The following is a 144,179-nucleotide window of genomic DNA, read 5'->3' as shown; positions in this document are numbered from 1 at the left end:
CAAGATCGTAAGTACAAAGCGGTATTGGAGATTAGCAGATTGGGTTGTTCGGGGTTCTCTGTAACGTCTAGAGACCTAGCGGCTGGGGCAAAAAGGACTTCGACAAGCAGTCGAAGGGCATCCGTATAGATTTACGGTGTATTCTTGCAGTCGTTTATATTCCAGCAGTCAAAAACTGATAGACTGCTTGACTATTGGCGAATCTCCATACTACCTTCTACAACCAGACGTCCGACGCGTTCTCAAGCAGGAAAGCACGTAGTACGACACCGTCCGCCATCCTTGATTCCTTTCTAGCGACGTTATACTTCCTTTAAAATAACTTCCTGGATTGAAGTCTGAAGACTCTTCTGCGCCAACCGCTAACTCTTATTGATAACTGTAATGCCTTATGCAAGGTATTCTCATCAATTCCCAAAGTCTGCCCTTTTACAACACTCGAACCATCCTCAGGATCATAGTTCGTCAAGTATTCTTCCAGTAGTTCTACATCGATTGATGGTAAATTGTCTGCCGCTTGCAGAAAAGGATATAGCTGTGCACTTCTAAAGTCCTTTTGCCGCGTTGCATTCCAGCAAATTTCTAACCGCATGGATTCCATATTTGTGAGTATACAAAGAGAAAGCTCATCCATATTACTCCTTGACCTCACCCTTCTACCCTCTTCCTCCTTCTCCGAGGCTCTCTTCACCTTCTCCCTCGACATTATAAAGCTCTGTGTATTCGCACTAATACTATGATTTGCCGTGAACTCTCCACTAATGAACTCTGCTTCAACAATTCTAGACAAAATACTAAAGGCAGCTACACAGAGTGTCCCTCTCCTAACTGTTGAACTAGTTATGAAACAAGAATCCCTAATCTTGATTGGTGATGTTCTAATACACTAATCAACGGCTGTCATTTGCCTCCGATTAGACACTTATGATGGCAGGCAAGTCATCATGAATGGCACGTCTGCCCCCTCCAATCTTTATAAACTTGCTCCCGGGTTTATGCATAATACAAGCGTAGTCGGTTTCCATTGATATGGGTTGTGAATTTGATTCCCGTGAAATCTTCCAATTGGACGGAACCATTGGGAAAGGCTGCCAATACGCGATAGGGTCCATGCCACCGAATTTGAAATTTTTCTGGAAAATTGTGAAAATGGCTGTCGTACAGCAGGACAAGATCATTGGGCATAAATGATTTTGTGCGGAGTTTACTATCGTAATAACTCTTTCGGCGGTGCTGAATAGCTTCCATGGTCATCAAAGCCGAAGCCCTAATCTCATCCAATTTTTCCAATTCTGTTAACCGATATTGGAGAGATTCTTTGTTACCCAACCATTCTTTCAATGCAATTCTTAAACTGGGAACCTCCAATTCTATTAGTAAGATGGCATCCTGCCCGTATACCAATTGAAAAGGTGTGGAATTGGTCGTTACTTTATACGCAGTTTGATATGCCTACAATACTGTAAATAATTTAGTATCCCAGTCGGTTCCCGCTCCTGAAATAGTCTTTGTTAAGATTTTACAAAGGATACCGTTGGTCTTTTCGGTCTGCCCATTGGCACGTGGATGATAAGGAGTAGTTTTTCGATGCTTGATCTCATACTTCGTTGTCAATGCTTCAATGGTTGTATTAATAAAATGGGTTCCTCGATCACTAACCAATTCTTTCAGACAACCAAAACGAGTGATAATGTTCTCATATAAAAATGTTGCTATAGTAGTGGCATTATCTGTTTTTGTTGCCGTAGCCTCCGCCCATTTGGTGACATATTCGGTGGCTACTAAAATATAACATTTTTGTCCATTCCGAAAAGCAGGTGCAATTGGTCCGACAAAATCAATACCCCATTTTTCGAATGGTGCCTGTGCCAAAACTGGTACCAATGGCATTGCAGAAGTTCCAGTAGGTCGACCAATTCGTTGACAAGGGTCACAACGACAAACATATTTGTGAGCATCCGAAAATATTGTTGGCCACCAATAACCAGCCATTAAAGCTTTATGCGCGGTGCTATCACCCGCAAAATATCCTCCACAGCTATCCAAATGACATCCTTCCAATATGGTACACACTTCACTTGGAAATATGCAATGTCGTAAAATACCATCCCGTCCTTGTTTGTATAATGCGTCTCCAATCATGGTATACAGCGCACTTCTTATAATCAAACGCTTCTTTAATTTTTCATTATAAGAAATTGAAAAAGTCTGAAATGTGAGATATTGCATCAGGTCACCATATTCGGGTGTAATAACCTCCACAGTGAATAATTGTGCATCCGGAAGGGCGTCGTTTGTCGGCTCATTACCCAGTATATTAGATAAACGGGACAAGTGATCTGTATTGGCATATGTCTTGCCAGGGCGAACATTAATTGTAAAATTGAATTCCTAGAGAAGTAATACCCAGCGAGCAATTCGTCCGCTCAATTGGGGTTTATTTATCATATACTTAAGCGCATCATGATCAACGTGGAACACAAACGGGTAGCCCAATAGATAATGGCGGAATTTCTGTACAGAATAAATCATGCCGAGGGCTTCTCGCTCGGTAGTATTATAATTACGTTCGGCCATAATCAATTGTCAACTCGCAAAATATATTGGATGATCACGGTTATTGTCTTCCTTCTGACTCAATATCGATCCAATTGCGACGTTGGATGCATCGACATAAACTTGAAATGGTTTCGCCCAGCATGGGGTAACTAGTATTGGTACAGACACCAATTTTTGCTTTAAGGCCTCAAAGACAACACTGCATTCTGCCGTCCAAACGGGACTAGATCCATCCAATAGTCGTTTCTTTAGCAAATTTGTCAATGGCTGACATAGTACCGCAAAGGAGTGAATAAAACGCCGATAATAGCTGACATGGCCCACAAAGCCACGTACTTCTGACACCATTTTTGGCTTTGGTAAAGCCATTATTCGAGTTACTTTATTTGGGTCCGTAGCAATACCGCGGCTGGACACTATGTGGCCCAAGAGTCTTCCTGAGGGGACCCCAAATTGACACTTCTCTGAATTTAACGATATACCGTACTTATCGCATTGATCCAGATATCGTCCCAAGCAGTTCAAATGATCGGCTGTCGTACTAAACGTGCAAAAATCATCTAAGAATATTTCCATTGACACTCGTAAATAATCTTGAAAGGCCTGTGTCATCACTCTTTGAAATATGGCTGGTACATTGCATAATCCAAATGGCATCACTTTGTATGCAAATGTACCCCAATCTATCGTAAAAGTAGTCTTGGACTGATCTTCCTTAGTAATTTTGACTTGATTGTAACTCGAAAAACCATCCAAAAATGAATAACATTCGTGTCCTGCTACGGCATCCAATATACTGTCCGTAAAAGGTAGAGGAAAATAGTCTTTCTTGGTAGCAACATTGAGTTTCCAAAAATCTTGACAAATTCTAATCTTGCCATTTTTCTTAGGTACCATTACCATTGGTGAGACCCATTCGCTATACGAAACCGGATAAATGAATCTCATGCACAATAATTTGTCCAATTCCTCCTTTACCATCAAGGAATATTTTGGATTGAGATAGTGTTGTCTTTGACAAACTGGTGTAGCATTCAGAACCAATGTAATACGATGTTCACACATTGTTTCTGGAATACCCTTCAGATCTGCATACGTCCAAGCAAAGGACGATTTATGCCGGAGGAAGAATGCTTTCCACTGACTTAATTCGTTACCTTGAATACCCTTGTATATCTTTATATTCTGGGACGCGTCAGGGGTGCCTAAGTTTAGAATCTGGAAACCAGGTTCTTCCACAGCCGCCGATTTAAAAGCGCATGTTGGCCCGTCGTCGTGAGAAGGAGGCTGCAACTGCTGGTGACTCATGTCTGACCGCATTGCACTCACATGATTGACATCATATCAGGTCATCCATTCGGTAATAACATGATCCAAGTTAGAGGCATCTTCCTGATGCAGTAAATATTCGCCGGGGCCACCACATTGGTAGAATCTGCCCTTGGTTGTTGAAGGGGTTTGACCTGCCCCAAATTGTGGTGAAACTATAGCATCGTCATCTTCTTCAATCGAGTGACTCTCGTTATCTGATGTAAATTCTGATTCGGGCAATGGATTTTCTCCGTGATATTGTACCGGGTACATTTGTAGAACAATCTGATCACTGCCTTTTCCAATTGTCAATGTGCCGTGGCCCCAATGGTTCTTAGCTTTGGCTTGATACAACCAAGGTCTGTCCAATAAAATGGGATACGATAACGTAGAACTCTGTAACCGAAATACAACATAGTTAATTTTGTATGTCAATCCCGCGATTATAGTGGCAATATCGCCTAAGATTCCCATCGGCTTAACCCAACTATGATCTGCCATTCGGAAGCCTAATGTCGTAGGAAGCAATTGCTTTAGATCCAAGTCTTCCATTGTACTAGCGTTCATTAAATTCACACTGGAGCCACCATCGACTTGTACCCCTAGAATTAAAACTCCATTGATTGATATATCGATTGTTGGTGCTCCCGGATCTGGGTTTAAGCTAACTTCATGTATTTCTTTAGTACGAGATCTCCGTCGTATTAACGCTAAATTCAATGTTGATGGACATTCCGATGCTATAGCCAAAAGTTGCTTCATTGTAATTGAAGGCTGGATAACATCCAAATCCTTCAAAATGTCGTAGGGTTGCATATTGAGAGTAACTCCCAATGTTCTTTTGCGTTTCATTGGTTTCATTTTGACTCTATTTGGTAGCAATTCCTTCCTCTTAGTCGACTCTTCGACCACTAAAGGTTCCTTCAATGGGCACGAGCTTATATTGGGTTGTGCGGGTATGGGGACGGGGTCATTTGGAATTGATCTTGATGTCCCCGGAAAATTGGCACGTAAAACTGAATTGGGTTCCTCGTCCTGTTGAGGTCCCAATATTGGAATACGGTCGAATACTGGTATTGGTTCGGTTCGCCTCATGGACAGCGCTACTGTTGTTACTTCAATTGGGTCATCCAGGTCGTGAATTGGATTCTTGCCTTTTTGTTGGCCCTTGGTAAGCACTACGTTCACCACCTCGACGCGATGTACTGGTGAATCCCGTTGAACAGGACCTTGTCCTCCGCCGGCTGGCTTGTTTGTATCTGCTGGTCACGGTTATTATAATTAAATGCTGCGTTGCACTGCTGATAAGTATGACCAGACTGCTTACAATTTTCACATATTGGGGCATAATCATCACTTGCTCTTGGATTAGGACATTCACTCGCATAATGTCCGATTTGTCTGCACCGATAGCAACGAAGTGGTCTTCTGCGAGCTCCTTCAGGGATATTGGGTGTCTCTACTGGTATATAACGGCTCGGTCTATTCCATGTCGGTTGAGTGAAGGATCCTGGTTGACCCATTGATACTGTACATTCTGGCATTAGCTTCTGCATGGTTGAATATTGATGATATCTTTGCTGATTCAGCCCCAAGCCATGGGTATTGGATACACTTTCTTAGTGAAATTCAGAGTTTTGGAAATTGGAATAATTCCTATTTTGTTTATTTGCTCGATTTCTATTCCTGCCGAATCTATTATTCGTTTGTACTTGATTTACATCCCACAAAGTTAGTTGATTCATGGTCTGTTGTCCGACTTGTTGTTGTTTCCTTAAGTTCCAACAATTGGCAGTGGTATGCTTACCCCCACAAAAGGTACATAGAACCATCATTTGGGGTGGTGAAGAACATTTGGTTACCAAATGACCTTGTCCCTTACAATTGCTACACCAAACATTGGGTTGCATATTGGTCGGTTTATACCTTTTCTCTTTATCCTTGGCCAGATTCACAGCCAATTCATCCATTTTCTTCGTTAATGTTAACAGCAATGACTCATTGGGATCCCTTGATACCAATTCATTGCTCAATTCCTTTGTAGGTATTGGTTTTTGATACGCGGAATAAGGTACATACGGTTGTGACGATGATGGTAGTGCAGCCTGCAATGGAACGACATTCACTATTCCCTGTGGAATTGTACCATAATCACTCCTTCTCGGATAACTTTCCGATGCGTCATTCCAATTTGTCATTTGATAACCGCCTTGCGATGGAATCATCATGGCACCAACGGTTAAGTGTTGGTCGTAATGACATTCCTCTCATACTTTTGCTCGCTCAAGAGATGCTGCAATGGTAGCTGATTGGGCCTCCTTTACAAACATCTTCAATTCTGGTGGATGTAATCCATTAACCAATATGGACAATACAAACAATTCCGACATTTGATTATTTGGCCATTTCTGAAGTATATCTGCTACACGACCATAATATGACTGTATCGCTTCCCCTGATACCATTCTGCTGTTCATTAATCTTTCTCGAAGACGTTCTTCAAAACCAATTGGTCGGAAATGGACTAAAAATGCCATTTTTAATGCCTCCCAATTGATATATTGACCTACAAGTTGGCGGTTATACCACTCGAACGCTGTGTCTTTTAGTGTTGCTGGCAACCATCTCAGCCAAATGTCTTTTGTCCTTCCATTATTGGCTACAGACGCCGTCAAGAATTGCGACAAATGTTGATCTAGGTCCGCATCTGGCAAACCACGAAAAGTAGGTAATGGTGCGACGCTAGTCGTACGATCGCCCAAGGTACCCATTTGAACTGCAATCGGAACGGCTGATCCTTCTGCCACCATTGAATTTTTTGTTCCTCTGTAATTTGTTTTGAAATAATCTCTGCTTTCCCTTACTCTAATTACCGAGCTCTCAGCGGTCCTTGCTTTACTGTTATTCTCCGCAAATAGTTTTGTTGGTTGACTTGCAGGTGAAAAAGTCGGATTTAGAAATACGATATAGTTGCCTTTATTGGCGACTAATTCATGCCAATCTGCAGAGCCCCTATTGCTCGTTTCAGCGGTACCCCCTACTGGAAAATTACCCAATGGAGTACCAAATACTTCTATGCCTCCTTCTCTTTCAGTTAACGACCTCAAGATTTCTACTGGAATGTTAACAAAATTTCTCGTGAGTGCTCTTGGCAGTTTTTCTAACGGTACATAAGACTGCAGAATTAACAGTCTGTCCAGTTTTTGATATATTCGGATGCGCCGACAAGCTTGCAACCATGGTTTAATCCAATTCTGTCGATGCTTCCTTTTAAGATTACGTTCTTGCTCTTCTCTACGCAAGTTCCTTCCTTGTCCTTTTCCCTACCTTTCTCTCAACTGATTTAATTTCTTCGATGCAATGCTCTCGTTCTTATTAATCATAATCTTTCTTCAAACACTACTAAAATCGTCTTCCATTGCCTATTTTCTCACACGTTTGTAATTAATTCCTAACACTCAAAGCTATTATCACTCTCCGGTGTCATATTGTAACACGAGTATACAGTGAAAATAAAAAGAAAGGGGAATTTTATTAATATTCAGTTACCTCGAATATTGGGAGTATCGACCAACTCCAGTGCAAATACTGAGTGGTCAGGTTCAGTCACTCCGTTACAGTCAAGCGGGGCATACTGAAATGCTCCATTCGATTCCAATAACGGGAGTCAACAGGAAGAGAAGGACCAATTCACACGACGGGTTCGAAGAGCCAATTGGATCCAATTTCGAGAATCCAATCCGGGTCCTCTTATCCAATATAGGACCTGAATTGGCCGATCAATCCAATTACGAGAAATCCAGGTCTTACTACGGGTCTTAGCCAATCCGACGCGAGGACCAATTTGACCCAATTACGGGAACATCCAGGTTACTACTGGACTCTTATCCAATATGAGACCTGAATTGGTCGGGTGACTCAATGTGGTCCCGATTACGGGGTTTGATTCTGTTTCAAGCTGTCCTGTTCTCTGTGCCGTTTCAGGGAATGTTGTTTTCAGTAAATGGATCTCTTAAAGGTAAAAACGGAGGAGAAAGCTCTGACGGCGAGAGCCAATTTCGGATCCAAGCTTGACGGTGGGAGCCAATTCCGGATCTAAGACTAAAGATTGAAGCAATTTAGAGGATAAGGTTAGGGGGGATATAGTTTTGAAGAGGGGGTTTTTTTTTTTTCTCTGGGAATCGGGGGGAGCTAGTTTTCAAGCTTTTGCAAGGTTACTAGTTCGGTTTTCATTGGAGGTTTTTGAAGATCAAGGGGATTAGAGAAGAGGAGCTTCATGCTTCGGGTCGGGGAAGGAAAGACATAGAATTTGGATTTTTCTTCTTCGTAGAGTTTTGGGAAGACTGAGGCAATCGCTGCTGAAGTCAGCATTGTAATGGTGAATCGGGATTTTTAATGAAGTGGGTTTGAATACTCTTGACTGTTTTGTGAAATCGAGTTACGTTTGTGATTAAAGGATTAAAAGGGCGTCTATAGGATTGAGTATGCGGAGTGAATGAAATTTATTGGGTTAATCTAACAAGACAGTTAGTGGATACAAGATCGTAAGTACAAAGCGGTATTGAAGATTAATAGTTTGGGTTGTTCGGGGTTCTCTGTAACGTCTAGAGACCTACCGGCTGGGGCAAAAAGGACTTTGACAAGCAGTTGAAGAGCATCCGTATAGATTTACGGTACATTATTGCAGTCGTTTATATTCCAGCAGTCAAAACTGATAGACTGCTTGACTATCGACGAATCTCCATACTACCTTCTACAGCCAGACGCCCGACACGTTCTCGAGCAGGAAAGCACGTAATACGACAAAAGTGGTGAACCCGACGTGAAAGCTTGAGGTGGAAGGTATTAGATTTCGGTTGATTTTATCTTTATTTTATGAAAAACGAAAATAAAAATTTGGAAGGATTTTTGGGAGGAGTTTCTGGTGGGGAGTCTTCTAAAGGACAAGGTATGCACATGGATCCGTCTATCGCTAGTTTGTTTCAAGCCTTCTCATTATCAATGCAGCAACAGCAAAGCAATGATCGAAAGGAAGCTTTGGCAACCAAGGCATTGCAAGCAGTGGTCAATAAAATTGATCAATTTGATGGGAGGAATATTTCAAGGTATTTAAGATGTTATGTTCGTGAAATGGAATTAAATCGGGTTTCTGAGAAGAAAATGGTTGTACTATTTGAACTCGCCATGATACCGGAGATAAGAGACCACATTACATCGATTACGGATCGTTATGGGAATTCATGGGAGGATTTTTCACATGCATTGAAAGACGAATATTTCTTGGAAGATGCTGATCACGTTACTAAGAAGCTGTTTCTGGGATGGATTGAATGGCCCAATAAGAATTTGCAAGCAACAGAGCTACTAAGGGAATTTGAGAGGCAGTACTCTCAATTATCGAAGGTAGAAAAATTGACATTGGAGCCGAACAAAGTTGATCTATTTTTTCAAGCTGCTGATGGAGAATTGCAAGAGAAATTAGAACCCCTTCTTGAAGACAAAGAAGGAGATGAAGGATTGACAACGAAGTGGAAGAACGTTGAAGATGCGGTGGGGTTGCTTACAAAAAAAGAAAGGAGGAAGGATAGGAGCAATATTCCGAAAACAGTACAAGCACCCAAAGCTCCAGTACGTACAACACCACCAACAATGCCTACAGTTCAACCTTCGACATCCTTATCAAAAAAAGCAGATATGGGGATGGAAGAAATTATTTGAAGAATGCAAGATCTTCAAATCAAATTAGCAAGACTTGAAGAGAATACTTCTATAAACAATTCGAAGAATGTTTCAAAACAAGGATATGTACAAAGATGCATTTGGTGTGATGATGCTTCACACACTAGAAAAGATTGCAATGAATTTAATAATATGATACGACAGGGAATTATTTGCTCGAAAGATGGGAAGATAGCATTGAAAAATAGGGAGGATCTTTTTCAAACCAATTTTGGCAAGGGAGGAATGAAAGCATTGGTTCAAGATTACATAAAAGAGCATGAAACAGTAGCACGAGAAAGTGCAAGTTATGGTGCTAGAGTAGATGATGATATTGGTGGAAGTACGGAAACTAGTGAGTTTTGGGCTTCTGCCATTTCTACAATGCAAGAAGGGAAATTACCTTGAGAAGCGCTATTGAGAATTGCAGCTACAATACGAGGTAGAACAGGTTGGGAGGATCCTGTTGAGTCTCTTTCAGTTCATGCATATATTGCTAAGAGCCAACATGAAGCTTTGATGGAAAAAAAGAGACGAGGAAATTTTGATGATACTAGAGAAGGAAATTCTTTTAAGACGCAAACTCGAGGAGACAAGGCTCGGGAGGCAGCTTCACAAGAATTGCTTTTAAAGGATACCTCAGCATCATTGGGAGAAAAAACAACGGAGACAAAAGATAAAGACAAATCAATTGCTTATAAATTACTTTCTGACATTGAAGCGGCAACAAACTTGAAAGGGGTGTTGGAAGAACGTATATTAAACGCTAAGGTGGAATTCACATTCAAAGAAGTCTTGGAAATTGCAAAGAAGGAGTTTCATGATGTTATCATTGACAGCATTAAGTGAAAGAGGCAATTAATGGGCAAAACTGGAATGAGTCATGCTATTGATGCAAGAATATGTAGAGATGAAGAAGAGGTTGATATTGGTTACAAGCAACCAACAAATGAAAAGAATGGGTATAATGAGCGAGTACGTTTCGAAGATTCTAGTGACAAGGAAATGGAAACTTTGAGCCATTATACTCGAAAGCATTGGGCAAGGGCAACTACTGAGGTATTGGTGAAGGTAGGAGATATAGAAGAACCAATAGTTGCTTTGATCAACCATGGTTCTGAAATAAATCTCATGTCTAAAGATCTTTATAAGAAGCAAAAATAGCCAATTGATATGAAACATGGATGGGCAATACGAGCAGCTAATAACACACAAGGCGAATTATATGGAGCTTGTCCAAATGTCAAAATTCGGATTGGGGATGTTGCGACGGAGAAACATTTCTTCGTTCAAGATACAACGTCTTATCCGTTGATTTTAGGACAACCTTATATCACGGCAACATGGATGGAAATAAAAGTACTTGACGATGGTTCTGCTTATGCAAGGGTACGGAGCGAAGATGGGAGGAAAGCTGTACAATTTCTAACAGTACCTCCTAACCATGAACGGAATCGAGATAGGTTGAGGGAGAAACCATTGCCAAAGATTGTTGAAGGATTTAAGGATTTTGGGGAGGTACCACTATAAAGCGAGATTATGGAGGTACAAAAGAGGAGGTACTCTCGTGAGATGAAGGTGCCTTTGATGCGAGTTTTATTGGTATATTGGAGAATGGAAATATTATATATAAGAAAGTTGATGATTTTAAAAGAAAAGAAAGAAAAAGATTACATAATATTGAAGGACAATTACGCAAGATAGGTACATTCCAAGATGATGAGAGGATTTTGGTTGTTTATGAAGAAAATGGACTGGAAGATTCATTGGAATTGATTACATCTATTGGGTTAGGAGATAATGATAAGATTGTTGAGATTCATTCGAGAGAGGTTTATACCATGCTTCAATCTTTTCAAGCACCAGAAGTCACAGTAGAGACGAGATATAAAATGGCAGATAAGAAGGTAAAGTCTGTTGTCGGACCATTACCAGAGGATTCTAAAGAACAAATGGGAGAAGCATCAAAAGAAGCAAGTTTAAGAGATCCAATGAGTATTGGACATCAGTTTACTGAAGAGACTTTTGAAGAATTGAAGATTGGTTCTGATGGTTCTTTATTGCCGGAGGAAATTACTTGCTTCAAAAAGATGTTGGCTAAACAAGGTAGATTGTTTGCCTTCGAATCTCATGAAATTGGGTGTGTGGATCCAAATATTGCAACACCTATAGTTATCTTCACTGTATCACATGTACCTTGGAATCTAAGATCGATCCAGTACCGAGGGCACATTTACCTAAATTGGTGGAACTATTGAAAGAAAAGATAAAGATGAAAATATTAGAACCTTCATTTGCGCCGTATTCTAGTCAATGGTTTACGGTACCTAAGAAGAATGGGTCACTACGGTTTATTCAAGATATGCAACTGGTGAATGTAGTAACTGTTAGGAATGCAGGAATTGGACCTATTGTGGATGAATTTGCTGAGGCGTTTGCTAGAAGGGCGATCTATTCAATGGGTGATTTGTATTCAGGTTATGATCAATTTCAACTTGCCAAAGGAAGTAGAGATATGACAACAATGAGGACACTTGGATTGGTTAGAATGTGCACTCTTCTTCAAGGCGCGACCAACTCAGTTGCGCATATGATGAATGGGATGAATAAGGTATTGGGAGATTTTATTTCGGAAAAGACTATGCCTTTTCTGGATGATGTTCCTATAAAAGGATGCAGAGAAGGAGACAAGGATGAAACTTTAGATACGAGGAGGTGTCGCAGATATGTTGTTGATCATATACAAGATTGTGAAAAGATTTTAACTGAGCTTGGAGAAGTTCATCTTACATTATCGGATATGAAGTCTGTATTTGGAGTACGAGAGGTTGTAATTGTTGGACATTTATGTGGATCTTACGGAAGAAAACCAGATCCGACTAAAGTTGATGCAATTGGAAGGATGAAAGAGGATTGTGATTCTTTAATAGAAGTTCGCAGGTTTTTGGATGCATGTGTATTTTATCGAATCTGGATCCCTCACTTTGCTCACATAGCGGATCCATTATATGAACTGTTACGCAAAGATTACCGATTTAAATGGGAAGAAAGGCATATTCAGGCAATACAAAGATTGAAGAAATTATTGATGTCACCTCCAATATTGAGGAAGGTTGATTATAAGTGCAATAGACCAGTGATTCTTACTGTGGACGCTAGTTCAATTGCCATTGGATGGGCTGTGGGTCAAGATGATTCCAGTGGGAATAGATTTGCAGTTCGGTTTGGGGCTAAAGTTTTAAGTATTCGTCAGCGTGCATATTTGCAAGTCAAAAGAGAACTTTGGGGAGTCGTTTCGGCTACGAAAGCTGAAAAGGACTATTTGATTGGGGCAGTAGTAGTAATTGAAACAGATTGCTTGCCATTTCTTGGAATGATTATTAACTGTTCAACGCCAGATATTGCAATGTTGAGATGGATTGCTTATATTAAGTCACTAAATCCAAAATTTAAGCATATCATTGGGAAGGACAATTTAGTAGCAGACATGCTATCTCGAGCAAGATACGAGAGGGAAGACGAAATGGTTGAAGACATTGATGATGTCGGTTTGAAATTCTATTCAATATCAAATCTCAACAGAGAAGACAAGCTATTTCTTGAAGAATCTTATGAAGGAGAATTATTGGATGTTGGTCATTATTTGAATACCTTGACTAAGCAGGAGAATTGGTCTATAGAAAAATTCAAACAAATAAGAAAAAAAGCATATAGATTTTTATATCGAGATGGTCTTCATCCTACGTATCCTCAGGCTATTCATTTTAAATGGGTTGTTGATTTGGTTATTATACCGGTTGGGTTATGGCAGATGAGATATTTGGTTTTAGCTCGTGAAGATTTATCAAATCAAGTAGAAGGAAGAGCATTGAGGACAAAATCTACAGATGGGATTTGTAGGTTTTTGCTTGAAGATGTCATTTGCCGTTACGGGTGCATAGGAAAAATCATTGCAGATCATGGAGAATTAAATGCACAAAAAGCTCGTAAGTTCTTTGAAAGATGTGGAGTTAAACTATCACTGACTATTGCTTATAATCTAGAAGGGAATGCAAAAAGCGAACGTGGTCACCCGCCGATTGTGAAAGCATTGGTTAAAGCTTGTAATGGGAAAGTTAAAGAGTGGCCACGGCTATTGTCATTTGCATTATGGGCTGATCGAACAACACATAGTTCGGTGACAGGATATATGCCTGTAGAACTTATGACAGGTCAAAAATCAATTATGCCGATTGAAGAAAAGGTACTTACTTGGAGTATGCTACCATGGGAAGATGGATTGACAAGAGAAGAACTTCTGGCTATTAAGATTTGACAATTGGAGCAAAGAACGGAAGATGTCCAGATAGCATTGGGAAGGTTAAAAAGAGCAAGGTTACAAAACAAGGCGCGATTCGATAAGCAACATCGATTGAGACCAAAAGCAATCGAGGAAGGTGACTGGGTACTTGTTTATGACAATAGTCTGGATAATCAACATAGTACTTTGTGGAAATTCTCAAAACGTTGGTTTGGACCATATGTGGTAACAACTGTTCATGATAATGCGACTTACTCATTACGGGAGTTAGATGGTACAAAATTGAAAATACCAATTGCAGGGAAGCGAGTAAAAATATTTAAACGAAGACACACAGAGATGAATATGGAAGACCTTAATGAAGGTATAGAGATTTCGCAACAAGAAGATGAAAGTGATTTGGATAATGAAGGTGACGAAGACGAACTGGACAAATACGTAGAGGATATATTCTGAATCAAACAGCAATTGGGTAAATTGGTGCATACCGGAGGATGCACAGGTTCAGAGGGGGTGGATGTCGTGTTGTAACATGAGTATATAGTGAAAATAAAAAGAAAGGGGAATTTTATTAATATTCAGTTACCTCGAATATTGGGAGCATCGACCAACTCCAGTGCAAATACTGAGTGGTCAGGTTCAGTCACTCCGTTACAGTCAGTCGGGGCATACTAAAATGCTCCATTCGATTCCAATAACGGGAGTCAGCAGGAAGAGAAGGACCAATTCACACGACGGGTTCGAGGAGCCAATTGGATCCAATTTCGAGAATCCAATCCGGGTCCTCTTATCCAATATAGGACCTGAATTGGTCGGTCAACCCAATTATGGGAAATCCAGGTCTTACTATGGGTCTTAGCCAATCCGACGCGAGGACCAATTTGACTCAATTACGGGAACATCCAGGTTACTATTGGACTCTTATCCAATATGCGACCTGAATTGGTCGGGCGACTCAATGTGGTCCCGATTATGGGGTTCGATTCTGTTTCAGGCTGTCCTGTTCTCTGTGCCGTTTCAGGGAACGTTGTTTTCAGTAAATGGATCTCTTAAAGGTAAAAATGGAGGAGAAAGCTCTGACGGTGAGAGCCAATTTCGGATCCAAGCTTGACGGTGGGAGCCAATTTCGGATCTAAGACGAAAGATTGAAGAAATTCAGAGGATAAGGTTAGGGGGGATATAGTTTTGAAGAGGGGTTTTTTTTTTTTCTCTGGGAATCGGGGGGAGCTAGTTTTCAAGCTTTTGCAAGGTTACTAGTTCGGTTTTCATTGGAGGTTTTTGAAGATCAAGGGGATTAGAGAAGAGGAGCTTCATGCTTCGGGTCGGGGAAGGAAAGACATAGAATTTGGATTTTTCTTCTTCGTAGAGTTTTGGAAAGATTGAGGCAATCGCTGCTGAAGTCAGTATTGTAATGGTGAATCGGGATTTTTAATGAAGTGGGTTTAAATACTCTTGACTATTTTGTGAAATCAAGTTACGTCTGTGATTAAAGGATTAAAAGGGCGTCTATAGGATTGAGTATGCGAAGTGAATGAAATTTATTGGGTTAATCTAACAAGACAGTTAGTGGATACAAGATCGTAAGTACAAAGCGATATTGAAGATTAACAGTTTGGGTTGTTCGGGGTTCTCTGTAACGTCTAGAGACCTACCGGCTGGGGCAAAAAGGACTTCGACAAGTAGTCGAAGAGCATCCGTATAGATTTATGGTACATTGTTGCAGTCGTTTATATTCCAGCAGTCAAAACTGATAGACTGCTTGACTATCGACGAATCTCCATACTACTTTCTACAGCCAGACGTCCGACGCGTTCTCGAGCAGGAAAGCACGTAATACGACACCGGCAGCGGTTCCAAAATGTGGTTGCTTGTTTTACTTATTGTGGAAGAAACCTCCCAGAATAAATCCATATAGGGGGATTCGAACACGGGGAATGACTAGTTGCTTAAGCGTTCACGTTAGGGTCACACAATTAATTACCTCCAATGTATCGTCTCTATTTCCATTATCTAAGCACAGAAGGAAACTATAATCTCTCCTTTCACCTTATCAATCTCTTCCTTACAACAATTCAGTCATACCAATAACTGTTATTTCTACCAATATATCTTCACTCTTATAATCTCCAACTGTAATACTGCAACATCACAGCTTCAGCACACAATTACCCTCATTCCAATTACTGGAATTCTTCACACATAACTACCATTCACATTACAGTGTTTCACACAACCACAGATTCACTCTTTCTGCTGAACTACAATCAGATTTCAGCATTCAATCTTTCTTCTTCTCCTTCAATAACATATAATTCCATTCACACTTTCATTCCATGATTCACTTCACAATATTAAGAAACTCTCAATACTCTTATTTCAAAGAACATAACAACAAAAGAAAAGAAGTAGCACCAAGCTTACCCCGGCTCACACTATCACAGTAATGGCAGTTTCTTCCTCTCTCTCATCCTCCTTATCCTACCACGAGATACCAACTGCTACATCTCTAATGAAAACTGCTTTTCCTAACTATTCATCCATTTTAACTACTGAACTACCTTTCTAACAGTCATCTATTCCTGTTTACACTATAAACTAAGTATCTACAAATCAGCAAATAACTACTTATTCTACATAGCTCCACTCCTAACTGTGCAGCGTCCTCGCAAATACCCAGTTCGAAATTGAACTGATGACTCCTTAGCATTGCCCATACTCATAGCTACTGATTATAATTCTAAAGTGAAGATATATTGGTAGAAATATATCAATTTCAATGAAGGCCTTATGATGGATCCAAAGACAGGCCAAACTATCATAGATTAGAAGATTTTAAAAATAGTAAGAGATGTGCAATGTTTTTTGAGCTTTGCCAATTATTACCAAATCTTTATCAAGAACTTTTTTGAAGTTGCAGCTCTACATAAACATTTGACTTGTAAAGACAAACTTGAGTGGAATAAAGAAGCCAAAACATCATTGATTGGTTTAAAGAAGGAATTTATTTTTATACCAATTTTTTATCATGTCAATTTTTTTAAGGCATTTTTTATAGAAAAAAATGCATTAGACTTTGTATTAAATGTAATATTATTGTAAATAGAAATAAAAAATAAATTCCATTCAGTAGCTTTTCATTCCAAGAAATTTTCAGCAATCGAGATTAATTATGAGATCTATGACAAAGAACTTCTTGCAATTGTGGATTCATTTCAAGAATGGCATCATTATCTAGATGGCGCTTCAAATCTAGTCATAATATATACAAATCACAAGAACCTCAAGTATTTCATGTCGACATGTGTTTTGAATTGCCACCAAGTTTGTTAGAGCATGTCATTATCAAGATTTGATTTCAAGATCACATATCAACTTAGAAAACAACAAGGTTTATCACATAATCTTTCTAGACTCTCTTATCTTTCACCAAAAGAAAGAAATGTATCTTTTGATTAATAAAGAACAATCTTCTTGAAGTCAAAGCATTTTCAACTTCAAGTAATGAAATCAACATTGAATGTTGATTCGACCTTTGTCAAAAAAATTCAATCAGATATGTCCTTTAATCTTCTTATTTATGATATCAAGAATCTTTCTTTTAAGTCTTATGATATTTCAAAGTTCGAGTTCAAGAACAACTTACTTTATTTTGAAAGACGATTATATATTTCAAAAGGAGAAGCACGTTGTCTTGATGTAATATAACTATATAGTGAAACTATAATCAAAATTAAATTTCTAATTAATATCTAATTATATTTATTCAATAATAATTCAAGGTATCTAAACATTTCTTTTATAAAAGCCTCTTAGTTTATTTTCTTATCTTAATAGTTAATAGATTAAAGGTTGATTAGTACTTTTACCTTCTAGGCTATAGAGATTTTTTTACTACCTAATAAAGATCATAAATTAATAAAATTAGATTATAAAAGATAAATAATTAATATAGTTGATACTAAGATTAAATTGAAGGTAGGATTGGACTAAAAAATCCTTAGAATAGGTTAGATTGATATTCGGAGATAGACCATTTGTGACACAAGGTCAAAATTAGATCTCTAGCTATTGAAACAACTACCTAGGAAAAATTAGGATTTTAATTAAAGATCAAAGATTAGAATTTGAGAGCTAGGTTGAAGCTAATTTTAAATATATAAAGCTAGTTTTAATAGGATTTGTTAGAACTTTACAATTTTTATGTAAAGTGAGGGTTTATATTATCAACTTGAGATTTATGCAATGTAATTAGGACTGGTACTTTTGGCTAGTTCATAAAATTGGTGTTATATCCATAGTTCAAATTTTTGTAGTACTTAGTTAATTAGGCATGCTAAGTGTATGTGAGATTTTGTAATAATCCAATAATGCAATTGAGAGATATTTGGGTTTTGGTACAAGAACCTATCGAAAATTGGTAATTTGGAGTTGGGTAGGATTTCTATAATATCTAAAGATCCACTAATTAGATCAAAGTGAGATTTGGCATAGTATTGGAGGACTTAAAGATCAATCTATATACCAATTTTGAGTTAAAATTAAGAATTGGAAAAGAAAAAATCAGTGCTAGAACATTTGCATCAACTTTCAAGTTGGCAGCCAAGTAATATCAATGTGGTTTTTGGGCATTTTTTCACAATCTATAAGTTGGATTGGAAAGAATTCTTAAAAATCACATAGATGCATTATAGTGATATTTGTGTGAAATTTTTTGTTCCAACTTAATAGTTAGATCATGAGCTAGAATTTCCTAAAACTTACTAATTTGGATTAAGATTTATAAAGAAAGTTTAAAATTACCTAATTATTGAAGTAATAAGGTAATTGGAATTTATGTATGATTGAAATTACTAAGAAGAGTTTTTTTGATCACTTTGTATTGAATTTAAATACTTTTGAATTAAAGTTCAAATTGAATTTTACTTATAAGAGTAAAACATATTAGGATTTTTTGAGATATTTGTAAAATATAATTCCACCTACTACAACCAGTTATTCGATGCATTTCCAAATAGGATGAGATATTATATGACAATATTTACATGTTCTTCAAGCATGTCATGACTTTCTAGCCATGGAATATTTTGGATACAACAAGACTTTAAAGCTTATATCAAAAGTTTTTTGGTGGTGGCAAATGTGGAAGGCAGTAAAAGACTTTGTCCAATCATGAGATATTTTTTTAAGATCAAAAACTCCTCATCATTGATCTTATGGACTTCTCCAACCATTGCCTATATCTAAATAATTATGGTCTTCCATTTCTATAGATTTTATTATTAATCTTCGAAGTTGAAGTTCATATGATTCTAAATTCATAATTGTAGATCGCTTCACTAAAATGGTTTATTTTGTACCATATAAAAAATCTATTTTAGGTGAAGAAATAGCTAAGCTTTTCATTGACAATATCTATTGCTATGATGGATTATCAAAAGATATTATTTCAAATAAAGGGACTCAATTTGTATCAAGATTCTAAAAAATCCTATTCAAGTTTTTAAAGGTTGATATAAAGTTCTCTTTGACTTTTCATTCTCAAATTGATGGGCAAATAAAATGGGTGAATCAAGTTTTGGAGTAGTATTTGATGTATAGCATCAATTATCATCAAGATGATTGGACAACTCTTTTGCCATTCGTAAAGTTTGTATATAATAATTTGGTACATTTTTCTACTATAAAAATATCTTTTTTTATCAATTATGGTTATCATCCATGACTTGATATTTTTGACTTTTCAAAAATTCATAATCCTATGATGAAAGATTTAATAAATGGTTTATTAGAGTTAGATTCAACAATAAAGATATAATTAAAGAAAGGTCAAAAATAACAAAAGACTAATTTAGATGCCTATTATAAAGAATAAATATAATTCAATGTAGATGATAAAGTATGATTAATTTGTTGCAATATCAAGACTACTCATCCTTATGATAAGTTGATCTATTGTAGGCTGAAATCTTTTCTTATTTGTCAATAAATCAATTCTGTTGCTTATCGACTATATCTATCGGAGTCTATAATGATCAATCGTATATTTTACATATTCCTTCTTGAGCCGTATAAGATAGAGAATATCTCAGAAAAAAGACAAATTTCACATCTTTTTATAGAAATAAATAATAATCAAGAGTTCAAGGTGGAAGAAGTCTTAGATTCAAGATATCATCAAAATATGTTGGAATATCTTATTCATTGGTATGGATATGATATTTATAAACATACATAGGATCTAACAAAGAATCTTATAAATGCAGCAAAGTGAGTTGAAGCCTTTCATCAACAACATTGGGAGTCATCAAATTGATCCATTACTTATTTTAAGACAAAAAAAATACATAAATAGTGCCAAAATAATAATTTCTAGGTAAAGATGTACTTAGAAGATGTTAAATGAAAGAAAATATTATTAATGCATGAGAAATAGAGTCTTAGTAAGTCTTCGAGGCAATTATCCTAGTTGACTTGGTATTTTTTATTTATTATCGAATATTAAAGAATATTTATTAAAGTAAATATTTCTATTGGCATTCTATCTATAAATATTACATATAAGAAAAAACTATAAATATTATTTAATAGTTAAAAGAAGCATTAAAAAGAACCTTATATCTTTTTAGTTAGTAATATAGAAAATAAAATTTATAATAGATGTAAATTGATTTTATTACTATAAAAATTATCAAGGTTAGAAATTATAGCCTTCAACTGAAATTGATATTATGGAACCATTACAAGAATTTTTAGAATTTATTTATAATTTATTTAGAATTTTTAGGAATTTTTAGAGCAATTTCTAAGACTTTGGTAAAAATGAGTTTTACTACTTTAAGATCCATTATGAAGAAATGGAGCAAGAATTGAATGCCACAATAGGTTTGTAGGCTAATTGAGTGTTCTTAAGTACCATGGTGAAGTTAAAAATATAAAATTATGGATTTTACTAGTAGAAAATAGGAGGACTAGCAGCTAGTATAGACCTTAAAAGAAGGGAGGTGCTCAAGTCCCATATGGGTTGTAGCACCATGAAGGTACTTAGGAAGATAAGACTAAGGTCTCATGGCCTCTCTTAGGAATCCATATACACTACTTGTGAGCCTTGATGAGGTTCAAACTCATGATCTCTTAAGCAAGTTATCCTTGAGGTAAAAATTATTTACCTAACTTTTCATTTATTTACTTATTATTTTTCAAACCTTCATAACTTATTGATAGTAATTCGGATTTACATGTATTTTATACCATCAAAAAGATAAAAGAAATTAAATTTCTAAAAGTATATTTTTACTTTTATTTTTTATTTTTTATTGGATAAAAATTCAGTGAATAGACTGTGACTAGTTTTATAGTAAATAATTGCTTGATTGCACTTGTTCCATTTGTTTTGTATTTTACTTTTTTTTTTTTTATTCTTGTTACTTTTACTTCATACCACCCATTATAAGAAAGTCTTAATTGAGGCCATCTTGTAATTGGATTGAAGAATGTATTTTACACTCACATTTTGGTACGTTTTATTGAGAGATGGTGCTTCTAATGGTGTGTGTGAATATGAAGTTGTTTTTTGTGATTGATCTTGCTTAGTTTTATTGATTAAGAAATTCAAATAAATCTTCATCATTGGTAAGTGTCCTGCATTTCTTCTTTATGTGTAAAAACAAAGCATTTCAAATTTTCACTTTATAAGATAGTCAAGGATTCTAGTGTTGAATTGAATGTGGATTACTCTCGGATTTTTATCAATCAATTTTTATGTATTGTATCTTTTAAGTTGAATCTTCTTAAAGTTGTATATCTTGATGTAAGCTTTTCAAAAAGCTATCATATGTTCAAATTGGAGTTGATATGAAGTTTAAGTAAATTTTTGATTAGGAAGAGGTTCACTTCCCAGGCAGTTTTATGAACCCCTTGTTTAGAAAGGCATTTCTTAGTGTTTGGTGATTATTCTACTATGGAATTTTTTTAAAAGAAGCACCTTGAAGTTAAATTTTTAGTGGTGAAAAATTCAATGCTATTGAATCAAAATCGAATTTGTGGCGATTTTTGGAGTAGAAAGAGGTTGCTACCATAATCGGAATACAATTAAGGTTAGTGATTTCTATTTCTTCTATCATTTATATTTTGAATTTTTTATTATATTCTAAAATTTTGTACTAAAATATTCTTCTTAACTATATCAAATAATATTTAAAAATATATCTATATATATATATATATATATATATATATATATAAATCAAAAATAAAATATAATAAATAAAAATAAAAGAAAATTAATACTAAATTAATAAGAATAATAAAAAATATGTATATATAAATGATAATAATAATAATGATAATATTAATATTTTAAAATAATTATTTAATTAATTAAAAAATTAAACTTAATTTATTTTTAAATTTTATTTTTATTTTTATTTAATTTTTATTCTTAATTTTATTTACTTATGATATTTTTTCTTTTACATGCATGATAAGTTATATATATTGAGATAAATTTAATATTTTTTTTTTATTTTCTCACTAATTGATTTTTTTAAGATAATATTGTTATTCCTAATCTTAAGTAATATTTGATTAGTTTATTATTAGTATTAGCATTATTTTGTCATTTTCTTAAGTTGGTTCCAAAAGCATAAATAGTGGAGCTTGTCTTTAAGATTTCATCACTCCTCCTCATTGTAATTTTTCCTGTTGAGGGTATTTCTCTAGTTGTAGGAAGATTTAATCACCTCCTCCATCCCTCATACTACCTCTTTTCATCTTATAAAAATCCAATAGAGGGTCTTTTTCTAATAGTAGGGAGATTTAATCATCCCCTCTATTCTTTGTATCCTCTTTATTTATAGAAGTAGTATAGAAGGACTTTAACAAGAACTTCAAGAAAATTCTTCATCAATAAGAGAAGAAGAAGAAAATTTAAGAAGAAGATTTAGGTAGAAAAGCTAAATAGAAGCAATCTTATAATAATAAAAAAAAAAAGACCAACAAATTCAAATTACAATCCAAGATGAGTATTTTTTTGACAAAATTCATTGAATTCTACTTTATTTTGCTAACAAAAATTGTGGTTTGAGGAAAAAGAACATAAGAAGAAGAAGAAAGTAGCACTAATAACTTGCAAATAAGTAAGTCTCTAAACTTTTATCAATTATTTCCTTCTTTAAAATTTTAGCAAAGTGCTTGAGGCAAGGAGCAAAGACTAAGAGTTGGAGGATAGAATTTAAGAGGAAGACGCAAAAGAGGTAAGTTTCCAACCTCTCTTATAGATGTGGATGGAAGAAGGTAGGTAGAAGTGTTAATCTAATATTTTTAAATCTTAAATCTCTATTTAGAATATTTAGTTTAAGATTGATTAAGAGAGAAGTTACATATTTTGGAAATTCATTAACAAGTATTAGGTTGATTGGAGATGTAAGTAGGTGAGTTCTTCTTCAATGTGGTATGAATAGTTTGCAAAGAATCATTTTTGTAATATAACAATTGTTATTAATTATTATAGTAGGTAATTTTTAAACTGTCTTATTATCAAAAAGTAAGAAAAAAAATGAGAGCTTGAGCTCGTTGCCATTACAGTATAAAATTCTTTTTCACAATTAAGATTTCTTAGAATTACTCCTATAGAATAGTAGTTCTATATAACAATTAAAATTAGGAATTATCTTGTTTGAGATGATACTTAAGCAAATATTTTTCTTTTAATTGTATTTGTTTTGTTTTCCTTCCTTGTTAGAAGGTACTTAAGTAGGTTGCAAGTGGAGCAGCCAAACATTTAAATTATTAGAGAATTGGATAGATTAAAAAGAGTGCTAAGTTGAACGGTATATCTGTAGTCATGTAGGTGCATTGTTCTACTAGATCTAAGCAATCCAACATATCTTCATCCATAGAAAACCTTGAATCTATTGACAAGAAAAATAAACCAAAGTTTAAACAAATAGAGATTCAACTGTTGGATAAGAAATCTTCACCTCTAATATTAAAAGATATTTTTATTTTAAATCTGATTGAATTAATTTTGAACAAAAGAGTAGGAGAGAAAGGATTGGATTTTAACTCTCCTAATTTGGTTGTAGAAGTAAATCAAGAGAGAGAAGGATCAACATTTCCTTCTCTTCTTATAAAATATGAAAGAAAATCTACACCTACTCTTATATCCATCAACTCTTTAATTCAACCAAATGACTTGCCAATATTAATTCCTAAGGATTTACAAGTAGCTCCTATATCCTACAACCTCCTTATATTTAAAAGAACTAGAAATGATGATCTATCAACACATATGGAGAGATTCATGGAACTTCTAATAATATATTTAACAATCAATCTACATTATTATCTTGTATAGTTTTCAAGTATCTTAAAGAATAGAACTTATGAATGGTATAGAAACCATCTCTTCTAAAACTTTAAGAACTATTATATGTTCATGAAAGCATTTTAAGAAAAGTTTAGATGAAAAGTGATGCAAAGTAATGCTCTCACAATCTTTTCTTCTTTAAAACAAGGAAAAGAAGAAAGAATCACCAAATACATTTGACAATTTGAGCTTATAGCAATCCAATTTGTAAGAACTCTTCTCACAAATAATACCCTCATCCATTTCTTCATTCAAGGATTTAATAGTGAGAGAATAATTTAAAAAATCTTCAAAGAAAGGCCAAATAATTTAGAGGGGGCCAAAAAAATGGCTTGGTTGATTGAAGAGATCATCAAGCAACAAGAGCAAATGTGGAAGAAAGAAGACCATAGAATATCTAATTTTATTCTTATTTATGTCTAAAATATAGGAAATTTTGAGAGATATTTATATAAAGCTATAGAAAATCAATTTTGACCTATAAATCACTATCCAACATCTTTAGAGATTAGACTTCCTCCCAAATTTCTTGAATTTATATATCCAAAAGATAAGAATAAATAAAAAAAAGATTTTAAGAATGAAGCCTTTCAAAGCCAATGAAGATTTCAAAATAAACTTACTCAATAAATGAAGGCTATGCAAGAGTAGATGACTCTTTTAATTAAGAGCCAAAATCCAAATCAAGTTCACCTCCTATAGAATGTCGTAGGCACACTTCAAGACTTTGGTGCATTGAGTGTGGCCAATTAGGACATACAAGTCAATTTTGTTTAAACTAGCAAAATTGCTAGAAAAACCAAGGTAGGAAATAATTGTATATTCCATCTCATAAGAACCAAGGTATAATAAGTTTCAATTCTCAATTCCAACTTCTAGAAAATTCTACCCAAGGCTTTAAGATCTTACGACAATAACATCACAAGATAGACTACCTTTATAGAAAAAAAAATGCATCAATTAATTGGATAGAAAATAGGATAGGATATAGAAATTGTCAGAGAAACCATCCTATGGATATGTGTAAGCAATATGAAAAAGTAATTTCCTTAAAATTTTCACAATAAAATTATCAAGAATAGGTCCAAATTCAATTGAAGAAGGAAAGAACTTCAAATTCAAATAATTGTTTAAGACTTCTTAATCTATTTTATGATCATAATAATAAAAATCAAATCCAATACCTTCTTTTTGGTTTAAATATTTAATAAGAATTAATTCTATTAAATAATGGCCAGCCTCAATATGGCCAATAAAACAAAGGACAAAATTTTTAAGATGTAAGATATTTAGAAATATCAATAGAGAAACAAGGTACTTAACCCATTAGAAATCAGCCTTCATCTTCTCAAACACATAACATCTTTCATGACACAGTTCTTAATAAAGTTAAAGGACTTTTTAATATGCCAATATTAGTAATTATGCCTAGATTTAGATATACTAGCCCTCTCCCTCCTATCACAATAGATAGTGAAAATAGTTCAAAGGACTCTCTTAACTTTTCAAATTTAAACAAACCTACAAGAGAGGCAATAGATAACATGAAGAAATTGAGAAAAATGCCCCATAATTTAGAATCCACCACCACTCAAAAAACTAAGATAAGAAAAGAAAAAATCCTTGTAGAAGAATTTTCCTTTATAAAAGAGTGGGAAGGTCATTATTGGAGATTTTTCCAATAATGAGAATAATGTTTAAAATAGACTTTCTTATTAAAAGACATCAAAGATCTAAGGCAAAAATCTAAGTCTATGTAAGAACAATTCAAGGGACATAAGAAGTCAAGGCAATTGAATTGGAGGTATTAATAGTTTATAAGATCATTTCCTATACAATTATGGATGGAGGTAGAGGATTAAATAATATTCTCCTACAAAAAATGGAGAAGTTAGATCTTAGTATCATTGGTTCTTCTCCTTATGTAATTATTATGGCTAATCAAAGCCAAGACACCTCCCTACACCAAATTAATAGATGTAAGATAATAACACATAGTAGAAAATATTCTCTTACTTTTCATATTATTCATATACATTTGAGTAAGAATTCTTATCTATTCCATTACTACTAGTTAGACCTTGATTAAAGGCGGCTAAATCAAAAATTGATTAGGATGGAAAAAAATCCCATATCATTTATGGCCCTTCAAAAAATCTTACAAAAATCTTCATTCAAGTCCAAGGATTACTATAAAAAAGAGTTCCTATTAATTTTGATGAGGATGATTTTTACACTCATCAACCTAAAGGAAAATTGAAGAAAAAAGTAAAATTTATTCATTTGGAAAAAAATAAATGGATTCAATATAAGATAGTCAAATCTACCCCACTCAGGTGTATGTGCCCTAGATTATACAATTGAAAAGATAACAAGGAATTTATCCAATGATTAGCAAAACATCCTAATTCAAATACAGATGAAATAATAAATGTCAACTTTATAGATGGTTTTGCTACTTGGCAAAAATATGAAGGAGAAGTTGATTTAGCAACTTTAGTGGATGACATAAAAATTGAAGACGTCTTCAGGATGAACTTTGATGGTACTCAAGGCTAAGAATTTGAAGACATAATTGAAGAATTTGACCTTAGTTCTCATCTACAATTTAAACAAACTTCTAGTGGTCTTATGGCTGGAAATGATGTGGCCATCTACCTACCAATACCAAATGATTGGTATAGAGGTCCTACAAAACAATCTCATATACACAACCTTAACTATAAATTAATGGATGTGACTTTGGAGAATGAAGTTCCAAAATTCATAAAATTGTGAATTTAATTGTAAGAGGATGAGTTGACAAGTTACAAATTATTAATCATGGAATATAGAGATGTATTTGCTTGGTCCTACAAAGACCTTAAGGACATACCTCCTGAGGTAGCTCAATATCATATTCCACTTCTTCTTAATTTAATTCCTATAGATCAAAAAGAAAGAAGAATAAATTCTAATTTATAATTAATTGTCAAAGCCGAATTAGAAAAATTCTTCCAAGTCGGATTTATTCAATCTATAGAAATTACAGATTGAGTCTCACTAATGGTATTACTTAAAAAGAAGAATAGAAAATTGTGAGTATGTATAGACTGTAAGAAGCTTAATAAGTATACCTAAAAAGATCACTTCTCCCTTCCATTTATAAATACCATCCTAGAAGAGGTAGCTAGACATAAATCGTATATATTTATGGATGAATATTTTGGATACAATCAAATTTCTATCGTCCCAGAAAATCACCATAAAACAACCTTTACTACACCTTGAGACACCTTTATTTATATGATCATGCCTTTTGGACTTTGCAATGCTCATGTAGCATTTCAAAGAACTATGTTGTATGCCTTCTCAGATTTATTACACAAATCAATGACAGTATTCATTGATGATTTTAGCACCCATTCTCCTAAGAAAACACATCAGGATTGTATAAGGGCTAATCTTCAAAGGTGTAGAAGAGCTAAGATTGCACTAAATCTTCACAAAATATTCCTAGCAGTTTAAAAAAGAATTTTACTAGGATATGTGGTGTCGAAAAAGTGTAGAGAACCACATCCAGAAGAAGTCAAAGTTATTGTAGCATTAAAACGTCTTTCTACGGTAAAAGACGTACAAAAAATTCTAAGATACATAGGATGGTATTAAAAATTCATATAAGACTATGCTATATTTTTTATACCCATAATTAGACTAATACAAAAAAACATGAAGTTTGAATGGGATAAAAAATACCAAGAGGCATTTGATATCCTTAAAGAGAAACTTAATACCTTTTCCATCTTGAGACCATTAAATTGGTCATTGCTCTTCTATGTGCTTCGTGATGCTTCATTTGTGGCAATAGGAAGTACCTTATGTCAAGCAAGTGGAAAGAAAAGCAAAGACTATCCTACAACTTTTGCAAGTAGGCAATTGAATCCTACAAAAAAAAAATTATACTATCTCAGAACGAGAATGCCTGACCATGGTTTTTTCTATTAAAAAGTTTAGATACTACCTTCTTCTAAATTCAATAGTATTTTTTGTAGACCACATGGTAATCAAATATCTGATTAAAAAAATAGATTTAAGTAATAGATTTATAAAATGGATACTTTTAGTAGAAGAATTTGATTGTACAATAGAATATAAGCTTAGAAAGATGCACAAGTAAGCAGACCATTTATTAAGGTTGTCAAAACAAATTGGTGAAGCCCCAATTGACAAGATCTTAATAGATAAAACCTTGTTATTTGTTTTAACCACTCCCACTTGGTATGAATTAATTTCTAAGTTTTTAACAATATAAGCCTTATCTTTTCATCTTTCTAAAATAGAATGTAAGAAGGTAAAAATCAATAGTAAAAAATTTGCCATAATTAGAGGCAAATTATATAGACGCAGAGTTAAAGGAATGTTGAAGAGATATATGATGGACAAAGAAATTCCTACTATTCTATTGGTAGGTTATGATAGTACATGCACGGAGTATTTTTTAAGAATCTTAATTAGCCAAAAAATCTTTAGAATTTACTATTATTAGCCTAAATTATTTCAAGATGCCTATAAATATACTAAGACCTATGATGCATATGAATGATATACTATGAATGATTTAAAGATGACTCTTCCTCTCCATATGTCTCTACTTTTAGTTCTTTTGGAAAAATGGAGAATTGATTATATTAAAGAGGTTCATCTCAATTCTACTAGTGATATAAAATACGTAGTAGTAGCAACCAAATACTTGAGCAAGTGAGCTAAAATAAAGGCAATTAGAGCTAATAATTTCAAGCAAGCTGTAAAATTCTTCTATAAGTAGATCATTACTAGATTTAGATATCCAAAAAATTTAATTAGTGATAAGGTCAAGCATTTTCTAAACAAAGTGATAGAAGACTTGATCAATCGATTTAAAATTGATCATAAAAAAACTACCTCTTATCACCCTCAAACCAATGGACATACAAAAAAGATCAACCAAACCTTGGTTAATATTCTCAAAAAAACAGTGACAACGTCCAAACAAGATTAAAATATAAAGCTTCTTGTAGCCTTATGGGCTTAAAAAACAACATTTAAAGTGATAATCTAAGAAATTCTATTTTCTTTAGGTTATGGCATAGAAGCAATTTTATCAATTAAATTTGAAATTCTTTCCCTTCATATTACCTTCTCAAAAAGTTTTTCAACTAAAAAATCTTTAATTGATAGGTTGAAATGATTAAAAGATCTAGATGAAGCAAAAAGACAAAGTGCTCAACATACAAAGGTAATTTAAAGAAGAAGAAAAATTACCTTTGACAAACAACACAAGGTTAAAACCTTAAAGCTTCGCATGTTGGTACTCTTACAAGATGCTAGGAGATTAGACTTCTCAAGTAAATTTAATGTTGTATAGTTAGGCCCCTATTTGGTTAAAGAAGTCTTTTCAAACAATTCAATTTGGCTACAAATACTCAATAGAAAAGATTTTCCTATCAAAATATTTACAAATAGATGTAAAGAATATAGAGTGTGATTTTCATCATACATATGGTCAAATGGCTCATATTTAAATTTATCCTTATTCAACTCTGTAAGTGGCAAATCATCAAGATTAGATAGAATTTAGAAAGCTAAAATATTAGAGTTATAGATAAGCTATAGTTATACTCATATGTCTTATCTTTCTTTCAATTTAGTTCCTTCACTTAAAAAAAAAAATAAAAAAATAAAAAATAAAAAATATTTTAAGTGAAGAAAAAGAATACTTGATTTAATTTTTATAATTTTTGAAAGTCAATAAAAATAAATAAAAATAAGTAAGTAAAAAATTTAAGATTTTTGGGCGTGTGTCTTAGTAAACATCCAAAGGGCATAGAAGTATTGGTCATGTGAAAGGTTGTCAAGTGAATGTTTTGGTTTCAAATCTAGTTGAAAAAATGGGCTATCCCAATGAACTAATATTAGTGTAGAAAAGACCAACATTGTACACCCAATGGATATGTAGGCCTTAAAGACTTATTACTAAAATACTCTCATATTGAAGAAGAGTCCTACGATACCACCTTTTTAATCCTTAGCTTTCGTTCTTTTTCTCTAAAATCTTTAGTTTTTTAAAGGTTAGATTTGAAGTTCCTCTATTATCTTTTTTTAAATCTGTAAAATAAAACTTATTTTAATTCTCTTATATTAATAACAACTCACTTATTCTTGTATTGGATAGTTATTTAAACCTTCTATAGACAAAGACTCTTTTTAATTCAATAGCATTTTAAGAGGTTGATTCTAGGTTCTTCTCCTTTGCAAGTCATCTTAGAAAGTTGTTATGTGTGAGTTATCAAATTGACTTGCTAGTTGTTATAAGACTAAAAAATACATATAAAGTGCCAAAATAATAATTTTTAGGTAAAGATGTACTTAGAAGATGTTAAATGAAAGAAAATATTATTAATGCATGAGAAATAGAGTCTTAGTAAGTCTTCGAGGCAATTATCCTAGTTGACTTGGTATTTTTTATTTATTATCGAATATTAAAGAATATTTATTAAAGTAAATATTTCTATTGGCATTCTATCTATACATATTATATATAAGAAAAAACTATAAATATTATTTAATAGTTAAAAGAAGCATTAAAAAGAACCTTATATCTTTTTAGTTAGTAATATAGAAAATAAAATTTATAATAGATGTAAATTGATTTTATTACTATAAAAATCATCAAGGTTAGAAATTATAGCCTTCAACTGAAATTGATATTATGGAACCATTACAAGAATTTTTAGAATTTATTTATAATTTATTTAGAATTTTTAGGAATTTTTAGAGCAATTTCTAAGACTTTGGTAAAAATGAGTTTTACTACTTTAAGATCCATTATGAAGAAATGGAGCAAGAATTGAATGCCACAATAGGTTTGTAGGCTAATTGAGTGTTCTTAAGTACCATGGTGAAGTTAAAAATATAAAATTATGGATTTTACTAGTAGAAAATAGGAGGACTAGCAGCTAGTATAGACCTTAAAAGAAGGGAGGTGCTCAAGTCCCATATGGGTTGTAGCACCATGAAGGTACTTAGGAAGATAAGACTAAGGTCTCATGGCCTCTCTTAGGAATCCATATACACTACTTGTGAGCCTTGATGAGGTTCAAACTCATGATCTCTTAAGCAAGTTATCCTTGAGGTAAAAATTATTTACCTAACTTTTCATTTATTTACTTATTATTTTTCAAACCTTCATAACTTATTGATAGTAATTCGGATTTACATGTATTTTATACCATCAAAAAGATAAAAGAAATTAAATTTCTAAAAGTATATTTTTACTTTTATTTTTTATTTTTTATTGGATAAAAATTCAGTGAATAGACTGTGACTAGTTTTATAGTAAACAATTGCTTGATTGCACTTGTTCCATTTGTTTTGTATTTTACTTCTTTTATTTTTTTTTACTATTTTTACTTTATACTACTTATAAAAAGTAATTCTTAATTGAAGCCATCTAATAATTGGATTAAAGAGTGAATTTTACACTCACATCCATCAAAACCAAGATGAAGAATAGAAAATCTATGCTATAAAAGAAAGAAGATAAAAAGAAGATAACACTCTATCTTATATCTCTTTTTCTAGTTTTTGTAGAGTTGAGGAGATGGAGAACCAATAATCAGCAGATTTAACTCAAAAGCTTTTATTTGTGGAATTACCAGATGAGACATTGCAATTGTCACAACCTTCAAGACAACAAAATCAAGATGAAGATCCTCAAGAAAAACATGTTTTTCCTCAAATAAATGGCAACATACTACATATTTGATATCATAATCTTAGAAGAGACTCTTGATGTTTGGTCATTTTATTAGAAGTAGGAACATTTTATTTGGAGGAAGTTATAATGGCCTCAACAATGACTAAATAACAAGATAGTCTACTTGCCTTGGTATGGGACACTTTTGATGGCTAAGAGGGCCTATCAACCATCTTCAAAAAAAAAAAAGATCGAAATATGTGGCAAATGTAATTTGCCACATCTTAAATTTCTTCAATATATAAAGACCGCTCCTTGTAGAACTTGTCTCTAGAAGAGGGAGTAATGTCACGAACATACAAAGGTATTCTATTAAATACTTAAATGATTAGGTAGGAGTAAGTAAAAATAAATAAAAGTAAGTTAATTTCATAAGATCTTTTTAGAGAAGCTTCTTAGAAGCTTCATAGATGCTACTTGACTTTACATGTGTTTTTAGTTGATTGGTAGGTTGGAAACTTGGTCAACAAGTTAATCATGTACTGATAGCTTACAGAACAAGCTAACTATGTGGCACACATATAAAAAACTTGCCTTACAAGTTAAGATACATGTCTTGCAAAGTCAACACGTTTTGGAGGTCTTATATAATATCATGATATAGCTCCTTATTAAGAATATATATGGAGGCTAAAGTGAAGCCATCTTCACTCTTATCAACGTCTTTTTATTTTTTAGTCTTGTTTTAAGTCTTTCTAGTCCTTAGTCTTATTTTAAGTCTTTCTAGTCTTCTTGTTTTTGGCCATAGCTATTCTAATTCAATATTATATCATCTTTGATTGACTTTCTAGTTCTTTTTAGTGATACAAGAGTGTATTGAGGATTTTCTTTCTTTGAAATTTATGTCTTTGATACAAATTCTACTATCTCCAAAACATCTTTAAAAGTTATAATTTTTTTCTTCTAATATAGTCAATGCATCTATAAGTTTTTGTTTCTTTATCATAATCAATTAAGATCATTGATTTTAATTTTGACTTTAATTTCTTTTTAAATTTAGATATATAGATAAGATACACAACCAAAAAATTTCAAATAAAAGATATCAAGTTTGTTATTCAAATTTAACTATAATAATATCTTGTAATATAAGTCTTAATTGAGCATTTTATTAGAGACATAATTTGTAATTCAAATATTTTCTTTTCAAGAAACTTATATAGGCTTGACTCCAAAACATAAGCTCTATATTATTTTACATAGAAATAATTTTTTTTTATTTTTACTTAACTATTTTATTGAGAAGTACCAATTATAATCAAGTAGAATTATATACCATGTAATTTATAATGACTATTTAGTTTTTTAAAGATATATACTTTGCCTTAATTTATATATAAATATGATAGATTTAGATATATATTATTTTTAGGTATATATCAAAAAAACTCAAAATTATTAAAAATCTTATTTTTGTAGCTAAAAAATATAATTACAATCTTTACAATAAGCTATCAATAAATATTAGCATATATCTAGATGTTTTCATGGATTCATATATGACAAAGCCATAAAAATTTGAGTGCATTAGTTTTAGAGGCTTGCTAATTAGAATAAGATTTTTTTTTATACAAGTTGACAAAATTATTTACTTATGATGCATACTTCACAAAAAGAATTAATTTTGATAAAAGATATATTCTATCTAAAATATCTATATATCATAACTTATATATTGACTAATATTTAAAATAAGTAATTTTCTAATACCAAAGTTTTTCTTTTTAAGCTGATTCAAAAGTAAATTTTATTAAAAATTGTAATATATGTTGTATTAATTTTCAAATTAATGATTTTTATAATATATAAAAACTATTGACTTATATTTTATAATTGATAAGTAAAACCTTACATAATTTAATTTTTTCAAAAATTTAATATTTATTTGAATTGAATAAAAAAACATTTATCCATAAGTTTTCTAATAAACAATAAGTTTTGTACATATCAAGAACATAAAGAACTTGTTTTATTAATTCATCTTTATTAATATTAACAATGCTTTGTTCTATTATAGATAGTATAGAACAAGGCTTAACTCTAATAACAATAAATAAGTTCATATTTCTTACAACAAGAGTGTTGTATTATATAAACATTAACCTAGAAATGCACTAGGCATTTGGTTTTCAAAGCTAAGTTCTATTTAAAAAAAACAAAGAACTTAAAAATTCTAATAAAATTCTAAACAAATCTCATTTGAAGATTAATAATTATAGTCAAATCTTAATAAAATTCTAAAATAATCATTAGATAATTTATAAAAAATATCAAAGAAATCCTAGAAAAAACCTAAAGAATTCATAAAATAATGATAAAGATTTTTTTAAAAATAAATATTTAAAAAATCCTAAAAAATAAATCCTTAATAATTTTAAAAAAATTAAAGTAATTATATAGAAATCTCAAATAATGCCTAAATAAATTCTTAAATATTCTAATTAAATCCCAATAAAATCCTATTAAAATCTTTAAAAAATCCTGATAAATTTTAAATAAATACTAATCAAATTCTAATAAAATTTTATAAAACCTTATAAATTTTCTAAAAATACTAATAAAATCCTAATCAAAATCTTTAAAAAATCCTAAAAAATCCTAATGAAATCCTAGCCAAAACTCAATCAACCATAACTAATCTTAGAGTAGTCTGCAAACTTCAATAAATATTTAATAAAATTTTTAACTTGCATAAAAAGTTACACATATTAAAATCTAATAATTAATACTAAATACAAAAAATTAAAAAGAATCCAAACTACCAATTGAAAGAAAAAATTCTTTAATTGGTCAAGTGTTGATTGTCTTCTTTCTTCAACCTTGACGTTGATCTTTTAACAACAATAATTTCTTATTAAACCATTTATTTGCACTAAAATTTGAAAAAAAATTTAAAAACTAAGTGCATATCTTGTTCACAAAAATTTTGCTTTAATTTGACTAATAGTTTACTTAAGATCAAAAAACTCTTATTGACCCTTGAAATCCAAATTTCAAGATTTTAATCCAATTAAATTTTAATAAAATTTAATTCAAATATTATTGTATTATGTGAATTCTTACTTGAAAATATATTAAGCACTTAGTTGTCGAAGATAAATAGAAAAATACAAAAATAAGATTCTAACAAGTTTGATAGAATTCTAAATAAATTCTAATTAAACTTTAATCAAATACAAAAGAAATTTAAATGAAATTACTAAAAAAAATATAAAGAAATTATAAATTAATTTTTAATAAATAAATAAAATTCCTTTAAAATCCTAAAATAATTCTAAAAGAATCCTAAAAATCCAAAATAAATCCTAATTAATTTTTATAGTTTTTTTAAAATCTTAATAATTATTAATAAAACCATTGATCTTAACCAAAATTACACACATATTTTAATATATGCAAATAATAGGCATAAAAATTTTAAGAAAAATTTAATTGGCCTATTGAAAGAAAATGATTTTAAAACTTTTAAATATCAGCTATCTTTCTTCTCCAACCTATATATTGGTCTTTTAGTAGTAATTTCTCTTTATTGAGATATTATTTTTCTTTCAAAATTGGAAATAATGTAGATATCTAAGTCAAAAATGCTATCACTAAATTTTTTTTCAATTAAACTTATGGATTTTTTAGAATTACAAAAACTCTCATTAATCCTAAATTGTAAATATCTAAGATCTTAATTTGATATAATTCTCATATTCTTTAATCTAAATATTAAAATTAATTTTAAATTTATTGAATTTATTCCAAATAAGCACAATAATAAATTAATAAAATTTCACTTCTAAATTTGCTATAATTTTCACATAGTTCTCAAATATATGAACTTCTTATTATTTTTCAAAGTACAAAACCATTGAGTACATCTCTTACTTTGAAGCCTTCAAAAACTTAATATGCTCTAAAATCACTTGAAATCAATGCCTAAACAACCTTTCTAAAGTATTCTCCCTGATGTATTCTTTGATCAGCAAAAGAACCTTAGAATTTTTGTAAGTGCATAGTTTTGTACCTTCGGGTCTGATTTTGATCTTAGTTCACATTTGGTCATTTTCAATTATCAATTCTTCATATCTTGAGGTAATTTTTATTACAACCTATTATTTATTCTTTTCTTAAGACGTCTATTTTAAATAATTTCTTAATCTACTTTGTTTTGTTTTATTTTTTGCCTTACAAAATAAATAGAAGCCTTTTTAAAGAAAAAATAATATTAATACTAAATTTTTTACTACCTTCCTATCTTTTATCTATATTTTTCTACTACAACTTTTTACTTGGTTCTTCTATAATATAATCTATATTTTTATCTTTTATTATATAATTGTATTACAACTCAACATTATTAGATTGACTTTAAATTCATAAAAAAATTGAAACAAGTAGATGCACAAGCATACCAATTATTACTTGTTAATATGCTATAATTTTCATAAAAATTTCAAAGATATAAACTTTTTTTATTTTTTAAAAACTCAAACCACTTAAAATACTTCTCATTTTGAAAAAATTGTTAAGATTTAAAATTCATTTAAATTAATAAAATTTAATTCTTAATTTTTTTTCCTCCTAATTAATAAAAAAATCTTATATTTTTCTTAGAAGTGAGGTTTTATGCCTTAGGATCTGATTTCAATCTAAGTTTAGTATTAATATTGTTTAAAAAAAATTATAAAAAAAAACATTAATATTAAACGTGGTCCTCTTTGAATATCAATATTTAATTTTTCTAAATAAATTTTATTAAAAGCTATTATTTATATCTATTTTAAGATACATATGATATTAATTTTTTTAATCTACATTGTTTATCTTATTTATGGCTTTACAAGGTAATTAGAAGCTCATTTTATGAAATAGTAGCATTAATAATTATTATTTTTACTACTTCTTTGACTATTATTTACATTTCTAAGATAATTTTTAAATGTATTTGAAAATTAAAAACTTTAATAATACGATATTTTCTTTTCTTTTTTACCTAGTAGTTATGTTATAATATGATAGTATTGGCTTTTTTGTTTAAAAGTTAATAAGTTTTAAACTAAAGTTATAATTATTTAACCTTTAAAATATAGATCTCAAATGTCTCAATTATTTTTGTATCTTTGAACATTTAAGATACTTTAATTTAAAGATGATTGATTTGTAATTAATTTTTTTTATTTTTGATAGAGTACTTCTTATAACTAAATGAATTTGTACTTAGATTAATTTCTAATGCTTGAAGTTATTATCTAAGTCGATTTATCTCATTATAATCTATGAAATGATAAAGACTATATCATAGATATACGTAAGTATTGTTATAAACACCTAAATGATTAGGTAGGAGTAGATAAAAGTAGATAAAAGTAGATTAATTTCATAACACCTTTTTAGAAAAGCTTCATAGAAGCTTCATAGATGTTGCTTGACTTAACATCTATTTATAGTTAATTGATAGGTTAGAAACTTGGTTAATAAATTAAACACGTATTGGTAGCTTGCAGAATAAGCTAACTATGTATTGTACATTTAAAAAACTTGCCTTGCAAGTTAAGATACGTATCTTGCAAACTCAACACATTTTAGAGGTTCTATATAACATCCCCACATAGCTCCTAGTTAAGAATATATATATAGAAGCAAGAGTGAAGCCTTCATCACTCTTGTCAATGCCTTTCTAGTCCTTAGTCTTATTTCAAGACTTTCTAGTCTTCTTTTTTTTGACAGTAGCCATTCTAATTAAATATTATATCATCTTTGAGTGACTTTTTAGTTCTTTTTAGTGATATAAGAGTCTATTGAGGATTATCTTTTTTCAAGCTTCATGTCCTTGATAGTTTGATAAGAGTACTAACATATTTGTTTTGTATTCTTTTATAAGTGAGTGAATTACCTCTCTTCTATTGTTGTATTTTGAAGGTTTCAAAATACTTATCTTTAAACAAAAAATCTTATTTTCTAACACTGATCTTTTCCTTAAAGAAATTAGATTACCTCTCTTTGTAGAAATTTTTATTAGAGGTTGCGGATTATCTTTGTCTAATTTAACTTTTTGAATTTATTTAAATTATTTATTGAAGAAAAAATTATCGATGCTATTCTCAATGAAAGTGAACATAAATTTGTAACCATTGTAGATCTTCATAAGCTTATCAACACTCTAAGAGTAAAAATCTCACGTATTTTCAATGTGCATAATAGAAGTATTATGCTTATGCTTATGGAAGAAGTTCATAGTCTGCTATAAGAAGTTATGTAGTTGAAGGAAGCAAGCAGATCGACCTTCCAACCAAATCTAAAGAATTTTGTTTCTATAAGTATGATGGAGACAAGGATTAGTATGCTTGAGAAGTTAGATGGAACAAGATCAAAATTTTAAAGATTTTAGCAACAAGTCAAGTTCTATCTAAGGTTGCATTTTTTCCAATAGTTCAATAGATTTAATCAAATAAAATTCATAAGTATATTTCTATCAAAAAGAGCTCTCTTTAGATTTGTAATCTATAATAGAAAAAGATTTATGACTCTTTTATAACTTGAATTCATTCTCAGAAGTGTTTACGACCACATTTGGAGAAAGTGGTTGAAAAAGAGGATCAGAGACCAAGCTCTTATCTTTACTACAAGGATCATAGTCAACTACCATATATATTGTTGAATTTTAAAACCTCGCTTGCGATGTGGACAGAAATGACAAAGTTCTTATCAATTAATTTTGATATGGATTGAAGGATAATATCAAAGACTTGTTACTGATAATATCAAAGATAAAATCATTGAAATAATTTATTGCTCAAGCTATTGCATGTAAAAATTTATCATTTGAATGATGTCAAGAACAAAGATATAGCTAAAGAGAAACAAATCAAATAATGACGGCAACTCATAAGTTTTCAAAAATTTATTGAACAAGGCCAAAACCAATGTAAATTTTAGATGTTGCACAAAATTCTTTCTTCTAATCCTTCATCTTATTTTACAATAGAAGTCTATTTAGAACTAAAAAATCACAAATTCTTAGCCTTGTTGGATTCAAGAGCCTCAGCTTATTTTATACATAAAGATTTTATCAAAAAATAAGATATATCCTTAATTAAGAAAATCAAATCTCTGCATGTAGAAGTAATATATGGACATTCATTGTCTTCAAAGGATCTTACACATAAAAATATTCTTGTAGAAGTAGCAACTATTGGTCACAATAGTTTTGTAATATTTAATATAATTAAATCTCCTTCTAATCCAATCATTTTAGGATTATCTTGTTTAGAAAGATATAACTCTCAAATAGATTGGATTTCTTGCAATCTTAATTTCTTCCATAGTTTAGCCTAAGGTCTTACTAGGCAAATAAAAATCCATAAGTCTAGTACATCCAAATCCTTATTGGTAGGTGCGAGAGCTTTCATGCATGTCGCAAATGAAGGGCCATCTTTTGCTATATATGCCACGTCCATTGTTGATAGTGAAAAGATATCAAGTGATATACCTAACTATTATCAAGATTTTTAAGACGTTTTTGAAAAAAAAAAAATACAGGTATTCTTTTAGAGCATCGTCCTTATGATTGTACCATTAATCTTCAAGAAAGAACTCAACCATCATTTGGACCAATCTATAGCCTATTACAAAATAACTTAGTTGCATTCAAAGAATATATTGATGAAAACTTGGTTAAGAACTTTATACACCATTCTAAATCTCTAACCAGTGGTCTTATCTTATTTATGAAGAAAAATGACAGATCTCTACGGATATATGTAGATAATTGACGACTTAATAAGATCACCATGAAGAATAGGTATCCTCTACCTTTGATTTCAAGACTTCTTAATCAACTAAATCAAGCAAAGATCTATACAAAAATAGATCTAAAAGAAGCATATAACCAAGTCGACATGAAAAAAGAAGAATGGAAGACTTCTTTCTAAATTAGGTTTGGACATTTTGAATATAATATCATGCCTTTTGGACTCATAAATGTACCAACTACTTTTCAACATCTAATGAATAATGTCTTTTGTGAGTTTCTTAATGATTTTATCGTATGTTATTTGAACAACATTTTAATCTACTCTAAGAATACAAAAGAGCATGAAGTTCATGTTTGTCATGTGTTACAAAAATTAAGAGATCCAAGATTATATGCAAAGATGAAAAAGTGTATGTAGAATGGGTAGAAATTTATTTTTATAAGATATTAGTAAAGTAGATTAATCATTCCTGGGATAGCCAATTCAATAGGTCAAATGATTGAATTAGTTGTGTAAAACTATTAAATAGAGAATGATAATTAGAATCTAAGATGTTACAGGTAAGAATATAATAGTTGAAGTATATTTTCATGGGGCTTGACTATAATAATCATGAGCCGGGATAAGCTTGGTGCTATCTCTTGTTTATTTTATTGTTTTAGATTTTGATTAATGTGAAGTGAATTTGTGGAATAAATCAGAGGTTGATTTATAAGATATTGAGTATGTAGTGGGAGTATTATGTGATTGAATTATCATAAGAAGATATTGGAAGATTGTTATCAGATTTTGATCTATTGTTTGTTGAGAGTTGTATGTTTTGACAAAAGAAGTTTGTGATTACAAAAATTGTATGAAGCAAGATTGGTGGAAGTGGGAGCCTCTAATTTCTGATATTAGAAGGAATATGTGTGTGTTTTGAGCAGTCTTTTGAGAGAGTGTAGAATTACACTTAATTGTTATCAATTGATGAAGGGGTATTGTTAGTAAGAGAAAATATTGTGGTGTTCTTTGATGTTTTAGTGTTTTAGTAGAATATAGTTAATTATGTGATCCTAACATGTAAGCTCATGTAATTAGTCTTTTCTTGCATTTGAATCCCCTTCTATAGGTTTATTCTCAAAAGAATTTATAAAATAAATAAAACGACAATCACATTTTTGTACCACTACTAGAGATTGATAATAGTATTGAGTGTTAAGATTTAAATGTCAAACGAGTAAGTTTTGGGTGTTGCATTGTTGTATTGTCGTTTAACTGTTATATGAAAATAATGTAACTATGTACTTAATATATAATTTACTAAGTAATATGGTGAGAGCAATGTTAGTAGATTTTAATTGATTATAAAATATAATTTGATTATTACCTTGAAAAGAGGTTATTTAAAAAGATTACTATAGAATTTGTAGAACTTTAATTTCTTTTCATAGTGGCTTTTAAGATTGGTTTTGGATGATGGTAACTTCTAAATATTTAGAGTCACCTTTGTTAGACATTGGTGACCTTTGAAAACTTATTTTGGTTCTTTTATTTAATGTTTAGAACATAAATTATATAAATCTTATAAGAAAAAGGGTTGAAGAAGGATTTTAATAGCAAAAGGAGTAATTAAGGCACCAATATAGATGAATGGAGATGGATGATAAAAATCTCCATTCCTATTGGTCAAAAATCATGACCAACAGGCTTCGAGGAGGCTATCTGAGGCCATATTAGAGATTAGGGTTAGTTTCTCGGAGCCGTTCTAGCTTTGAAGGCTAAGATCAGCAAGTTTAGGTTTTTGGCTATGGTTTTGGTGCAAATCTTGTATGATTTGGAGTTTATATGAAGGAGATATAGGTACTCAAAGTTAAGGTGTTGATTTGAGAGCTACTGTCATTCTTTTTGACATAACTCATACAGAGGGCAATTGAGGATCGATTGCCACGATTGAAGAGAGCACTTTTGCAGCTATATTTTTTGCATATTGCTTGCTGGATTTCAAGTTAGAATGAAGGAGATATTGGATTTTGAAGTCAATACATGCAATCTAAGGGTAGCAAGTGATGTCATTTACTAGTGGTTGTGTCTTGAGCTTTAGCTTGAGCAATTTGATAATGTTTTGACTCAAAATTTTTGAAACATGTGTATTTTCATATTAGTAAACTTTCTACATAAGTTTGATAGCATTTGAGTATTGGATTCTTGAGATATTAAGAAAATAGTGCTGAGGTGCTTGTAAATTAGGGTTTAAAGCATCTATTAAGATTTCTTAGATGCTATAAGATCGGGAGTGAATTTACAATTGATTTTTTTTTTTGTCGTAAAACTTAAGGATGCATTCTACCTATCCTATAAGTTTGAAACAAATTGAACGGTTAGATCAAGAGTTATAAATTTCTAAAGTTTTGAAAGAAAAAATCCTTTGCGGTGTCGAGGAAAAGAGAGTTCGTCTTGAAAAAGCACTGGGCTCTTGGTTGATACTAAATTCTCAATTAATCATAAGATGAAAAATACTCCAAGATTATTTATAATTTTTTTTATTCCTTTCCATGATATTAAACCTAGTAGCAATAAACATCAAATGCCAAGCTTCTAGTAATAGTAAAAGTTGTAGAAGTAAATAATAATTACCGAACCTCCAATAATACTAAAAGTTGTAGCAATAAATAATAATTACCAAACCTCCAGTAATAGTAAAATAAATCAATAATTTCTAAATCTTTTGTAATTTCCAAAATCCCTTTTGTGGTAGTAAAATCTTTGTAATACCAAAATTTCTTCAATATCGAATCCCTTTGATGCATTGAACTTTAAAATTTGATAATTCTCAATCCAACGGTTAGATTGCGCTCAAATTATTTGAGAAGTAAGGCAGTACCCTTAACTCTTTTGTATCCAAATTTCAACCGTCGATTCTTTACAAAACTTTAGATAACACATTTTCAGTAGCATGGCCTTTACATATTGACTTACAAACACCTATATATTGATTTTGCGATTTCTTACAAACCCAATACTCAAATGATATGATTTTTTTTTTATAGCTTCTCAATATTATTACTATATCTTTGGAAAATTTAAGCCAAAATTCATTCAAAATTCTCAAAAAAAATGGCTCAAAACATAACCATCAACAATTCGGTTCACTTACTTCCTTAATTTGCAAGCTTTGACTTCGACTAGCCATTTCTTCCTCACTTTAGATCTGATTTCATCAAATCTTGCACAATAGTTGAAGTCCTTTAAGTCAACTTTCCAACTCCATCTTCCGATTATTAAATGCCTTTCTACAACTCTTTGTATGCTTGAAAGAGTGACAGTAGGTACAAATTTCACATCTAGACTTTATATAGCCATAACTCTCTCATTACAGACTCAAAGTTAACAACCCTTTCATAAAAATTGTAGTCCTTCAAACCAGTTTTCCAATGACACCTTTTGTTTTCCAGAAAACCTTCTACAACTTTTTGTATGCTTAAAAGAGTGATAGTCAGTAAACAATTCATACCCTAACTTCAAACAACCTTAACTTCTTCATACAAAACTCAAATAACAAACTTTATACACCAAAATTATAGCCCAAAACACAAGCTTTCTAAATCTCTCCTCTAAACCCTCAAATGCCCTCGAAAAAGTGGCCTCTCCTTCGGTTTTCTCTCGGACAGCCCCTTAAAGCTCATTGGTCATAACCTTTTGCCAATGAGAGTGAAGATCCTCTTATCCTTGCCTTATCTATCCACGTAGATGGCCTAAGGCCACAATACTATAATATCAATATCCATATCTTTCTACATCTTCCATATTAAATATCCTAATACTTCTACTTTTACTTATAAAATTTACTTAAGTTATTTAAGATTTCTATAAATTATGAAATTTTATAGAAAATAACTCATTATTTTCTAAGGTCATTATTAAATAACATCAATATAATAACTATTATTTTTACACTATGAATAAATTACAATACGACAGCAAAAAAAATATTTTTTCAAGGGATTTTGCTATATTTTGAATTTTATGTAAAATAAAGGAGTTTTGGAAGCTAAGACAAGATACATATAAAAGTTTAAGCTAAACTCTCTACAAATAGATATCCAATGTATTTCTACATAGCAAATTATATGATACAACAGCACAAAGAGGTTATAAAATTGAAATTGGTTTGAAAGTGAAGAGAAATGTGTAATTAGATGGGAGATAGGAAGCAAATTCAGCAGTATATAATGAAAGATTATAATTATTAAGAATAAAAACATTGCAGTCAAAAAAAATACACTAGTCAAAAGAAAGATAAGAGAGAGCGCAAGCTAAAAATGTGTTGCAAAATGAGCAAGAATGTAAGTTAAAAAAGAAGCATCGACAAAGTTAGATTAAGCCATGGTTGCATGCCTGTCGGCATATACGAACATACTTAGAAGCTGACTGACCTCTAATATTTTAGACATATATATTGTTGAAAAAATTGTCAAGAGTACTTTCAAGAAATTTTGTGAATAGCTTAGCGTATCTCTTAAGCCCGTTAACTGCAAGTGGAGAAAACACAAAAGAATTGGATATTCTATTGGATACCTTCTCAATAGCAGAAACTGCCAAGTTTATCAAAATAGGTTTTGTAGAATAACATAAATTGCTTGCCAATAGAGGCCAATTCAACATGTTTTAAAATTTATTTTTTTTATCTCTAATTCAACCAATAAACTTATTCAAGAATAATAATAGCAAATTGAGGAGGTTAAAAAATTTAAAAAGATATTTGGGGAAGGCAGTGGTTATTTTAATAAGAGATTAAATGACACATTGTCTTCTTCAATAATGACAAGTGGTCCAGCAGTTCTAATAGCAGACCAAATTGATGATCTGGATGATTGCACAACTAGCATGGCTCCATTATCTACTTTTAGGGGCTTGCTTGATGTAGATCGTGATCAATACTTCTCTTAGTTCTTGATCACATGTATAGCCAATAATGGCAAAACTAAAGATATTTGATTGCGATAGCTGCCAACAACCTTAAAAGATATGACATTTGAATGGTATAACCGCCAACCGATGGATCAATTTCTTAATTGAGAAGCATTGAAGAATGCATTTTTAATCCATTTTTATCCAATTGGTTTTGAGGATCGACTTTGAGAAAGATTAATGAATAGCAAAATGAGTCGAGGATAGGCAGTAGAATCATACTATGGCCATGTGGAAGATATACTCCACTGTCTTGATGTAACACGACTAATAAGTGAAAGAGTGTAGAAATTATTGTAATGTAAGAGATCTTAGTGCAAAGTATTAGAACAAATTATCTTAGAAATATAGTTAATAGTCAAAAGGATAGTAAAACAAAAAGGTACCAATGCTGCCTTTTAGAAAGGTGACTTCTACTTACTTTGTAAGACCATAAGTTAGACAAAATAAAGTAGATTGGAAAAACAAATGATATGGACATCATTAGAAAGAAGTTAAGAGTAAATTATAGTAAAATTTACTTAGAAAAACTAGATATTGATACCCGAAGAAGGCCGGTTATGAACCAAGATCGAAATCAGACCCTGAGGCACAAAACCAAGTCTCGAAGATGACTTTGGAGATCTTTTGTAGATCAGAGAGTGGAATTTGATGGCAGATAGGATAGGATTTCTATGAGCATTGGTTTTGAGAAATTTGGAATTGTTACGACTTTGTAAAAGCTTTGCAAAGCCAAGGTTTGTTTTGGATGACTTGGATTTTATGAAATAAAATAGGATTTACATTTTGGATGATTTCAATAGTTTTGTAATAGATTTACAAGTGAAATTTTGTAAATTTATGGTTATAGTTGTGTTTAATAAGTATTGTAAATTTGAGCTCGATCTAATAGATGAATTGAGGGTTATTGAGGTTTAAATGGATCAAGGTCTTAGAAAGTAGAATTCTAAGACTACTGAGGGTTTTTAGGATTTCTTGCAATCTACTAGTTGGATTGGAATGAAATTTAAGTAAAAAGATATTAGACTTATTTTCCTATATGTATGAAAATTTTGAGATCAATAAAACAATGAATAGAAGAGATATTGGCTCTGGAAGATTGGCATCAAGGTTGGAGAAGGACGCCGGCCAATAACTGAGCACATTTTTGAGGTTATTGTCTATTTTGTAATTTTGATCCTTTTCAAAATTTTTGTACTTATTTTTAACTTATTTTTTCAGAAGTATGCAAAATTTGAGTTAAGATCAATGATTTATTCATTAATTATTGAGGTTTAAATCTATTATAAGAATTACTAGAATTTGGTTAGGGATTGATTTAGGATTTAATGTTTGGTTAGGATTTGATTTAGGATTAGGATTTGATTAGGATTTGATTTAGGATTTAAGATTTAGATTAAGATTTGGTTAGGATTTGATTTAGGATTTAGGATTTGGATTAGGATTTGATTATGATTTGATTTAAGGTTTAGGATTTGGGTTAGGATTTGATTTAGGGTTTAAGGTTTGGTTTAAGATTTGGTTGGGATTTGATTTAGGATTCAAGGTTTTTTTTAGGTTTAGGGTTTAAGATTTTATTTAGATTTAGGATTTGATTTAGGGTTAGGATTTGATTAGGATTTGAGTAGGATTTGGTTTAGGATTTGTTTAGGGTTTGATTTAGGATTTAGGATTTAGTTTAAAGTTCGGTTAGAATTTCATTTAGGATTTAGGATTTGGTTTAAGGTTTGGTTAGGATTTGGTTTAGGATTCAGGATTTGGTTAGGATTTGGTTTAGGGTTTAGGATTTGATTTAGGATTTAGGATTTTATTATGATTTGTTTAAGATTTAAGATTTAATTAGTTTTGGCCTAAAGTTTGAATGAAGTCCAATAGGATTTTAACTAGGATTAAATTAAGATTGAATTGAGATATATTTGAGAGATATTTGTGATCATTGTAATATTTCTTTAAGATTTCTTATTATTTTTTTGAAATTTCATTGAGGTTTCTTTGAATTTGATTAAAGCTTGCTTAGCATTATTATGATCTAACTAGAGCATTGTTAGTATTCTATTAGAATTAGGATTTTGTTGTTATAATTTCCATTCTTTCTTCCACAGCTAGGTGCCTGAAGTATTCTCGAGCAATATTTCTTGTATTACGACACCTCAAGTGGCCAAATCACCAAATGCCAAAGGCTTTTGTATTATCTATATTAATCAATGGATTGCATCCATCTAAACTAAAAATGTTTATAAAAGAGGCTCAACCAAATATGATAAGTTCATCTCTTAATCAAGCCAAGGTTTGGGAGGAATGCCATTATAACCAATTTTTAATTATGGGAGTTACTTTGATTTCAATTCAAAGAGGTTATTAAATCCTAGTATAGAATGGAGCAGTGGTTAGTTATCCAAGAATATTTGATATAGGGGCCAATTCAAGTGCCAATACATAGAGAATAGTTAATGTCATCCCATTATTGGGGTAGAGAGAGTTTGCCTTAAAAAAGTGCTGGACTTCTCGTTGCCGCTAAATACTCAATCAAGTCTAAGATATAAAAGTATCAAGTATATATATATATATATATATATATATAAATATATATACATGTATATTATTTTCTTTTTTAGAGAAATTACATTAATACACAAGCCCAAGTACCAAAAAAACATCCAAATTTATGATAAAGTATCTTAAATCCTTATATATCTTTGTGAAAAATGTTACCCAAGCTTCAATAGCTCAAATCTCACGATCGGATTATCCAAACAATCTAAAATTTTATATAAAGTACTGATATACTTTCAAAAAACTACTACAAAATAATTCAACTGTTAATTTGTTACGGATCTTAAGATATCACCAAAACCCTAACAGTAGCTTTAAACCCTAGCTTACATACACCTACATGCTATTTTCTTCATATCTCACAAAATAAGTATTCAAATACCTTGAAACTTTGATCTATAGCTTTTTAACCTAATAGCTCACACTTATAAAAATTCTGAGCTAAAATTTTATCCAGAAACTCCAAATATGGCTCTAACCATTACTATCAACAAAATGACTCATTTACTACCTTTGAATTACATGTATTGTTTTTAATATCCTATAACTCCTTCATTTAAACTTAGATTTTGTCAAATAATATATATAAAGTATAGCCAAAAAACTTTTTTCTCCAATTCTAACCGCCGATCTTTCATTGCTCTCCGTATGCATATGTTATGCTTCAAAGAGTGAGAGTACGTACAAATTTGATACCTTAACTTTGAATACCTATATATCCTTTATAAAAACTCGAAATCATACAAATTCTTTACCCAAATTATACTCAAAACCTTGAACTTATTGATCCTAGCCTCCAAAGCTTGAATGCCCTTATAAGTAAAATCCTAATTCTTAATAAGGCCTCAGGCAGCCTCCTTGAAATCCATTGGATATGGCCTTCGACCAATAGGAATGAAGTTCTCCATTCCTTGCCCTCATCCAACCATGCCTTGCTTTTATCCTTTCCAATAAGCCTTCTACTAGTTAAGAATTTCTTCTTTAGGCTCTAATCTCCTCTCAAGGCTTCATACTAACATTTAGATTTTATAATTTTTTTAAAATGCTATATTTAAAAAGATAAAATTCAAAATAAAGTTTCTTAAATCCACTCCCTTTAAATTAATCTATTAATTATTCTAATATAAACTAAGACTTATGAACATATTATATGTTTAAACTAATTTTTACATACTATAAACATTTACAATGTAACTGTTGTAAGCTATACCACCAAACATGGCAATATTGTAGTCTCTATACTTCTCTTATCAGCAGCGACTAACTACGATAGAGTTGCCAATAGTATCAACTCTAAAGAATTCTCATGAAATCTTGTTGTTAAATTTGATTAAAAAAATAGAAGAAATGATAGTCAATATGGTAAAAAATAAAGAAAAGAGACAAAAATCTAACAATATTAGGCCCAATATATGGTGTATTAATTGTAAAGGCCAAGATCATTTGGTGACAGAATGCTCTTCTTCTCCACAAATGATGATGCAATGAACATTCTATAGAAGAAAGCATTTATCAACTAATTGTTAGAATTGGAAAAAACAACAACAGTTTGATAATCACACCATGATTCCATCCACTCAGTAGAATGTCAATCAAGTTCAAATGGAAAATATATTTGGCTAGAACATAAATCATTTGAATAGGCAAAATCGTACCTTTAATAACCTTCAAGGTCCAAATTATAATCTAGATTCTACAATGAATTTCCATAATTATGTGAAGAAACATTAGAGATATCAGTAATATTTTCCATCATCACAATCAATTCCAATGTCCTTCGTACCAACTGGACAAAGAAGATCATTTACCAATTCAACTTGAAATAAGCTAAGTCAATATATACCACTGGAAACACCCAATATGCTTGATGGACATAGAAAAAGACCACTTTGTTGTTATCGTTATATGTAGATTAGTCATTATGCTAGTGAATGTCCTAATTTAAGAGCCAATAATGATTATGGTTCAGTTTGTAGAAATTATAAATAGCCGAGGCATACATATCATCAATATAATGCTCTGTTCAATTTAAACAATTGTAATTAGTAAATTCAGCTATAAAATAAGATTGATGATAATAACCGAGGTCCTTAAGATTTCTTGATAAATTGGATGGAATATATCCAAGCAGTATTCACCAAGAGCCAGCAAAAGAAGAAAAGATGAATTCAATACTTGAATGAATCAATTGCAAAGGACTAATTCAATCCAATTATGAGAATGTCAAATCTAGTTCTTATAATGGGAATCTTATTGATGATGAGACCTAGTCCGTCTATGCAAACTAATGAAGTCCCAATCCCCAAGGTTTTAGCTCAATCTAAACCAGTTCCATCCTTTGTGCAGTTTCAAGAGACGTCTTATCCATTAAAAGATCTTTTTGTAGATGGATATTCTGAGAAAGCTCTTCCAACTATTCTAATTTCGAGTCTAGTAAAGAAAAATATATTATCTTAAAGGATAAAGCTGAAACAAATGAAAAAAAAGTAGGAATTAGAAATTTCTTTAAACATGGAACCTTATAACATTCTGAAAGATTTGGATGCTATTTAACCTTCTATTTCAATGAAGTAACTTCTAACAGTAGCATCGAAGTATTGTTCTATATTGAATTCATCGCCAACATGATATCAATAATCCAACAAAGAAGTTCATAAGGTTAGTTTGAATCCTGATTCAAGCGTACCAACCATGGACATATCGATAGACAACATTATGATTTCTAAAGTCCAACAGGATGCTGGCTTTAGCGTCAATTTAATGAATATAGATACAATGGATGCTTTAGACTTAGCACATTTAGTATCCACAATATTGGTATTATGGTTGACAAATCACAGCCGGATTAAATCAATAGATATCTTGCATAATATTCAAATCATAATTGTCAGTATTAAATACAAAATAGACTATATCATTTTTTGATTACAACATTGTTATATTATAATTGCATATAGTATGTAAAAATTAATTAAGACATATAATATATTTGTAAGTCGATGTAGATTAGAGTGGTTAGTAAATAAATTTAAAGAGAATGATATAGGAAAATTTATTTGGAAATTTATCTATTTTGATTATAGTATTTATATTATGTAGGATTTAGATATTTAGTATAAAACTTAAGCGAAGATTGGAGTCTAAATATGAAAGTCTAAACTATAAGAAGGCATATTGGAAAGGATGAAAATAAGGTATGGTTGGATGAAGGCAAGAGGTGAAGACCTTCATCCCTATTGATCAAAGTCCATGTCCAATGGGCTTCAAGGAGGCTGCCCGAGGCCTTATTACAGATTAGGTTTTCACTTTTAAGCGCATTCAAATTTTGGAGGCTAGGATCAATAAGTTCAGGGTTTTGGATATAATTTGGATGAAGAGTTTGTGTGATTTCGAGTTTTTGTGAAGGAGATATAGGTGTTCAAAGTTAAGGTATTAAATTTGTATATACTATCATTCTTTGAAGCATAACATATGTGTACGAAAAGCAATGAAAGATCAGCGATTAGAGTTGGAGAGAAATGTTTTTTGACTATACTTTATGCATGCTATTTGATGAATTCTAAGTATAGATGAAGGAGTTATAGGGCATTAAAGACAACATATGTAATTCAAAGGTATTAAGTGAGTCATTTTGTTGATAGTAATGGTTGGAGCCATATGTTGAATTTTTGGATGAATTTTTGGCTCAAAATTTCCATAAGTATGAATTATTAAATTAAAAAGCTATAAATCAAAATTACATAGTAATTGAATACTTATTTTGTGAGATATGAAGAAATTAGCATGTGGATATATGTAAGCTAAGATTTAAAGCTACTATTAGGATTTTGGTGATATCTCAAGATCCGTAATGAAATTACATTTGAATTTTTTTGAAGTAGTTTTTGAAAGTATATCAGTACTTAATATAAAATTTAGAATTGTTTGGATAGTCTGATCATGAGATAAGAGCTATTGAAGTTCGAGAAACATTTCTCATAAGGATATATAAGGTTTTAAGATACTTTATCATACATTTGGTTGTTTTCTTGGTACTTGGACTTATGTTTTGATATAATTGTCCTAAAAGAGAATATATTATATATATAAACTTGATATTTTTATATTTTAGATTTGTTGAGTATTTAGTGGTAGCCAGAAGCGGAGGACTTTCTTGAGACAAACTCTCTCTATCCTGAGATATTGATGATTCTATTGAGAGAGCCATAAGGTACTACTTATCTCAAGAAGTTGAGATGGAGGATCAAATCCCTAGATTTGCATTATCAGGTAGGATGGGTACCCATGATTTATTTAGGACATTTACCCAATTTATAAAAGAAAGGCAACTTGTGCAAGGAGAGGATAGGAATAACACCAAAGCTTTATAAGTAGTAGTGGATAAAATTGGAAGGTTTAATGAGAGGAACATCACTAAGATCCTTAGGATTTATACATGTGAAATGGAGGTGCATCAGGTTTTAAAAATGAAGATGAGTACTACCTTTGATTTGGTAGTGGTACCGGTATCGTATGGCATGATTTTGCTATCTGGAAATACACTGGGTATGTAGCTATAGAAAGTGTAGCTTAAAACTTTATATTAATCTTATCTTAGCTTCCAAAACTCTTTTATTTTGCAAAAAAACTCAAAATATAACAAAATTCCTTCAAAACAAATTTTTTCCGCAAAGGGTTTTCTTATTCCGAATTTAGAAATTCATATCTCTTGATTTAACCGTTCAGTTTGTCTTAAATTTATAGAATAGGTAGAAATCATCCTTAAATTTTATTTCAAAAAGAACCAACCGCAAATTCACTCTCGATCTTCTAACATCTAAGAAATCCTAGTAGACGCTCTAAACCCTAATTTACAAGCATCCGAGCACTATTTTCTTGGAATCTCAAAAATCCAATACTCAAATGTCATGAAACTTATTTATAAATTTTACTTACATAAAATTACACATTGCCTAAAATTTTGAGCCAAAAATTTGTCAAATTGCTTAAGATATAGCTCAAGATACAACCACTAGTAAATCAGATCACTTACTACCCTTAGATTCCATGTGCTGCCTTCAAAATCCAATAACTCCTTCATCCCAACTTAAAATCCAGCAAGCAGTATATAAAAAGTGTAGCTGCAAAAGTGCTCTCTTTAGTCGTTGTCGCCGATCTTCAATTGCTATCTATATATATGCGTTATGCTAAAAAGAGTGACAATAGCTCTCAAATCAACACCTTAACTTTGAGCACCTATATCTCCTTTATATAAACTCCAAATCATACAAAAATTGTACCAAAACCATAGCCAAAAATCTAAATTTGTTGACCTTAGCCTTCAAAGCTCGAATGGCTCCGAATAGCTAATCCAAATTCCTAATATGGCCTCGCGCAGCCTCCTTAAAGTCTATTGGTCATGATTTTTGACCAATAGGAATAGAGATTTTCATCATTCATCTCCATTTATCTATATTGGTGCCCTAATTACTCCCTTTCCTACCAAAATCCTTCTTCAATCCTTTTTCTTATAATATTTACATAATTTATGCTCTAAGTACCAAATAAAAGAACCAAAAGAAGTTTTCAAAGGTCACCAATGTCTAACAAAGGTGATTCTAAATACTTAGAAGTTACTATCAACTAACAAAAATCTTGAAAGCCACTATCAAAAGGAAATTAAAGTTATACAAATTTTATAGTAATCTTTTTAAACAACTTCTTTTCAAAGTAATAATCAAATTATATTCTACAACCAATTAAAATCTACTTATATGGCTCTTACCATCTTATTTAATAAATTATATATTAAGTACATAATTACATTATTTTCATATCATAGCCGAACCACAATACAACACCAGAAATCAAAGAGAGGGTACAAGAGTTGCATATTGAAACTATATCATAGAAGAAATTTGAAGAACTCTTGAAAAATAAATTTTTTGAGGAAGATTCAGAAAGAATGACAAAACAGACTTTTTTAGAGTGGATTGAGAAAAGGCCAAGGAATCAAATGGATCCAAATGAATTGATCAAAGAATTTGAGACTAAGTTTGGACAATTGCCACGACAAGAGAAGCAGCTCTTGAAAACAAAGAAAACTAGATTATTCTTACAAGTAGGTGATGAATACTTGGAAGATAAGTTGTTCTTTTATCTAGCACATATAAAATTTAAGAGTGATTTTATAAATAATGGGAAGCAAATAAAAGAGAGAGTAGAAGTTTTGGCTAAACAATAGAAGATTAAGACTCGTGGTTTAATATCGAGATTGAAACTAGTGCCTATATCTCAGAATCAAGAGCTACTTCAAAAGATGATGAAGAATATTAAGGATAGTACTCTTGAAGAATTGATCAAGGCATACAAGATTTGAAGGTAGAAATGATTGAAGGTTGAAGAAATCTCATATGGAAATGATTTGAAGGTTGAAGAAATCTCAGATAGGAAATTCATCAAAGACAATTGAAGGCTCAAAGAGATTCGTGGAGAGATGTATGTGGTTTGATAATCCAAATCATAAGCATGGTGAATGTGACAACTATAAGACTGCAATCAAGGACGGTATTATATATTTCAAGGAAGGTAGGATAAGATTCATAGGATCAGATGAGCCTTTGAAGACTAATTTTGGAAATGGTGGCATGAAAAAATTGGTGGAAGAGAAAATATCATAGAATAATACCATACAAGAAGAAGAAGCTAAGTCTTATTCTATTATAATTAAACAAAAAGTAGTTACAGCTAGTTTCCTACCTACTACAGAAGTCATGATTAGGAGAGCTAAAGGTATTAGAAAAATGACTAGGTGGAATGATCTAATTGATGCTATTAGTATTAAAGCATATTTATATATAGAAAAATATGATGATTATTTGTATGATGCCATGGTTAAAGAAAAAAGAGGTAGAGCTATTCATGAAGAAGATATTATTGAACCTAAAAATAAGTAGAGATCTCTAAGAAACAAAAAAGTTTTTAAGGAGAAAAAATCGGAGAAAATGCCTTCTTCCATTCATCCTGGTGGTGCACTATTATCAAAAGAGTAGTAGAAGAAGGGTAAAGAAAAGAAGAAAAATGATGCAAGCAAATCTAAAAGTAAAAATCTTGCTTATAAGCTTTAATCTAACATTGAAACATCTATAGATATGAAGAGTATTTTAGAAGAGAACATCTTAGATACAAAAATTGAATTCTCTCTAAGAAAGGCTTTTGATATAGCTAAAAAAGATTTCTATGAGTTGATGATTAATGTGATAAAGAGAAAGAGGCAAATGACAGTTGAAGCTGTTATAGTAGAGGCATTGGATATTTGAATAATTATTGATGAGAAAAAAGAAATATGATAGATATTTGCACAATTTATAATACCAAAAGCTAGAATCAAGGTTGATATAGAAGATGAGGCTTTAAATAAATATGAAGAGGCTATAGAAGAGCATGAAATGAAATGTGCATCTATGAGATTTATTGAGATAAAGAAGAATGCATAAGAAGCATGTATGAATACTTGTTCTAAATGTGATAATGATGGAATGGGAAGTAATAGCTATTTAATTCTTTATTGGATTAGAGCTACTACAAAGACATATGTGAGGTTGGTGGACTCTAAAGATCCAATTTTGGCCTTAGTTGATCATAGATCTCAAATCAATATCATGTCAAGGCGGATATATAAAAAAAATAAGTGGCCAGGTCATACCAATCATGGTTGGATAATTAGAGCTACAAACAACCAACAAGATGATTTATACAGAGCTTGCTCAATTGTAAGGACTAGGATTGAAGATGTGGAAGTAGAGTAAAATTTCTTCGTGCAAAACTCTGCTACATATCTGATAATACTTGATCAATCCTATATTACAGCGGCTAGAATGGAAACTAGAGTCTTTGATGATGGTTCATATTATGTCAGGATTCATAGTTGGAATAGAAGAAAAGGCGTGTAATTTATTACTGTGAAACCTATCCATGAGAGGCACAGAGAACAATTAAGAAGATTGCCTTTGGAGATAAGAAACAACTTTGTGGATTTTTAGAAAACACCCTTCTAGAATGGGGACACATGGATGCAAATAAGTCATCTACAAATCCTATTGTAGATAATATGAGTTTTAAATTTTTAAACTTAACTAGTAATGGATTTGTGAGTATTCAAAAGATTAAAGATTTAGATTTTGTACATACAAGTGATGAAGTCATATTTGGAATAATAGAAGAAATAGGTTTGGAAGATGATTTGATAAAGGTTCTGGAGACTTTAGCTATAAGCATAGATAAAAATGCTATAGTAGAAATATTTTCAAGAGAAGCTTATGACGAATTAAAAAAGACAGTAGCAATTAGTGGACTTACTACAAGCTATAGATTGAAACATGAGGTTAAAATACAAACAAAATATAAAGTTGTGGCAAGAAAGGTAAAGCCATTAACTATCCACTTATGAGTTAATACTATGGAACAAATCAAGCAAGCAATTAAAGAGCCAAGTCTAAGAGAAGGGTGCAAAATTGGACATCAATTTACTCAAGAATCATTAGCTAAATTGAAGATTGGAGGAGGTAATTTCTTGACATCAACGGAAAAAATAATGTTTCAAAAAATACTTATTAGGCATGGTAAGGCATTTGCCTTAACTCTTAATGAAATTAGATGTGTGGATCCTAATGTTGTAGTACCTATAGTAATCTTTATTATGCCACATGTTCCATGGGATTTAAAGCCTATACTTGTGCCCAGAGCTTTACTTCCAAAATTAGTAGAACTATTAAAGAAAAAGATGAAGATGGATATTTTAAAATCTTCAATTACTCCCTATTCTAATAGATGATTCACAATACTCAAGAAGTCAGGAGTATTAGGGTTTATTGATGATATGCAACTTGCAAATAGAATAACTATTCCGAACATGGAATTTGGTCATGTAGTAGATGAAGTGGCTGAATAATTTGCAAGTCATGCCATCTATTCTATTGAAGAATTATATTTTGGATATGACCAATTTCAATTGGCTAAAGAGAGTAGGTATTTAACTACCATGAAGATTCTTTTGGATTTAATGAGGATGTGTACCTTACCTCAAGGTGCAACCAACTTAGTGGCTCATATGTAGAATGCTATAAATTAAATATTGAAAGAATTTATATCTAAAATAACCATATCATTTTTAGATGATATATCTATAAAGAAAAATAAAGAAGAAGACAAGGATGAGACTATGGAAGTTGAAGGTTGTAAAAAGTGTATCAAGAGGCATATTGAAGATGTGGCTGAAATATTTGAGAGATTGGAGTCAATTAATCTCACATTATTATTACTACAAGCTATAGATTGAAACATGAGGTTAAAATACAAACAAAATATTATAAAAGCTAGAAGGTTTTTAGGAGCATGTGTATTCTATCACATTTGGGTGCCTCACTTTGCCCATATCTTCGAGCCACTATATAAGTTATTAAAAAACGGTAAGAATTTTTTTTGGGAAGAAGAACAAAAAATAGCTATAAAAAATCTAAAAAAGATGTTGACTTTACCACCTATACATAGATAAGTGGATTATCAATCTGGAAGACCAGTGGTTGAAACAGTGGATACAAGCCCCATAGTAATTGGATGGACTATTGGACAAGATGATATAGAAGGCAGAAGTTTTGCTATAAAATTTGGAGCTAGGATTCTTATAAAGAGGCAAAAGACTTATCCACAAGTTAAAAGAGAGCTTTGGGGAGCATTCACTACTTTAAAGGGTGAGACGTATTATTTGATTAGAGCAAGGGTTTTGGAAACAAATTTTTTGCCATTATTGGGAATAATAATTAAGTATACTATTCCAAACATTGCGATGTTAAGATAGATAGCCTACATAAGAACATTGAATCATGTTTAAGTACATGTTACTGGCAAAAAAAACTTAGTGGTGGACATGTTGTCTAGAGCTAGATATACCTTTGAAAAAGAAATGATGGCATACGAAAGAGGTCAAGATCAAGAAGAGAAGAGTTATGAGAATTCATTTGCTACTAGTAGAATAGATTTTGGTGATAAGGTTCAAAAATTCTATGAAGGTTTGTATGAAGGAAAATTGAAGGATATTAAAATTTATTTAAGCATAATGAATAAACAAGAGGAGTGGATGGATAAAACCTTCAAAGATATTAGACATCAATCCTATAGTTATTTGTTTAGGGATAGATTCTTATAGAAGAGCCCAATAAGAGGTGATAAAATCCTATTGAAGATAGTAGGAGATCTTAAAACTAAGTTTAAGATTTTAAAAAAATATCATGATATACTTTGGGTAGGGCACAAAGGAGTTTGGACGACATATACTAAGATCAAGAAAAGATATTGGTGGAAGAGTTTATACAAGGATGTAGAAGTCTTTGTAAACTCATGGATAGAGTGCCAATTATAATCTAAAATTAGGTACAAAGATGGATTACATCCTACTTATCCACCTTCAATACATTTTCAATGGGTAATTGATTTGGTAGCTATGCCATCAAGACTTTGGGGTATGAAATATTTGGTTTTGGCAAGAAAAGAGCTATCAAATTATGTTGAAGGGAGGACTTTGAAAACGAAGAATACAAAGGCAGTATGTAAGTTTATACTAGAAGACATCTTTAGCAAATATGGTAGCATTGGGAAGATGAAAGCTCATAGAAGAGAATTGGATGTCATTGAAGCAAGAGAATTTTTCAATAGGTATGGAGTTTAATTGAAGTTGACTACTTCTTATAATCTTAAAGCTAATGGAAAGAGTGAGAGGGGTCATCCTCCTATCATTTATGCATTGATTAAAGCATGTAAGGGTAAGTCAATTCAATAGCCTAAACTACTTCTATTTGCTTTATGGGCTAATAGAACTACTCACAGTACTGTCATTGGTTATATGCCCATGGAATTAATGTTAGGACAAAAATCTATGATGCCAGCTAAAAAAACCTATCCTACATGGATGCTTTTATCTTAGAAAGGTGATGTAAATAGAGAAAGATTATTGGAGCTTCAAATCCAATACTTGGATAAGTTACCTAAAGACCTACAAATTACAATTGAGAGGTTAAAAGAAGCAAGATTGAAAAATAAAGAAAGATTTGATAAGAATCATAGGTTGAGACCTAAGCCTATAGAGATTGGAGATTGGGTTCTAGTTTATGATAGCAGCCTTAAGCATCAATATAGTACTATAATGAAATTTGTAAAAAAATGGTTTGGACTATATGTGGTGGTTATAGTCCATGATAATGCCACATATACCTTACATGAATTAGATAGAGCTATCATAAGGATTTCAATAGCAAGGAAGAAATGAAGACTTTCAAGAGAAGAGATGGGCGGTTTCAAATAAAAGACCATTAAGAATTCTTACCTCAATATTTGGACCAAGAATATGAAGAAGAAGAGCCTATGAATGATTCAAAGAAATCTCAAGAGGATGAAGAGGAATAATACATGGCATATATCAGAAGATGTAGAGGTTAGAAAGGGGTGGATGTCATACTATAATTGCTTATAGTATGTAAAAATTAATTAAGACATATAATATGTTTGTAAGTCTTGATGTAGATTAGAGTGGTTAGTAAATAAATTTAAAGAGAATAGATATAGGAAAATTTATTTGGAGGTTTATCTATTTTGATTATAGTGTTTATATTATGTAGGATTTAGATATTTAGTATAAAACTTAAGGGAAGGTTGGAGTTTAAAGATGAAAGTCTAAACTACATGGAAGCTTATTTGGAGGGATGAAATTAAGGCATTGTTGGATGAAGGCAAGGAATGGAGATCTTCATTCCTATTAGTCGAAGGCTATATCCAATGGGCTTCAAGGAAGCTGCCCGAGGCCTTATTAGGGATTAGGGTTTCTCTTTCGAAGTCATTCGAACTTTGGAGGCTAGGATCAGCAAGTTCAGGGTTTTGAGTATAATTAGAATAAAGAGTTTTTGTGATTTTGAGTTTTTGTGAAGGAGATATAGGTGTTCAAAGTTAAGATATTAAATTTGTACCTATTGTCATTCTTTGAAGCATAACATATGTTTACGGAGAGTAATGATAGATCAACAACTAAAGTTGGAAAGAACATATTTTTTTTCTATACTTTACATATGCTATTTGATAAATTCCAAGTCTAGATGAAGGAGTTATAGGGCATTGAAGATAGCACATATAATTCAAAGGCAGTAATTGAGTCATTTTATTGATAGTAATAGTTGGAGCCATGTCTTGAGTTTTTGGATGAATTTTTGGCTCAAAATTTCTATAAGTGTAAGTTATTAGATTAAAAAGCTATAGATCAAAGTTTCATGATATTTAAATACTTATTTTGTGAGATATGAAGAAATTAGCATGTGGGTGTATGTAAGCTAGGGTTTAAAGCTACTGTTTGGATTTTAGTGATATCTCAAGATCCGTAACGAATTTACAGTTGAATTTTTTTGTGATAGTTTTTGAAAGTATATCAGTAATTAATGTAAAATTTAGGATTGTTTGGATGTTCTAATCGTGATATATGAGCTATTGAAGTTTGAGAAATATTTCTCATGAGGATATATAAGGTTTTAAGATAGTTTATCATACATTTGGATGTTTTTTTGGTACTTGGGCTTATGTTTTGATGTAATTTTCCTAAAAGAGAATATATTATATATAAACTGGATATTTTTATATCTTAGACTTGATTGAGCATTTAGTGGCAGCAAGAAGCCTAGCACTTTTTTGAGGCAAATTCTCTCTACACTGACAATATTTAACTCTATTATATCCGATTTTATTGGAATGACTTTGGCTTTATGAAGAAAAAGCCAAGAACAATTAGGATTGTAATACTTTGACAATCAAGAGAGGTAAAGACAAGATGGTGTTATAAATATACCTAGTATACTATCATGGAGAATCTCAAATATCAACATTTGAATTGACATGTGATGATGAGCTCAATTCTGATGAAGATGCCATCGTACCAAATTAAGGAGCATCCTTTGAGACAACTCAACACCATAGGATGGTGTATCAATGTGGAGGATTAGAAAAATATTTGATATATCTACTAAATATAGAAAATTCTGATCATCTTATTACAGATTGGATGAACAATTATGATGTGCATGAGGTTAGTGCATTGGAATCAGAATTTAATACCTGTAATATGTCAGACTCGACGAATGGATCAAAACCAACTGAGGAGTTGAAATAGAAAAAGGCCACTGAATCTTTATATGAAATTATTAACTTGGCAACAAATGAAACACCTTAGAGAATTAAAATTTATAAAAATATTCAGCATGAAGAGTTGACATGTTGGAAAGAATTTTTCATTCACCTTAAATTCACTTTCACTTAGATTTATGCTAATTTGAAAGGTATCTTTGCAAAAGTCTGTAAACATCAGATCATTTTGAAGGAAGATGCTAAATTTGTCCATCAAAGGTAACACCGACTTAAATCAAAATATTTTCTAATAGTTAAAGAAGAATTAGACAAGCTTATTGAGGTTGGTTTTATTTATTCAATACCAAATAGTGAGTGGATTTCTTCAATCGTGATAGTACCAAAGAAAAATGGAAAAATCAAAATTTATCAGGACTTCCAAAAACTAAATGCAGCTACTAAAAAAAGTTACTTTCTATTACTTTTTATGGATAATATATTAGACATTGTTGCAAGGCATGAATATTATTCTTTCTTAGATGGATTTTTCAATTATAATCAAGTTAAAATTGCAAAAAAAGATCAGCTAAAGACTACTTTCACTACGGACTAGAGAACATTTACTTATTATATTATGTCGTTTGGATTATTTAATGCTTTAGTCAAGTTTTAGAGGGTGATGACTCAGGCATTTCAAGATTACTTACAAATATTTATAGAGATATTTTTAGATAAAATTTATACTTTCAGTATAAAATAGGATCATTTGAAATACCTAAGTAAATGTTTAGATTAATGTGCTACATATGGGATATCGTTGAATTCTGATAAATACCAATTTGGTGTTCTATCTAGAAAACTCTTAGGATACATAGTTTTCAAAAGCGATATTGTCATTAATCTAGATAAAATTCAATACATAATGAACTTGCCAAGACTAGAAATAATGTGGGATGTTTGTAGTTTTGTCGGCCATGTTAGTTATTATTGATGATTTATTCATTCTTTTGTAATCATCTATCAACCTCTGACTAATCTTTTAAAGAAACCTTTTTTAGATGAGACCAATCCAATTTAAACCAAGGAATGTACAGTGGTGTTTGAAGAATTAGAGCGAAAATTAGTATTTGCACCAATCTTAGTGGTTCTTTGTTGGATAAAGCCATTTCATGTGTATGTTGATGCATCCAATATTGCTATTGGATCTGTGTTAAGTCAAAAGGATGAAAAAGGCTTGGATTATCCAATATATTATGCAAATCAATAATTGGTGGCTGCCAAAAAAAATTATACTACTATTAAATGAAAGGCTTTGAACATGATATATTCAGTACAAAAATTTGGGCATTATTTTCTAGATTATCCATTCATATTTTATGTGGATCATGATGCCCTAAAATACATCATTAATAAGTCTCAATTGAGTGGATATATTGCCAGATATGTATTACTACTATAGGAATTCAATTTTACTATTATCATAAGACTAAGAAAGAATCATGCAAATGTTGATGATTAATCCAAGTTGTCCAATATCGTGGATAATGAATCTATCCCTGATATACTTTCCGACGCTAATTTATTTGCTAGGGATGTGATTTCATCAGAGTATAGTGAAATAAATTTATTTTTGATATTTTAAACATTTTCACCTATATTTAGTAAGAAGCTTAAGAAATGCTTAATTTTAAAAAGTGTACTATATACAATGATTGGTGCTGCTTTGTATAAGAAAAGAAAGGATGGCATTTTACGATGCTGTATCTTTCAAAGTGAAGTACAATCGATATTGGACAATTGCCATTTAGATAATTGTGGTAGGCATTTTTTTAGTGATACTACTACTTGGAAAGCTTTAATGGCTAGATATTGGTGGCAAATAATATTTCCAGATGCACACCAATATATTTACCGATGTGATCTGTGTCAAAGAATTAATCAACTAACTAGTACTTCTCCCATGCCGTTAATATCAATTTTGGACCAAGCATAGTTTAAAAAATAGAGAATTGATTTTGTTCGACCAATTCCACCAACGTCGAGATATGGAGAGAAGTGGTATATTTTAGTCACCGTGGACTATATAACAAAATAGGTAGAGGTTGTTGCTATATGACATGATAATGCAAACAATGTTGTCACTTTTCTATATGAGAATATTATCACTTGGTTTGGATGCCCTAAAGAATTAGTTAGTGATCGAGGAACCCATTTCATTAATTCTACAATTGCAGCTTTGACGGACATGTACAACATCAAGCATAGAAAAATAATTCCATGTCATCTTAGAGCCAATGGACAAATGAAAAAGACTAGCAATATTTTATGCAAGATCTTAACTAAGACTATTTTGGATTGGGATACCAAATTATTTGCAGCCTTATAGGCATATTATACAATATATAAAAAGAAAACCAATTTGACCCCGTTCAAATTGACTTATGGGCAAGAAGCAATCTTACCAATCAAACTGGAAGTCCAGAGTTTATAGATCGTAGTAGATGAACGACTAAATGATAAAGAATTTGTACAATATTGATTGGCAAAATTAGAAGAATTGGATGAAATTTAAGCTACTACTCTTTTAATGATGGAAGCTACCTAGAAATGATAGAAGAATTACTACGATAGTATTCTATGACCTAAGAATTTTATGTCCAATGATTTGGTTTTGCTTTATGATAGTCGTTTTAATAATTTTCTACAAAAATTTCAAGTCTTATGGTATGGTCTATATCATGTGGTTGAAGTATTTATCATTGGATCAATCTAATTGGAAGATTTTATGGGTCATCAATTCAATACACATATTAATGGGAATTGATTATGGCTATATTATACTTAAAATCCGAGATGGGTTTCAATTTTTTTTTGAGCTATAATTATTGATATAGGTGGACTAAAATGTAAAGGTAGTTGAAAGGATAGTTAGACATGTAATTAGTAGTAGGTCAGATAGGACGACAAAAGAAATGGATATTATGAATAAGATGTTGTCATTATCACCACTAGGTAAAAGAATAGGAGTCGGGTACCCATTCAAGGTGATTTTGTGGTATCGCATTCTGTTGTTATTTTTCTATGTTGTAATTTTTTGTATTTTGAGAGTACTAGAGAGTAGCATTGATAGTTAAAAGCTTTGAAGAGTGTGCATCATGGCGATTGGGAGTGCAAAAAAAGCTATGAACAAAGAGAAAAGTGGCCAAAATGTGAAAGCTAAACGTAATTTGATACCACCATCCATAGTAATCATTACCAATATTGAGCCTATGAAATTGAAGATTTGTTGGATGCCAAGAAAAATACAAGATTTTTGAAATACATAAATGTTTTAGTTTTTACGAAGGTTAGATAGCTTGCCACCAATTAATGTGGCATTAATAGAAGAATATATGACAAACTATGACCCAAAGGATGGATTGAGCATAATATAAGGACGCATTATCAATATTAATGAAAAGATCCTACAAAAAGTGTTGTATCTTCTAATTTGAGAGTTTGCTGTGGAGGCACTTGATTCAAGTGATTTCAGCCCAGGAGGATTTTTCAAAGGTAGAATATCATCATTTGAGAAGAATCAAGGTTGATAGACGACTGAAGCAATTATACCAAAGCTCATAGAATGGTTGCGCTTTGTATTGAGGCATTTAGGCTTATATCAATACAACACATTTATATCAAGATAGCTATTATTTGCAGGAATAGGGATGCTTGACATGATGGTGTTCAATTGGGTAGCTTATGTAATAACTTGTATTCATGGAAAAATAGAAGCCAAGCAAAAAATAAGAAAGTTTACAACATTGTTCTGTTCCAACTATGTATATACCATGATTATATTTACATTGAGTCAAACAATGCCAATAGTAAAGAGAAATATATCCTTGCCAGTGCCTCAATAAGGTGAATGGAATTTATTGGCATTGACTGCCATTTCAGGAGATGTAGTACACAAAATTAGAGAATCCAATCGTACATTAGTACAAGAAGCAATTCCAGAAGTTGTACCAAAACTGATTCCAATTTGTTTGGCATTGGAGGAAGAGAATGAAGTCCCAATTTCATTAGATATCAATCAATTAGCATTTCTACAGGGCCAACTATCGAAAGGTGCACACCTTAAGAATGCTTTATTGAAGTACATTTTACAAATACATTACATGGTACGAATATAGGATGTAGAAGGCAATTTCAAACAAGAATTAGAGATAAGCAAAAAGGTGATATTGAAGCAGAATCAAAGAATTGCAGAAAAAGAACAGATCATCTATGAGAATAAAAAGTCCAAGTTGACATTCGAACAGAGGTTTTTATAAAAATATGAAGCTTAGATGAAAGATAAAGAACACATCTTATAAATCATGGATGGTCAGTGGAAAGAATTACTTCATAATTACTAGACATGGGATTTGAAACGGGAGAAAGTTAGGTACCAGTTACAAGTGGAACAGGAAAAGGCAAAGTTATTGGTACAAGAAAAAGTGGTATTGAGTGACCAATACAACTATGAAACAAAATGATTGAGGGCTGAAATTGAGGCCTTGAATGCTAAAGAGACAAAATTAGCAGATGATTTGGTCAATATTAGTCAGTCACAAGTATCGATGCTGCCAATTTTTAAAGTTCTAGAATAGATGAGTCAGCATCAGCACCAATTGGAATTGAGAGATGCCTAGATTTTAAAATTAGAGGCTCAAGTCCATGAATTGGGAGAGTACAATAAAGATCTTTCAATATAGATGAAGAAAGAGCCAATAGAAGGATTGGAGGAGGATGAAAGTTTGTAATTGGAACCAAAATTAGTCGAACCAACAATAGATAATGTGGAAGTTAATCCTTTGAGTGGGTCACGAGGATAGCAATTTTGTAGAATTTTCTTAAATAGTTTTTTTTAGATATGTATCAATATTATTTTGCAATGACGTTGGACAGATAGGAATGAGACTATGTAGAATAGATAGAATTTTTTTTTTATAAGATATTGATAAAGTAGATTAATCATTCTTAGGATAGTCAATTCAGTAGGTCAGATGATTGAATAAGTTGTGCAAAATGGTTAAGTAGGGAATGACGATTAGAATATGGGATTTCAAGGATAAGTATATAGCAGTTGAAGTAGATTTTGATGGAGCTAGATTGTGATAGTCATGAGTCGAGATAAGCTTAGTGCTATCTCTTATTTATTTTATTGTTTTAGATTTTGATTACTGTGAAATAAATATGTGGAATAAATTAGAGATAGCACTAAGATATTGAGTATGTAATAGAAGTATTATATGATTGAATTATTATGAAAAGATATTAAAATATTGTTATCAGATTTTGTAAAGATTGATTATGGATAGAAGATTATGATCCATTATTTTTTGAAAATTCTATGTTTCAATAGAAAAAGTCTATGATTACAAAAATTGTGTGAAGCTAGATTGGTTGGTGTAGAAGTAAATTATTTTCGGTGTTAGAGGAAATATATATGTGTTTGGAGCAATCCTTTGAAAGAGTGTAGGATTTCACTTTGTTTTTATCAGTTGATGAAGGAATATTCTTAGTCAGAGAAAGCATTGTCGTATTCCTTGATATTTTAGTGATTTGAAATATGTTTAATTATGTAACCATAACATATAAACTTATGCAGTTAATCTTTTCCTGCATTTGAATCCCCCTCTACATGTTTATTTTGAAAGAAATTTATAGAATAAATAAAACGATAATCACAATGCGTATTCTATACTACTTAAGATGACTTTTTCGAATACATCATTTCCAATGAAGGCCTAATAATGGATCCAAAGAAGGGCCAAACTATCATAGATTAGAAGATCTTAAGAACAATAAGAGATGTGCAATACTTTTTAGGCTTTGCCAATTGTCATTGTCATTTTACTTATTCTACAATTCCTTCCAGAATAAACCTATATAGGAGAATTTGAACACAAGGAAAGACTAAGCGCATGACTTTCACTTGTTACGGTCACACAATTAACTATATTTCAAACTACTAAAATACTAAGAAATACTACAATACTTCCTGCCAGTAACAATACTCCTTCATCAACTGATAATCACAATGTGCAACCCTGCACTCTCAAAAGACCACTCAAAACTCAATAAATTCCATCCAATACTAGGAATAACAGACTTCACTCCAACTAATCTGAATTCACAGAATTCCTATAATCACAGACTTCCTCTGTCGAAACACACACACACGACTCTCAATAAACAACAATCATAATCTTCCATTCATAATCAATCTTTCAATAACTTCTCATATAATTCAATCACTCAGTACTCCAATTATATAATCAATAACTCATAAATCAATTTGTGATTTATTCCACAGATTTCCTTCTTAGTATTCAGAAACTATCCATTACTCTTCAACAACAAAGAAAACAAAAAAACAAAAAACAAAGAAAAAGCACCAAGCTTAACCTCGGCTCATGACTACCACAGTCTGGCTCCCTGACAAACTTCTACAACTCCTATATAATTGCTATTGATTTCTAGATTCTAACCATAATTCTATAATAACTGCTTTTAATAACTGAATCAATCATCCGTTGTCGTATGGCGTGATTTGCTATCTAGGAATACACTGGGTATCTAGCTGTAGAGAGTGTATCTTAAACCTTTATATGATTCTTTCCTTAGCTTCCAAAACTCCTTTATTTTTGTATAAAACTCCAAATATAACAAAATTCCTTCAAAACATATTTTTCCCGCGAAGGGGTTTTCTTGCCTCAAACTTTAGAAAATCATAAATATTGATCTATTTGTTCAGTTTATTTCAAATTTACAAGATAGGTAGAATTTACCCTTAACTCTTACCACCAAAAAAACCAATTGAAAATTCACTCCCGATCTTCTAGCATCTAAGAAACCCTAGCAGACACTCCAAACCCTAATTTACAAGCATCCAAAAAACTATTTTCCTTATATCTCAAAAACCCAAACTCCAAATATCATAAAACTTATGCACAAAGTTTATTAACATGAAATTACACATTCCTTGAAATTTTGAGCCAAAATCTTGTCAAATTGCTCAAGATATAGCTCAAGAGATAAACACTAGTAAATCAGTTTACTTACTACCCTTTAGATTGCATGTGCTGACTTCAAAATCCAATAACTCCTTCATCCCAACTTAGAATCCAGTAAGCAGTATGTGAAAAGTATAGCCGAAAAAGTGCTCTCTCCAGTCGCGGTCGCCGATCCTCAATTGCCATCCGTACGCATGCGTTATGCCCAAAAGAATGACAGTAGGTCCAAAAAAAACACCTTAACTTTGAGCGCCTATAACTTCTTCATAAAATCCCCAAATGACACAAAACTTGCACCAAAACATTAACCAAAAACCTAAACCTTGTGACCCTAGCCTTCAAAGTTCGAATGGCCTCGAGAAACTAACCTTAATCCCTAATATGGCCTCGGGCAGCCTCCTCAAAGCCCATTGGTCATGATTTTTGACCAGTAGGAATAGAGATTTTTATTTTTCATCTCCATTCATCTATATTGGTGCCCTAATTACTCCCTTTGCTACCAAAATCCTTCTTTAATCTTTTTTCATATAAGATTTACATAATGTATGCTCTAAACATCAAATAAAAGAACCAAAATAAGTTTTTAAATCTCACCAATGTCTAACAAAGGTAACTCTAAATATTTAGAAGTTACTATCAACCAAAACCAATCTTAAAAGCCACTATCAAAAAGAAATTAAAGTTATACAAATTCTATAGTAATCTTTTTAAACAACCTCTTCTCAAAGTAATAATCAAATTATATTCTACAACCAACTAAAATCTATTAACATGGCTCTCACCATGTTACCTAAGAAATTATATATTAAGTACATAATTACATTATTTTCATATAATAGCCAAACCACAACACGACACCATCCTTCTAAACTGACTATTCTATGGACTATTAGTTTATTTCACTAATATCTTACAAAAATAAACTAATATCTATTCTACATAGTCCCACTTCTATCCATACGTCGTCCTCACAAACACACAATTGATTCCTATCTAAATACTACTTAACAAAATTCTACAAAATTACTAATTCCTCTGGTCCATCCATTTAATCATTTGCTATATTATTGAATGTAGGTTCCATCGATTCTAGTTCTAAATTCAAATTTTTTTTTTCTTTCAATCTGTCCATCGGCTCCTTCCTCAGCTGGTTTGATGGATCTTTATTATACTCACCCAATTCATGGACTTAAGCCTCCAATTTTAAGATCTGGGCATCACGGAGTTCTAATTTTCTTTCGTCTAAGACTCATATTGGTGAACCCATTTCCACTCCAATACCAGCTTGGATTCCCCAATTTCATTTATCGTCCATTCTTGCTCTTCAATTCTTTGGTTTTGCTATGATATCACCTTCTTACTATCCTCTAAATCCCGGTTGCTATTGCTCTCTACATCCAATGCTTGCACCATACAATGTATTTGTGAAATGTGCTTCAATAAAGCATTCTTAAGAGGTATTCCTATGGGCAATCGACCTTGTGGAAATGCCAACTGATTAATATCCATTAAAAATGGGATTTCATTCTTCTCCTCTATCGCTAAACAAATTGGAACCCGTTCTGATTCAATAACTAGAACGACTCCTTGTGCCACTGTACAACTTGACTTCCCAATTTCATGTATTACATCTCCTGTATTGATATTCTGTGCCAACGAATTTTGTTCTCTTTGCGGAGGCACTGGCATTGGTATAGGACTTTCCTCTACTGGCATTGTTTGATACAATGTGTGCGCAATCACAGCATACACATAATTGGAACAAAGCAAATAAGTAAATTTTTCCAATTTCCACTTGCCTCCTATCTTCACATGAATACGAGAAGCTATGTATGCTGTCCAATTGAATACCATCCCTTCCAGCGCTCCTACTGTTGTTGTATTGTGTTCGGCTACTATACGAAAATAATGTAATTATGTACTTAATATATAATTCATTAAGTAACATGGTGAGAGCCATGTTAATAGATTTTAGTTGCTTTTAGAATATAATTTGATTATTACTTTGAGAAGAGGTTGTTTAAAAAGATTACTATAAAATTTGTATAACTTTAATTTCCTTTTGATAGTGGCTTTTAAGATTGGTTTTGGTTGATAGTAACTTCTAAATATTTAGAATCACCTTTGTTAGACATTGGTGACCTTTGAAAACTTCTTTTGGTTCTTCTATTTGGTGTTTAGAGCATAAATTATGTAAATCTTATAAGAAAAAGGATTGAAGAAGGATTTTGGTAGGAAAGGGAGTAATTAGGGCACCAATATAGATGAATGGAGATGAATAATGAAAATCTCCATTCCTATTGGTCAAAAATCATGACCAATGGGCTTTAAGGAGGCTGCTCGAGGCCATATTAGGGATTAAGGTTACTTTCTCGAGGCCATTCGAGTTTTGAATGCTAGGATCAGAAGGTTTAGATTTTTGGCTATGGTTTTGGTGTAAGTTTTGTATCATTTGGGGTTTTTATGAAGAAGTTATGGGTGCTCAAAGTTAAGGTGTTAGTTTTACGACCTACTGCCACTCTTTGGGGCATTGCGCGCGCATACAGATAGCAAACGAGGATCGGCGACTGGAGTTGGAGAGAAAACTTTTTCGGCTACAATTTATGCTTACTATTTGTCAAATTCCAAGCTTTGATAAAGGAGAAATTTGCAGTTGAAGTCAGCGCTTGGAATCTAAGGGTAGTAAGTAGCCCGATTTACGTGTACTTGTAATTTGAGCTATATCTTAGACAATTTGACATGGTTTTGACTCAAAATTTCTAAGATTGTGTATAATCTTGTTATAAACCTTTCTACATAAGTTTTGTGGAATTTGGAGTTTGGGTTTTTGAGATATAGGGAAAATAGTTTTCGGATGCTTGTAAGTTAGGGTTTTGTACACCTGCTAGGGTTTCTAAGATGCTGAACGATCGGTGATAGATGTACGGTTCATTTTTGTTGTGGTAAGGGTTAAGAATAGCATCTATCTTATGTAGAAATTTGAAACGAATTGAATGGTTGGATCGAGATATATGAGATCCTAAAGTCTAATGTAAAAAAGTCTTTGCTGGAAGAAGAATATTTTGAAGGATTTTAATATATTTTGAGTTTTTATACAAAGCAAAGAGGATTTTTGGGAGCTAAGGCATAATATACAAGTGAAACCTAAACTCTCTACAACTAGATATCTGATGTATTCCCAGATAGCAAATCACGCCATACGACACCGCTCCATACAATAACCGTTTGGACACATATGTGTGGTATCGGTACAATCTTAACCGCCTCATCACAAAACGAAACCATTCCATGAATTCTGATGAAATTCCCTCAGCAGTTCGCCAACCTTGACTCTTTTTAAAGGCCGACATACCTCCTTTGAAATACCTTCTTGGAGTGAAGTTGCTTGAGTCATCAGCTCCTACCGCAATTTCTCCAATGAGAAGATACAACACCTTTTCTAGGATTGTTCCATCAATCCCGATAATTCGCCCTTGTACCACACTCAATCCATCCTCTAGGTCGTAGTTTGTGATATATTCCTCTACTAATGACACATTAATTAATGGTAAGCGATCTGACAGGTCCAAAAACTGGAACAACTACGCATTTTGTAAGTCTTTTATTCTTTTTGGCGTCTAATAGATATCCAACTTCATCGGCTCCATATCGGTAACAATTATAACAAAAGGTGGTTTTGATGCACGTCTAGCTCTTACATCTTAGCCACTGTCCTCTTTGATTGTAGCTTGCTTTGCACTTTTAATTGTCATGACGCTTCCTCTCTCAAACTCTTAACTGGAACTACTACGCTCAAAAATGTTGTCATACTATAAATGCTTATAATATGTAAAAATTAGTTAAAACATATTATATGTTGATAAATCTAGATGTGTATTAGAGTGGCTAGTAGATTAAATTAAAAAGAGTTGGTATAAGAAACTTTACTTTGTTTCTTTACTTCTTTTGATTTTGACATTAAAATATATATATATATATATATATATATATATATAGGACCTAAATGTTTAGTATGAAGCTTTGGAAGAAGGTAGAAGCCTAAGGATGAAAATCTAAACTAATAGGAGGCTAATTGAGAGGGATGAAAGCAAGGCATGATCGGATGAAGGCAAAGAATGGAAAACTTCATCCCTATTGATCGAAAACCATGCCCAATGGGCTTCAAGGAGGCTGCCTGAGGTCTTATTAGGGATTAAGGTTCCTCTATTGAGAGGATTCGGAGATGACAAGCTAGGGTTGTAAAGTTTAGGATTTGGGATACAATTTGTATACAAAAATTAGAAGATTTGGAGTTAGGGTGAAAAAGTTATAGCCGTTTGAAGTTAAGGTGTTTATTAAGACGTACTATTACTCTTTTGAGAGTACGAGGAGTTTTACAGTAGCTTTTGAAGATCAGAAAGTGCGACTAGAACGGCTATTTCAAGGCCTACATCTTTTATGAAAGAATTATTTCTTTTGGAGTTTATATGAAGGAGTTGTAAGGAGTTGAAGGCGGCGCTTCCAAATCAAAGGCAGTAAGTAAGCGGTTTTGTTTGTAGTAATGGTTGGAGCCATAACTTGAGTATTCGGATGAATTTTTGGCTCAAACTTTTGAAGAATGTAAATTTTTGTGTTGAGAAGCTATACATACAAATTTCGTGGCATTTGAGCTTATATTTTGTGAGATATGAAGAAAATTTCATGTGGATGTATAAAGAAAAGGGTTTGAAGCGAATGTTAGGGTTTTCAAGATATCTCAAGATCTGCAATGAATTTGTAGTTGAAATTTATTGTAGAAGTTAATAAAAATACATCAATACTTCATGTAAAATTTTATTTTGTTTGGACATTCGGATTAGGAGATATGAGGTGTTGAAGTTCGGAAAAATCTCCACATAAGAATAAACAAGGTTTTAGAAGATTTTATCATATTTTGGAAGTTGTGGGTTATTTGAGGATTGTGTATTTGGTGTAATTACTCAAAAGAAAAAAATTATATATAAACTTAGGGCTTCCCTTATTTTCAAGCTTGATTGAATAATTAGTGACAATAAAAAGCCCAGCGTTTTTTTGAGGCAAACTCTCTCTACCCCGACAACATAAGAAACACAAGAATTAGCAATCTCATGAAACAACCAAGAACGATAACACAAAATGACGTCTAATTGGTGCCCCACTCTTATTCTCTTACTACCAGTGATCATCACAACATATAACCCATACTATCCATTTCTCACCTGCGTTCCATCTGATACATTAATAATTACTAACTATATTTTCAGTCGCCTCTACACCCTAACGCACTTATACCATACTTAGGTCTACCTTGTGTCTATTTGAAGTCACCCCTCCAAAAAAATAAAAATCCATCCTGAGTTTTATGTATTATATAACCGTAATCGATTCCCATTAATGCAGGTACTGAAGTGATGGCCGATGAAATCCTTCAATTGAATAGACCCATTGGAAAAACCATCAATCACCCAATACGACTCATGTCAACGAACTTGAAATTTTTTTGAAAAATGATTAAACCGCCTATCATACAGTAATACCAAATCATTGGGCATAAAAAACTTCGGACGCAGTTTACTATCATAGTAACTCTTCCTCCATTTTTGAGTTGCTTCCATGTGGAAAAGAGCTCTAGTCCATATTTCATCCAATTCTTCCAATTTCACCAATCGAGAATGTAATGACTTTTTGTCATTGAGTCGTTCATCCAAGGCAATCCGTAAACTTTGAACCTCAACTCAATGGGTAAAATTGCCTTTGGATCGTAAATTAGTTGAAACGGAATAGAGTTGGTAGTTACTTTATATATGGTGCAATATGCCTACAAAGCCGCAAAGAGTTTGGTCTCCTAATCGATACCCGCTGTCGTATTACGTGTTATCTTGTTCGGAAATATACTGAGTATCTGGCTGTGGAAGGTATAGTTGTTTTTGCAAATAACAAAGAAACCCTAATAGATTTTATCCATGTATGAAGAATATAATTGAAATATCAATTTCCAAGTATTTAAAAACACTCCTTATAGTCATTTTAACCATACAATATTCTAATTGCTTTATTTCTTTTATAATTAAGTTAATTTTTTTTTTCTTAACAAGCCCTAATTCTAGCCAATGAGCTATGACAAGCTGTAACTTTTGTTCCAACTATCCACTTAGTGTGAAATTTTGCACCCAAATACCAGTATAAGCCTTCTATATGCTCAAAAAATTTCAGCCCAACCCAACTTACAGATTGCAAAAAAACGCCCAAAAACCGCACTGATGACACTCGGCCGCAACCTTGAAATTTGATGTAGAAACTCCAGAAGTGATTTCTCCTTTGTCAACCGTTAACTCCAGCTCAAAATTGAATAGCCGCTTGATCTCCAAATCTTCTATTACCAAGCCAAAAATTACGTTGATCCAACTAGTAGAACTTCAGATATCATAGAAACCCTATCCAACCTTAGACTGCCAACTTCCGACAATCCTTTGTACTAAAACCCAGATATCTCTTGATAGCATCATTAGATTAACACAAATTTTTGTATACACTTAGCACACCCAACTATCCAGATAATACCATATTTTGATCCATAGATGCTACACGACTTGCACAAACCGATTGAGAATGCAAACCATCAATGTTTTATATAAAATCCGAAATACCAAAATAAACACTGACTTTGAGTAGCGATTGCTCTCCCCTCACAAACCCTAATAAAACCAAACTAGTGACCTTGAAAAGAGCTTGAAGCTAGCTCTTTGATCCAAAAAACTTGATCTGGAAAATCCCCCTCCTATTTCTTAACCTTCCTCCCCTTTAATCCTAATTCTCCCCTCTTTGAAACCCTAGCCTCTGAATTTCTTCAATCTTCCGTCTTGGATCCGAAATTGGCTCCTTCCGTCTTAGATCCGGAATTGGTTCCTTCCGTCTTGGATCCAGAATTGGCTCCGTCGTCAGAGCTTTCTCCTCCGTTTTTACCTTTAAGAGATCCTTTTACCAAAAGGACGTCCTCGAAACAGCACAAAGAACGGAACAGCCTGAAATGGAATCGGAGCCCCGTAATCAGGACAACATTGAGTCGCCCGACAAATTCACGTCTCATATTAGATAAGAGGCCCATAGTAAGATCTAGATGTTCCCACAATTAGATCGCATTGGGCTGCTCGACCAATTCAGGTCTCATATTGGGTAAGAGGACCTGAATTGGATGTCTTGAAATTGGATCCAATTGGCTCTTCGAACCAGGCTCACCCGTCGTTGAATTGGTCCTTTTCCTTTCTGCTGACTCCCATTATTGGAATCAAACGGAGCATTTTAGTAAGCCCCGGTTGACTATAATGGGATGACCGAACCTTAATAAAAGTCCTCTTTTTTTATATTTTTATAGTATACTCGTGTTACAACACGACATCCACCCCCTTTGAACCTGTACATCCTCCAGTATGTGCCAAATTTAGTACACCATTATTCTTTATCCAATACCAAAAATCCATGTATCCATCTTGTACAAATAAATTGGAAACATCCAACTTTGTATATGACCAAACCATTGGCGAGGTACAAATTTTGAAATGGAAAGATTTAATTGAAACTTCTTCCATATGGCCACATACATCTTGCTTGCATCTTTTTTCTTGTTCCTTTGATTCCATGCTTGATTTAAGACGTCCATATAATCCTTAAATCCATTGCCCATGTCTTTATATTTGAAGATTTTTAGATTTTCAACCTTTGAATTCTACACTTCATGATGAATCTTTTTCTTATCAAAATCCAATTGTGCCCCCAATACATGTGCATTATCCATGTAACCTTGATCTTGGTCCAAAAGATTAGTACTCACAATTAACTTGATTAAAGCCATTGATTTAGTACCTTTACTTTTGATTCCATAATCTTCTTTCGCCACATTATCTTGTGAAATATCTATCATTTCTTCTTGAATGTATCCTTGTAAAACATCCTTCATTTCTTCTTGAATGCATCCTTGTAAAACATCCTTCATTTCTTCTTGAATGCATCCTTGTGAAACATCATAACCTTGTGTTATCTCAATATGTTGTATTACTTCATAATATTGAAAAATTCCATAGCCTTGTGAAACCTCATGTTCTTGAAAAATCTTACAACTTTCACCATAATCTCTTTTACCACCATAAGATGTTCCATCCAAATTGCCATCATCCACTTGTATAAACATATTCAATGTAGAATAGCCATAATTTCATCCTTATTGTCATTAATTTCTAAATCCTTGAGTTCCATATTGCCTTCAATTTTTTTGATATTCTGACCTTCCATAGTAATAATTTGATCAAAGTCTTTGTTCTTTCCTTCACCATCCTTGATAAAAGATCCACTTTCTTTCATTTGCAAAAAATTGGCTCCTCCTTCGAAGTCCTCCAGTTGCTGTTCCATTTCTCTTTTTTCAAGATTAATTCCTTGTATTAATAAAGATGATATAGAAGCCAAAGTAGAAGATTTCTTAGACCATATTCCAACTCCTTTAGCTTGTGCTCTTTGTTGCTTTGCTAAAAGAATTGTTGCTTCTTTCAACTCTTCCCAATTGTTAGTACAACCACTCTCCGTACACTCATCTGTAAGAAGTATAAAAAGTTTGTCTCCCATGGCATCATCAAGACCATTTAAAAATAATTCTATTTTTGTAGCATCCAATGATTGTCTCTCTGAGGATGACAGTTGATAAAACCTCTTTTCAAATTCTTTCAAGAATTCATAAAGATCCATATGCGTGCTTGGTTGTAATTCTATCCAATCCAAAAACTATCGCTTGGTAAACTTATTCTCATTTGCATCAATAAATTCTTTCTTCAAAAGTTCTTGAAATTTTGACCATGTCTCCACACCCCTTTCAAGTAATCTCTTCACCTTTTTATGAATCCTAGGTTCAATAGCCAAATAAAACCTTGAAATCATCTTTGACTCAGGGATTTGGCATGTCTCCATCTCACATGTATAAACTTGTAAAAACTTAGTGATGTTGCATCTGTTAAACCTCCCAAATTTGTTGAAAATTCCTTGTAATGCCTTTGTGATATCCCTTTCAATTCCTTGTATCTTTTGTTGTTTTTCCATAAATATACAAAAAGCTTCAAAAAACTCTTTAACATTTGGTCCATCCAAAGTATTTAACCTATCCAAAGACTTCATTGAAATATCTTCCATTTTCTTCCACAATGTTAAAAAAATATCCCTTGAAATGCTCCAATAAATAACTTATGATACCTCAAAATGCCCCAAGATGTCTAAAAAGCCATAATATACTCCATAATAATCCAAATATCACCATTGCTTTTCAAAATATCCTCCAAAGCTCCAAATCTTCCAAAAGCTCTAAAATCAACCTTGTCATCTTGCACCATCAATCCAAATAACCACATACAAAATCCAATACCTTCCACCCCAAACGTTCACGTCGGGTTCGCCACTTATGTCGTATTACGTGTTGTCTTGTTCGGGAATACACTGGATATCTGGCTGTGGAAGGTATAGTTGTTTTTGCAAATAACAAAGAAACCCTAATAGATTTTATCCATGTATGAAGAATATAATTGAAATATCAATTTCCAAGTATTTAAAAACACTCCTCATAGTCATTTTAACCATACAATATTCCAATTGCTTTATTTCTTTTATAATTAAGTTATTTTTTTTTTTCTTAACAAGCCCTAATCCTAGCCAATGAGCTATGACAAGCTATAACTTTTGTTCCAACTATCCACTTAGTGTGAAATTTTGCACCCAAATACCAGTATAAGCCTTCTATATGCTCAAAAAATTTCAGCCCAACCCAACTTACAGATTGCAAAAAAACGCCCAAAAACCGCACTGATGACACTCGGCCGCAACCTTGAAATTTGATGTAGAAACTCCAGAAGTGATTTCTCCTTTGTCAACCGTTAACTCCAGCTCAAAATTGAATAGCCGCTTGATCTCCAAATCTTCTATTACCAAGCCAAAAATTACGTTGATCCAACTAGTAGAACTTCAGATATCATAGAAACCCTATCCAACCTTAGACTGCCAACTTCCGACAACCCTTTGTACTAAAACCCAGATATCTCTTGATAGCATCGTTAGATTAACACAAATTTTTGTATACACTTAGTACACCCAACTATCCAGATAATACCATATTTTGATCCATAGATGCTACATGACTTGCACAAACCGATTGAGAATGCAAACCATCAATGTTTTATATAAAATCCGAAATACCAAAATAAACACTGACTTTGAGTAGCGATTGCTCTTCCCTCACAAACTCTAATAAAACCAAACTAGTGACCTTGAAAAGAGCTTGAAGCTAGCTCTTCGATCCAAAAAACCTGATCTGAAAAAACCCCCCCCCCCTATTTCTTAACCTTCCTCCCCTTTAATCCTAATTCTCCCCTCTTTGAAACCCTAGCCTCTGAATTTCTTCAATCTTCCGTCTTGGATCCGAAATTGGCTCCTTCCGTCTTAGATCCGGAATTAGTTCCTTCCGTCTTGGATCCAGAATTGGCTCCTTCTGTCTTGGATCCAGAATTGGCTCCGTCGTCAGAGCTTTCTCCTTCGTTTTTACCTTTAAGAGATCCTTTTACCGAAAGGACGTCCCCGAAACAGCACAAAGGACGGAACAGCCTGAAACGGAATCGGAGCCCCATAATCGGGACAACATTGAGTCGCCCGACCAATTCAGGTCTCATATTGGATAAGAGGCCCGTAGTAAGACCTGGATGTTCCCGCAATTGGATCGCATTGGGCTGCCCAACCAATTCAGGTCTCATATTGGGTAAGAGGACCCGGATTGGATGTCTTGAAATTGGATCCAATTGGCTCTTCGAACCAGGCTCACCTGTTGTTGAATTGGTCCTTTCTCTTTCTGCTGACTCCCATTATTCGAATCGAACGGAGCATTTCAGTAAGCCCCGGCTGACTATAATGGGGTGACTGAATCTTAATAAAAGTCTTCTTTCTTTATATTTTCACAATATACTCGTGTTACAACACGACACCGCCCTCGAAATTATCTTAGTCAAGACCTTGCACAAAATTTTGTTGATCTTTTTCGTTTGTCCATTAGTACGAGGATGATATAGAGTGATTTTTCGATGCTTAATCTCATATGTGTTTGTAAAGGCAGCTATGGTAGCATTTAGGAAATAGGTGCCGCGATCGCTAATCAATTCCTTCGGACATCCAAATCGAGTTATAATATTCTCGTATAGAAAAGTAGCCATCGTACTAGCATTATCATGGCGAGTAGCAATAGCCTCTGTCCATTTTGTTACATAGTCCATGGCGACTAAAATATATCACTTTTGACCAGGTTTCGACACTGGTGCAATGGGACTGACAAAATCAATACATCATTTTTTGAACGGTGCTTGTGCTAAGATTGGAAGTAACTGCATGGCAGAAGTCCCCGTGGATCGACCAATTTGTTGACAGGGATCACAACGACGAACAAATTGGTGCGCATCAGAAAAAATTGTGGGCCACCAATATCCGGCCATTAAAGCCTTGCGAGCAATACTATCTCCCGCAAAATGACCACTACAACTATCCAAATAACAAACTTTGAGGATCGACTGTACTTCACTTGGAAAGATACAACAGTGTAAAATGCCATCTTTACCTTGTTTATATAAAGCATCGCAAATCATTGTGTACGGGGCACTCTTTAGAAGGAGTCACTTATTAAGCTTCTTGGTGAAAGTCAACGGAAAGGTGTGGAAGGTCAGAAATTGAATGATTTTACTATACTCGAGAGAAATCACATCCACCACAAATAATTCGGCATCGGGAAGAGCATCCGAGACAAGCTCATTACCGAGAATATTACACAACCGAGATAAATGATCAACATTGGCATGTTTCTTCCCACGTCGTATGACAATTGTAAAATTGAACTCTTGTAAGAGTAAGATCCATTAGGCAATGTGCCTACTCAATTGAGGCTTATTAATCATGTATTTGAGGGCATCATGATCTACATAAAAAATAAACGGATATCCAAGCAAATAGTACCAAAATTTTTGAATCGAGTATATCATACCCAATGCTTCTCGTTCAATAGTAGTGTAATTATGTTCGATAGCCACCAATTGCTGACTGACATAATAGATAGGATGATTCAAATTCTTGTCATCCTTCTAACTTAAAACCAATCCAATAGCCACATTGGATGCATCAACGTACACATGAAAGGGCTCCATCTAACGAGGAGCCACCAATATTGGTGTAGAGACCAATTTTAATTTCAACGCTTCAAAGGCCATGGTACACTCCATGGTCTAGATGGGACTAGTCCCATCTGATGGAGGTTTCTTCAATAAGTTCTTTAAAGATTGACAAATAACTGCAAATGAACGAATGAATCTTTGATAATAACTGACATGGCCCACAAATCCACGAACACTAGAGACCATCTCTGGTTGAGACAAGTTCATTATATGTTATACTTTGTCAAGATCCGTAGCAATACTACGATTGGCGACGATATGTTCTAATAATTTATCGGATGGAACACCAAATTGATACTTCTCCGAGTTCAATGATATTCCAAACTTAACACACCGAGCCAAATATTTGCCCAGATAATTAAGATGATCATGTTTTGTATTGAATGCACAAAAATCATTTAAAAAGATCTCCATAAACAGTCGGAGATAGTCTTACAAGGCTTGAGTCATCACTCTCTGAAACGTGGCTGAGGCGTTACATAACCCAAAAGGCATCACGCGATAAGCAAATGTGCCCCAATCCGTAGTAAAGGTTGTCTTAAACTGATCTTCTGTTGCAATTTGAATTTGATTATATCTAGAAAATCCATTAAGGAACGAATAACATTTGTGACTAGCTACAACGTTCAATATACTATGTGTGAATGGTAACATAAAGTAATCCTTCTTGGTGGCCGCATTAAGTTTCTGAAAATTCTGATGAATGTGGATTTTTTCATTCTTTTTCGGCACCATGATGATTGGAGGAACCCACTCGCTATTCGGTACCGGAAAAATAAAATCAACCACAAGAAGCTTGTCCAATTCTTCCTTCACCATGAGGGAATATTTAGGATTAAGGCAATGTTGCCTTTGCCGTATCGGTTTAGAGTTCTCCTCTAAAATGATACGATGCTCACAGACGTCAACAAAAATACCCTTTAAATCAGTATAAGTCTAAGCAAAAGCGAACTTATGCTGCAAGAAAAATTTTGTCCAACAGGTCAACTCTTGGTCCTTAATACCTTCATAGACGTTAATTGTCCGTGGCTCTGCTATGGTCGCCAAGTTAATAGTTTGACATAAAGGTGCAACGACAATGTTCTATTTCAATCTCCGTGCTGATTGAAAATCAGTCTGTAAGTCCGACATGTGCGAAGTACAGAATCCTGTGTCCAGGGCACTAACATGGTGTACATCATAATTGGTCATCCAAGCAATACTAACATACTCAGAGTTTTCTGAATCCATCGGATATATCAAGTACTCCCCTGGACCTCCACATTGGTACACTATTCTAGGGTGTTGTACTGCCTCTACGGACGCCTCCGTAATTAGTGTGACTGCATCATCATCAGAGCTAAGCTCATCATCTGACGTCAATTCAGATGCTGGTAATTGAAACTCCCCGTAATAGTGTACTGGATACATTTGTAATACCATTTTGTCGCCACCCTTGTCAATTGTCAAAGTACCCCGATCCCAATCATTCTTGGCCTTCGCTTGATAAAGCCAGGGTTATCCCAATAAAATTAGATATGATAAAGTCAAATGTTGGAACAGAAAGATGATATAATCAATTACATATGCAACACTAGCAATTATAGTTTGAACACTTCATAAAATATCCTTTGATTTAACCTGGCTATAATCTGCCATCCATAATACCAATGTCATGGGTACTAAGTGTTCCAAATCTAAAGCATCCATTGTATCAACATTCATTAAATTGACACTGGAACCATCATCCACATGAACACCCAAGATCATAATACCGTCAATCGAAACATCGATGATTGGTGCACTTGGGTCAAGGTTCAAACTGACTTCACAAACTTCCTTATTACATTGCCTATGTCATGTTAACGATGAATTCAATGTAGAACGGTACTTTCGTGCGACCGCTAGAAGTTGCTTCATAGAAATAGAAGGCCGAATAGCATCTAAATCCTTCAATATGTCATAGGATTCCATATTTAGGGTAATGCCCAAAGCCCTCTTTCTTTTCATTGGTTGGAGTTTAATGCCTTGAGGTAAGATATTCTTCCACTCTGGAATCGGAATTGGAATAGCAAACGGAGCTTTCTTGGAATTCACACCTCCTAGAGGATCTTTCAATGGAAAGGACATTTCTCGAAACTGTGTAGAGAACGAAACAACTTAAAATGGATCCAAAGCCTTCGTAATCAATACCTCATTGGATAGCCCAACCGAATTAAGTCTCATACTAGGTAAGAGGTCCGTAACAGTACCTGGATTGGATGTCTCCATAATTGGGTCAAATTGGCCCTTCGCTTCAAGATCACCCAAATGGACCTTTCTTTTTTTATTGACTCTTGATAAGAATGGCTTGGATACATTCCACCCGATTTACCAAAGAATCTTGAGGACCTTGATTTATCTCCTCTATTTTTTCTTGGTTTTGGATCTACTGATCCCGATTATTGAAATTGAACAGAGCATTATATTGCTGATAAGTATGCCTTAACTGCTTGTAATTTCTACAAACTGGCGCATAATCATCATTAGCTCTGGGATTATGACACTCACTGGCATAATGGCCAATTTATCTGCAATGGAAACAATGAAGTAGTCTTCTTCCACCCCCATCCGACATATTGGATATCTCCATCGATATATATCCACTATGCTTGTTCCATGTAGGGTTAGAAAATGATCATATTTGTCCTGTTGGAATAGAGGGAATTTGGTTCGATGACATCGGTGGAATATATTGCTGATACCTCTACTGCTCCTTCCCGTAGTTTTGAGAGTTTGATGCAGACCCCTGATTAAAATTGGAACTTTGAAAGTTATTGAATGCTCAATTTTGTCGATTAGATCGATTTCCATTCCATCCAAATGTATTTTTCGATTGAACTTGATTGACATTCCAGTGAATTGGTGGAATCATGGTTTGATTATTGAATTGTTGTTGCCTTTGCAAATTCCAACAATTAGCTGTTAAGTACTTTCTTCTGCAAAATGTATATTGACTCATCATTTGTGAGGGTCAAGGGTATTCTGTTACCAAATGACCGTAGCCCTTACAATTACTGCACCAAACATTGGTCCTAGTATTGGTAGGCTTTTGCCTCTTCTCCTTATCTTTGGCCATATTGATGGCCATTTCTTCCATTTTCTTCATCAGGTTCAACAACAAGGCTTCATTGGAATCTTTTGGGGTTGGTATTATTCATAACTCTATTGCAGTTAACGCTTATTGTTGATACAGAAAATAGGGAGCATAAGTTATTGTCACGTTCGGTGATATAGCTTGTAATAGAATGACATTAACTGGCCCCTGAATATTGGCACTGGAATTGGCCCTTGTATCCAACATCCTTGCGTAAGCACCCACTGATCCGTTCCAAGTTGGATTTTGATAACTGCCTTGAATTAGAATCAACGTAGCTCCCGCAATTAAAAATTGATCATAAAGCATTCCTCTAAAACCTTGGCTCTATTAAGGGATGCAGACACCATAACGGGTTGAGCTTCCTTCACAAACATTTTTAACTCTGGTGGTTGCAAACCATTGATTAATATGGATAAGATAAATACCTCCGATATTTGGTGATTCAGCCATTTACTGAGTATATCAGCCACCCAGCTATAATACGATTCCTCCGCCTCCCCTAGGATCATTTTGTTGTTCATTAACCTCTCTCAAAGACGATCTTCAAAATCTATTGGCCAAAAATAGATTAAAAATACATTCTTCAATGCTTTCCAATTCAAAAATTGATCCACTGGTTGGCGGTTGTACCATTTAAATGTTGTATCCTTTAAGATTATTGGCAACCATCATAACCAAATATCTTCAAATCTTCTATTATTGGCTATACATGCTGTCAAAAACTGAGACAAATGTTGATCGGAATCCGTACCCAAAAAGCCCCTAAAAGTAGGTAATGGAGCCACGTTCATTGTGCAATTGCTCATGTCACCCATTTGTACTGCTATTGGAACCGCTTTCGTGTTGTAACACGAGTATACCGTGAAAATATAAAAAAAGGGGACTTTTATTAATGTTCAGTTACCTCGAATATTGGGAGCAACGACCGATTCCAATGCCAATATTCAAGGGCCAGTTCAGACACCCCGTTACAGTCAGCCGGGGCATACTGAAATGCTCCATTCGATTCCAATAACGGGAGTCAGCAGAAAAAAAAATGACCAATTGAACGACAGGTGAGCCTGTTTCGAAGAGCCAATTGGATCCAATTTCAAGACATCCAATCCAGATCCTATTACGGATCTCTTACCCAATATGAGACCTGACTTGGTCAGGCAATCCAATGTGGTCCAGTTACGGGAACATCTAGGTCTTACTAAGGGCCTCTTACCCAATATGAGACCTGAATTGGTCGGGCGACTCAATGTGGTCCCGATTATGGGGCTCCAATTCCGTTTCAGGCTGTTCCGTCCTTTGTGCCGTTCCGGGAACGTCCTTTCGGTAAAAAGATCTCTTAAAGGTAAAAATGGAGGAGAAAGCTCTGACGACGGAGCCAATTCCGAATCCAAGACGGAAGATTGAAGAAATTCAGAGGCTAGGATTTGAAAGAGGGGAGAATTAGGGTTAAAGGGGAGGATAGGTTAAGAAATGGAAGGGGGGAGAATAAGATTTAGGGGAGAGAAGGATCGGAGAGCTAGCTTCATGCTTCGGAGCGGGGAAAAAAGACAGAGAATTGGATTTTTTTCTTCATAGGGTTTTGAGAAGACTGAGAAAATCGTTGTTGAAGTCAGTGTTGTATTGGTGAATCGGGATTTTAATGAAATGGGTGTGATTACTCTTGACTGTTTTGTGAAATTGAGTTACGTCTGTGATGAAGAATTAAAAAGGTGTCTATATGATTGAGTATGCGTAGTGAATAAAATTTATTGGGTTAATCTAACGACACAGTCAGTGGATACAAGATTGTGAGTAAAAAGCGGTATCAAAGATTAGCAGTTTGGATTGTTCGGGATTCTCTATAATGTCTAGAGACCTACTGGCTAGGGCAAAAAGGATTTCGGTGAGTAGTCAAAGGACATCCGTATAAATTTACAATATATTCTTGTAGTTGTTTATATTTCAATAGTCAAAAACTGATAAACTACTTGAATATTAGCGAATCTCCATACTACCTTCTACAATCAGACGTCCAGCGCGTTCTTGAGCAGGAAAGCATGTAATACGACATAAGTGGTGAATCCAATGTGAAAGCTTGAGGTGGAAGGTATTTGATTTTGTTTGATTTTATTTTTATTTTAATAGAAAATGAAAATAAAAATTTTGAAGGATTTTTGGCAGGAGTTTCTGGTAGAGGTTCTTCTAAAGGACAAGGTATGCACATGGATCCGTCTATTGCTAGTATGTTTCAAGCCTTCTCATTATCAATGCAGCAATAGCAAAGCAATGATCGAAAGGAAGCTTTGGCAACCAAAGCATTGCAAGCAGTGGTCAATAAAATTGATCAATTTGATGGAAGGAATATTTCAAGGTATTTAAGATGTTATAATCGTGAAATGGAATTAAGTCGAGTTTCTGAGAAGAAAATGGTTGAATTATTTGGACTTGCCATGATACCGGAGATAAGAGACCATATTACATCGATTACGGATCGTTATAGAAATTCATGGGAGATTTTTTCACATGCATTGAAAGATGAATATTTCTTGGAAGATGCTGATCGCGTTACTAAGAAGTTGTTTCTGGAATGGATTGAATGGCCCAATAAGAATTTACAAGTAACAGAGCTACTAAGAAAATTTGAGAGAAAATACTCTCAATTATTGAAGGTAGAAAAATTGACATTGGAGCCGAACAAAGTGGATTTATTTCTTCAAGCCACTGATGGAGAATTGCAAGGAAAATAAGAATTCCTTCTTGAAGACAAGGAAGAAGATGAAGGATTGACAACAAAGTAGAAGAACGTTGAAGATGCGGTGGGGTTGCTTACAAAAAGAGAAAAGAGAAAGAATAGGAGCAATATTCTGAAAACAGTACAAGCACCCAAAGCTCCAATTCATACAATACCACCAACAATGCCTACAGTTCAACCTTCGACATCCTTATCAAAGAAAGCAGATATGGGGATGGAAGAAATTATACGAGGAATACGAGATCTTCAAATCAAATTGGCAAGACTTGAAGGGAATACTTCTACAAATAATTCGAAGAGTGTTTCAAAACAAGGATATGTACAAAGATGCATTTGGTGTGATGACGCTTTACACACTAGAAAAGATTGCAATGAATTTAATAATATGCTACGGCAAGGAATTATTTACTGGAAAGATGGGAAGATAGTATTAAAAGATAGGGAGGATCTTCTTCAAACCAATTTTGGCAAGGAAAGAATGAGAGCATTGGTTCAAGATTACTTAAAAGAGCATGAAACAACAGCATGAGAAAGTGCAAGTTATGATGCTAGAGTAGATGATGACCTTGGGGATGTTGCGACAGAGCAACATTTTTTTGTTCAAGATACAACGTCTTATCTGTTGATTTTAGGACAACCTTATATTACGGCAACACGGATAGAAACAAAAGTACTTGACGATGGTTCTGCTTATGCAAGGGTATGTAGCGAAGATGGAAGGAAAGCTGTATAATTTCTAACAGTACCTCCTAACCATGAACGGAATCGAGATAGGTTGAAGGAGAAACCATTGCCAAAGATTGTTGAAGGATTTAAGGATTTTGGGGAGGTACCATTGTAAAGCAAGATTATGGAGGTACAAAAGAGGAGGTACTCTCGCGAGATGAAGGTGCCTTTGATGCGAGTTTTATTGGTATTTTGGAGAATGGAAATATAATGTATAAGAAAGTTGATGATTTTAAAAGAAAAGAAAGAAAAAGATTATATAATATTGAAGGAGAATTATGCAAGTTAGGTACATTGCAAGATGATGAGAGGATTTTAGGTATTTATGAAGAAAATGGACTGGAAGATTCATTGGATTTGATTACATCTATTAGGTTAGGGGATAATGATAAGATTGTTGAGATTCATTCAAGAGAGGTTTATACCATACTTGAATCTTTTCAAGCACCAGAAGTCACTGTAGAGACGAGATATAAAACGGCAGATAAGAAGGTAAAGACTGTTGTCGGACCATTGCGAGAAGATTCTAAAGAACAAATGGGAGAAGCATCAAAAGAAGCAAGTTTAAGAGATCCAATGAGTATTGGACATCAGTTTACTAAAGAGACTTTTGAAGAATTGAAGATTGGTTTTGATGGTTCTTTATTGCCGGAGGAAATTACTTGCTTCAAAAAGATGTTGGCTAAACAAGGTAGATCGTTTGCCTTCGAATCTCATGAAATTGGGTGTGTGGATCCAAATATTTTAATACCTATGGTTATCTTCACTGTACCGCATGTACCTTGGAATCTAAGATCGATTCCAATACCAAGGATACATTTACCTAAATTGGTGGAACTATGAAAAGAAAAGATAAAGATGAAAATATTGGAACCTTCACTTGCACCGTATTCTAGTCGATGGTTTATGGTACCTAAGAAGAATGGGTCACTACGGTTTATTCAAGATATGCAACCGGTGAATGCTGTAACTGTCATGAAAGCAGGAATTGGACCTATTGTGGATGAATTTGCTGAGGCATTTGCTTGAAGGGCGATCTATTCAATGAGTGATTTGTATTCTGGTTATGATCAATTTCAACTTGTCAAAGGAAGTAGAGATATGACAACAATGAGGACACCACTTGGATTGGTTAGAATGTGCACTCTTCCTCAAGGCGCGACTAACTCAGTTGCGCATATGATGAATGGGATGAATAAGGTATTGAGAGATTTTATTCCGGAAAAGACTATGCCTTTTCTGGATGATGTTCCTATAAAAGGGTGCAGAGAAGGAGACAAGGATGAAACTTTAGATACGAGGGGATGTCGCAGATATGTTGTTGATCATATACAAGATTGTGAAAAGATTTTAACTCGGCTTGGAGAAGTTCATCTTACATTATCGGGTATGAAGTCCGTATTTGGAGTGCGAGAGGCTGTAATTGTTGGACATTTATGCGGATCTTACGGAAGAAAACCAGATCCGACTAAAGTTGATGCAATTGGAAGGATGAAAGAGGATTGTGATTCTTTAACAGAATTTCGTAGGTTTTTAGGTGCATGTATATTTTATCGAATCTGGATCCCTCATTTTGCTCACATAGCGGATCCATTATATGAACTGTTACGCAAGAGTTACCGATTTAAATGGCAAGAAAGGCATATTCAGGCAATGCAAAGAGTGAAGAAATTATTGATGTCACCTCCAATATTGAGGAAGGTTGATTATAAGTGCAATAGACCAGTGATTCTTACTGTAGACGCTAGTCCAATTGCCGTTGGATGGGCTGTGGGTCAAGATGATTCAAATGGGAGTAGATTTGTAGTTCGATTTGGGGCTAAAGTTTTAAGTATTCGTCAGCGTTGTCGTATTACGTGCTTTCCTGCTCGAGAACACGCCAGGCGTTTGGCTGTAGAAGGTAGTATGGAGATTCACCGATAGTCAAGCAGTCTATCAGTTTTTGACTGCTGAAATATAAACGACTGCAACAATGTACCATAAATCTATACGGATGCTCTTCGACTGCTTGTCGAAGTTCTTTTTTTTTTTTTTTTGCCCCAGCGGATAGGTTTCTAGACGTTACAGAGAACTCCGAACAACCCAAACTGTTAATCTTCAATACTCCTTTGTACTTACGATCTTGTATCCACTGATTGTCCTGTTAGATTAACCCAATAAATTTCATTCACTCCACATACTCAATCCTATAGACGCCCTTTTAATCCTTTAATCACAAAAGTAACTCGATTTCACAAAATAGTCAAGAGTATTCAAACCCACTTCATTAAAAATTGCGATTCACCATTACAATACTGACTTCAGCAGCGATTGCCTCAATCTTTCCAAAACTCTACGAAGAAGAAAAATCCAAATTCTATGTCTTTCCTTCCCCAACCCGAAGCATGAAGCTCTTCTCTCTAATTTCCTTGATCTTCAAAACCCTCCAATGAAAACCGAACTGGTAACCTTGCAAAAGCTTGAAAACTAGCTCCCCCCGGATTCCCCAAAAAAAAAACCTCCCCTTTCAAAACTATATCCCCCCTAACCTTATCCTCTGAATTTCTTCAATCTTCCGTCTTAGATCCGGAATTGGCTCCCACCTCAAGCTTGGATCCGAAATTGGCTCTCGTCGTCAAGCTTGGATCCAAAATTGGCTCTCGCCATCAGAGCTTTCTCCTCCGTTTTTACCTTTAAGAAATCCATTTACCGAAAACAACGTTCTCTGAAACGGCACAGAGAACAGGACAGCTTGAAACAGAATCGAATCCCGTAATCGGGACCACATTGAGTCGCCCGACCAATTCAGGTCCTATATTGGGAAAGATGCCCATAGTAACCTGGATGTTCCCGTAATTGGGTCAAATTGGTCCTCGCATCAGATTGGCTAACATCCATAGTAAGACCTGGATTTCTCGCAATTAGACTGCATTGGGTTGACCGGCCAATTCAGGTCTCATATTGGATAAGAAGACCCGGATTGGATTATCGAAATTGGATCCAATTGGCTCCTCGAACCCGTCGTGTGAATTGGTCCTTCTTTTCGTGCTGACTCCCGTTATTGGAATCGAATGGAGCATTTCAGTATGCCCCTGCTGACTGTAACGGAGTGACTGAACTTGACCACTCAGTATTTGTACTGGAGTTGGTCGATGCTCCCTATATTCGAGGTAACTAAATATTAATAAAATTCCCCTTTCTTTTTATTTTCACTGTATACTCGTGTTACAACACGACATCCACCCCCTCTGAACCTATGCATCCTCCGGTATGCACCAATTTACCCAATTGTTGTTTGATTCAGAATATATCCCCTACGTCTTTGTCCAGTTCATCTTCGTCACCTTTATTATCCATATCACTTTCATCTTCTTGCTACGGAATCTCTGTACCTTCATTAAGGTCCTCCATATTCATCTCTACATGTCTTCGTTTAAATATTTTTACTCGCTTCCCTGCAATTGGTATTTTCAATTTTGTACCATCTAACTCCCGTAATGAGTAAGTCGCATTATCATGAACAGTTGTTATAACATATGGTCCAAACCAACGTTTTGAAAATTTCCGCAAAGTACTATGTTGATTATCCAGACTATTGTCATAAACAAGTACCCAGTCACCTTCCTCGATTGCTTTTGGTCTCAATTGATGTTGCTTATCGAATCGCGCCTTGTTTGTAACCTTGCTCTTTTTAACCTTCCCAATGCTATCTGGACATCTTCCATTCTTTGCTCCAATTGTCGAATCCTAATACCCAGAAGTTCTTCTCTTGTCAATCCATCTTCCCATGGTAGCATACTCCAAGTAAGTACCTTTTCTACAATCGGCATAATTGGTTTTTGACCTGTCATAAGTTCTACTGGCATATATCCTGTCACCGAACTATGTGTTGTTCGATCAGTCCATAATGCAAATGACAAAAGCCGTGGCCACTCTTTAACTTTCCCATTACAAGCTTTAACCAATGTCTTCACAATCGGCGGGTGACCGCGTTCGCTTTTCGCATTCCCTTCCGGATTATAAGCAGTAGTCAGTGATAGTTTGACTCCACATCTTTCAAAGAACTTACGAGCTTCTTGTGCATTTAATTCTCCACGATCTGCATTGATTTTTCCTATGCACCCGTAACGGCAAATGACATCTTCAAGCAAAAACCTACAAATCCCCTCTATAGATTTTGTCCTCAATGCTCTTCCTTCTACTTGATTTGATAAATCTTCACAAGCTAAAACCAAATATCTCATCTCCCATAACCCAACCGACATAATACCCAAATCAACAACCCATTTAAAATGAATAGCCAGAGGATACGTAGGATGAAGACCATCTCGATGTCGGATATTAGAATACGATTGACAGATTTCACATGACTCTACAAATGAGAGCACATCTCGATACATATTTTTCCACCAATATCGTTCCTTGAGTTTAGCAAAAGTAGCCCAGATTCCTCTATGCCCTGCCCATAAACTATCATGAAACTCCTTTAATAATTTTAGTTTTTCTTTCTTTTTGCCTATCACTCGTTGTGGCATCCCAATTTCTTTATTCGGTCTCTTCCATAAGAATCCATCTCGAAGTAAAAATCCATATGCTTTTTTTCTTATTTGTTTGAATTTTTCTGTAGACCAATTCTCCTGCTTAGAAAAGGTATTCAAATAATGACCAATATCCAATAATTCTCCTTCATAAGATTCTTCAAGAAATAGCTTGTCTTCTCTATTGAGATTTGATATTGAATAGAATTTCAATCCGACATCATCAATGTCTTCAACCATTTCGTCTTTCCTCTCGTATCTTGCTCGAGATAGCATGTCTGCTACTAAATTGTCCTTTCCAATGATATGCTTAAATTTTGGATTTAGTGACTTAATATAAGCAATCCATCTCAACTTTGCAATATCTGGCATTGAACAGTTAATAATCATTCCAAGCAATGGCAAGCAATCTGTTTCAATTACTACTACTGCCCCAATCAAATAGTCCTTTTCAGCTTTTATAGTCGAAACGACTGTCCAAAGTTCTCTTTTGACTTGCGAATATGCACGCTGACGAATACTTAAAACTTTAGCCCCAAATCGAACTACAAATCTACTCCCATTTGAATCATCTTGACCCACAGCCCATCCAACGGCAATTGGACTAGCGTCTATAGTAAGAATCACTAGTCTATTGCACTTATAATCAACCTCCCTCAATATTGGAGGTGACATCAATAATTTCTTCAATCTTTGCATTGCCTGAATATGCCTTTCTTTCCATTCAAATTGGTAACCCTTGCGTAACAGTTCATATAATGGATCCGCTATGTGAGCAAAATGAGGGATCCAGATTCGATAAAATACACATGCACCCAAAAACCTGCGAATCTCTGTTAAAGAACCACAATCCTCTTTCATCCTTCCAATTGCATCAACTTTAGTCGGATCTGGTTTTCTTCCGTAAGATCCGCATAAATGTCCAACAATTACAGCCTCTCGCACTCCAAATACGGACTTCATACCCGATAATGTAAGATGAACTTCTCCAAGCCGAGTTAAAATCTTTTCACAATCTTGTATATGATCAACAACATATCTGCGACATCCCCTCGTATCTAAAGTTTCATCCTTGTCTCCTTCTCTGCACCCTTTTATAGGAACATCATCCAGAAAAGGCATAGTCTTTTTCGGAATAAAATCTCTCAATACCTTATTCATCCCATTCATCATATGCGCAACTGAGTTGGTCGCGCCTTGAGGAAGAGTGCACATTCTAACCAATCCAAGTGGTGTCCTCATCGTTGTCATATCTCTACTTCCTTCGGCAAGTTGAAATTGATCATAACCTGAATACAAATCACCCATTGAATAGATCGCCCTTCCAGCAAACGCCTCAGCAAATTCATCCACAATAGGTCCAATTCCTGCATTCTTGAGAGTTACAGCATTCACCGGCTGCATATCTTGAATAAACCGTAGTGACCCATTCTTCTTAGGTATCGTAAACCATCGACTAGAATACGGCGCAAATGAAGGTTCCAATATTTTCATCTTTATCTTTTCTTTCAATAGTTCCACCAATTTAGGTAAATGTGCCCTCGGTACTGGAATCGGTCTTAGATTCCAAGGTACATGCGGTACAGTGAAGATAACCATAGGTGTTATAATATTTGGATCCACACACCCAATTTCATGAGATTCGAAGGCAAACGATCTACCTTATTTAGCCAACATCTTTTTGAAGCAAGTAATTTCCTCCGGCAATAAAGAACCATCAGAACCAATCTTCAATTCTTCAAAAGTCTCTTCAGTAAACTGATGTCCAATACTCATTGGATCTCTTAAACTTGCTTCTTTTGATGCTTCTCCCATTTGTTCTTTAGAATCCTCTGGTAATGGTCCGGCAACAGGCTTTACCTTCTTATCTGCTGTTTTATATCTCGTCTCTACAGTGACTTCTGGTGCTTGAAAAGATTCAAGCATGGTATAAACCTCTCTCGAAAGAATCTCAACAATCTTATCATTATCCACTAATCCAATAGATGTAATCAATTCCAATGAATCTTCCAGCCCATTTTCTTCATAAACACCCAAAATCCTCTCATTATCTTGCAATGTACCTATCTTGCGTAACTGTCCTTCAATATCATATAATCTTTTCCTTTCTTTTCTTTTAAAATCATCAACTTCTTATACATTATATTTCCATTCTCCAAAATACCAATAAAACTCGCATCAAAGGCACCTTCATCTCGCGAGAGTACCTCCTCTTTTGTACCTCCATAATCCCGCTTTACAGTGGTACCTCCCCAAAATCCTTAAATCCTTCAACAATCTTTGGCAATGGTTTCTCCCTCAACCTATCTCGATTCCGTTCATGGTTAGGAGGTACTATTAGAAATTGTACAGCTTTCCTCCCATCTTCGCTCCGTACCCTTGCATAAGCAAAACCATCGTCAAGTACCTTTGTTTCCATCCGTATTGCCGTGATATAAGGTTGTCCTAAAATCAACGGATAAGACGTTGTATCTTGAACGAAGAAATGTTGCTCCGCCGCAACATCTCCAATCCGAATTTTGACATTTGGACAAGCTCCATATAATTTGCCTCGTGTGTTATTAGCTGCTCGTATTGCCCATCCATGTTTCATATCAATTCGCCATTTTTGCTTCTTATAAAGATCTTTAGACATGAGATTTATTTCAGAATCATGGTCCACCAAAGCAACTATTGGTTCTTCTATATCTCCTACCTTCACCAATACCTCACTAGTTGCCCTTGCCCAATGCTTTCGAGTATAATGGCTCAAAGTTTCCATTCCCTTGTCACTAGAATCTTCGAAACGTACTCGCTGATTATACCCATTCTTTTCATTTGTTGGTTGCTTGTAACCAATATCAACCTCTTCTTCATCTCTACATATTCTTGCATCAATAGCATGACTCATTCCAGTTTCGCTTATTAATTGCCTCTTTCGCTTAATGCTGTCAATGATAACATCATGAAACTCCTTCTTTGCAATTCCCAAGACTTCTTTGAATGTGAATTCTACCTTAGCGTTTAATATACGTTCTTCCAACACCCCTTTCAAATTTGTTGCCGCTTCAATGTCAGAAAGTAGCTTATAAGCAATTTATTTGCCCTTATCTTTTGTCTCCGTTGTTTTTTCTCCCAATGATGCTGAGGTATCTTTTACACGCAATTCTTGTGAAGCTGCCTCCCGAGCCTTGTCTCCTCGAGTTTGCTTCTTAAAAGAATTTCCTTCTCTAGTATCATCAAAATTTCCTCGTCTTTTTTCTTCCATCAAAGCTTCATGTTGGCTCTTAGCAATATATGCATGAACTGAAAGAGACTCAACAGGATCCTCCCAACCTGTTCTTCCTCGTATTGTAGCTGCAGTTCTCAATAACGCTTCTCGAGGTAATTTCCCTTCTTGCATTGTAGAAACGGCAGAAGCCCAAAACTCACTAGTTTCCGTACTTCCACCAATTTCATCATCTACTCTAGCACCATAACTTGCACTTTCTCGTGCTACTATTACATGCTCTTTTAAGTAATCTTGAACCAATGCTCTCATTCCTCCCTTGCCAAAATTGGTTTGAAGAAGATTCTTCCTATCTTTCAATGCTATCTTCCCATCTTTCCAGCAAATAATTCCCTGCCGTATCATATTATTAAATTCATTGCAATCTTTTCTAGTGTGTGAAGCATCATCACACCAAATGCATCTTTGTACATATCCTTGTTTTGAAACATTCTTCGAATTGTTTATAGAAGTATTCTCTTCAAGTCTTGCTAATTTGATTTGAAGATCTCGCATTCCTCGTATAATTTCTTCCATACTCATATCTGCTTTCTTTGACAAGGATGTCGAAGGTTGAACTGTAGGCATTGTCGGTGGTGTTGTACGTACTGGAGCTTTGGGTGCTTGTACTATTTTCGGAATATTGCTCCTATCCTTCCTCCTTTCTTTTTTTGTAAGCAACTCCACCGCATCTTCAACGTTCTTCCACTTCGTTGTCAATCCTTCATCTTCTTCTTTGTCTTCAAGAAGGGGTTCTAATTTCTCTTGCAATTCTCCATCAGCAGCTTGAAGAAATAGATCAACTTTGTTCGGCTCCAATGTCAATTTTTCTACCTTCGATAATTGAGAGTACTGCCTCTCAAATTCCCTTAATAGCTCTGTTGCTTGCAAATTCTTATTGGGCCATTCAATCCATCCCAGAAACAGCTTCTTAGTAACGCGATCAGCATCTTCCAAGAAATATTCGTCTTTCAATGCATGTGAAAAATCCTCCCATGAATTCCCACAACGATCCGTAATCGATGTAATGTGGTCCCTTATCTCCGGTATCCTTGCAAGTCCAAATAGTGCAACCATTTTCTTCTCAGAAACCTGATTTAATTCCATTTCACGAACATAACATCTTAAATACCTTGAAATATTCCTCCCATCAAATTAATCAATTTTATTGACCACTGCTTGCAATGCTTTGGTTGCCAAAGCTTCCTTTCGATCATTGCTTTATTGTTGCTGCATTGACAATGAGAAGGCTTGAAACAAACTAGCAATAGAGAGATCCATGTGCATACCTTGTCCTTTAGAAGACTCCCCACCAGAAACTTCTCCCAAAAATCCTTCAAAATTTTTATTTTTGTTTTCCATAAAAATAAAGATAAAATCAACCGAAATCCAATACCTTCCACCTCAAGCTTTCACGTCGGGTTCACCACTTTTATCGTATTACGTGCTTTCCTGCTCGAGAACACGCCAAGCGTTTGGCTGTAGAAGGTAGTATGGAGATTCGCCGATAGTCAAGCAGTCTATCAGTTTTTGACTGCTAGAATATAAACAACTGCAACAATGTACCGTAAATCTATACGGATGCTCTTCGACTGCTTGTCGAAGTCTTTTTTTTTTTTTTTGCCCCAGTCGGTAGGTCTCTAGACGTTACAGAGAACCCCGAACAACCCAAACTGTTAATCTTCAATACCCCTTTGTACTTACGATCTTGTATCCACTGACTGTCTTGTTAGATTAACCCAATAAATTTCATTCACTCCGCATACTCAATCCTATAGACACCCTTTTAATCCTTCAATCACAGACGTAACTCGATTTTACAAAATAGTCAAGATTATTCAAACCCACTTCATTTAAAAATCCCGATTCACCATTACAACACTGACTTCAGCAGCGATTGCTTCAGTCTTCTCAAAACTCTACGAAGAAGAAAAATCCAAATTCTATGTCTTTCCTTCTCCGACCCGAAGCATGAAGCTCCTCTCTCTAATTCCCTTGATCTTCAAAACCCTCCAATGAAAACCGAACTGGTAACCTTGCAAAAGCTTGAAAACTAGCTCCCCCCCGATTCCCCAAAAAAAAAACCTCCCCTTTCAAAACTATATCCCCCCTAACCTTATCCTCTGAATTTCTTCAATCTTCCGTCTTAGATCCGGAATTGGCTCCCACCTCAAGCTTGGATCCGAAATTGGCTCTCGCCGTCAAGCTTGGATCCAAAATTGGCTCTCGCCGTCAGAGCTTTCTCCTCCGTTTTTACCTTTAAGAAATCCATTTACCGAAAACAACGTTCTCTGAAACGGCACAGAGAACAGGACAGCCTGAAACAGAATCGAACCACGTAATTAGGACCACATTGAGTCGCCCGACCAATTCAGGTCCTATATTGGGAAAGATGCCTGTAGTAACCTGTATGTTTCCGTAATTGGGTCAAATTGGTCCTCGCATCAGATTGGCTAAGACCCGTAGTAAGACCTGGATTTCCCGCAATTAGACTGCATTGGGTTGACCGGCCAATTCAGGTCTCATATTGGATAAGAGGACCCAGATTGGATTATCGAAATTGGATCCAATTGGCTCCTCGAACCCGTCGTGTGAATTGGTCCTTCTCTTCGTGCTGACTCCCGTTATTGGAATCGAACGGAGCATTTCAGTATGCCCCGGCTGATTGTAACGGAGTGACTGAACCTGACCACTCAGTATTTGTACTGGAGTTGGTCGATGCTCCCAATATTCGAGGTAACTGAATATTAATAAAATTCCCCTTTCTTTTTATTTTCACTATATACTCGTGTTACAACACGACAGCGTGCATATTGGCAAGTCAAAAGAGAACTTTGGGGAGTCGTTTCGGCTATGAAAGCTGAAAAGGACTATTTGATTGGGGCAGTAGTAGTAATTGAAACAGATTGCTTGCCATTGCTTGGAATGATTATTAACTGTTCAACGCCAGATATTGCAAAGTTGAGATGGATTGCTTATATTAAGTCACTAAATCCAGAATTTAAGCATGTTATTGGGAAGGATAATTTGTAGCAGACATGCTATCTCGAGCAATATACGAGAGGGAGGACAAAATGGTTGAAGACATTGAGGACGTCGGATTGAAATTCTATTCAATATCAAATCTCAACAGAGAAGACAAGCTATTTCTTGAAGAATCTTATGAAGGAGAATTATTGGATATTGGTCATTACTTGAATACCTTGACTAAGTAGGAGAATTGGTCAACAAAAAAATTCAAACAAATAAGAAAAAAAGCATATGGATTTTTGCTTCAAGATGGATTCTTATGAAAGAGACCGAAGAAAGGAATTGGGATGCTACAACGAGTGATAGGCAAAAAGAAAGAAAAACTAAAATTATTAAAGGAGTTTCATGATAGTTTATGGGCAAGGCATAGAGGAATCTGGGCTACTTTTCCTAAACTCAAGGAATGATATTGGTGGAAAAATATGTATGGAGAAGTGCTCTCATTTGTAGAGTCATGTGAAATCTGTCAATCGTATTCTAATATCCGACATCAAGATGGTCTTCATCCTATGTATCCTCTGGCTGTTTATTTTAAATGGGTTATTGATTCGGTTATTATGCCAGTTGGGTTATGGCAGATGAGATCTTTGGTTTTAGCTCTTGAAGATTTATCAAATCAAGTAGAAGGAAGAGCATTGAAGATAAAATCTACAGAGGGGATTTGTAGGTTTTTGCTTGAAGATGTCATTTGCTGCTACGGATGCCTAGGAAAAATCACTACAGATCGTGGAGAATTAAATGCACAAGAAGCTCGTAAGTTCTTTGAAAGATGTGGAGTCAAACTATCATTGACTACTGCTTATAATCCGGAAGGGAATACAAAAAGCGAACGTGGTCACCTATCGATTGTAAAAGCATTAGTTAAAGCTTGTAATGGAAAAGTTAAAGAGTGGCCACGGCTTTTGTCATTTGCATTATGGGCTGATCGAACAACACATAGTTCGGTGACAGGATATATGCCAGTAGAACTTATGACAGGTCAAAAATCAATTATACCGATTGAAGAAAAGGTACTTACTTGGAGTATGCTACCATGGGAAGATGGATTGATAAAAGAAGAACTTCTGGCTATTAGGATTCGACAATTGGAGCAAAGAACGGAAGATGTCCAGATAGCATTGGGAAGGTTAAAAAGAGCAAGGTTACAAAACAAGGCGCGATTCGATAAGCAACATCGATTGAGACCAAAAGCAATCGAGGAAGGTGACTGGGTACTTGTTTATGACAATAGTCTGGATAATCAACATAGTACTTTGCGAAAATTTTCAAAACGTTGGTTTGGACCATATGTAGTATCAACTGTTCGTGATAATGCGACTTACTCGTTACGGGAGTTAGATGGTACAAAATTAAAAATACCAATTATAGAGAAGCGAGTAAAAATATTTAAACAAAGACATGCGGAGATGAATATGGAAGACCTTAATGAAGGTATAGAGATTGCGCAGCAAGAGATTGAAAGTGATTTGGATAATGAAGGTGACGAAGATGAACTGGACAAAGATGTAGAGAATATATTCTAAATCAAACAGCAATTGGATAAATTGGTGCATGCCGGAGGATGCACAGGTTCAGAGGGGGTGGATGTCGTGTTGTAACACGAGTATACAGTGAAAATATAAAGAAAGGGGACTTTTATTAATGTTCAGTTACCTCGAATATTGGGAGCAACGACCGATTCCAATGCTAATATTCAGGGGCTAGTTCAGACACCCCGTTACAATCAGCCAGGGCATACTGAAATGCTCTGTTCGATTCCAATAATGGGAGTTAGCAGAAAGAAAAAAGACCAATTTAACGATAGGTGAGTCTGGTTCGAAGAGCCAATTGGATCCAATTTCAAGACATCCAATCCAGATCCTATTACGGATCTCTTACCCAATATGAGACCTGACTTGGTCGGGCAATCCAATGTGGTCCAGTTACGGGAACATCTAGGTCTTACTACGGGCCTCTTACCCAATATGAGACCTAAATTGGTCGGGCAACTCAATGTGGTTCCGATTATGGGGCTCCAATTCCGTTTCAGGCTGTTCCATCCTTTGTGCCGTTCCGGGAACGTCCTTTCGGTAAAAGGATCTCTTAAAGGTAAAAACGGAGGAGAAAGCTCTGACGACGGAGCCAATTCTGGATCCAAGATGGAAGATTGAAGAAATTCAGAGGCTAGGATTTGAAAGAGGGGAGAATTAGGGTTAAAGGGGAGGATAGGTTAAGAAATGGAAGGGGGGAAAATAAGATTTTGGGGAGAGAAGGATCGGAGAGCTAACTTCATGCTTCGGAGCGGGGAAAAAAGACAGTGAATTAGATTTTTTTCTTCATAGGGTTTTGAGAAGACTGAGAAAATTGTTGCTGAAGTCAGTGTTGTATTGGTGAATCGAGATTTTAATGAAATGGGTGTGATTACTCTTAACTGTTTTGTGAAATTGAGTTACGTCTGTGATGAAGAATTAAAAGGATATCTATATGATTGAGTATGCAGAGTGAATAAAATTTATTGGGTTAATCTAACGACACAGTCAGTGGATACAAGATCGTGAGTATAAAGCGATATCAAAGATTAGCAGTTTGGGTTGTTCAGGGTTCTCTATAACATCTAGAGACCTACTGGCGAGGGCAAAAAGGATTTCGACGAGTAGTCAAAGGACATCCGTATAGATTTACAATATATTCTTGCGGTTGTTTATATTCCAACGGTCAATTACTGATAAACTGCTTGAATATTAGCGAATCTCTATACTACCTTCTACAGCTAGACGTCCCGCTTGTTCTTGAGCAAGAAAGTACGTAATACGACACCGCTGGACCACCCATCGCCATTGAAGAGGACAATGTGCCGCTTAATCTCTTTTTAAAATTACCACTGCCTTATCCAATTATCTTTTCTAAACTTTCTAACCTCCTCAATTTACTATTATTATCCTTGAATAAGTTTATTAGTTGAATTGGAGGTGAAAATGATGGATTTTGAAATACGTTGAATTGGCCCTTATTGACAAGCAATTTATGTCATTCTACAACACCAGTTTTTACAAAATTGATAGTTTCCGCTATTGAAAAAGTACCCAATGGAATATCCAATTCTTCTATGTTTCCTCCACTTGCAATTAACAAGCTCAAGAGATACGCTGGATTATTGACAAAATTTCCTACGAATGCTCTTGGCAATTTTTTTAACGGTATATATTGCTGAAATATTTGATGTTGATCAGCTTTTGGGTATACTCGGATATGCCGACAAGAATGCAACCATGGCTTAAACCAACTTTGTCGATGCTTCCTTTTTAACTTGAGTTCTTGCTCGTTTTGTAATAATTCTCTAGCTTCTGCTCTCTCTTGTCTTTTTTTTGATTGACATGTTTTTTTTACTGTAATGTTCTCATTCTTAATAACCATAATCTTTCATTATATACTATTAAATTTGCTTCCTATTTTCCATCTACTCATCCGGTAGTTAATTTCTAATACTCAATGCTATTGTAAATTCCCGGCAGCCGTGCCAAAAATGTGATTGTCATTTTATTTATTCTACAATTCCTTCCAGAATAAACCTGTATAGGGGAATTCGAATTCAGGGAAAGACTAAGCGCATGAGTTTTACTTGTTAGGGTCACACAATTAACTGTATTTCAAACTACTAAAATACTAAGAAACACTACAATACTTCTTCCTAGTAACAATACTCCTTCATCAACTGATAACCACAATGTGCAACCCTGCACTCTCAAAAGACCACTCAAAACTCAATAAATTCCATCTAATACTAGGAATAATAGACTTCACTCCAACTAATCTGAATTCAAAGAATTCCTATAATCACAGACTTCCTCTGTCAAAACACACACACATGACTTTTAATAAAAAAAACAATCATAATCTTCCATCCATAATCAATCTTCCAATAACTTTTCATATAATTCAATCACTCAGTACTCCAATTATATAATCAATAACTCATTAATCAATCTCTGATTTATTCCACAAATTCCCTTCTCAGTATTCAAAAACTATCCATTACTCTTCAAGAACAAAGAAAACAAAAAAACAAAAAACAAAGAAGAAGCACCAAGCTTAACCCCAGCTCATGACTATTACAGTCTGGCCCCCCAACAAACTTCTACAACTCCTATATAATTGCTATTGATTTCTAGATTCTAATCGTAATCCTATAATAACTACTTTTAATAACTGAATCAATCATCCGTCCTCCTAAACTGACTATTCTATGGACTATTAGTTTATTTTATCAATATCTTACAAAAATAAACTAATATCTATTCTACACCAATTATTACAAAAACTTTATCAAGAAATTTTTTGAAGTTGCAGCTCCATTTATACGTTTGACTTGTAAAGACAAACTTGAGTGGAATAAAGAATCCAAAGCATCATTTGTTGCTTTAAAAAAAGAATTTATTTCTTCACTAATTTTATATCGCATTGTCGAGGTACAAAGAACTTAACTCAAAAAAGTACTGGGCTACTAGCTGCCACTAAATACTCAATCAAGTCTAAGATATAAAAATACCAAGTTTACATATATAATATTTTCTCTTTTTCGACAATTACATCATATTTCTTCATCCAATCTGTAATAATATGATTTTTATATTTGGTAGATATATCAAATATTTTTTTGATCCTCCACATTGATATACCATCCTATGGTACTGAGCTGTCTCAAAGGATGCTCCTTAATTTGGTATGTCTTCATCAGAACTGAGCTCATCATCACATGTCAATTCAAATATTGGTATTTGAGATTCTCCATGATAGTATACCAGGTACATTTGTAACACCATCTTGTCTTTACCTCTCTTGATTGTCAAAGTACCACAATCCTAATTATTCTTGGCTTTTTCTTGATAAAGCCAAGGTCATTCCAATAAAATCAGATATAATAGAGTTAAATGTTGTCAGGGTAGAGAAAATTTGCCTCAAAAAAGTGTTGGGCTTCTTGCTACCACTAAATATTCAATCAAGTCTAAGATATAAAAATACCCAATTTATATATAATATATTTTCTTGTAGGGAAATTACATCAAAACATAAGCCCAAGTATCAAGAAAACACCCAAATGTATGATAAAGTATCTTAAAACCTTATATATCCTTATGAGAAATAATTTTCAAACTTCAACAACTCATATCTCATGATTGGACTCTCTAAACAATCCTAAATTTCACATAAAGTACTGATATACTTTCAAAAACTACCACAAAAAAATTCAATTGCAAATTGAATCTTTTTGAATCTTGAGATATCACCAAAATCCAAACAGTAGCTTTAAACCCTAGCTTACATACACACACATACTAATTTCTTTATATCTCACAAAATAAGTATTTAAATACCATGAAACTTTGATCTATAGCTTTTTAACCTAATAACTCACACTTATGGAAATTTTGAGCTAAAAATTCATCCAAAAATTCAAGATATGGCTTCAACCATTACTATCAACAAAATGACTCACTTACTACCTTTGAATTATATGTGCTATCTTCAATGCCCTATAACTCCTTCATCTATACTTAAAATTCATCAAATAATATATGTAAAGTATAGCCGAAACAATGTTCTATCCAATTCTAGTTGCCGATCTTTCATTGCTCTCTGTACGCATATGTTATGCTTCAAAGACTGATAGTAGGTACAAATTTGATACCTTAACTTTGAACACCTATATTTCCTTTACAAAAACTCAAAATCACACAAACTCTTCATCCAAATTATACTCAAAACACTGAACTTGCTGATCCTAGCCTCCAAAGCTCGAATGCATTCAAAAAAGAAATCCTAATCCCTAATAAGGCCTCGGGCAGCTTCTTTGAAGCCCATTAGACATGACATTCGACCAACAGGGATAAAGGTCTTCACCCCTTGCCTTCATCCAACCATACCTTGTTTTCATCCTTTCCAACATGCCTCCTAATAGTTTAGACTTTCATCTTTAAACTCCAACCTTCTCTTAAGCTTTATACTAAATATCTAAATCCTACATAATATAAACACTATAATCAAAATAGATAAATTTCCAAAAAAAACTTTCTTATATCTATTTTCTTTAAATTTATTTACTAACCACTATAATCTACATCAAGACTTACAAAAATATTATATGTCTTAATTAATTTTTACATACTATAAGCAATTATAGTACAACATCCACGCCCTTCTAACCTCCACATCCTCTGGTATATGCCACGTATTACTCCTTTTCATCCTCTTGAGATTTCTTTGAATTACTCATAGGCTCTTTTTCTTCATCTTCTTGGTCTAAATATTGAGGTAAGAATTCTTGAAGGTCTTTTATTTGAAACCGCCCATCTCTTCTGTTGAAAGTTTTTACCATCTTCTCTGCTATTGAAATCCTTATAATAGCTCCATCTAACTCAAGTAAGGTATATGTGGCATTATCATGGACTATAACCACCACATATGGTCTAAATCATTTTTTTGTAAATTTCATTATAGTACTATGTTGATGCTTAAGGCTGCTATCATAAACTAGAATCCAGTCTCCAATCTCTATAGGCTTACGTCTCAACCTATGAGTCTTATCAAATATTTCTTTATTTTTCAATCTTACTTTCTTTAACCTCTCAATTGTAATTTGTAGGTCTTCAGGTAACCTACCTAACTATTGGATTCGAAGCTCCAATAATCTTTCTCTATTTATATCATCTTTCCAAGATAAAAACATCTATGTAGGATAGGTTTCTTCAACTCGCATCATAGGTTCTTGTCCTAACATTAACTCCATGGGCATATAACTAATGATAATATTGTAAGTAGTTCTATTAGTCCATAAAGAAAATAGAAGCAATTTGGACCATTGAATTGACTTATCCTTACATGCCTTAATCAATGCATAAATGATAGGAGGATGACCGCTCTCACTCTTTCCATTAGCTTTAAGATTATAAGAAGTAGTCAGCTTCAATTAAACTTCATACCTGTTGAAAAATTCTCTTGCTTCAATGGCATCCAATTCTCTTCTATGAGCTTTCATCCTCCCAATGCTACCATATCTGCTAAAGATGTCTTCTAGTATAAACTTGCATATTGCCTTTGTAGTCTTCGTTTTCAAAGCCCTCCCTTCAACACAATTTGAGAGCTCTTCTCATGCTAAAATCAAATATTTCATATCCCAAAGTCTTGATGGCATAGCTACCAAGTCAATTACTTATTGAAAATATATTGAAGGTAGATAAGTAGGATGTAATCCATCTTTGTATCTAAATTTAGATTGTAGTTGGCACTCTATCCATAAGCTCATAAAGTCTTCTACATCCTTCTATAAACTCTTCCACCAATATCTTTCCTTGATCTTGGTATATGAGGTCCAAACTCTTCTATGCCCTGCCCAAAGTATATCATGATGTTTTTTTAAAATCTTAAACTTAGTTTTAAGATCTCCTACTATCTTCAATGAGATTTTATCACCTCTTATTGGGCTCTTCCATAGGAATCCATCCCTAAACAAATAACCATAGGATTGATGTCTAATATCTTTGAAGGTTTTATCCATCCACTCTTTTTGTTTGCTCATTATGCTTAAATAAATTTCAATATCCTTCAATTTGCCTTCATACAAACCTTCATAGAATTTTTGAACCTTATCACCAAAATCTATTCTACTAGTAGCAAATGAATTCTCATAATTCTTCTCTTCTTGATCTTCACATCTTTCGTGTGCCATCATTTCTTCTTCAAAGGTATATCTAGCTCTAGACAACATGTCCGCTACCAAGTTTTCTTTGCCAGTAACATGTATTAAAACATGATTCAAAGTTCTTATGTAGGCTATCCATCTTAATATGGTATGAGTGTAAATTTCACTCCTCAACCCCAATTACAAGATGGCCTCAATTAAGAGTTGCTTGTAATTGGTGGTATGAATGGAAGTAAGCAATTAAGAAGAACAAAATATGAACAACCACAAAACAATTGAAATGAATGACATGAAGAAAGTACACAATCAAAAACTAAGTCTTAGTCTGTTCACTATATTTTTACCTAATAAAAAGAAAAAGTAAAAAGTAAAAAATAAATTTTTAGATAGGTAATTTTAATATCTTTCCAATGACATAAGAAACATATAAATCCGAATTACTATGAGTAAGTTATGAAGTTTTTAAAAATATGAAGTAAATAATTAAAAAGTGAAGTAAAAATATTTTACCTCAAAGGTAACTTGCTTATAGATCAAGGGTTCGAGCCTCACCAAGGCTCACATGTAGTATATATCGGTTTCCTAAAGAGGCCTTGAGGCCTTAGTCTTATCTTCCTACCTATATCCAAGGTGCTACAATCCATATGGGACTTGTGCACCTCCCTTCTTACAAGGACTATACTAGCTTCTGGTCCTCCTATTTTCTACTAGTAGAATTAATATTTTTACATTTTTGACTACACCATGGTATTCAAAAACATCCAATTAGCCTAGAAACATTGCGTAGCCATCAAACCTTGTTCCATTTCTTCATAATGGCTCCTCAAGTGGTAAAACTCAATTTTACCAAGGTCTTGAAAATTATCCTAAAAATTCATAGAAAATTTTAAATAAATTCTAAATAAATTCTAAATAAATTCTAAAAATTCCTATAATATTTTTATAATTCTAATATCCATTTAAAGATAAAATCTCCTATATTGATGATTTTTTATAGTAAAAAAAATCAATTTGAATCTACTAAAAATTCTAAATAATTTCTAAATAAATTCTAAAAACTCCTATAATATTTCTATAATGCTAATAGAAATTTAAAGATATAATTTCCTATATTATTGATTTTCTATAGTAATGGAATCAATTTAAATCTACTATAAATTCTACTTTCTATATAAATAATTAAAAAGACATGAGGTTCTTTTTCATGCTTCTTTTAACTACTAACTAATATTTATAGTTTTTTTTACAAGTAATGCATATAGATATAAGATCAATATAAATATTTTTTTAAGTAACTAATCCTTACTCCTCAATAATAAATAAAAATACTAAATCAACTAAAATAATTGCCTCCAAGACTTATTAAGACTCTATTTTTTCTCCACTAATACTATTCTTCTTTCTTTAACATCTTCTAAGCACATCTTTATCTAATAATTGTAATTTTAGTAATCTACATACATTCTTTTGTCCTAAAACAACTAGTGAGTCAATCTGATGACTCACACATGGCAATGTCTGGAATAGTAGAGTTAATTATCATTCCAAGTAATGACAAAAAAATTATTTTCAAAACCATACTTGTTCCAATCAAATAATTTCTCTCAGCCTTTAAAGTGGTGAATGCTCCACAAAGCTCTCTTTTAACTTGTGGATAAGTCCTTTGCCTCTTTGTAAGAACCCTAGCTCCAAATCTTATAGCAAACTTTTTCTCTTCTACATCATCTTGTCCAATAGCCCATCCAATTACTATGGGGCTTATATCCACTGTTACAACCATTGATCATCCACATTGATAATCCACTTATCTAAGCATAGGTGATGAACTCAACATATTTTTTAGGTTTTTCATAGTTATTTTTTGTTCTTCTTCTCAAACAAATTTTTTATCCTTTTTTAATAACTTATATAGTGGCTCTAAGATATAGGCAAAGTGAGGCACCTAAATGTAATAAGAATATACATGCTCCTAAAAACCTTCTTACTTCTATAACATTTTTACAAGCCTTCATTCTAGATATAGTATCAATTTTATCAGAGTTTGATTTCCTACCATACCTACTATACATGTGTCCTACCACTAGAATCTCAACAACTCCAAAGCTTGATTTCTCTAAAGATAATGTGAGATTAATTGACTCCAATCTCTCCAATATTTCAGCCACATCTTCAATATGCCTCTTGACAAACTTTTTACAACCTTCAACTTCCATAGTTTGATCCTTATTTTCTTCTTTATTTTTTTTTATAGGTATATCATCCAAAAATGGTATAGTTTTTTTAGATGTAAATTCTTTCAATATTTGGTTTATAGCATTTTATGTATGAGCCACTAAGTTGGTTGCACCTTGAGATAAGGTACACATCTTCATTAAACCCAAAGGAGACTTCATGGTAATTAAATACCTACTCTCTTTAGCCAATTGAAATTGGTCATATCCAAAATATAATTCTCCAATAGAATAGATAGTATGACTTGCAAATTATTTAGCCACTTCATCTACTACAGGACCAAATCTCATGTTCCGAATAGTTATTCTATTTGTAAGTTGCATATCCTAAATAAACCTTAATATCCCTGACTTCTTGGGTACTATGAACCATCTATTAGAATAGGGAGCAATTGAAGATTTTAAAATACCCATCTTCACCTTCTCCTTTAATAGTTCTATCAATTTTGGAAGTAAAGCTATAGGCACATGTATAGGCTTTAAATTCGATGGAATATGTGACACAATAAAGATTACTATAGGTACTACAACATTAGGATCCATACATCCAATATCATCAAGAATTAAGGCAAATGCCTTACCATACCTAATAAGCAATTCTTGAAACACAATTTTCTCCATTGATGTCAAGAAAACACCTCCTCCAATCTTCAATTTAGCTAATGATTCTTGAATAAATTAATGTCCAATTTTGCACCCTTCTCTTAGACTTGGCTCTTTAATTGCTTGTTTAATATGTTCCATAGTATCAACTCATAATTGAGTAGCTAATGGCTTTACCTTTCTTACCACAACTTTATATTTTATTTGTATTTTAGCCTCATGTTTCAATCCATAGCTTGTAACAAGTCTACCAATTGCTACTATCTTTTCTAATTCCTCATAAGTCTCTCTTGAATATATTTCTACTATAGCATTTCTATCTATGCTTATAGCTAAATTCTCCAAATTTTTTATCAAATTATCTTCCAAACTTATTTCTTCTATTATTCCAAATATGACTTCATCACTTGAAACTAAATCTATTTTTTTTAAGTTTTTCTCTTATTTCTTCACCCTTCTTGTATGTATAGAATCTAAATCTTTAATCTTTTGAATACTCACAAATCCATTACTAGTCAAGTTTAAAAATTTAAAACTGATATTATCTACAATAGGATTGGTAGATGACTTATTTGTACCCATGTGTCCCCATTCTATAGAGGTGTTTTCTAAAAATCCACAAAGTTATTTCCTGGCTTCAAAGGCATCTTTCTTAGTTTTTCTTTGTACTTGTCATGGATAGGTTTCATAATAATAAATTGCACAACTTTTCTTCCATCTCAACTACGAATCCTGGCATAATGTGAATCATCATCAAAGACTCTAGTTTCCATTCTAGCTGCTGTAATATAGGATTGACCAAGTATTACTGGATATATGGGAGAGTTTTGAACAAAAAAATTTTACTCCACTTCCACATTTCTAATCTTAATCTTTACAACTGGACAAGCTTTGTATAAATCACCTTGTTGGTTGTTTGTAGCTCTAATTATCCAACCATGATTGGTATCAACTGGCCACTTATTTTTCTCATATATCCACCTTGACATGATATTGATTTCAGATCCATGATCAACTAAGGCCAAAATTAGATCTTTAGAGTCTCTTAACCTCACATATGTCTTCGTAGTAGCTCTAACTCAATAAAAAATTAAATAGCTACTACTTTCCATTCCATCATTATCACATTTAGAGCAAGTATTCATACATGCTTCTTGTGCATTCTTCTTTATCTCAATAAATCTCATAGATGCACATTTCATTTCATGCTCTTCTAAAGCCTCTTCATATTTATTTAAAGCCTCATCTTTCATATCAACCTTAATTCTACCTTTTGGCATTATAAATTGTCTAAATACCTACCCTATCTCTTCTTTCTCATCCATAGTTACTCGAATATCCAATGCCTCTACCATAACAGCTTCAACTGTCATTTGCCTCTTCTTCTTTATCACATTGATGATTAACTCATAGAAATCTTTTTTAGCTATACCAAAATCCTCTCTTAGAGTGAATTCAATTTTTGCATCTAAGATGTTCTCTTCTAAAATACTCTTTATATCTATAGATGTTTCAATGTTAGATTAAAGCTTATAAGCAAGATTTTTATCTTTAAGTTTGCTTGCATTATCTTTCTTCTTTTCTTTACCCTTCTCCTATTACTCTTTTGGTAATAGTGCACCACCGAGATGAATGAAAGAAAGCATTTTCTTCGATTTTTTCTCCTTAAAAGCTTTTTTGTTTATTGGAGACCTCATCTTATTTTTAGACTCAATAACATCCTCTCTCTAATTTTTGGTACCACTGCCAAATCAAAAGTGGTATCATCTTCATTTCTAAAATCTGATGCACCTCTATTTCACATGTATAAATCTTGAGGAAATTAGTTATGTTCTTGCCATCGAACCTTCCAATTTTATCCACTACTTATAAAGCTTTGGTGGTATTCCTATCTTCTTCATTCATCTGTTGCCTTTCTTTCATAAATTGAGAAAATATCCTAAATAAATCATGGGCACTCATCCTACTTGGTAATACAAATCTAAGGTTTTGATCTCCCATCTTAACTTGTTGAGATAATTAGTTTCTAAAGGCTCTCTCAGTGATAGCACTAATATATTAAAGTAGAGAGAGTTTGCCTCAAGAAAGTACTTCCCTTCCGGCTGCCACTAAATACTCAATCAAGTCTAAGATATAAAAATATCAAATTTATATATATAATATTTTTCTTTTTTAGACAATTACATCAATACATAAGCCCAAGTATCAAGAAAACACCCAAATGTATGATAAAGTATCTTAAAACCTTATATATCCTTATGAGAAATAATTTTCAAACTTCAACAGCTCATATCTCATGATTGGACTCTCTAAACAATCCTAAATTTCACATAAAGTACTGATATACTTTCAAAAACTACCACAAAAAAATTCAATTGTAAATTTATTATAGATCTTGAGATATCACCAAAATCCTAATAGTAGCTTTAAATCCTAGCTTACATACACCCACGTACTAATTTCTTTATATCTCACAAAATAAGTATTTAAATACCATGAAACTTTGATCTATAGCTTTTTAACCTAATAACTCATACTTATGAAAATTTTGAACTAAAAATTCGTCCAAAAACTCAAGATATGGCTCCAACCATTACTATCAATAAAATGACTCACTTACTACCTTTGAATTACATGTGCTATCTTCAATGCCCTATAACTCCTTCATCTAGACTTAAAATTCATCAAAAAAATATATGTAAAATGTAGCCAAAAAAATGTTTTCTCCAGTTCTAGTTGCCGATCTTTCATTGCTCTCTGTACGCATATGTTATGCTTCAAAGACTAATAGTAGGTACAAATTTGACACCTTAACTTTGAACACGTATATTTCTTTTATAAAAACTCAAAATCACACAAACTCTTCATCCAAATTATATTCAAAACCCTGAACTTATTGATCCTAGCCTCCAAAGCTCGAATGCCTTCAAAAGAAAAATCTTAATTCCTAATAAGGCCTCGGGTAGCCTCCTTGAAGCCCATTAGACATGACATTCGACCAACAGGGATAAAGGTCTTCACCCCTTGTCTTCATCTAACCATACCTTATTTTCATCCTTTTCAATAAGCCTTCTAATAGTTTAAACTTTCATCTTTAAACTCCAACCTTCTCTTGAGCATTATAGTAAATATCTAAATCCTACATAATATAAACACTATAATCAAAATAGATAAATCTCCAAAAAAAAACTTTCTTATATCTATTCTCTTTAAATTTATTTACTAACCACTCCAATTTACATCAAGACTTATAAATATATTATATGTCTTAATTAATTTTATATACTATAAGCAATTACAGTAAGATAGTGTCAATTTTTTAAGGCATTTTTTATGGAGAAAATTGCATCAGATTTCACATTAAGTACAGTATTGTTGCAAATAGAAACAAACAACAAATTCCATCCAGTAGCTATTCATTCCAAGAAATTTTCAGCAATCGAGATTAACTATGAGATCTACAATAAAGAACTTCTTGTAATTGTGGATTCATTTCAAGAATGGCATCATTATTTAGTTGGCGCTTCAAGTCTAGTTATAATATATATAAATCACAAGAACCTCAAGTATTTCATGTCGACATGTATTTTGAATTGTCACCAAGTCTGTTGCAGCATGTCATTATCAAGATTTGATTTCAAGATCATATATCAACTTGAAAAACAACAAGGTTTATCAGATGATCTTTCTAGCTTCTCTTATCTTTGACCATAAGAAGGAGATGTATCTTTTGATCAACAAAGAACAATTTTCTTGAAGCCAAAGCATTTTCATCTTTAGGTAATGAAATCAGCATTAAATGTTGATTCGATCTTTGTCAAATAAGTTCAATCAAGTATATCCTTTCATCAACTTGTTCATAATATCAAGAATCTTTCTTTTAAGTCTCATGATATTTCAAAGTTTGAATTCAAGAACAACCTACTCTACTTTAAAGGACGCTTATATGTTCCAAAAAGAGAAGCATATTTACTTGTTCTTTAAGTATGTCATGACTTTTCAGCAACATAACATTTTAGATACAATAAGACTTTAGAGCTTATATCTAGAGTTTTTTAATGGCTGCAAATATGGAAGGTAATAGAAGTCTTTATATAATCATGTGAAATTTGTTCAAGATTAAAAACTCCTTATCATTGATCCTATAGACTTTTCTAACTATTGGCTATATCTGAATAACCATGGTCTTTTATTTCTATAGATTTTATTATATATCTTCCAAGTTCAAGTTCATATGGCTTTATATTTATAATTATAGATTGCTTCACCAAAATGGCACATTTTCCTACTATGTACAAAATTTATTTCAAGTAAAGAAATAGCTAAGCTTTTTATTGACAATATCTATTGTTATTATACATTGCCAAACGATATTTTATTAGATATGAGGACTCAATTTGTATCAAGATTTTGGAGAATACTACTCAAGTTTCTAAAGGTGGATATAAAGCTCTCTTTGGCTTTTCATCCTTAAATTAATAAGCAAAGGAAACAGATGAATCAAGTTTTGAAGAAGTATTTGAAGTGTACCATCAACTATCATTAAGACAATTAGATAACTTTTTTGCCATTGGCAGAGTTTGCATACAATAATTCAATATATTCTTCTACTCAACAAACACCTTTTTTTACCAATTATGGTTATTATCCATGTCTTGATATTTTTCACTTTTCAAAAGTTGATAATTTCATGACAGAAGATTTGAAAAATTGTTTGTCAAATTTTTTTGTAACAATGAAGATACAATTAAAGGAAGCTCAATAACAACAAAAGACCAACATGGATGTCTATTGTAAGGAGTAACAACAATTCAACATAGGTGACAAGATATGATTATTTAGTTACAATATCAAGACTACTTGTCCTTGTGACAAGTTGGACTATTAGTGAACATGTCAATCTTATTGCTTATTAGTGAACAAGTCAATGCTTAGACCTTTTTTCATTAGTGAAAAAGTCAATCTTATTACTTATTGATTATTTTCACCAAAGTCTATGAAGATCTATCTTGTATTTCATGTATCTCTTCTTAAGTCATATAAGACAGTGAATATCTCAAGAAGAAGACAAATGCCACCTCTTCCTATAGGAATAGATAATAATTAAGAGTTTGAGGTGGAAGAAGTCTTAGAATTAAGGCAGCACCAAAATATGTTAAAATATCTTATTCATTGGCATAGATATGATATTAATGAATACACATGGGAGCCAAAAAAGAATCTTGCAAATATAGCAAAAAGAGTTGAAGCTTTTCATCAATTATATTGATTAAAAATAAGATAATGAATAGAAAATCTTTACTATAAAAGAAACAAGATCAAAAGAAGATAATATTCTACCCTCTATCCTTCTTTATAGCTTCTATGTAGTTAAGGAGATGGAGAAGTAATAACCAACAGATTCAACTCAAGAACTTTTATTTGTGGATTTATCAAATGAGACATTGCAATTGTCACAACCTTCAAGATGACAAAATTGAGATAAAGATCCTCAAGAACATGTCTTTTCTTGAATAGATGACAAGATATAATGTGTTTAATATGATGACCTTAGAAGAGACTCTTCATGGTATTGTAAATATTTTATTTGAAGGAAGTTACAAAGGCCTCAACAATGACCAAATAACACGGTAGCCTTCTTGCCTTGGTATGGAACACTATTGATGGATGAAAGGGCCTATCAACCATATTTGAAGAGAAAGAAGATTGGAGCATGTGACAAATATAATTCGCCACATCTTAGATTTCTTCAACATATAAAGACCGCTCCTCATGGAAATCGTCCCTAGAAAGGTAGATAATACCAAAGACATACATAGGTATTCTAGTATATAATTAAATAGAAGTAGGTAAAAATAAATAAAAGTAGATTAATTTCATAGGCTTTTTTACAAAAACTTCCTACAAGCTTTATAAATGATGCTTAGCTTTACATGTGTTTGTAGTTGATTGATAGGTTAGAAACTTGGTCAACAAATTAACCTCATGAGGTAGCTTGCGGAATAAGCTAACTATGTGGTGTACATATAGAAAACTTGCCTTACAAGTTAAGATACGTGTCTTGCAAAGTCAACATGTTTTAGAGGTCCTATAGGACATCGCCACATAGCTCCTAGTTAAGAATATATATGGAGGCAAGAGTAAAGCCTTCTTCATTCTTGATAATGCCTTTTTAGTCTTTAGTCTTGTTTCAAGATTTTCTAGTCTTTTTGTTTTTGGCAATAGCCATTCTAGTTCAATATTATATCATCTTTGAGTGACTTTTTAGTTCCTTTCAATGATACAAGAATGTGTTGAGGATTTTTTTTCTTCAAGATTCATGTTCTTGATAGACTATAATATTTATTATACTCACTTTTTTAAAATAATTAAAACTTAGATGGAATTAAATCATTGTAATATGTCAAAATTCTTTATTTATACAAATTTAAAAATCTTTTGTATCTAAGTCTTGATCCTCTTTAGAATTCTAATTTAATATCACTAAAATTATATTGAGTTTTAAAGCTTCTAAGATGTCTTAAAAATTTGCTACTACAAGGACTGCTTTTTTATATAAATAGTATCTTTTAATAAAGTACTAAGGCTTCTTCTTCTTTTTTCTCTTTCTTACATATGTAAGATGCATATTTTTATAAAATTAATTCTTAAGTTTAAAGTATATAATTGGATTCTTACATTATATACTAAGTTATCTAAAAACATCCCAACTTAAAAGAAGAGTAGTAAAAATTCTATCAATAAGTTCTTTATTTAGGATTTAAACCAAGATATTAACTATTTGTTCAAAAATATCTATAATTTTCCTAAGATACTTTTTAATGTTAATTTTATCCATCATTTTTTAAGCTATATAGTTAAGACTTAAAAATAAGTCTTTTATTCATTAACTTAGATTCAATTGAATCTTTAAATTTGATCCATGTTTTCTTAGAATTAAACATGTGTATAATAAAAGTCAAGAGATTATTGTATATTGTAGTAATAATAACTTAAATAGTTTTAAATTAAACTTATTGCAAGTTATGTGCCAACAAAGCAATCTTAGATGTGAGTTTTGTCAATAAAAAAGGTTGTTTTCTAGTGCCAAAGTTTGTACTTGTAAACTTGCTTGTGTACAAGTATAATACTCCAATGGTTGTAGTAGAGGATGTCAAGATCTACAACATATCATAATATTTTCTAAAAATGGTCTTAAGTTCAAAAGCCTAAATTTCGTAGGTTTAGGCATCTTGAAGTTTAAAACCTTTAAATATCTCTCTACCACTCAAAATTGACTCCATTGCTAAATCAAAGATACAAAATGATGCTACCACAATGGATTTGAAAATCAAAAAGATTAAAAAAGTACAAAAGACAAATAAGATGATTAGGCTTTATGAATGGTAAATTACTTACAAAGGATTGTTATCAACTTAGGATCAGCTGAACCTCTAATAACATGAGAAAATATAGCACAAAGTGCTTAAGTATAAATGAAGAAGAGAGATAATACAAAGGAGTATTGTGTTCAAATAAATACATGTTGAATGGGATTAGCTACAAGCTAACTAATGTACAGAACTGTAGTTGTTAGGTGGATGTACAAATGTAATCATTCAGAGATGGAATAGAATGTCAACAAGGCCAACTCCAATCTCAGCATCAAACAACTCGTCTCCAGTACCAAAAACTTGTTAATTCACAGTTCTGTGGCAAAGAAAATGGGGGGAGCTTTTGGCTCTAAGGCCTACAAGGAGCAGAAGAGAACTCGTGTTAGCTCAACCAATTAAATCAGCAGCTGTCAAGGGCGTTGTCATTTTGACTTAGTCAGAATCATACCAAGTAGATAAAACAGCAACACACTGTTGTCGTTTGAGTCACACAATGATCCTCTACAGCTTCAAAAACCACAGGTCCCATGCAACGCAATGAGTCCCTGATTAATAAATCTACTGCTAAATCATTGTGGACTTGCACTGTTCGGATGGTGGTGCAGCTTGGATTCTGTAACCGGATGTTTCTAGATTTGGGTTGCAATTGATCATCGACTGCATGGGTTTTCGCGGTGGCCTCTAATAATGGTAATGCAGTCTAGCCTCTCTGCTCACTTTTGCGGATCATGGGATGTGAGAATCACATCCAGGGTTGACATGTTTGCGAATGAAAATACAGAACATGTGGCGCAAAGTAACGAATAACAACTACTGGCCTCGGTTTTGAAGCAATTGCCATCTTTCGGTGTGTCAAACAAAGCCGATTCGATTGATTCCGCCTTGCTTTCGCAGCTGCTTAGCCTGACGATTCGATTGAACGAGTCGCTTTTGACTAGCTTCTAGTGGTTTCATTGAACCCGTCCTGTGACACTCATAAGATGAAATAACCGGAGACAAAATTTGTGTAAATCAAATTTTTGCAGCACATGTGTTAATCATGGCACATTTTTATCAAATTACTAAGCTAGAGTGAAGTAACATAAGTTGCTTCTTTGATTCATAACTGTACAAGTGAAATTGACAGATACACCCTAACATAGCACAACTGATCGTGATTTTGGAGTTAGTTTCTAGTGGATAACCTGTAACTAGCTAAAATCCTAAAACCCTAAACCCTAAATCTGTAACTAGCTATGTTTGCGAAAGAGTTTATGCCCTACTTCAAAAATTGGACAAAAATTGGACAAACTACGCTTTATTCTGTTATTTTTGGAAGCACGAAGTAACTCACGGCTAAGTCATGTTCATAATAGTGATTTACCTTGAGATCCAGTGTTTGTAAAAACTAATACCCTTTCTCACTTCAACAAGGTTTGGGTATCCCAAATCAAAAATTCGGTCTACTTTTAAAATACCTCGCAATTTTGGAAGGATCAGACATGTGAAGTTGACGAGGAACAGAACGCGACGAGTGTCAGTTCCAGCGTTCCAGCCTCAATTCAAGCTCCAGTGCAAAGCATCAATGTGAGTAGCCCTACTGATGGTTCGCTGGTTCGACTAGAGCAGAACGCAATTTGATTATAATATACGAGTCTGATGAAGTCGGTTCACTCCGACAACCTCATGTTCAATGATCGGAAGATTTCCTGACTGCCAGGAAAAGAAAATTGTCACCAACATAGTGAGTCGGCGGATCGAACTTAAAGCTGCCATGATGCCTAATCGCAGCAATATTACTCGGATCTCTCTGTCCAACCACCAGAGACTCGTTAATAAACAAAAACAGCATTACACTACGGAGATGACATCGTCAAATTCGGACTCTTCCCTGTTTTAGTAACAAGATTCACAAAATGTAACCAACTTCTGTTCTGAAAACAGTAAACAAACCAACACAAACTGGTGTTTTCGTCAATCCCATACCTGAAATTTTCATACCGATCTTTAGTGAAAAATCCAGCCCATTACACGCACAAAAATCCCGACATGTAATAAACTAACTGAATCTATTAATGCACACAGACAGATTCTCCGAAGTACGTACCCGAGCATCTAGTGACGGCAAATGCATCAACTCAGTTGGAGGCTGTAAACTCTTTCACGGATACCTGTGGCATGATTCTGGGGGAGCCCAATGTCTCTTTGCAGACATGGCATTGCAATTTCGCACGATGGCAAATCCAGCAAAACCGCACCTTTGCAAGCACCCAATTCTCAGGAGAGTGGGGTTTGTCGGTGTGCAAGGTAGGTCGATGAAACAAGTTGACAACTTGGTGTCGGTAGAGTGGAAGGAACGACGTTATTTTGCTTCTTTGTTTGTAGGATGATGGATTGACTTCCGCTGGCTTGCGTCGAAGTACCGCTGATGGACATTCGTGGAAGTTTTCAAGTCATAATTCAGTTTCTATTCTTTCACATTTTAACTTGACAATGGGGGGTGAATATTGTGCAATCGTCAAGTCAATTACGCATGGTTGAAATTCCATCCGTGGGATTTGAATCATCAATTTTTTGAGTAGTATATTGCCTTTTTAGATGTGCAATTTGTTGGTCACCAAAAAAAAACTTGAATTAGGAGAATCTAAATATTAATATTGGGTTGGAGGAATGTATTATTTTATTGTGATTTCTTATTTTGGTAGCCAAAAGATGAGATGAGCAATTTAGGCAAAGAAACAAGCTGGTTGAATCAACTAATATGGTATTCATAAAAGAAGAATGATAATATTGAATTTATAATTATTTGAGTCTAAATTTGGAACTTTATAAGTAACAAGATATTTTATTACATATTCTATGTTTAGAATCTACTAACATATTTAAAGAATGATTTTGTTCCTACTTGGTGTCCTCAAAGATTACTAAGAATAGATGGAGATAGAAACTTTTCTATAAAATTAAACACAAAGATGAAAATCTATGGAAATATATTATTTTACATACTTGAGTTTAGAGGTTGTTTTATAAAAAATACATGTTATTGGATTTTTTAGAAGAATTATATAATTATTAAAAGTTATAAAAAAATATTAAAATTATTTATTTTATATTTCTTATCATCAAGTTGTAGTATATCATACAAATATTTCTTATTTCTTATAATAGACCATGTATAAATATTAAATTATAATCAATTTATATCCTAAAAAGAAATCATTAAAAAAAATAAGACAACATATTATGCACTTACAGAGTATATGCATATTACATTGTGTAGTCTGGAATTGATTGAAGAGAAATTAGAAATGATGTACCACAACAATCATATTTCATTGCAACATTGTTACATGTAAAGATAAATAGAGATATCCAGTCATTGTCTTTAATATACACAACTTACTGTTACTAATACACTAAATAGCCACATGATGTTAAATACACAAAAAAACAAGAAAAAAAAAAAAAAAAAAAAAAAAAAACTATCTATTATATGTAAAATAAATAGATAAATTTTAAGTAGATAATAAATAGATAATGCATACTACATTATTATTATAAAAATTTAATATAACAACATTAACATCTCTTCATTAGAAATCGATTTTTACATTAAAATAAAATTTTGAAAAGAAAAACAAGTTTATAGAGATATGTATATATATATATATATATATATATATACATACATATAAATACATACATTAAAAAAAAATCGCCATAAATCATAGCTATATAATAAATTATATGCACAAATACCATCTAGAACATTTTATAACCTTTTGAAATTTTATGACATACATATATATAAATATATATATATATATATATATATATAACTTAATATCAATCTTTAGAAACCCTAAGAAACTACTTTAAACTCATCTAAAATCTTACACAGGACTTAATTGCTATGGTTTAAATTAAAAAGCAGTTTAAAGAAATCTATAGCAACAAATAGTTTTAAAACAATCTATATATTGCATTTTTTTCAAGTCTTCTATGTAATTTGTCTTCTACTTTAGGATCTATTATTTTTACTTATTGTTCACTTCATTAATTTATGTAATAAGATATTAGAATAAATAATAAAATAAATTATTGTAGATTAAAAAAACTAAAATAATAAATATAAAAACCAATACATATATAATAGGTCTTTAAAAGCTAAAAAAATTATACAATAAACTAAATATGTATAACTTGTAAAGTTTATGTTATGTCATTGAGAGCCACAATTAATAAGTTTAATAGAAGATTACTTTTCTAATACAATGAATTTCAAGATGTGTTAGAGGTAAAGTATTTCAAAAATTATTAAAACATCAATCATACAATTCTTAATTAAACAATTTGGATCAATCTACAATTTTTAAAAATCAAATTTTAAAAATCAAATATAAATATAAATAAAATACTTTAAGTTACTCATAAATAAATCTACTTTATTTTCAAGTAAAAAATAATTATTATAATAATTTTATTATTATTATTATTATTATATATAAATGAGAATGTTAAAGAGATCCAATTTTTTACTAAATTGGCCTATCCATCCTAGTCACCATTAAAAACAAATAACCTCTAGATTCATTTTCTCACTATTAGATCTATAACCAATAAAAATCAACCACAATCATTATGATTACAATATTCTTCATTTAGTAGAAATATGGATCTATTTAGTAAAAAACTGGGTTTATTTAATAATCTCTTATATATATATATATATATATATATGTGTGTGTGTGTGTGTGTGTATGTATATATGTATGTATATATGTATGTATGTATGTGTGTGTATATATACATATCTATATGTATGTATATATACACAAAATAAAACAACTTATGTTGTTTTACGGATATGCAAGTTTTGAATCCACAAGTTAAATAAAGTGTAAAATTATATAAATTTTACTTTGTAATAATATGTTATCTTTAATTTTCTTAGAAATAGTACATAGTTTTTATTGAAAATCATATTTGACTCTTAAATTAATAAAATAAAATATTAGGATTTTAAAAATTCTTTCATTAAAGCCAATATAATTTTATTTTTAAAATTTTACTTTTATTAATATTATTATTTAATAATATGGTTTGAAAATAAATATATTAATAGTCATAAATATTATAAAATTTTCAAATAATTCTCTATTAAAAACTCATAACCACAATATTATGATTATTATTTTAAAGAATTATTTTATGTATTCTTCAAGGATTTTGTACTTTTATATTTATTAGGTGTGTTATAACCTTTGAACTATATAGAATTTTTTTAAAAAAAATAAAAGAATATGCATAATTAATAAGTTTGAATTGAAACAAGTATAAAGTTATTTCAAATAGTTTTTTTAATCTTATAGTCTTTGTGCAAGAATTAAAATTTTAAGACTTCAATTATTTATAATTTATTAAAATATTTTAATAATAAGACATTTCAAATTAAGAGTATTAGATAATTTTATATATAAAATTTAATTTAAATTTGAAAAGTTCCATCAATTTGTAAATAAGTCTAATTCATTGTATTATCTTAAAATTATATTTCTATAATTAATGTGATGCTCTTTCTTGTAACCTTTTTAATTAATTTATTTAATTTCATTACTCATTTGAATATTTGATGGTCATTAACTACAAGAAGTTTATTTTCTTAAAGGTGATACTCAAAAATGCAATGGCCTTTATTTCAATTTTTTCTTTATGTGAATTATATTATAAATAATATAAATATAATATTAATTTATAATTATTATTTTAATATATTTTATATTCCTATTTAAGTAATTATAAAAAATAACTATAAATCTTATATCTAATTATATAAAAGTTATAAGAGCTTAAGATAGTTGCTTAAATATTACTGCTTGAATACTATTACAAGTTACTAAAAATATTTTTAACATTATTGTATTAAAATCATACATTTTTATTCTAAAAATTACTTATATGATTAGATAGAATTAGATAAAATTAGATTAAATATATAATATCTTATAAAAAAACTTCCTAAAAGCATCATAGATGTGGCTTTGACTTTATACATATTTGTGATTCATTGGTAAATTAGAAACTTACTCAACAAATAAGTCTTGTATTCTACATGTTGGTAGTTAATGGAACAAGCTAAATATATGGCACACATATAAAAAACTTGATTTCCATGTTTATATATATATCTCATAATTTAGACACATGTTGAACAACATGTAGAATATTGCCAAGTAGCTCCTAGTTAGATAGTATATATAGAGGCAAGAGTGAAGTCCTCTTCACTCTTGTTAATGTCTTTCTAATCCTTAATCTTATTCTAAGACTTTCTAATCTTTTAGTCTTTGGCAATAGTCATTCCAGTTTAATATTACACCATCTTTGAGTAATTATCTAATCTTCTTGAATGACATAAGAATCTTTTAATCTTACAAGTCTTTGAGATTCATATCTTTAATGGTTTAATAAGAGTCTTAACTCATTTTTTTTATTTTTTCCTATATGTGAATAGATTATCTCACTTCTATTGTTGTGTTTTTGAAGGCTGTGGACTATCCACCTTTAAACTAACTTTTGGTTTTTTAACATTGATTTTTTCCATTTAAAGATGAGATTATCATTCTTTGTAGAAATTTTCATTTGATATTAGAGTTTACAAATCACTTTCTTTTCATTTAATTTATTTAAATTTGTTTGAGTTCTCAATGGAAGAGAAATTTATAGATGCTACTCTTAGCAAAAGTGAAAATAGAATTGTAACTATTATAAATCTTTAGGATCTTGTCAATTTTTTTATAATAAAAATCTCATGTATGTTCAATATGAATCATAGAAGAACTATTCCTACACCTATGAAAGAAGTCAAAAATGAAGTTTAAAGTCTATACCAAGAAATTATGAAATTAAAAAAATGAAGTACATCAAATTTATAACTAAATCCAAGAAGTCTTCCTACTACAAGTATAAGGGAGGCAAGAATAAGTATGCCTTAGAAGTTTGATGGAATAAGATTAATATTTCAAAGATTTTTACAAACAAATAAAGTTCTATTTAAGGTTGTATCTTTCTCCATATCCTAATGAATTTACTTAAATCAGATTCATGTGAGCACTTTCTTTTTCAGAACATTCTTTTTTGATTTGCATCTTTGATTTAAAAAAATAATTCAAAAGCACTCTATGATTTGAATTCATTCTTGAAATTATTTAAAGCTATATTTAAAAAAAATTGAAAAAAATTGAAAAAATCAAGCTTGTATCTTAAAGACCAAGACCACATTCAATCACCATATATGCTACTAAATTTCAAAACCTTTCTAGTGATGTGGATTGGATTGAAAATATCTTTATTAATCAATTTGCTATAAATTAAAAGATAATTTTAAATATTTATTAATAGTAATATCAACAATAAATTCATTAAAGTAATTTATTGCTTAAGCCATTGAATATGACAATTGACTCTTTAAAAGATGTCAAGAATAAAATTTTGGTTGAAGAGGTACAAGTCAAGTCATAGCAATACCTTCTAAGTTTTTAGAAGCTCATTCATCCAAGCTAAAGTTTATGCAAATTGATATAGTACATTTTAAATCTCTTACTAAGCAAAAAAAAACTTATCGTTGTCAAGAAGATTTGTGTCTATATTATAGAGAATCCAAACACACCATTCAATATTATCCAGAGAAGCAACATAATTACAAAATGAGGAGCTTGGTTGCCAAAAAAGATGATGTGTAAAAAAAATAAGTTTCTCTAGTTATAATAGAAACTATGTAATTAGAATCTTATGCAATACCTACTAAGGGTCATTTTCTCTCCTCAAATTTGTCACCTTGTTTTATAATAGAATTTTTTTTAGGATCAAAAAATCACAAAATCTTAGTCTTATTAAATTTAGGAGCCTCAATCTATTTTATAGACAAAGATTTTGTCAAAAAATAAAAAATATCTTTAATTAAAATAACCAAATTTGTGCATATAGAAGTAATAGATGTTCATTTGTTGTCTTTTACATATACTACCCATAAAACTATTCATTTAGTTGTAACAACTAGTAGTAATAATAGCTTAGTAATATTTAATATAATTAAATCTTCTTCTAATCTTATTATTTTAAAATTATTATGGCTAGAAAAGTATAATCCTATAATAATTTAGATTTCTTATAATCTTCATTTCTTCTATATTTTAGCCTAAGATTTTGCTAGTCAAGTAAAAATCTATAAGTCCAATACATTTAAATCGTTGTTGATGGGTGCAAGTGCTTTTATGCACACTACAAAAGAAAGGTCAACTTTTATTATATACACTATATTTATTGTTCATTGAAAAAAGACTTAAAGTCACATTTAAAGTCAATGATAACTTCATTAAGATATTTTTAAAAAAATACAAATATTCTTTTAAAACATTATTCCTATGATTGTTCTATTGATCTTCAAGAAAGAGCTCAACCACCATTCAGACCAATCTATAGCCTATCATAGAACAAATTGGCTACACTTAAGAAATATTTTGACAAGAATTTAGCTAAGAACTTCATATGCCATTTTAAATCTCTAATAGGAATTTCTATCTTATTTGTGAAGAAAAAAGATAAATCTCTATGGATATGTTTGGACTATCAAGGATTCAAGAAGATTGCAATCAAAAATAAATATTCTCTTTCTTTGATTTTAAGACTTTTTGATCAACTCAATCAAGCAAAGATCTATATAAAAATAGATCTATAAGGAGCATATAACTAGATATGTATTAAATAAATAAATAAATAAATAAATAATTATATTTTGAATCAGATATAGGCATTTGAAATATAATGTCATGCCGTTTGGACTCACAAATGTACTAGTTATTTTTTAACATCCAATGAATGGTGTCTTTTATGAGTTTCTTAATAATTTTATTTTTTTGTTTTATAGATGACATCTTAATCTATTTTAAGAATATTAAAGACTATAAACTTTATATTTTTTGTATATTACAAAAACTAAGAAATATAAGAGCATATGCCAAGATATAAAAGTATATATTTTATACTACTCAAAATGACTTTTTAAGTTACATTATTCCAAATAATAGCCTTGTGATGGATCTTAAGAAGGTCAAGACTATCAAAAATTAGAAGATTTCAAAAATAATTAAAGATATATAATATTTTTTAGAATTTTTCAACTATTACTTGGTCTTCATCAAGAATATTTTTCAAGTTGCACTTCTTTTATGTATTTGATATATAAAGAATAATTTGAGTTGAGCAAAGAAGCTAAAGCATCTTTTGAAGTCTTAAAGACTATTAAGTATATGAACCTCAAAGAACTAAAAAGATCAATATATTCTTGTATCACTTAAAAAGATTAAAAAATTATTTAAAGATAATATAATATTCAATTTAAATGGCTATTACTAAAGATAAGAAGATTAAAAAGTCTTAAAACATGTTTAAGGCCTAGAAAGGCATTGAAAAGAGTGAAAAAGGCTTTACACTTGCCTCCATATAAACTCTTAATTAGGAGCTATATGGCAATGTTATATAAGACTTCCAAAACGTATTGACTTTACAAGATATGTATCTTAATTTATAAAGCAAATTTCTTATATGTGTGCCACATAATTGGCTTATTTTATAAGCTATCAATACTTGATTAACTTATTGACCAAGTTTCTAACCTATCAATCAACTACAAATACATGTAAAGTCAAAGAAATTTTTATAAAGCTTCTAAGAAGCTTATCTAGAAAGTATTATGAAATAATTGTTTTTTTTTTTTTTTTTTTTTTTTTTTTTTTTTTTTTTTTTTACTTCTAATTAATTATGTAGGTAACATTAGAGTAAATATGTATATCCATGACAAAGATAATATTTACTTTTTCACCAATCTTGTATTGCATTGACTTTTTTAAGGCATTCTTTATGAAAACAGACACATCAAAATTTACAATGGCTATTGCATTGTCACAAATCAAAATAGATGACAAACTCCATATGATAGCTTTTTTATTTTAAAAAAAAATTAATAATCAAGATTAATTACAAAATCTATAATAAAGAATTTTTTGCAATCATGGATTCATTTCAAAAATGGCATCATTATCTAGAAGGTACTTCTATTCTAATCAATATATACACAAATTATAAGAACCTCAAGTACTTCATATTAATACAAGTTTTGAATTATTGTTAAGTCCATTGGAGTTTGCCTCATCAAGATTTAATTTTAAGATCACTTATCAACTCAAAAAACAACAAGGTTTATTAGATACCCTATCTAAATGTTCTTATCTTGCATCAAAAGAAGAAAATACATCATTTGAGCAACAAAATATGATTTTTTTAAATTGAAGATTTTCTTTTTTTAAGAAATGAAATAAACATTGACTATTGAATCAAAATTTTTTAAACAAGTTCAATTAAGTCCTCTAATCTTCTTCTTTATAATACTAAGAACAATTCTTTTATATTTCATAATACTTCTAAATTCAAATTCAAGAATAATCTACTATATTTTAAGTAATTATACATTCTAAAAATTGAAGTATGATTATATTGTTTTCATGTAATAATTAATGCATGAAAGAGAGAAGAAAACATTATATTATAGAAGACCTTATTTTAAAATATTGTAACAAATTATCTTATAAATATAGATAATAGTCAAAAAAAATTTAATGTTGCATTTTTACAAAATGAACTTCTATTTATTTTGTAAGACCATAAATAAAGAAAAAAATATTGAAAAATTAAATAATTTGAATATATATAAGAAAATTTTAAAAGTAGGTTTTAGCAAAATTTACCTCAAGAAGCCAAGAATTGATATCCAAAGAGGACTAATTGTCAATCTAGGACGAAATCAGATCTTGAGGTTCAAACCCATATACATACAATGATTCTAAGGTTCTTTTGTAGATCAGATAAAGAAATTTGGAGAAAAACTTAAGAAGAGATTTTTATGGGTTGAGGTCTCAAAAATTGGAGTTTAACAATTAGTGAGTGTTTCTAAGATCTTCAGTAATTTTTCAATTGGATTGAAGTGGAATTTTTTTTGATATCAATACTAGACTCAATTTCCAACATTTGAATGAAATTTGAGAAGAATTCAACAGTTCAAGGAGGAAATATTGGTACTGGAAGTTCAGCATTCAAGTTAGAATAGGAGGCCATCCAACATCCGATTGGATTATCTTATATTTCTCTCAATTGGTAAGTGAAATCAATTTCATCTTTCTTATAATTATTTTTAAATAAGATATTAAAAAGTATGCAAATTTTGAATTGATATATTGGGTTTGATCATTAATTGTTGAGATACCATTTTGCTATAGGATTTATTAAGATTTTATTTAATATCTAAATTTGATTAGGAATTGGTTTAGAGTTTGTCTAAGATTTGGTTAGAGCTTAAGATTTGGTCTAAGATTTGATTAAGATTAGGATTTGGTTAAAAAATTGACTAAGATTTCATTAGGATTTACGTAGAATTTCATTAGGATTTGACCTAAGATTTGATTAAGATGCAATTAGGATTTTAATTAAGGTTATATTAAGGTTTTATTTTTATAATTTATTTTGGATTCTTTGTTGTTTCTTTAAAGTTTTTATCTTTAATATTTCTTTAATATTATTACTATTTCTTTCAAAGTTTATTTTTATATTTTTTTAAAGATTTCTTATTATTTTTTTAAAATTAAATCATAACTTCTTTATATTTCTTTTGTGACTTCTATTAAATTTATTTTAACAGGTTAAAGTTTAATTGAGTTTATTAGGAATTATTTGAATTTTATTTAAGGCTCTATTAGACTTGATAGAATTCTTGTTGAATTTTCATTTATCTTCCAAAGTTCGGTGTTTGGTGCATTCTCAAGCAAGAACACACATAATATAAAAAAAATTTCTTCAAGCTCATTATGACTTTCTAGTAGTTAGATATTTTAGATATAATAAGTCTTTAGAGCTAAGATTCAAAGATTCTTCGTTGCTTCTAATGTAGAAGGCAGTCAAAGACTTTGTACAATCATGTGATGATTGTTCAAGATAAAAAATTCTTTTTCATTAAACTTGTCGACTTCTTCAACCATTATCTATTCCAAAATAAGCATGGTCTTTTATTTCTATGGATTTTAGTAAAGATCTTTTAGTCTTAGATTTGTATGATTCTATATTTGTGATTGTAGACCATTTTATCAAGGTAACATATTTTGTACCATACACAAAATCTATTACAAGTGAAAAAATAGCTAAGCTTTTCTTAACAATATCTATTGCTATCATAGATTGTCCAAAGATATTATATTTGATAGGAGAGCTTAATTTGTATCAAGGTTTTGGAGAATCTTTTTTAAAATTCTAAAGGTGGATATAAATCTTTCTTTGGCTTTTCAACCTCAAACCAATAGAAAGATGGAGCATGTTATCATATTACATATATTCTTACTTCAGAATGTACCAGACATCTAATTGTGAAAGATAGATAGAAATGCAACAACAATCCTATCAAGTCAAATGGAATCTAAAATGAACTTTAAATAAATCTTAATAATCTTAATCAAACTTTAATCAATTCAAACTAAATTTAAAAGAAGTAACAAAAGAAATATAAAAAAGTTCTAAGTTAATTTTTTTTTAAAATAACAAGAAATTTTAAAGAAATATATAAATAAATCTTTAAAGAAATCAAAATAATCTTAAAAAAATACTTGAAATTTAAAAAATTAAAGAAATAACAAAAAAATCAAAAAATATATTTAAAATAAAAATCTTAAATAAATTTTCATAAAATCTTAATTTAATCTTAACCAAAATTAATGAACCTTAATCAAATTCTAGATCAAATCCTAATTAATAACCTAATTGAAATCCTAGTTGAAACCTTAATAGACCTTAATTAAATTCTAGATAAATCCTACATAAACCTTAAATCCTAATCAAATCTTAGATAAACCTTAAATCCTAATAAAATTCTAATCAAATCTTAGATTTTAAATCAATCCTAATCAATTTTTAACCAAATCTTAGATTTTTTTAAAAAAATACTTAATATGCTTATAGTAGATTAAAAATTCAATAAAAAATGATTAAATCATTGATTTTGACTTAAAATTTGTATATCTTGTAAAAATTAAATTATCAAAAAGTACAAATAATTTGAAGAAAATTGTACATACCAAATACATGATAAACCATAAAATCCGCTCAAGTATTGACAGGCTCTTTTTCCAATCTTAATGCCAATTTCACTAAGCCAAAATCTCTTAATTCCATTATTAAATACCTCTTAAATTTAATATGTATATTAGAAATCAAGTCTACTACTTATGTATACAAATTTCCAATGGTAGATTACTAAAGACCTTAGAAATCCTCACTAATCCTTAGAATCTTATTTTTGAGATTCAAATCTACTTGAACTTTAATATCTTTCAATCTAATTGTTTGATCATATTCAAATTTATAATATGTAATAAAAATAATTATAATCACAAATCTAAAAAAAATTACCTATAGATCTAATACCAAATCTATAAATTTTTCTTAAATTTAAATCCTTTATTATTTCACAAAATCAAATTCATCAAAAAAAATCTTAATTTTGTTAAGCTCTTACAAAAATATTACAAACTCAAATTATATGAATTAATGCTCAAAGAAGCCTTATATAATCTTTTTTCAAATCCAACTCTTTGATTCATAAAAGAATCCTAAAGTTGCCATGGGTGCATGGTTTTGTATCATGGACATATACATTTACCTCAATAGTTACTTATATGATTAAGTAGAAGTATGTTAATATAGAATAATTTCATAAAGTCTTATAGAAAAGCTTCATATATGCGGTTTTGACTTAAAATAAGTTTGTAGGTTAGAAAATTGGCCAAAAAGCTAACCATCTATTGGTAGCTTGTGGAACAAGTTATCTCTATATAGTAGCTTGTAGAACAAGCCAACTACGTGGCGCATACATAGATAACTTGCCTTGCAGGATAAGACATGTGGCTAGCAAAGTCAATACATATTGGAGGTCCTATAAGACATTACCATGTGGCTCTTAGTTAGATAGTATATATAGAGGCAAGAATGAAACCTTCTTCATTCTTGTCAATATCTTTTTAATCTTAGTCTTATTTCAAGACTTTCTAGTCTTCTTGTTTTTGGCAATAGCCATTCTAGTTCTCTTCAGTAATAGAAGAGTGTATTGAGAATTCTCTTTCTTTGAGATTCATGTCCTTGACAGTTTGACAAGAGTGCTAATATATTATTTCTGTCTTGTTCTAGAAGTGAGTGATTACTCCACTTCTATTATTGTATTTTGAAGGTTGCGGACTATCCATCTTTAAATGAAAAATCTTGTTTTCTAACAATGATCTTTTTCTTAAAGAGAGTAGATTACTCCTCTTTGTAGGATTTGTTTTTAGAGATTGCAGATTATCCTCCTCTAATTTAACTTTTGAATTTGTTTGAGTTGTCTATGGAAGGAAAGATTATGGATGCTACTCTTAGTGGAAGTGAGAATAGATTTGTAACTATAGCAGATCTTCATGAGCTTGTCAACACTCTAAGAGTAAAAATCCCACATATTTTCAACGTGAATTATAAAAGTACTATGCCTACACCTATGGAAGAAGTTCAGAGTATGCAGCAAGAAGTTGTGCAGTTGAAAGAAGCAAGTAGATCAACGTCATAACCAAATCCATAGAGTTTTGTTTCTACAAGTATGACAGGGACAAGGATTAGTATGCTTGAGAAGTTTGATGGAACAAGATCAAAATTTCAAAGATTTTTGCAACAAGTCAAGCTCTATCTAAAGTTGCATCATTTTCAATATCTTGATGGATTTATCTAAGTCAAATTTATAGATGCATAACTATCAAGATGTGTTCTCTCTTAGTTTGTACTTTTAATGGAAAAAGATTCACGACTCCTTTATGATTTGATTTCATTCCTAGAAGTATTTATAGCCACATTTGGAAAAAGTGATCGAGAACAAGTAGCAGAGATTAAGTTTTTATCCTTATGGCAAGGATCACGATTAGCCACTACATATGCTGCCGAATTCCAAAATCTTGCTTGACATGTGGACTGGAATGACAAAGCACTTATCAACCAATTTTGATATGAATTGAAGGATAGCGTCAAAGATTTGTTATTAACAATGCCAAAAGTAGAATCTTTAGAACAATTTATTACTCAAGCCATTACATACGACAATCATTTATTTGAAAGGCGTCAAGAATAAAGATTTGGTTGGAGAAGAACAAATCAAGTAATGGCAATAGCTCCCAAGTTTTTTGAAACGTATTCGTCAAAGCCAGAATCAATGCAAATTGATATGATACATTTAAAATCTCTCAAAAAGCAAGAAAAGACTCAACGTCACCAAGACGGATTGTGTTTATATTGTGGAGAAGCTAAGCAAACTACTCAATATTGTCCAAAGAAGCAACAAAATTACAAAATGAGAAGCTCAATTACCAAAGAAGATAATGTGTCGGAGAACAAGTTTCTCTAGCTATAATAGGGACCATGCGGAGGGAATCATGTACAACACCTAGTAAAGATCTTATCCTCTCCTCAGATCCCTCACCTTGTTTTATAATAGAAGTATATTTATGTCCTAATAATGACAAAGTCTTTGCCTTCTTAGATTCAGGAGCCTCAGCATGTTTCATAGACGAAGATTTTACCAAAAATCAAAAAATACCTTTAGTAAAGATAGTTAAATCCGTACATGTAGAAGTCATAGATGGTCATTCGTTGTCTTCTGGAAATGTTATATATGAAACTATTCCTTTAGATATAGCAATTAAAGATCATAACAGTGTAATAGTATTTAATATAATAAAATCTTCCTTTAATTTGGTTATTTTAGGATTATCATGGCTAAAAAAATATAACCCTCAAATAGATTAGATTTCTCGTAACCTTAACTTTCATCATAGTATAATCCAAGATCGCATTAACAAAGTAGAAGTATATAAGTCCAGTATGCCCAAACCTTTACTAGTAGGTACAAAAGCTGTCATGCATGCTACAGAAGAAGGATCATCTTTTGCTACATATACTACACCCATTTCTAATGGTGAAACAACATTCAGTGGTATTCCTAAGTAATATCAAGAATTCCAAGATCTTTTTGAAAAGAAGAATGTAAAAATTCTCCCCGAGCATCAACCTTATGATTGTTCAGTTGATATGCAAGAAGGAACTCAACCACCATTCGGACCAATCTATAGCTTATCACAGAATGAATTGGCTGCATTAAAGGAGTACATTGATGAAAATTTGGCAAAGAGCTTCATACGCCATTCTAAATCTCCAATCGAGGCTCTTATCTTATTTGTGAAGAAGAAAGACGGATCTATGTGAATGTATATGGATTATAGAGGATTCAACAAGATCACTGTAGAATAGATATTAATTCATTTTTGAAAGATATTGATAAAATATATTAATAGTCCATATAATAGGAAATTTTGGAGGACAGATGAGTGATTTAGTTCTTGAAAGCGGTTAATTAGAGAATTACGGTTAGAATCTAGAAGATCGAGAGAAAATATATAGGAATTGTAGAAGTTAATTAAGGTGCTAGACTGTGATAGTCATGAGCCAAGGGCCATCGCTGTGATAGTTGTGAGCTGAGGTAAGCTTGGTGCTACCTCTTTTCTTTTGTTTGTTATTTTCTTTGAATAAGAGGATTGAGAGTTTCTGAATATTTTGAAGTGAATTATGGAATGGAAATGTGATTGGTATTATTTGAAAAGAAGAAAGATTGAATGCTGAAATCTAATTGTAGTTCAGCAGAGAGAATGAGTCTGTGTTTGTATAAAACATCGTAATGTGAATGGCAGTTCTGTGTTAAGAATTCTAATGATTGGAATGAGGGTAATTGTGTGCTGAAAGCTGTGAGGGCGCTCTTGTGTTGTAACACGAGTATACAGTGAAAATAAAAAGAAAGGGGAATTTAATTAATATTCAGTTACCTTGAATATTGGGAGCATCGACCAACTCCAGTGCAAATACTGAGTGGTCAGGTTCAGTCACTCCGTTACAATCAGCTAGGGCATACTGAAATGCTCCATTTGATTCCAATAACGGGAGTCAGCAGGAAGAGAAGGACCAATTCACACGACGGGTTCGAAGAGCCAATTGGATCCAATTTCGAGAATCCAATCCGGGTCCTCTTATCTAATATGAGACCTGAATTCGCCGGTCAACCCAATTATGGGAAATCCAAGTCTTACTACGGGTCTTAGCCAATCCGACGCGAGGACCAATTTGACCCAATTACGGGAACATCCAGGTTAGTACTGGACTCTTATCCAATATGAGACCTGAATTGGTCGGGCGACTCAATGTGGTCCCGATTACGGGGTTCGATTCTGTTTCAGGCTGTCCTGTTCTCTGTGCCGTTTCAGGGAACGTTGTTTTCGGTAAATGGATCTCTTAAAGGTAAAAACGGAGGAGAAAGCTCTGACGGCGAGAGCCAATTTCGGATCCAAGCTAGACGGTGGGAGCCAAATCCGGATCTAAGACGAAAGATTGAAGAAATTCACAGGATAAGGTTAGGAGAGATATAGTTTTGAAGAGGGAGTTTTTTTTTTTTCTCTGGGAATCAAGGGGAGTAACTTTTCAAGCTTTTGTAAGGTTACTAGTTCGATTTTCATTGAAGGTTTTTGAAGATCAAAGGGATTAGAGAGAGGAGCTTCATGCTTCGGGTCACGGAAGGAAAGACAAAGAATTTGGATTTTTCTTCTTCGTAGAGTTTTGGGAAGGCTGAGGCAATCGCTGCTGAAGTCAATATTGTAATGGTCAATCGGGATTTTTAATGAAGTGGGTTTGAATACTCTTGACAGTTTTGTAAAATCGAGTTACGTTTGTGATTGAAGGATTAAAAGGGCGTCTATAGGATTGAGTATGTGGAGTGAATGAAATTTATTGGGTTAATCTAACAAGACAGTCAGTGGATACAAGATCGTAAGTACAAAGCGGTATTGAAGATTAACAATTTGGGTTGTTCTGGGTTCTCTGTAACGTTTAGAGACCTACCGGCTGGGGCAAAAAGGACTTCGACAAGCAGTCGAAGAGCATCCGTATAGATTTATGGTACATTGTTGCAGTCGTTTATATTCCAGCAGTCAAAAACGGATAGACTGCTTGACTATCGACGAATCTCCATACTACCTTCTACACCCAGACGCCCGGTGCGTTCTCGAGCAGAAAAGCACGTAATACGACAAAAAGTGGTGAACCCCATGTGAAAGCTTGAGGTGGAAGGTATTGGATTTCGGTTGATTTTATCTTTATTTTATGGACAACGAAAATAAATATTTGGAAGGATTTTTGGCAGGAGTATTTGGTGGGGAGTCTTCTAAAGGACAAGGTATGCACATGGATCCGTCAATTACTAGTTTGTTTCAAGCCTTCTCATTGTCAATGCAGCAACAGCAAAGCAATGATCGAAAGGAAGCTTTGGCAACCAAAGCATTGCAAGCAGTGGTCAATAAAATTGATCAATTTGATGGGAGGAATATTTCAAGGTATTTAAGATGTTATGTTCGTGAAATGGAATTAAATCGGGTTTCTGAGAAGAAAATGGTTGCACTATTTGGACTTGCAAGGATACCGGAGATAAGGGACCACATTACATCGATTACGGATCGTTGTGGGAATTCATGGGAGGATTTTTCACATGCATTGAAAGACGAATATTTCTTGGAAGATGCTGATTGCGTTACTAAGAAGCTGTTTCTGGGATGGATTGAATGGCCCAATAAGAATTTGCAAGCAACAGAGCTACTAAGGGAATTTGAGAGGCAGTACTCTCAATTATCGAAGGTAGAAAAATTGACATTGGAGCCGAACAAAGTTGATCTATTTCTTCAAGCTGCTGATGGCGAATTGCAAGAGAAATTAGAACCCCTTCTTGAAGACAAAGAAGAAGATGAAGGATTGACAACGAAGTGGAAGAACATTGAAGATGTGGTGGAGTTGCTTACAAAAAAAGAAAGGAGGAAGGATAGGAGCAATATTCCGAAAATAGTACAAGCACCCAAAGCTCCAGTACGTACAACACCACCGACAATGCCTACAGTTCAACCTTCGACATCCTTGTCAAAGAAAGCAGATATGGGTATGGAAGAAATTATACGAGGAATGCGAGATCTTCAAATCAAATTGGCAAGACTTGAAGAGAATACTTCTATAAACAATTCGAAGAATGTTTCAAAACAAGGATATGTACAAAGATGCATTTGGTGTGATGATGCTTCACACACTAGAAAAGATTGCAATGAATTTAATAATATGATACGGCAGGGAATTATTTACTGGAAAGATGGGAAGATAGCATTGAAAAATAGAGAGGATCTTCTTCAAACCAATTTTGGCAAGGGAGGAATGAGAGCATTGGTTCAAGATTACTTAAAAGAGCATGAAATAGTAGCACAAGAAAGTGCAAGTTATGGTGCTAGAGTAGATGATGAAATTGGTGGAAGTACGGAAACTAGTGAGTTTTGGGCTTCTGCCGTTTCTACAATGCAAGAAGGGAAATTACCTCGAGAAGCGTTATTGAGAACTGCAGCTACAATACGAGGTAGAACAGGTTGGGAGGATCCTGTTGAGTCTCTTTCAGTTCATGCATATATTGCTAAGAGCCAACATGAAGCTTTGATGGAAGAAAAGAGATGAGGAAATTTTGATGATACTAGAGAAGGAAATTCTTTTAAGAGGCAAACTCGAGGAGACAAGGCTCGGGAGGCAGCTTCACAAGAATTGCCTGTAAAGTATACCTCAACATCATTGGGAGAAAAAACAACGGAGACAAAAGATAAGGGCAAATCAATTGCTTATAAGCTACTTTCTGATATTGAAGCGGCAACAAATTTGAAAGGGGTGTTGGAAGAACGTATATTAAACGCTAAGGTGGAATTCACATTGAAAGAAGTCTTGGGAATTGCAAAGAAGGAGTTTCATGATGTTATCATTGACTACCTTAAGCGAAAGAGGCAATTAATGGGTGAAACTGGAATGAGTCATGCTATTGATGCAAGAATATGTAGAGATGAAGAAGAGGTTGATATTGGTTATAAGCAACCAACAAATGAAAAGAATGGGTATAATCAGCGAGTACGTTTTGAAGATTCTAGTGACAAGGAAATGGAAACTTTGAGCCATTATACTCGAAAGCATTGGGCAAGGGCAACTACTAAGGTATTGGTGAAGGTAGGAGATATAGATGAATCAATAGTTGCTTTGGTGGACCATGGTTCTGAAATAAATCTCATGTCTAAAGATCTTTATAAGAAGCAAAAATGGCCAATTGATATGAAACATGGAAGGGCAATACGAGCAGCTAATAACACAAAGGGCGAATTATATGGAACTTGTCCAGATGTCAAAATTCGGATTGGGGATGTTGCGACGGAGTAACATTTCTTTGTTCAAGATACAACGTCTTATCCGTTGATTTTAGGACAACCTAATATCACGGCAACACCGATGGAAACAAAAGTAATTGACGATGGTTCTGCTTATGCAAGGGTACGGAGTGAAGATGGGAGGAAAGCTGTACAATTTCTAAGAGTACCTCCTAACCATGAACGGAATCGAGATAAGTTGAGGGAGAAACCATTGCCAAAGATTGTTGAAGGATTTAAGGATTTTGGGGAGGTACCACTGTAAAGTGAGATTATGGAGGTACAAAAGAGGAGGTACTCTCGCGAGATGAAGGTGCCTTTGATGCGAGTTTTATTGGTATATTGGAGAATGGAAATATTATGTATAAGAAAGTTGATGATTTTAAAAGAAAAGAAAGAAAAATATTATAAAATATTGAAGGACAATTATGCAAGATAGGTGCATTGCAACATGATGAGAGGATTTTAGGTGTTTATGAAGAAAATGGACTGGAAGATTCATTGGAATTGATTACATCTATTGGGTTAGGAGATAATGATAAGATTGTTGACATTCATTGGAGAGAGGTTTATACCATGCTTGAATCTTTTCAAGCACCAGAAGTCACAGTAGAGACGAGATATAAAACGGCTGATAAGAAGGTAAAGCCTGTTGTCGGACCGTTACGAGAGGATTCTAAAGAACAAATGAGAGAAGCATCAAAAGAAGCAAGTTTAAGAGATCCAATGAGTATTAGACATCAATTTACTGAAGAGACTTTTGAAGAATTGAAGATTGGTTCTGATGGTTCTTTATTGCCGGAGGAAATTACTTGCTTTAAAAAGATGTGGGCTAAACAAGGTAGATCGTTTAACTTAAAATCTCATGAAATTGGGTGTGTGGATCCAAATATTATAACACCTATGGTTATCTTCACTGTACCGCATGTACCTTGGAATCTAAGACCGATTCCAGTACCGAGGGCACATTTATCTTAATTGATGGAACTATTGAAAGAAAAGATAAAGATGAAAATATTGAAACCTTCATTTGCGCCATATTCTAGTCGATGGTTTACGGTGTCGTATTACGTGCTTTCCTGCTCGAGAACGCGCCGGGCGTCTAGCTGTAGAAGGTAGTATGAAGATCCACCGATAGTCAAGCAGTCTATCAACTTTTACTACTGGAATATAAACGACTGCAAGAATACACCGTAAATCTTTATTGATGCCCTTCGACTGCTTGTCGAAGTCGTTTTTTTGTCCTAGCCGATAGGTCTCTAGACGTTACAGAGAACTCCAAACAACCCAAGCTGTTAATCTTCAATACCCCTTTGTACTTACGATCTTGTATCCACTGACTCTGCTGTTAGATTAATCCAATAAATTTCATTCACTCCGCATACTCAATCCTATAGACACCCCTTTAATCCTTCAATCACAGACGTAACTCGATTTTACAAAACAGTCAAGAGTATTCAAACCCACTTCATTTAAAAATCCCGATTAACCATTACAACACTGACTTCAGCAGCGATTGCTTAGTCTTCCCAAAACTCTACGAAGAAGAAAAATCCAAATTCTATGTCTTTCCTTCCCCGACCCGAAGCATGAAGCTCCTCTCTCTAATTCCCTTGATCTTCCAAAAACCTCCAATGAAAAACCGAACTAGTAACCTTGCAAAAGCTTGAAAACTCACTCTTCCCCCGATTTCTCCCGAAAAAAAAACCTCCCCTTTCAAAACTATATCCCCCCCTAACTTTATCCTCTAAATTTCTTCAATCTTCCGTCTTAGATCCGGAATTGGCTCCCACCGTCAAGCTTGGATCCAAAATTGGCTCTCGCCATCAAGCTTTCTCCTCGGATTTTACCTTTAAGAAATCCATTGACCGAAAACAACATTCCCTGAAACGGCACAGAGAACAGGACAGCCTGAAACAGAATCGAACCCCATAATCGGGACCACATTGAGTCGCCCGACCAATTCAGGTCCTATATTGGGAAAGATGCCCATAGTAACCTGGATGTTCCCGTAATTGGGTCAAATTGGTCCTCGCATCAGATTGGCTAAGATCTATAGTAAGACCTGGATTTCTCGCAATTAGACTGCATTGGGTTGACCGGCCAATTCAGGTCTCATATTGGATAAGAGGACCCGGATTGGATTATCGAAATTGGATCCAATTGGCTCCTCGAACCCGTCGTGTGAATTGGTCCTTCTCTTCGTGCTGACTCCCGTTATTGGAATCGAATGGAGCATTTCAGTATGCCCCTGCTGACTGTAACGGAGTGACTGAACTTGACCACTCAGTATTTGTACTGGAGTTGGTCGATGCTCCCTATATTCGAGGTAACTAAATATTAATAAAATTCCCCTTTCTTTTTATTTTCACTGTATACTCGTGTTACAACACGACATCCACCCCCTCTGAACTTGTGCATCCTCCAGTATGCACCAATTTACCCAATTGTTGTTTGATTCAGAATATATCCCCTACGTCTTTGTCCAGTTCATCTTCGTCACCTTTATTATCCATATCACTTTCATCTTCTTGCTACGGAATCTCTGTACCTTCATTAAGGTCCTCCATATTCATCTCTACATGTCTTCGTTTAAATATTTTTACTCGCTTCCCTGCAATTGGTATTTTCAATTTTGTACCATCTAACTCCCGTAATGAGTAAGTCGCATTATCATGAACAGTTGTTATAACATATGGTCCAAACCAACGTTTTGAAAATTTCCGCAAAGTACTATGTTGATTATCCAGACTATTGTCATAAACAAGTACCCAGTCACCTTCCTCGATTGCTTTTGGTCTCAATCGATGTTGCTTATCGAATCGTGCCTTGTTTGGTAACCTTGCTCTTTTTAACCTTTCCAATGCTATCTGGACATCTTCCGTTCTTTGCTCCAATTGTCGAATCCTAATAGCCAGAAGTTCTTCTCTTGTCAATCCATCTTCCCATGGTAGCATACTCCAAGTAAGTACCTTTTCTTCAAACGGCATAATTAGTTTTTGACCTATCATAAGTTCTACTAGCATATATCCTATCACCGAACTATGTGTTGTTCGATCAGCCCATAATGCAAATGAAAAAAGCCGTGGCCACTCTTTAACTTTCCCATTACAAGCTTTAACTAATGCTTTCACAATCGGTGGGTGACCACGTTCGCTTTTTGCATTCCCTTCTGAATTATAAGCAGTAGTCAGTGATAGTTTAACTCCACATCTTTCAAAGAACTTACGAGCTTCTTGTGCATTTAATTCTCCACAATCAGCAGTGACTTTTCCTACGCACCCGTAACGGCAAATGACATCTTCAAGCAAAAACCTACAAATCCCCTCTGTAGATTTTGTCCTCAATGCTCTTCCTTCTACTTGATTTGATAAATCTTCACGAGCTAAAACCAAATATCTCATCTGCCATAACCCAACCGGCATATTAATCAAATCAACAACCCATTTAAAATGAATAGCCAGAGGATACGTAGGATGAAGACAATCTCGATATCGGATATTAGAATACGATTGAAAGATTTTACATGACTCTACAAATGAGAGCACATCTCGATACATATTTTTCCACCAATATCGTTCCTTGAGTTTAGCAAAAGTAGCCCAGATTCCTCTATGCCCTGCCCATAAACTATCATGAAACTCCTTTAATAATTTTAGTTTTTCTTCCCTTTTGCCTATCACTCGTTGTGGCATCCCAATTCCTTTCTTCGGTCTCTTCCATAAGAATCCATCTCGAAGTAAAAATCCATATGCTTTTTTTTTTATTTGTTTGAATTTTTCTGTAGACCAATTCCCCTGCTTAGACAAGGTATTCAAATAATGACCAATATTCAATAATTCTCCTTCATAAGATTCTTCAAGAAATAGCTTGTCTTCTTTGTTGAGATTCGATATTGAATAGAATTTCAATCCGACATCATCAATGTCTTCAACCATTTCGTCCTCCCTCTCGTATCTTGCTCGAGATAGCATGTCTGCTACTAAATTATCCTTTCCAGTGATATGCTTAAATTCTGGATTTAGTGACTTAATATAAGCAATCCATCTCAACATTGCAATATCTGGCGTTGAACAGTTAATAAACATTCCAAGCAATGGCAAACAATCTGTTTCAATTACTACTACTGCCCCAATCAAATAGTCCTTTTCAGCTTTCATAGCCGAAACGACTCCCCAAAGTTCTCTTTTGACTTACGAATATGCACGCTGACGAATACTTAAAACTTTAGTCCCAAATTGAACTGCAAATCTACTCCCATTCGAATCATCTTGACCCACCGCCCATCCAACAGCAATTGGACTAGCGTCTACAGTAAGAATCATTGGTCTATTGCACTTATAATCAACCTTCCTCAATATTGGAGGTGACATCAATAATTTCTTCAATCTTTGCATTGCTTGAATATGCCTTTCTTTCCATTCAAATCGGTAATCCTTGTGTAACAGTTCATATAATGGATCCGCTATGTGAGCAAAATGAGGGATCCAGATTCGATAAAATATACATGCACCCAAAAACCTGCGAACCTCTGTTAAAGAACCACAATCCTCTTTCATCCTTCCAATTGCATCAACTTTAGTCGGATCTGGTTTTCTTCCGTAAGATCCGCATAAATGTCCAACAATTACAACCTCTCGCACTCCAAATACGGACTTCATACCCGATAATGTAAGATGAACTTCTCCAAGCCGAGTTAAAATCTTTTCACAATCTTGTATATGATCAACAACATATCTGCGACACCCCCTCGTATCTAAAGTTTCATCCTTGTCTCCTTCTCTGCACCCTTTTATAGGAACATCATCCAGAAAAGGCATAGTCTTTTCCGGAATAAAATCTCTCAGTACCTTATTCATCCCATTCAGCATATGCGCAGCCGAGTTGGTCGCGCCTTGAGGAAGAGTGCACATTCTAACCAATCCAAGCGGTGTCCTCATCGTTGTCATATATCTACTTCCTTCGACAAGTTGAAATTGATCATAACCTGAATACAAATCACCCATTGAATAGATCGCCCTTCCAGCAAACGCCTCAGCAAATTCATCCACAATAGGTCCAATTCTTGCATTCCTGACAGTTATAGCATTCACCGGCTGTATATCTTGAATAAACCGTAGTGACCTATTCTTCTTAGCTACCGTAAACAATTGACTAGAATACGGCGCAAATGAAGGTTCCAATATTTTCATCTTTATCTTTTCTTTCAATAGTTCCACCAATTTAGGTAAATGTGCCCTCGGTACTGGAATCGGTCTAAGATTCCAAGGTACATGCGGTACAGTGAAGATAACCATAGGTGTTATAATATTTGGATCCACACACCCAATTTCATGAGATTCGAAGGCAAACGATCTACCTTATTTAGCCAACATCTTTTTAAAGCAAGTAATTTCCTCCGGCAATAAAGAACCATCAGAACCAATCTTCAATTCTTCAAAAGTCTCTTCAGTAAATTGATGTCTAATACTCATTGGATCTCTTAAACTTGCTTCTTTTGATACTTCTCTCATTTGTTCTTTAGAATCCTCTGGTAACGGTCCGACAACAGGCTTTACTTTCTTATCAGCCGTTTTATATCTCGTCTCTACTGTGACTTCTGGTGCTTGAAAAGATTCAAGCATGGTATAAACCTCTCTCCAATGAATCTCAACAATCTTATCATTATCCCCTAACCCAATAGATGTAATCAATTTCAATGAATCTTCCAGCCTATTTTCTTCATAAACACCCAAAATCCTCTCATCATCTTGCAATGTACCTATCTTGCGTAACTGTCCTTCAATATCATATAATCTTTTTCTTTCTTTTCTTTTAAAATCATCAACTTCTTATACATAATATTTCCATTCTCAAATATACCAATAAAACTCGCATCAAAGGCACCTTCATCTCGCGAGAGTACCTCCTCTTTTGTACCTCCATAATCTCACTTTACAGTGGTACCTCTCCAAAATCCTTAAATCCTTCAACAATCTTTGGCAATGGTTTCTCCCTCAACCTATCTCGATTCCGTTCATGGTTAGGAGGTACTGTTAGAAATTGTACAGCTTTCCTCCCATCTTCGCTTCGTACCCTTGCATAAGCAGAACCATCGTCAAGTACTTTTGTTTCCATCCGTGTTGCCGTGATATAAGGTTGTCCTAAAATCAACAGATAAGACGTTGTATCTTGAACGAAGAAATGTTGCTCCTTCGCAACATCCCCAATCTGAATTTTGACATGTGGACAAGCTCCATATAATTCGCCTCGTGTGTTATTAGCTGCTCGTATTGCCCATCCATGTTTCATATCAATTGGCTATTTTTGCTTCTTATAAAGATCTTTAGACATGAGATTTGTTTCAGAACCATGGTCCACTCAAGCAACTATTGGTTCTTCTATATCTCCTACCTTCACCAATACCTCAGTAGTTGCCCTTGCCCAATGCTTTCGAGTATAATGGCTCAAAGTTTCCATTTCCTTGTCACTAGAATCTTCGAAACGTACTCGCTGATTATACCCATTCTTTTCATTTGTTGGTTGCTTGTAACCAATATCAACCTCTTCTTCATCTCTACATATTCTTGCATCAAGAGCATGACTCATTCCAGTTTCACCCATTAATTGCCTCTTTCGCTTAATGTTGTCAATGATAACATCATGAAACTCCTTCTTTGCAATTCCCAAGACTTCTTTCAATGTGAATTCCACCTAAGCGTTTAATATACGTTCTTCCAACACCCCTTTCAAATTTGTTGCCGCTTCAATATCAGAAAGTAGCTTATAAGCAATTGATTTGCCCTTATCTTTTGTCTCCGTTGTTTTTTCTCCCAATGATGTTGAGGTATACTTTACAGGCAATTCTTGTGAAGCTGCCTCCCGAGCCTTGTCTCCTCGAGTTTGCCTCTTAAAAGAATTTCCTTCTCTAGTATCATCAAAATTTCCTCATCTCTTTTCTTCCATCAAAGCTTCATGTTGGCTCTTAGCAATATATGCATGAACTGAAAGAGACTCAACAGGATCCTCCCAACCTGTTCTACCTCGTATTGTAGCTGCAGTTCTCAATAACGCTTCTCGAGGTAATTTCCCTTCTTGCATTGTAGAAACGGCAGAAGCCCAAAACTCACTAGTTTCCGTACTTCCACCAATTTCATCATCTACTCTAGCACCATAACTTGCACTTTCTTGTGCTACTATTTCATGCTCTTTTAAGTAATCTTGAACCAATGCTCTCATTCCTCCCTTGCCAAAATTGGTTTGAAGAAGATCCTCTCTATTTTTCAATGCTATCTTCCCATCTTTCCAGTAAATAATTCCCTGCCGTATCATATTATTAAATTCATTGCAATCTTTTCTAGTGTGTGAAGCATCATCACACCAAATGCATCTTTGTACATATCCTTGTTTTGAAACATTCTTCGAATTGTTTATAGAAGTATTCTCTTCAAGTCTTGCCAATTTGATTTGAAGATCTCGCATTCCTCGTATAATTTCTTCCATACCCATATCTGCTTTCTTTGACAAGGATGTCGAAGGTTGAACTGTAGGCATTGTCGGTAGTGTTGTACGTACTGGAGCTTTGGGTGCTTGTACTATTTTCGGAATATTGCTCCTATCCTTCCTCCTTTCTTTTTTTGTAAGCAACTCCACCGCATCTTCAACGTTCTTCCACTTCGTTGTCAATCCTTCATCTTCTTCTTTGTCTTCAAGAAGGGGTTCTAATTTCTCTTGCAATTCTCCATCAGCAGCTTGAAGAAATAGATCAACTTTGTTCGGCTCCAATGTCAATTTTTCTACCTTCGATAATTGAGAGTACTGCCTCTCAAATTCCCTTAGTAGCTCTGTTGCTTGCAAATTCTTATTGGGCCATTCAATCCATCCCAGAAACAGCTTCTTAGTAACGCGATCAGCATCTTCCAAGAAATATTCGTCTTTCAATGAATGTGAAAAATCCTCCCATGAATTCCCACAACGATCCGTAATCGATGTAATGTGGTCCCTTATCTCCGGTATCCTTGCAAGTCCAAATAGTGCAACCATTTTCTTCTCAGAAACCTGATTTAATTCCATTTCACGAACATAACATCTTAAATACCTTGAAATATTCCTCTCATCAAATTAATCAATTTTATTGACCACTGCTTGCAATGCTTTGGTTGCCAAAGCTTCCTTTCGATCATTGCTTTGCTGTTGCTGCATTGACAATGAGAAGGCTTGAAACAAACTAGCAATAGACGGATCCATGTGCATACCTTGTCCTTTAGAAGACTCCCCACCAGAAACTTCTCCCAAAAATCCTTCAAAATTTTTATTTTTGTTTTCCATAAAAATAAAGATAAAATCAACCGAAATCCAATACCTTCTACCTCAAGCTTTCACGTCGGGTTCACCACTTATGTCGTATTACGTGCTTTCCTGCTCCAGAACGCGCCGGGCGTCTAGCTGTAGAAGGTACTATGGAGATCCGTCGATAGTCAAGCAGTCTATCAGTTTTTACAACTGGAATATAAACGACTTCAAGAATACACCGTAAATCTTTACTGATGCCCTTCGACTGCTTGTCGAAGTCCTTTTTTTGCCCCAGCTGGTTGGTCTCTAGACGTTACAGAGAACCCAGAACAACCCAAGCTGTTAATCTTCAATACCCCTTTGTAGTTATGATCTTGTATCCACTGACTGTCTTGTTAGATTAACCCAATAAATTTCATTCACTCCGCATACTCAATCCTATAGACACCCCTTTAATCCTTCAATCACAGACGTAACTTGATTTTACAAAACAGTCAAGAGTATTCAAACCCACTTCATTTAAAAATCCCGATTCACCATTACAATATAAACTTCAGCAGCGATTGCTTCAGTCGTCCCAAACT

The sequence above is a fragment of the Physcomitrium patens genome, chromosome 3 (genome assembly GCF_059467195.1).
Source record: "Physcomitrium patens ecotype Gransden chromosome 3, ASM5946719v1, whole genome shotgun sequence".
NCBI classification, from domain to species: Eukaryota; Viridiplantae; Streptophyta; class Bryopsida; order Funariales; family Funariaceae; genus Physcomitrium; species Physcomitrium patens.
The sequence above is the reverse complement of the archived record's forward strand: the minus strand, read 5'-3'. Positions refer to the sequence as shown.